The following is a 144,179-nucleotide window of genomic DNA, read 5'->3' on the forward strand; positions in this document are numbered from 1 at the left end:
CACATATTAAGCATTCGGTAAAAATGCTTCCATGCATCTGTTTTCACTACAGTGCTTTTTCACATTTTAAAATGAAAGTTATCATTACTTTCACCATGACGCAATAAATAAAAGCGGAGTTTTGTCTTCAAATTACAAAATGTACATTGTGAAGTAGAAGTCAGCTAAACGTAAACTTCAATTTAGCTCCACTGAATACAAAAAATGTGTAAATTTAGATTGGAATTTTCTTTCAGTTTAATAACAAAATAAAGAGTTTCATCAAATTGTTGACAGCGATCAACACTGTTAGGCTTCCTTAAATGGTACCTTTTACATATAACATGAATATACAGTAATAGTCAATAAATTAGATTATGCATTATGAACAGGCTCATTTGTCAGTTTAAAACTACCTCTTAAATATAAAAATAAAACCCTTTAAGCAGGTATTAAACATACTTATTAAGCCCACATTTCTGTATTAAAAAGTATATGTTTTAAATTGGTCTGATGTAATGTTCTAACATTAAATGCTATCTTTTTATTAGCTGCAAGGGCAAAATCCTTATAATTAACACTAAATACAGGCTTGAAAACATCTGTCTGTAATTGATCCATATAATGTGTTCCACCTAGTAAACTGAGTTCCTGAAATCAATGAACTTTTTAATTATATTTCAATTTATTCAATATGATTGTAAGATGAATGTAATACTTTAAAAGCTCCACTTTTATCTTCCATTTTTATTAATAACATTAGGAAAACAATATATCTACCATCTAAAGTGCTCCTTTATGCAGATAACTTTATACTTTACTCATTGGGTTTTGGTTTATGGGAGCTTCAAACTGCCTTTCAGTTACAGCATGGACTGTAAGGCTTAAAGTTGGCTCTTAAAGGTGCATGGCGCATGTTTAGAAGTTTCACATTATTTATTTCCTTTCCCATACATGCCCTTACGAATGCCCAATGTGTAAAACGAGTTTTCCTCCATTTACCGCAGTTGCCTCTATAGGCTTTATTAGTCAGTTTATGAGACAGTGATTTGGGCCGAGTCCCCTGGGCGGCGCGTAGGTGTGACGCGCTGCACGCTCTCGTTCTCCTGGCTACTTTGTTGAGTCTCCCCCGTAATCGCTGCATTTGCGAGAGAAAATGGGCTATCTTCAATATTTACAACTTTCTTACCTCGGAAGACATTACGCCTCTAAACAAAAGGCCTGTGCAGTCGCAGCGGCACGGGCTTTTCCTTTTCTCCCATTCACGTGCACAACACTGGTGTCATTTCAACTTGTTGCCAGAGGGGGCACACTTGTGCAAAAACTGTGGAACTTACGATACTCTCCTTTAATGTAAAGTAAACAAAACGTATGTTTCTCAGAAATCATTTCCAAACTTCTGATAACATTTGGACCCTGGGGGGGGACACATTACTGAGAGAGTATTGTACTAATACAGTAGTTGACTGGATGACTGCCTTTCTTTAAAGCTGCATATTTAGTACATAAACTGAGGAGGTTAAACATAGTTTTTTTGGTATCAAATATTTTAGTTATGATTACTTTGCTGTTTAGATTCTGCACACCATTGCAATTTGTTCTTTAAACAGATGCATGATTGTACACATTACAATCTGGTTTCTTAGTCTTCGTCAAATCTAAGGAGGCTTTTCTGGCTAAACTAAGGAATCTCATTAGTGAGATATTTGATTTGAATCAATCAGAAGTGCTGTGTGGTTGCCCTCTTTTTTGATTTGTTAAGGGGATTGTGTGTTTTTCTGGTTTAGTGCTTAGCAAAGAAGATATTTTATTGAACTAAAATCTATCTCCCTGTTAATCCCCAAGAAAATTAGCATACATATTTGGCTTTGTGCTTTAGAGGTAGAGGCTGCGCACCATCAGATTAAATCAGATCAAAATTAATCCTCTCTATTTCTTTATTTGTTCAAGGAACTGTTCTAAAAATCTAATCTAAATCCCAGCTATATCTGTTAGAAATCAGACGGGCGTAAAGCCCATCAGCGCAATCTAAACAACTCCTTACGCATCATCATACTCTTACTAATAAATTTGAAATCAAGCAGCTGGCGTGTTAACCAATAAATAATTCAGGACGGTGGAAAACAAATCTACAGTCCTGCAGATTATCTGGCTGTTCATGTACTGTAATTCGGTGCTCGTCGTGTCGTGCGACTCTCCCGCGTTAATAAACCCGTTCGCTGTTTGCATAGAGAAATTTAAATGGTGAAAGGAAATGTTTTTCATGATTGGATTTGTCGCTGGTTAATGGTGTTCGTCGCGTTTCGGGTTAACACGTCAATTAAATCCCCTCAGATTCTTCTTTGTGTCAGTCGATGTATTGTGATAACCATCTAAAGCCTTCCCCGTAGCCTTGTTTCTTCAGAACGCTGCACATGAATATCTCCAGCGGGCGAACGTTCTGCTCTTTCACGGAGACGTTTCCCTGTTGATAAGAATGGAAGTAGAATAGGTGCTTCTCGGGCTGCGAATGAAGTAGTCGGGATGTGCCTACCTTCCCCGTCACCTGACCATCGAGACAAAAAGCTCCCCTCAGTGCTCCTTCGCTGACGGCCTCTGGACGGTCGATTTTGTTGCCCAACACCAACACCGGTACACTGGCTATGGTTTCATCTGAAAGGAGCGCCTGGAGGATCACAGCGCCAGCACTGCAATTAGTATTTTATTTCAAATTGACAAGACACATCCTGGAGAAGCCATGTTTGAACTTACGTCAAGTTCGGTCTTTGATTCAGCGAGTCTTTCATGATCAGCAGCGTCAACAAGAAACACAACGCCATTCACAGCCGGCAGGTAGTTCTTCCAAACTCTCCGAGCTGCGAAGGAAGAACAAACTCCTTTTCATTTAACTGTCACTGCAGCAATTCAACACGAGAGCGAAATGATCCGTCCGTCACAAACAGGTTTCATCTTTCAACACTTATGAATAACATTCGTCAGTATTTAACGTGGAATTATGATAGAGTTTACTTTAAAGCTGAATAATTGCAGTACCCTACAGAGGTTTTCATCGACACAAGTAATGACTGGGTCACCCTAACCCAGGAATATCCTTTGTTTTAAACCATTGCTTTGTAGCTTTGGCTGCATGTTTAGGGTTGATGTCCTGCTGGAAGATCTTCAGTCTTGTTTTCTGCAGCCTCTAAAATATTTTCATCCAAGATTTCCCTGTATTTTGCTCCGTCCATGTTACCAGGCCACTCTGACCAGCTTTCCAGAAAAGCGGCCCCACAATATAATGCTGGGGCCACCATGTCTCAGTATGGGGATATTGTTCCCAGAGATGCGCAGTATTACCACCACACATAGCATTCTTTGTTATTTCCCTTAACTGCTTACAGTTAACCAGGCTAATTATGCTTAAATTGGTTGAGTTACCTAACTTTGTTTTTCAGCATAGAAAATATACAAAAAAAAATGTCAGTTCAGGCTTATGATGGAGAAGCTAGCAAAAAAAGATATTAGGCCTTACAGAGACATCAAGTGGCAGCAAGAGGAACTGCATAAACGAACTAATCTAATAATGGACCCTTTTAAACACAAATTTTGCATTGGTGTGTGTAGTGAAAACGCTGCCTAAGCAGCTTTCTATACCAGTTAAAGGCCAGAGCTATAGATGATCAGATGACCTGTATCCCTTTAACACTGAAAGTGAACATCTATACATGTCTTTGAGGATTAAATATACAAACAGGGGGATAAATCTATATCGATCCATCATGTACCGACTGCAGAAAAAACATACAATAGAAGAGTTGGCTTAGAGCTCACCTTGTACATGACCTCCCAAATCAAATGTGGTAAATGTCATGCCACCAATTGTCAGCTCCTCTGAGGCTTTGGAGGAAATAAAATAATCAAACAGATAAGTAATTGAACGGAAGACACAAGGGTAAAACACTTGTACGGAGACTATGAGTCAAAAAGTCGTACAGCCACAGTAGATCAACGGGGGGTGGGGTGGGGGGGTTGTGTGGTTATTACAAAATAATGAACTGTGTAGTAAACACTTTATTCTTGTTATTATTTGGCAAAACTAGATAAAATACATTCTCAAGCTTTAAAACAGTAATACAAATGTCAACTTAAGGTTCAAATTACTTCTATTCTGACAAACCGTTCATAGTGATGCTGAAGTATAATTTGATGGTAAAGGGGTCTTTTTTCTTGAGCGTAGCAAAATTATATGCTTTAAAGGGGAGCATTTATGTTTGAGCTTTATAAAACTGTATAAACTTTAACACATTATAGAATCAAAAGGCCAAACTAACAAAAGAGGAAAAACAGACGATTCAGGTCAACTTTAGGTGACATCCTGCCCGCGAACCATGGCCTTACTTGGATGCAGTGTTGGTACGTGCTGACCAAGTCTGTCATCCTTCAACATGTGCAGCAGCGTTGTTTTACCGGCGTTGTCTAGACCCAGGAATACCAGCTTCCCTGTCTTTCTGTACAAACCTATTAAGAAGCCACAGAAGAAAGCTCTATTAACTTCATGCAGCTTTAAAGAAAAAAAAAATACATATATTACTGCAGTCTATGTCATGCTCACAAACTGATGAAGCGTCTTCACTGTAAGGATAAGTTGGCTCAACAAGACTGAATATTACACTTTGTGCAAGAAGCTTTGAATTAATTTATACGCCAGGACCATATGTCATGTTAAGACCAAATACATATTTTATTAGGAGACATAAAAGAAGTGGAAGCAAAATGACAATTTTAATTTTTAAAAACTCATTAAATGGAGTTCATCTGTGTGTGGCTTAATTCTCACGAAAAATTCCATACCATACCATAGTTTCACTTATAAAGCGCTTAAAAACAGCCAACAGCTGAAACAATGTGCTGCACATCGCTACAAACTAAAACGCATCCATTAAAAAAAACAAAATAAATAGATAATGCCTAAAAATACTGAAAATAAACAATAAAACCAATTTAAAATGAAAACTAAGTCTCGCTGGTGGTAAAAGCCAAAGAATAGTAGTAAGTATCAAGGCGAGTTTTAAAGGTAGGCATTGAAGGAGCCTCTACTTATGTGGAAGTCTCTGAAGCAGTTCTCTGAAGGCCTCAGAGGTTTTTTTCAGAGAACATTAAAAACATAGAACAGGTCAGGAATATGCTTGTTCAGGAGTTGGTAAGCAGTGCATTACATTGATGAGCAGCCTAAGATAAGTCTGGAGGAGCTGCAGAGATCTGCAGCATAAAAAGGAGAATATGTATACAGGAAATGTATTAGTTGTATTAGTTACATTCATGCCATAAAATGATACAGCAAAAATCCAGATGTAAATCAAATTCTTAATTTGTAGCAAGACCTGTTAGCAGATGCGATCCACCCAATCTGATAAAAAGCTTTGGCTATTTTACAAAAAAAGAGTTTTGGGAATAGCAGAAACAGCACAAAAGACATGCACAGGTAATTTTTATTTTTATTTTAAAGGCGGTTCTACAAAATATTGACTCAGGGTGACATAATACGTAGGTATAAGCACGTCACTTTAAAAATATATATATGTTTTCAAAGTATTTATCATTTTTTCCTTCCACTTCCCAGTTATGGCTTATTTTGTGCTGGCATATCACATAATATCCCAACAAAACAATTCCAAGAGTTTGTTGTGAAAAAAAAAAAAACCGTGGGAGTGGGAAAAAGTCCAAGGCGTTTGTATTTCACAGTTAAATAAAAAGAAAGGGTACTTACCTAAGAACTGTAAAACACTGCTAACCCCTCTGTAGATCCAGTCAAACAAAAACGACATGGTGTCTGTCTGTAACAAAAACATTCGTATTTGTACCGCGACTAATACGTGTTTGGCTTAAACAATTATGAATTGATGACAGAACATGAGTCGCTGGGGCCTGTAACGACACCTGAGAGCTCTATTTAAGTGATGCATAGAGTAACATAGCATGTGCGTGTTTATCTCCAGCTATATCTGTGGCATAACGCTAAAAGCGGCTAATATCTAACACATTAATATAATTGACGACATTATTGAATTATCCTTGGCATATTCCGTGTGTGTTTCCAACTACTTAAAGCGCCGTATTAACGGGAGTTTACGCAGGTTTAGCGAACGTGTTAGCCCGCAGAGGCAATTGACTTTTAGGTACGTGACGACACACTGGCAAACAAACAACAGTTAGGGAGGTCTTTGTTAAGAAATGTCACCAGCAGCACAATTCATCAGGCTAAACTGTAGAAATATAATCAATGTACCTTCCCAGAGCACCGAGCCTTATCCCAGTTCTTCTAGGTAGTGTCAGCGGTCTCCTTGGAAACAGTCAATCAGAAAGCCTCCATTTCTTTTTCGTGCTATTAAGGACGGCAACCGGTGTGTCACAGCGCCCCCTGTTGTTCACCAGAAAATAACACCAACTCCGGGAACTGTAATCATTTTTATCGCAGATGACGAGTAGATAGATAGATAGATAGATAGATAGATAGATAGATAGATAGATAGATAGATAGATAGATAGATAGATAGATAGATAGATAGATAGATAGATAGATAGATAGATAGATAGATAGATAGATAGATAGATAGATAGATAATCTCAAAGTCATGGTACCAATTAAAGGACAAGTATTACAACTACAAGTAAAACTGAAAGTGACAGATGATATATGTGCCTTATTGTTTAAGTTAATGATAAGCACGCACTCATCTTGCACATATCATCATTCTATTTTTTTTTTTAAATATCCCTGTTATTACCAGTGGTATTTATCTTTTCAGTTAAGTATTCAGACCACACTAACTACAGTGCCTTTCTAAATTATTCACACTCTATTCCATTATTTGTTATTGTGACAATGACGTTTATGTGATAGTAAAGTTTATTGGTATTTCATTTGAACAAACAGAGAGAGATATACAAAAGAACAACAAAACCAAGCAAAAAAGTGTCTCAGGTACAAACAATGCCTTGATAACATCACTGAAAGATAAGAGTATCATTTAATATTAGACGTATATGGTCAGAGCCGCAGCTAATAATAGGGTTTATCTGTATAGAAGTGAATTTGTAAGTGCCTGGATCCAAGCACCTGTAGGTGTTTGCAAAATGTCATCTGTGCGTGTAAGGTTGTATCTGTAAGGTTTATCCATAAGAAAAATGCTCAGCAGTGGGTGTGAGCAGCCAAAGACTGACCCCCCCCCCCCAACAATGTCCCTAATGTTTAACCACAACTTTCTTCCTGACCTGTCTGCTGTGTTTCTTGGTATTCATTAACCTTTTTTACCCTAACTTTCTTTAACAAATCCCTGAGGCCTTTCCAGAACAGCTGTGTTTATACCAAGAAAGGTGGACAACCATCTATTTTTAAGACTAGGCTTAAAACTTTAATTTTTTGACAAAGCTTATAGTTAGAGTGACTTAGGTTATCTTTTTTTTTCTCTTCGCAGTAGGTACACCTGGTCTTGCATTCCATTAGTGGTGACACCATCCGGGGGGATCAGATCTTTTGCCATTACTCTATAATATAGAAAGCATTCCTGGATCAGTGTGTGCTTCTGTGCTTTCTTGTGTCTCTGCTCTGTCTTCTCTAATCCCTAGTCGGTCATGGCAGATGACCGTTCACACAGAGCCTGGTTCTGCTGGAGGTTTTTTCTTCCTGTTAAAGGGGAGTTTTCCTCTCCACTGTCCTCTCATGCATGCTCAGTATGAGGGATTGCTACAAAGCCATCAATAATGCTGACGAATGTCCACTGTGGTTCTACGCTCTTTCAAGAGGAGTTGAATGCTGCTTGTCAAGACTTAATGCAATCTGCTGGGTTTCCTTAGATAGGAAACTTTTTGAGCAATCTGTCTGGAGGATTTGACTGAATTTGACTTTGGAAAGTGCTTTGAGATGACATGTGTTGTGAATTGGCGCTGTATAAATAAAATGGAATTTAAAATTTGATTTGAATTGACTCTGCACACTAATTAGACGACTTTGTACAGTGGTGACATTGGATTTTATTCAAGGGTATCTGAGCAAAGCATTCTGAATACATAATCACAACAAACTTGTCAGACATGAGTCATCCATTATAGTCCCAGTCCTGTAAGTTTCTATCTTGTTGCAGAGCACCTTTTAGTTTTTCTTACTATAACTTGAGACTACATCAGAATTTAACCTTTATGACAAGCCGAATCCTGCAAGAACATTTTAGGGGGGTTTTCTCTTTCACAGCCATACCCTTTCACCTTCAGAACAACACTGTTCAAAAGAATTATTGGAATGGCAAAGTTCAAATTTCTGATGTTGCTAAATGGATTTTGCACAAAACCTTTTCGGGAATGAATGAGCTCTTTTCCAGTATTACATAATAGACTGCATTACAAAATGATACCTTTAGATCCACGTTCAGTGCATCAGGACATGTCAAAGCTGTATAATAATGTTTTATAAAATAAGAAGAAAAAAAATCAATACACTATATTGTGCAAGCAGATAATGATAGATAGATTTATTGGTGAACTTGTTTGTTACAAGAAAACGTGTTTGTTACATGTTTGTTACAAGGACTCTTGTTCCCAAATGGACCAAAGAGGCATGAGAGTGTTTTACATGATCAGAATGGTATTTTGTTGAGAATAACACCCACAGATCATGAGGGAACAAAGAAATCTACAACTGGCTCAGATTGAATCTTCAAACTTGGTGATGGATTTGTAGGAAGAATGATTCTTTTCAAGTTCCATGTGTAGCTTCCTGCTCTTACGTTTCATAGTAGAACCATTTATCAACTGAAAAGGCAAAACATGACCGCATTAGTACAGCCTATGAGATTCTTTGTAGAGGATCAACACGTTTTATTGCAAAAAAAAAAAGAAAAAAAGGCGAACATCCACCTGAGGTTGGAATGGGTTCTCCTGGTCCAAAAGCACAGGCCTGTGAAAGTCAATTAAAACAAAATTAAAGTTGCAATTTTCACATAACATTTAGAAGTTTTAGTTTACAGTGTCTAACAAAATTATACTTGCTTGGAACAAACATGAACTCTCCCATATTTATGCCCAATTACTTACAATTTGAACATGTTTTTTACTATGTAAAAAACACGTTTTTTATAAATAAAAATAAAACATCTAATGTTCCTGGCCTTGTATGCAAGTTGTGCAATGATAACTGCTTCTTAAAAAACACTCTTCTGCTCCCAACAGAGGGAAAGAAAAGAAGCCTCTTCAGCTATATTTATTTTCCGTTGGCTACTTACAAATAAGCTTCTAATTTTTGCACTTGGACCGATGCGCTGCTTAGCTGTCATCTCAGCTTAAGGAGGGAATGAAACTAAATCTCTGGGCTGGGACATTTGAAAGTTAGATGAACTTACAGAATTAACCACAGCTGCAGCATCTGCAGCAGAGCAGCAGGAAGGGCTGTCAGCGATGCTGGTGTTCATGCTGCGTAAACACAGGGGAGAGAGTCGTTCACATATTTGATTTATTAATACAACATTTTACACAGACAGTACTCTGTCTCAGTATTAATAGTGTACTGTAAAAGTTGACCTGTTTGATTTAGTTATTTATCTCAGACAGAAATGAATAACAGCAGCGATCAATATAAATGTATCAATACAAAACAATAGTGTTTACAGCATCTGAAAATCTAGGATAAATATATATATATATAACATGCATACCTTCCAAAAAGGCTTACACTGAGCTTATAGATGCTCGCTCTCCAACAAGTCATCTTCTATACATCTACAGTGGTCAATGAGCAAGAGGTAGGGTACACCCTTTACAGGTCGCCAGTCCATCACAGGACTGAACCTATATTAAAAACATTTTACTATTGCAACCTTTACATAGGCTTACTACTCTGAGAGAGTATTCCTTAACAAGCCCTTATAACCTTTTTTTTTACTTAACTTTTCCCCTGAGTTCATAAATTGTCAGTGTTGTACTTAATTTATTATCTGAATTTTTACATGTAATGAATTATGTTTCAATTTACACGTAATTTGAAAAGTTTAAAAACTGATCAAGTCCTGAAACTTTACTTGGGCAACATTGAAATTTGCTGCCGTTCTTTTGGTTAGCTTCACTGTGGACCCTTATGACTAATTTTTGAAGAATTAAGACTTAGTTGGTACTGGTTTTATGTTTCTCCACAAATTTCCTTGCTGTAAATGATATATGGAAGTAACAAAAACAAAAACATGTAGAATGTACATTACAACAGAGTTATCACAATTTTCCAATTATAGATTAATCTGATTGAACTTTTAAATGGACAAAATGTACATGATTTCTAGACTATTTTGGTATCCGTAATTACTGCATGGGATTTGACTTTCTATATTAACATCTTTATCAAATGTTTTTCAGTTACTTGAAAGATTACTGCAAGTTATGCAATTTGATCTGTTAACGTTTAAGTCAATATACTAATATCAAACCAGCCTTTGAGCTCTTCTCAGTCTTTCTGCAACTATTGAATCCTTTTCATGCACAACAAAACAGGTTTGTGTCATCTTCAACCACTAGAATCTGCAGCAGTTATGAGGCAAATGCCATTACATCATTTACTCTTTCCACCGAGGAACATTATTGAAATGAGAATATAAGACACGTACCAATTTAACTCTCCAGCGTTGCTCTTCTTGGATATCAGTGCTTTCCAAAACTCATGTGTACTCTTCACTGTTTGTATGGCAAAGTCCTGAAAAACAATATTTTACAGACATGTAATCTCTAGATGAAGGTAAATTCTGGCTATTTGTAAAACAGTGATTTATGTATATATAAAGCTTTCAGCTGATCCAAAAACACTGCAGCAAGAGTTCTGATGGAAATTAAAAAGAGGGGTCATATTCCTCCTATTTTGGCTTCCCTTCATTGGCTTCCTATTAAATCCAAAAATTCTCCTTCTCACATATAAAGCCCTTAATAATGAAAGTCCATCATAAACATCAGAGATATGATCGCTCTCAGACTGCAGGTCTACTCATGGGTTATCTTTAAACGTAGAATGGGAGACAGATCCTTTAGCTATCAGGCTCCTCTCCTGTGGAACCAACTCCCAATTTTGGTCTGTGAGGCAGACACCCCGTCTACTTTTAAGATTAGGCTCAAATCATTCCTTTTTGTCAAAGCTCATACTTAGAGCAGCTTCGGTTATACTGAGCTATCTCTGCAGTTATGTTGCTATAGGGGTAGGCTGCTAGAGGACATCAAGATCTATTTCTGTCAAGATTTAGGTTTTTGTTTGTTTATATTGGACTTTAACACTTGAATCAGCCCCCATCCTATCAGCCTGTCACCTCTCAGACACCAGACGCTATCCAATCAGCTCAGCCACCTGTAAATTAGCCTAGATCAACTCCGCCTGCTGCCAGTAATTACTGTCAACTATGGTCACCTGTTCCCCTGCTTACAGATACCTGCCTCAGTCATCCACTCACTGCCAGAACGGCTGATCTCATCTTGTTTCGTCTACTGTGATGTGTCCTGCCTCTACCAGTTCCTATGTGCTCCACCAGCTGGACTCTTCTGATAAAGGTTGCCTGTTTCAGCCATTTGCTCTGCCAATTTTAGTGGTTCCCCGGTCCACATTGCCTGTTCTGTTCTGTCACTATCTGCATCTTGTGGTGTCCTGCTCATGACCTGCCTGTCTGCACCTTCAGCCATTATTCATCTGTCAAGTCTGGTTCTGCTTGCCTGCCTCACCTACCACAACTCATCCCTTTCAATAAACCTATTAAATCGTAACTCCGTGTTTGGTTAAATATCGGGTTCACCAGCATAATCCATTAAAATTTCTCTCACTCTGCTGGGTTCTCCTACTGTTCTCCAATTTAGCTTTTTTTGGTCGTCATTTCAACTTTTATTTTCTTGTTCTTTTTTTTCTCATTCAGATCTTCTGCCATTACCCTCTAACATAGAAAATATGCCTGGATCAATGTGTGCTTCTGTGCTTTTCTGTATGAGGGATTGCTGCAAAGCCATGGACACTGCAGATGACTGTCCACTGTGGCTCTACGCTATTTCATGAGGAGTGAATGCTGATTGGAGAGACTCGCTGTAATCTCCTGCATTTCCTTAGTTAACTTCTTGACCTATCTGTCTGTATGATTGAATTTGATTTTGTAAAGTGCCTTGAGATGACGTGTTGTGAACTGGCGCTATGTAAATAGAATTTAATTGAATTTAAATATACACCACCAGTTACAAGAGAAGGTGTGTCCACCAGTTTTATACACACCTTCTCTTTCAGTCGTGTGTCTTTATTTTTTTATTAGAGTACTACCTCTGGGAGCTCCTTCAAGACGGTTGGAGAATTATTTCAGGTGGCTGCCTTATTGAGCTTATTGTGAGAATGCCAAAAGTCTGCAAACCAATAACCGAAACAAAGCGGGGCAATTTTGAAGGATTTGCTACGTTATTTTGTAAACATTTACTTCATAGTGTTGCTTGTCCTTCCATTGACAATGTCAAAAATAAGTAAAATCCTTTGAATGACAAAGGTGTGCCCAAACATTTGACTGGTAATGTATATATGCAAAATAGATTTCCAGAAATATGTTTCTTAATTATAAGAATGCAAAAAAACAACAACAGGAAAACCCAAAAGTGACAAAAAATAACAAAGTTCAATGTTACACGTCTGATATTTTCAACAGAGTGAGAAAAAAGTGTTTAACTGCATACCCTGTCTTTGAAGTCGCCGTTGAAAGCAAACTGGTTTTCAGGTTTTCCATCGGGGACTTTGTATCGTCTAAACCAATCAACGGTCGCCTCAAGATATCCTGGTTTAAGCCGCTTCACGTCATCAATATCTGCAACCCATCAACAAAAACAAAAAAGCATAAATGTGCTGCATATAGTACGTTACAGACAACATCTATGGCTGCTTCCTCCTACTGTTAAAGTCGCCTGCTTCTGGGTCCTCAGTATTGATCACAATGACCTTCCAGTCGGTTTCACCCTCATCGATCAGAGCCAGGGTTCCCAATACCTTCACTTTGATTATTTCTCCCCGAGAGCACACCTGAAAGTACCAGTCACATTTCTATGAGGGGCTGCTAAGTGCTGGATCTATAGGGGCTTCCTCCAGCAGCTTTCAGTACCTTGCTTCCAATGTCACAGATATCAATCGGATCGTTGTCCCCGCAGCATCCAGTGTCGCTGTCTTTGTGGTTGGGATCCTCCCATGTCTGATAAAAAGGGGATCAAAGGTTAATTTGAATAGACTTTCTGCTGTTTCAATGTCTGTAGAGAGAGATATACTTGCTTGTGGAATAGCCCCATAGTTCCAGATATAACCTTTGTGGGGAAAGACATTGGCTACATAACGAAGGTTCCCCTTTTTTACATCTTGCTTCAGTGGATTAAGAGGATCTGTTGTTGCTATCTGAAACATATAAGCGAAAGCAGAACAAAACAGAGTAAATTCCTATCAATTAAAAAAAGGAAATTATTGAACATAAACACTGAGTTTTTCTTTCTTCTTTTTACATATATAAAATATGCTGGTGTTTGCCTGTGTCTCTTACTTGCACTAAGTCATGAATTGAGTTTATACTGTATTCAATTTGTGTACTTACTGGGGTTTTTTTTCTCCGTTATAAATTGCCCCTGTTTCAATGGTCCTGAATTTAGCTGTGTCTCTTTCCTGAATGAAATTATATACAGAGCTATTACTGCCATTACTTCTGCAAAATAATAGTTTTTCTCTCCCATAGAAAGTACTCCTTGCCCAGTGATTTCTTGTGTAGCTGTGTCTCTTAGTCTTTGCTGTTTGTAGCAAATAACTTGAGGGATTTTATCGTTTCTCTTACTGATAGAAGGCCCCCTAGTCTAGACCGTCATTGTTTAACTTTGTCTCTTTCCTGGATGAAGCCATTAACTTTGCAAACATTTTTTATTGCTTTTTGTCATAGAAAATGTGACTAGCTTGGTGCTTCTGTGATGATCAATGCTTGTTTCCTGGAGACCACAGCAACAACAAATGTTGCTGCCATGAGCTCTCAACCACCAGCCAGAGGGATCCGAGGGCCCCTGAGCCTCGGTCTGCAGGAGATTTATTTTATATTGACAGTGAATGGTCCCTCTGTTGCCACATGCTCAGTCAGGAAGGGGGATTCCCAAAAAAGTGTTGATCTCTCTGGGATTCATTTTATCATTGGCAAGCTCAACTGAATTTGACTGTGTTATATTGTAATATGGATCAAATTAAACTATGCATAATTGGATCTGAATTTGACGCCATGGTTAGATGCTAACAGGATAAACTAGTTTCATTTGAATTGAATTCAAAAAATAATAACAACATGCCTCCATCTTCGCGTTTGTCCATCTCGGAACTTCCACAACGGCATGAAAAATGTTCTGCAAAGACGTGTGAGAACAGCTTCGTTAAACAGATGAATATTTCTAAACTCTCTCACTTTAATTGGAAACATTATTGTATTAAATCTGTATAACCGCTAATATGGTATATCTAGGACATCTGAATAGCTGCAGGATTTAACCTGAGACAAAGTATCACTTGAAAAGAGAGATAAACTACACGTGAGAACCACCTAATGGAAGAAAGTGGGTTTTTGGGTTTGAAGAAATATTTCACATGTAATCGTGTGTTAAGGTTTTAGTTGATCTAACAGTGACAATGATTAATATTAATATAAAGCAGCAAACCAACATAAAAGATCAAAAATACTCAAACAGTTTTTAAAATATAGTTTAGCAAAGTCTTTGGCATCGATGGTCCATGGTTTTAATACCGCACAATACTCACCTCTGCTTCGTTTGCATAGATGGGCACGTCATGAAACGGCGAGACGTATTTTCCATCTGAGTTTTCTATAAAAGGAGCAATAAAAATCTGTAAGGAACAAAAGACTATGGGACCTGTCCACAATGCTTCGTATTTTACCTAAAGATGCAGCTAAAGATCAAAACAAAGATAAGATGGAACTACAATGGGCTGAAGCAGATTTAGTGAAATAGCTGGGCTTACTGAAAAAGACTCTGTAGTCCTGGGTGTTCGGCCTGCCCCTCTCTTCGATCGTAAAGCTCATGTTGATTTGAATCTCTACGTCTGTGCTCTGTCCGCTTGTTCGGCGAGATTAAGCAGCTTCAGCCTCACCAAGGGAGAGTGGACATGCGCGTTGATCAGTAATACTGACAGCTACCTGCAAGCGGCCTCCTGTGCACAGGGTCCAAAAGCCAAATATCAGAGCTACAGTAAATTCAGCTTTTTCCCCTATAAGTGTTCCAGTTTTTAAACCTCTCATTATGCAGCTCCCGTCTCGCTGTGGGAGTCAGAGTTGTGAATTATAATCAGGAGCTAATCCCCCTCTAAGGCTGACACGTGCATTCTTGCAACATTAATGCGAGGATTCTACCTTCACTGGCAGAAATCTGTTCGTCATGCATTTCCTTCTTTCAAGCTGTGACACTTAACAACTATTTACAGAGAGACACAGATGGAGCCGACTGGCGTAAGCTGTAAACCGATTAACAAGACAGGAATAGGTGCTGTTACCACGGTGACTTCTTACCTTTTCAGTTTTAGGGAAACATCTTCATGGAAAACAAAACAAATTCTCCTTGAATTAGGCTCTGTACGTGTGTGCATACATGTACACACACTATATATATATATATATATATATATATATATATATATATATATATATATATATATATATATATATATATGTTTGTGTGTGTGTGTGTGTGTGCCTATTTAATTACGTATGGATTCCAGTCTACTTGTATCTATATGAACACGTTGCAATTTATCTTATGTTGCTACTTTAGTCCTTGGTATTATTTTCACAACAAAGTTTATGAAATTGTTCCTGTCAGTTTTTCATGATGGAACATTCCATTATAAATTGCAATACACCTTTTTAATGCATTAAATGCTCAATAATAAATATACATATTGAACAACAATGAGGTGCAATCAGGCGTGGCACCTTTTACACTTTCGTTGTCTTGCATTAATTAATAGTAAGACATCTAGCCTGGATCTAGCTTGTTACATCGGCGTATTATTTTGCTACATGAATATTTAATGGATTTTTGCTTATTGGTGAACTAGATTAGGGATTAAAGAAAATTATCAACTGAACAACCCCTGTTTAGTAAAAAGAAAAATCACCCCTCAAAGTTATTGCCTGCGCTGGTAAAACATGAGTCAGGATCCCTTATAGAAATACAATTTTAATTTTTGTGGTATCATCTTAAACGACAACATCTTTGGACAGTGGCAAAACCTTCGCCAACCCTAGAAACATTTTAATATTTAGTCACTCTTACAGCAAGTAAGAGTGACAGACCCACACATAGTAGCACACAACTTTGAAATGGAAAGGAAAGGATACATGGTTTGAAAATGAAAATCTGAAAAGTGTGTCCTCCCTGAGTTGGTCATTTGTAGAACCACTTTTTGCTACAATTACAGCTCGAAGTCGTTTGGGATCTTTATAACACACCAAATATGTTTGGATCTCAAACTATGCTATTCCAGCTGTAGATCCTTTTCCTGATGGAAAAATAAACCTCCACCCCCGTCTCAAGTCTTTTGCCACATTGAACAGGCGTTCTCCTAGGTTTGTCATGTATTTAGATCTGTCTGTCATCTTCCCATTAACTCTGACCAGCTCCCCTGTTCCAGATGAAGAAAAGCATCCCACACGGCAGGATACAGGCAGCTTTGGCCTCATCTGACCACAGCACCTCTTTCAACATATCTGCTGGGTTCCCAACAATGACTTTGCTCTCGCAGGGTCAGATCTATGGAGTGTGAAACGAATAATTGTCATGTCAGAAAATTCTCCCAGCAGAGCTGTGAACCTCTGCAGCTCCTCCAGAGACGGACATCTTGGCTGCTTCTCTGACTGATGCTCTCCTTGCCCTGCTTGTGTTTAGGTGGACAGTCATGTCTTGCCAGGTTTGCGGTTGTTCCAAACTTTTTTCATTTTCAAATGATGGGTTGAACAGTGCGCTATCAGATGTTTAAAACTTGCGGTATTATTTTAGACAACCCAATGCAATGGATTTTCCTTTGGAGTATCAGAGTAAAGTGAACTGAATAAAAATGCTTGCCCAACTCTTCTGATTTTTATAAGTGAAAGAAAAACAAAGGAAACCATATTCTTTTTCCTTCCACTTCCTAGTTACAAACTACTACTACTTGTGATTGTAACGTGATAAAATATGGAACAGCTAAGAGAGTTTAAAAACGTCTGCGAGCCACTTTACATACATTCCGTTTCCACAATCATTTACTGCCAGGATTTCAAAACTGCACCAAGCAAAGACCTCAGATTTTAATAATCACTTCTGAGGGAGCATGAGGCAGTGGCACAAAGCATGGTTGCAGCTCTAAACAGTCTTTTTTTCCTGAAAAGGTTTGACAGAAATACAGATTTCTCAATTCAGACTTTCCCAAATATAAGCAAAACATTGATCACTGTCAGAAGAGTGTGGTTTATTTTTATACTATTAAAGAAAAAAGAAGATTTTTACACATCCAAGAGTCCAACTGCATATCAAGGATGACAGATTGCGCTCCAAAAGTAGAGGCTGCAGGGCTGAACACTCATCTTTATACATGTGCCTCTTCTTCTTGTGAAACATAATGATATCTTCAAGCATTTTTATACCATTTTGAGGTCCTCAAACACATTCCAGTTATGTAGTTAAAGGCACACAGCATCCAGTCTGTAATATTATTTGTCACATATTTCATCACTCTGTTTCTAATAAAACGTCAAACTTGTATGGCGACTGGAGAGCACACTGAGTGGTGGAGCTCAAAGGGTTGGACTTCACGTTGAGCCACTTGAGAGCTGGCATGGCAGAGAGTTTCTCTAAAGGTAATTCTGTAGGGAAAATTTCAGAAGACAAAGGATGGGTTTAAATTAAATAATTCCGCAAGAGGAACAATTCATTTTCTTTTTCTTCATGCAGCACGCTTAAACGTGTTTTTACCAGTGATGCTGTTTCCCTCAAGGTCAATCCTCTCCAGCGTGGCTATTTCAGTGAGCTTCTCAGGGAAGACGGCGAAGCTATTATTAGCCAGATTGATGCTGGTCATATGCTCCATATCCGCCACCTCCTCTGGCAGTTTGGTGAGAATGTTGCCCTGCAGGTCAAGTTCTGCAAGGAGTTTCAAAATACGAATAAGTGGAGTGATCGTCGCCATTCATTAAGAGCTTCAGTGGAAATTTGCGACGCGAACAGCATGTGAAAACAACAGCATCGTTTCTGATACTGAAATCATGATATAAAAAGCAGAGTGCCGTTTGTTGGTTTTTACCTCTGAGCTGTGTAAAAGTTGAAAAGAATTTGCTCGAAATGGCCTTAATCTTATTTTCAGCCAACGTGATGATGCGGATGTTTTCTGAGACGGTCCTCAGGACCTTGAACACGCCGTCCGGGAAGGATATGAGCTGGCAGTTTGACAGGTCTGCGGCGAAGGGAAACACGATCATAAGATTATCAAGGATTAACATGTCAAAGAAAACACTGCATGCCTGAAAGCAAAACAACATTAAGAGGCTCGATGGATACTTGGGGACTTAATTCAGGCCTCTGCCTCCATCTACTGGTACAATTTCAAATAGCTTTGAGAATAAATCAGTATTATTCATTGACATGTTTGCAGGTAGGAAAGACAAGAAGAACAAAGAAAAGACAGAATTCATACGGACGCCTTACCCAGGCAGTCTTTGCCTTCCTCTACTGTCGCATTAATCCTACGGGCTACGTTTGCGACTGCCTCGGCCATTTTTTTGCTGTAACTATTCCTGCAAGAGACAAATGTCAACATGATATTATTATTATTTGATCAGGCATAAAGAGATATTGTGGGTTATTTTTAAAGAGTTCTCCACAACACATTTGGGGATTTCTGAAGCTTGGTGTTGAAGCTAAACAGGCTTGAGGGAAAATATATGAAAACACCATTTTGGCAGAGTTCGAGCAGTGCAAATATCACTATCAAAGATACTGAATGCTACAAATGAAAGAAATGACAATACTATGGTAAAGTCCCCAGAAAAGCTTTATTATCAAAGATTTCAAGTGTGATCACAAACATTAACCCCAGTCACCCCATATACAGCAGAGGATAAACATATAACCAGTATTTCTAGTTTATTTTCGAGTCATTCTAATATAATTTCGGCGTTATTTTGTTGTTGCTGTTTAATTTATTTATTTCTTTTCTTCCCCATTGTCATTTAATTTCAGCTTTGCTATTTAATGATTCTGCACTGCTGTTCTTTTCAAATAAACTACACAGCCAGCAAACACCATTAGGTCACCTGAGTTGTCATAGTGTTACGTTTGCGCTTCTGCTCATACAATCTCAACCAGTGACTGTATAATAACGCAAACTACATTAACCACACTTCAATGAAAGTTCTCTTCCTCGTTTTAAAATCCACCAAACTACCTTATGTCAACAACAAAACTCCTCTTTCAAACACCCAGTCTACTGAAAGACGTTCGTACGAATTTTAATGAAAGCTAAAAAAAATAAAATAAATGTTGCTAGCTACTTACCCAAACAAGCAGCCAGTATGTGTAACAGAAACTGGCAGCTGTCACTGGTGGCTAACATTAGCTCAGATCGGGCTGCCAGGTGTATTTTTAGCTCAATGAAGGATGAAGCTGGCTCACCCGAATTATGCACTATTCATTATAAAACAACCATTATTACGGAGATCTTATAGTGTTAGTAGGAGTGTCAGTGGCGACGAAGCCGCTAAACGGAAGCGGCTAAGTTGTGAGCTAAAGCTAGCAGCTAACGGCTAATTAGCAAGGATGAGGATCTTCACGAGCGTCAGTGCTGCGCTATATGTATACAAATATAGCGCAATGTCAAGACAGTGAAGCAGTAATATTTTTTTAAACATAATTTTACTATTATATTGGCTATAATTAACATTTCCCACTGGATTTGAGTTTCCCGTGTGAACTACATTTGTTTTAGGTTAACATAGTCGCATTAGTATCTTTTGATTCCTGCGTCCCACAGCCTTAAGGCAATATTTTTATTACAGCCTTTTGTCCTGATTCTGATAATGACTCCAAATATAATTTTTCAAGTTCAATAACTGTTGTTAATATATCAAAGGCACTATTCATTGGGTCTGAATTATGGTCTATAATTATATACTTTTGCACATTTTTCCACATTTTTGTCTGAGATAAAAAAGACTTACCTCTGTCTCCCGGCCAACTGCTGTCAGTTTGACGCCTACCGTGATCACTATGTGTTGTTGTTTTTTTCAAAGGATTTGAATACAATGAGTGTCCTGGCTTTAAAAGAATAGATTTTTCCGTTTGGCATTGTTACAGCTTACTACCACTTTACAGCGTTGCTGGATAGTCCTTTCATACGCATAAATACACAAAGGTTTATTTTGCAGGGTGCTGGAACTTACTCGCTGTGAGTCTGCGGGTGGATGACTGAAGCTGTCTGAAACTAGAGACATCCACTTGTTTGGTGAGTCAGTTATTTTTGTTACATGCACATTTACTCCAAATAAAACACTGATTTGAGCGCGGATGTACAGGTGCATATAAAAAAATTATCGTCATCAGAAAGTTAATTTATCGGTGATTCAGTAACAAAAGTGAAATTCCTGTTTTAATTAAATAATTTCATAAAAAAGTGATATATTTCAAAATTAGCTTTATCCACTAAGTTTGTGCACATCAACACTGATAAATAATAAAGAAAAAATGAAAATAAATAAAGTATTTTGGCTATTTCCTTTCACGGGTTGCCACAGCGAGTCTGTCTTGTTCTCTCACACCAACTGCCTTTATATCTTTGTCATTCCCACCATAAATCTCATCTTTGGTGTTCCTCTAGGCCTCCTGCCTGGCAGTTCCAGCCTCAGCATCCTGCTACTGATCTACTCTCTATCTATCCTGTGCATGTCCAAACCATCTCAGACTGGCCTCTCTTAACCTTGCCTGTGAAATGTGCAGAACGCAGTGCCACACATTATCAAGCTGGCTGTCCACGTTAGGCTCTCTGGCTTCATCTCCAAACACATCTAACAGCCGTCCCGCTGATGACCTCATTTCTGATCCCAGCCATCCTCACCATTCACAAAGAGAATCTCAACATCTTCATCTCTGCAACCTCCAGCTCTGTATCCTGTCTCTTCCTCAGTGCCACTGTCTCCACACCATACAACATCTCTGGTCTCACCACCGTCTTGTACACATTTCCGTTCATTCTCACTGATACTCTTATCACACCTGATACTTTTATCCACCCATTCCAACCTGCTTGGGTATGTTTTCACCTCCTTTCTACACTCACTGACATTGCTCTGGACCAGGGGTGTCAAACTCATTTCTATATAGGGCCACTTTGGCGTCATGAAGTCATTAAAAGGGCCGGTTGCATGTGTATAGACGATACTTTTCATTTCATAATTTCATTCCAGTTCACATGGAAGTATAAAAAATGCACATAAAAGTAGCAACCTTAGGCCCAGTTTATACAGTTTATCTGCAAAAAAAGTTGATATTGGGGTGAGTTACACTTACAGGAGGCACAGATTTAGCCACTTTATACACTTTAAAAGGATATATGCCTCTACTTTATGACATGAAGCCTTTTTTTTTGGCTCTTGAGGGCCGGATTATTTACCTTGACGGGCCGGATTTGGCCCACGGGCCTTGAGTTTGACACCTGTGCTCTGGACTGTTGACCATGTGTCCCTAAAATCCTCCATCTTCTCTATCTGTGCTCCAAGTAACCTCAGGGCTCCTTCTCAGTCACACATATGTAAGGTTAGCCTGTCTTGCTATGACTAACCTTCATTCCTGTCCTTTCCAGGGCAAACCTCCATCTCTCCAGATTTTCTTCCACTGGTTCCCTGCTCTCACCGCAGTTCATGATGTCATCTGCAAATATTTTAGTCCATTGAGATTCCTTTCTTACCTCATCCATCACCACAGCAAACAAAGACGGGGGCTCAGATCCTTAATGCAATCCCACTTCCACCTCGATCTCCTCTATCACAGTGACCTTGGCAGTGATGTACTAACCTTTCTAAATGTAATTGTAATATTGCATTAAGCAACAGCTAATATGTGTATGCAAATGAGTCATTATTTGTGTATTTAGTGCCCCTCTACTTTTTTTTATTATTTTAGAAGAACAGGATTTGTTTTGTGCATTTCTTTGGAGGAAAAAAAGTGTTTCTTCAATAAAAATATTTACACCAAAAAAAATTACTTTCAGAAAATAGGTGGAACAAGAAGCATCAAGCTCAATTACAAAAAAAAATGATGTCGCTATATAGCATTAGACCCTAAAGATATGTCCAGCATTAACAAGCTTTCCAAAATCCAAAATGAACATAAATACATTTTTAATATTTACATTAAATATACATTAATTTACAATAGCAGTGTAATGTACAATACAAATAGGACAGGTATATTTAATAATGTCATTTCATGTTTACGTTGCTTACATTGATATGTTGTGAGGTCATAACGGACCAAACTAGATTGTGACAACGGCTAACAACCTTTCAAGTAAGTATGTAAGCACTTCTTCAAATAACTTGTCCTCCTTAAAAACCAGAGTCCACGTCACAAATTTTGGTCATGATTCCAAACATGGATAAGATGCAGTCTCAACAGTGCACAATCCCAAATGTCAAAGAGCTTTTGTCCCTTAATTAAGGTTAAGTGTTTTTTTTTTCTCTCTCCAAGAATTGCTTCCTTCTTTACAGCATGTCCGTGCTGTCCTAGCACTCTGCAAAAGAGTCAACTCCGTGGTTGTGGTGTTCACTGGCAGCCGCACTCATCCACAATCATGTCTTCGTGGTGTCGAAGGAGCATCTCTCCGTTCTCGTAGTAGAGCATGCTCAGCGCGCTCATTTTGGTCGGGGCGCAACACGGCGGCACCACTCGCTCGGGATGGAAATGTTTCAGGAGACTCTGAAATTTTAGGTTAGAATGTCACAGATTATTTCTGTAACCACAACTTCTTTAATTTACAACATTTTTTATAAACAACCCATCTAAGTTCGAAGTTCTCACTAGAATTTGATCAGAAGCCTGCATCACAAATACAGTGCCTTGCACTGTTTCACAGGTTCTCACATTAGAAACACAGACTTCGACATATTCAAATACACCGTGTTTGACCAAGGTGGTGGCAGCAAAGTGATGCTGGTCTTCAATAACAACAGGGCAATCCTGGAAGAAAAGCTGTTAGAGTTTGCGAAGGGCTTCAGACTGGGAAGGAGTTTCATCTCCTAGCAGGATAACAACTCTAAACACACAGCAAGATCTATAGTAAAATGGTTCAAATCAGTGGTTGTCAATTCTGGTCCTTGTGACCCTCTAACCTATATGTTTTAGGTATTTCCCTGCGTTCACACAGCTGTCTTGAATAGATCGGTGATGAAGAGGCCTCTGCAGCCCTTAATGGCTGCTGAGCAAGTTATGCAATCATTTGATTCTGGTGTGCTGGAGCAGAGACACAACTAAAACATGTAGGACAGTGGGTCCCAATGTGCTTAAAATGCATTAATTCCTGCAACTAGACAGTAATTCATATCGTCCATATCCAAAAAAGGACCGATTTCAGACTTTCGTAACTGGGTACCAGTGTCAGCAGACTCTAAAGATTATTTTGCATGCTTAAGCTTCTCTAGAAATGTGTTTGGCCAGTGCAGTCTACTGACTGACTTCATATATATATGCATATAAAAACAGTAAAAAAGGTGCGAAAACACTACGTCTGTTGTGGATGGCTGTACATATTATTTGTGTACATCCTGAGCCGGTGTCTGTCTCAAGAAAAAATTCACCACAATAACACGCGGTGACAGTAAAGATTCTTGACTCTAGAATCAAGAATCTTCTCCAAATCACTCCAAATCAAATTGAGAAGCCTTGGAAACTAATGTTGCACAGATATTTTATGTTCTTATGGAATCAAAAGCCTCAACCCCACACTTATGTAGCTTCTAAAATATTTGAATTATTTTTCTTTTAAATGTATTAAAATAAATAACAATTCTAACATGATTCTGGGTAATTATTCAATTTTAATGTAGATTTATTGTACTCCAATTAAACGCTAAAACCACACACAGTGGGGTTAACTGCTGCACCTATTTCTGTTCGTTTAGCTTCCTCATATGTCGCGTTCTTAGGCATTTCGCTGCGTTCACATCTGTTCAGCTTGACTTTAAATGTAACACTGAGAGAAGAAAGGCCCTCTGCTACAATCCATCCATCCTTTGTGTATAATACCATCTCACCCATGGAAGGTCAAGGGGGGCTGGTGCCTAGCTCCACCTACAATGTGTCAATGATTGATTGCAATCTCCAGAGACAAGTTGATGAAACCGGGTCAACAAAAGAACGGCTTACTGTGAGTGCGCTTAAACTACAGGTTGATTAGCTTTGGCTGAAGTGATTCAGTTTGTATTAATTCGGGCTCAGCAAGCAAAACCAATCTTTTTTAAACGTCTTAATGCCCAACCCTAACAGATACTTGTAGATAAGGAAAAAAAAGACCCATTGTGCCAGTTACCTGCATGTAAGCATGATTTGTTGGATTCAGGTCTTCTCCCACAGGACCAGGGCAGGAACCTTCACATCGGTAGGCGTTGTATCTTTTGGGAAAGACGATCCAGGAACCCCAGCCAATCTGATTGAAGTCGACATGCAGGTCCACTCGGTGGCAGAGGGACGTTTCACGAGCCCCTCTCGTGAACACCTGTGGGCTTTTTGCCGTTTGTTCTCTCTGGCCCCGTTTGCTCCTACGCCTCTTGGGCCGGGGGACCCTTTTGATTTCAGCGGGGGACAAGAACTTGGATTGCTCGGCTGTATGCAACAGGCTCGCTTTAGCCCTCGAGCTTTCATCAGACCCCGTGTGGGAGAAGACGACCAGCAAGGCCTGGGCTCTCGTCTCAAAGAGAGGCCGAATAGGGAGGCCTCTCTTCTTCTCCGTGACTTTCCTGCGCCTTGGGATTCTTTTGCTTCGACGTTTCGCGGCCGATTTCTGCCGGAGCCACCCCAAGAGGGGGCTTGTCATGTTGAACACCTTCCAGCTGTGGGACGAGGTTACCAGAGATGATTTGTTGAGCAGTCCCACCGGCTCACGATCCAGGTGATACACCTCCACGGAGACGTCGGGAAGATTTTGTGATGGAGGAAGTCGGATTCTCAGCTCTGCAGCTTGGATGTGCTTATCAGCCAGCAACACGTGTAGGTCAAACGTCGCCACCCAACGGCCGTGTCTGTAGGTCAGATCTGAAAAAAAAACAGAGCAATAAGCTTAAAACACAATTTAATAACTGGTTACCATACAGCAGAAGCAGAATACAAAATCATTTTGTGACATTAGATAGGTAAGTCAGCATCAGTGAGGTAAAAAATTGCTGCATTTTAAAAAATATATTACAAAAATTATAAGTGCTCATAATACATGGCCCAGGGTTCCTAGTATTTGATAGGGGGACCACTGGTGGTATCATTAATTTACAAGGTAAAAAAAAAAAAACTTTCATGTAAATTTAACAAGCCAAAACATCTAAAAAGATTGGTTGTTTGAGCACGATTATGTAAAAGGAAGTATGTAAGGGGGCTATTTCATGAAGTCACAGTAAAAAATAACGTGGACAACAGTAAGCGAATAAAAAGTGTGGAAATAAAAGACGGAAAGACTACAAACCCAAACTTTTCAGTTTCATTGCTCATTAATTGTCCTGCTGTACCTCAATAATTCAGGTTAAAAAAATAATAGAAAAGATGTCAACAAACAAGAACCCGTCCAGAGGACCTATCTATTTTTTTTTTTTTGTATAGCTCATTATTGCTAGTTATAAACCTCAAATCAGTCTATTTCTTCACATTTTATGTATTCAAACAAATTTGCCAACAAAGGCTATACATTACTATGTGCGTGGCTGAATTAATGAGATGCAAACAATTTAAAAAAATTATTTTCTTCACTGGTGGACATCGTGACGTTATAGAGGTGCATTTAATATCTTTTGTATTAAAAGATATTAAATGGTAGCTATAAACTAATACATTTATGTTTAGCCTCGAATAAATTTGTCCTAGTGGGATTTTCCCGACATTTGCTCATCTGCATCATTTAACCAAAGCCAGTTTGGCTTTAAACATCCAGATCTTGCTACATCCTTCCAAATCCTTGTGGTAGCATGGCATAGTTTCATGAAACCAGATTGAACTTTAGGTCCTAGTTCCAAACAGTAAGTTTGGCCAAAAACAACTTGGAACATCATGAAAATAACACCATATCCCACTGAAACATGGTGGTGGCAGCACAATGCTCGAGGGTTGTGCCTCCTCAAATGGATTAGAAGGGTTTTGGTAAAAGTTAATGCAGGTATAGTTCCAAAATACTGGTAGTTTCTAGAAAGCTAAAGATGAAAAGGGATATTTCTCTTTATCACAGTGGATCCGAGCGGACATCTAAATTACCAAATGATAGGAACTGAGTGCCAGAATGTAGAATGAATTTGACATTATCTAATCTTTAGTATCGCCTGAAGAGAGTCGTAGCCTCACTAGACTTTGAGACGTTTTGCATGGTAATGTGGGTAAATATTGTCAAGTAAAGTCGTGGGATGCTGACAGACTCCTATCAAAGAAGAGTGAATGCTGAAAATCAGTCAGAAAGTACTGATACAAAGTATCAGTTTAAGGCTGTGCACATTTATGCAGCTTCTTTATGTTTTATTGCTTTCCGGCCTCATTCACATTTCTTGCTCTTTAGCTGAATTGTACAGGGTCGATGCTACATTATTTATGGACATTTTTTTCATCATGACCTTATTTTTTTTTAAACTAAATCCTAGTAAGTGTACACGTTTGAGATTTACTGTATTACCATTTCATATCTTGTATTCTAAGACAAAAAAAACAAAAACTATTACCTGCCTGTTTTTATTTTTATTTATTTATTTTCGGTGTTATGTGTTGTTTTTAGGTCCTGGTTTCTGATGAGAAAATCCTGTTAACAAATTCTTTACAAAAGATCCAAACTCTGTCTGGGAACTTGATATGATGCAATGCATATAATATTTGTTATAATAAAGCGCACCCACCCGATGAGCGTTACGATCAGTAAACGGATGCGATTATAAGATTAAAACCTTTAAAAAATAAAAAGTGTTCAACCTCTGCATCATTCGCAAGGCTCTCCATTGAGCGTGACTTTATCAACAGTCCAATCCGTGCCTCTTATTAATCCACTCAAATTAAACGAGCAGCCGAAACCAATCATTTAGCACGTCCCTGCTCGTCCTGCGGCTTCTTGCATATCCTCAGTCAAGCAAATACAGTAGAGCTGTAAAATTGGATTCAGCAGCTGGGCTCCTGGTGCCACACCATTAAATCCCGGGCTCTAATCTAATCAGGCAAAGTGTGAAAAAAGAACTGAGGGAAGTTGTTGATTTGACCTTAACAAGAGATTTGTATAGGGGGATGTCTGGCGAGGTACCAAATCCACATCACTTATTTAGAGAAGAAGTAAAAAAAAAAAAAAAAAAAAAAAAAAAAAGAGGTTTGCTTTGAGAATTAAAAAGAAAACCGGCCTTTTCACACGCTGATCCTTGCTTGGTTATTCGCCCCCTGAGCGGGGATGTGGATTCAGACCTCTGAGGTCGTCTGGCAAGGGGGAAAAAACAACTAACATCTGAGAGGGTCCTTAAATGCCAGAGGAGGGTGGACTAGATTAAATGCATGAGGAGATTTTCACCTGTTCTTCTTATTGTCAAATCCCCCCAACTCAAACCGACATCATTTGAACCTGAATCAAACATAAAGCAGATCTTACTTTTCGCCATCATGCTCTTCACCGTATCCGCGCGCTTCGCCGCGTCCTGCTCCACGTTGTCCAAGGGCTCGGAGAAATTCGACTGGAAATTCCTGTAAAGGTGCATCATATAGGTGGGCAGGTGGGCTCCCGTGGGTCGCTCCATCAGGTCGAACCGGTGCAGAGACCTCACGGCGAGTCCATCTCTGGATTTATGAATCCCGTGCGCCAGCAACACCAGGAGCGATGCGTGCAGCGCGACGCCCAGGGCTTCCAATGAGCGCATGTTGTCGGTCCGTCAGCCACAAGCATTCCTCCGGCGAGCAGATTAGGGGTGTCTTATATACCGTCACCCACCCACTTTCATGTTTAACAAGTTGCCGAGAACATTAAAGGAAATTGACGTGCGTCCTCAAGACTTGTTACCTGACAGCTCATCAGCCATTCAGTTGGTAATGAGGCGGCTGGGGCGCGCAGGTTACGCGAAGCGCAGCGCATTTGTTTTTTTGACAGTCCTCTCCAGCCTAGCTCCCCATCATCGAACTAATATTTTTTTGGCTGTTTCTTGTGGAAGGTTTACGTTACACCCAGTGCACCCCCGTCTCCTCAGTAAAACATGGTGGTGGTAGCATCATGTTGGTGAGATGTCATTCCTCAGCCGGGACAGGAATGATAGAAATAAGGAGATAATAAATAAGCAGTAGTGGAAGAAACCCTGTTACAGGCTGCAAAATACTCCAGTCTAGGGTGGAGGTTTCCCTTCTAGCAGGATGCCAACCTAATGTACCATCCATGAATTATTTGTTTCAGTTTTAAGCTAAGCTTAGCTTTCCTTGTGATGTCACACAGTCTATGAAGCAGCATCTCAGAGCAATCAGGTCACAGTGCATATTAGTCACAGGGTAATGACACATTATGCAAACAAATATCTAACATTTACTTTGTATTAGAACAGGCATGTCCATTTGCAGCCCCTGTGCTGATTTTGTGCGGCCTCCCCAATTGCATTTCAAGAAAGATTTGGCCAACCAACACTTTATTATTTAGAATTATTACAGACAAGTTAAAATCTTTCTGTTAAATATTGGGTACAACACAAAAAACATTTGTCTTTTATTAACCACACATTGTCTTTAAATTTCAAATAGGACTACATCTATCCAGCGACTTTAACTCAAATGCTGACTTCGGTGCACTAAACTCTGATTGGAATGTATTTATTAAAATTGGTTAAATACAGATAGTCTAATTTGTTTATTTAAAATTATCGTATTTTGTAGAGCAGGTAAAAAAATGTTGTAATGGTTTGGTTATGTCATTTTTTTAATTAATTTGTTGGCCCTTGAGTGCTTTTCACTTGACAATTTCGGCCTGTATTAGGAAAAAGAATGACCAACATTTCTTACTCAGAGTAAAGATTTCTGGCCTTAAAACTTAAAAATACTTACAGTGGATTTAAAAAGTTAACGTGCCTCTGTTAAACTGCCATGATACATCATTTAAGACGTTTTTCCACCCTAAATGTGACACAATTTTTGCACAATTTACATAACTGGTGAACAAATATGTTAGAAGAGGAAATGTAAAAAAAAAAAAAAAGCTACAAGTTGGTTACATAAATTCTAAATCCCCTAATCTATATTTTGCTGGACCAATTTTTATTTAATTTCCACTTAATTTTCCTTGATACACATGCAACATATATTATAGTGAGTCTGATTCTGATTCTGACATCCACTATTTTGCAACCTCGTACTACGTAAAACTGTAGTTTGCAGATAGGTTACAAAGTATCAAAAACATTACAATTTAAAAGAAATGAGATAATAGTTAAAAGGAATAAAACAATGACAACAAGAAAATAATAAAATTGATTAACACCTCATACCGGTTCAAAAGCCAAACAAAAGAGGTAGGTTTTAAGAGCAGATCAATAATAATAATAATAAAAAAAACATTTAATATTGCACATTTTGAAGTGCTTTTTAGGTATTCCATTTTCATTTAAAAGGATTAACATGAAATGATCACTACATGTGTCATTGTTACCATTTCTTGCTTTCTGGGTGACAGTTTATTGTTGCCATTAATCAAATCATGATAGACTTAGCTTAAAGATATGCCTAAAGATATCTCTAACAGTTGATGGAGAACTCAACTAAGGTTTAAAGTAAACAAATAATGGAGTCAAAGAAGAAAGTAGCACAAAAATGTATTGACAATCTGAACTACAGAGAATAATAAATTAAATCTAATCAGTTTGTTGTCGTTTTGTTTTGCAGTCAGTAGTAGCCCTTAATAAATTTACAGTGTTTTTCTAGGATCTATAACATGGTGTAAAAACATAGATTGATAAATTAAATCAAACGCATAACAGAAACAGCATATAAAATAAGTGCAGAGATGTAAAACACACAATGTTAGAAGAAGTTCAGCATGATAACAGCTTTGCTGGTTCTGCTTTTGATCTTGTGACGTCCCAATGGTCACAGCTCTAAGACTTCATGATGAGGCTCCTCAGTCCAGAAGATGATAGGGACACTGCAATTAGTTTTCTTTTAGCTGGAGTAAAAGGCTAATATGCAAAATCTCAACACACTCATTCACAGCTCTGTATAGTGTTTTTAAGATGCTATTCGTGAGTAAACAATTTTCCCAGGGCAGTTTTCAGTCACCCTTAAAAAGCTTGAATCTAACAAGGGGGTCACATTTTAGTTGAAATTGCTTTCATCATTGAAAATATGTTGAATAGTGGCTGAATTTGTTATGTACAGGTTTTGATCTAAAAACATTAGTACACTGTTATGAAGGAATGCCAAAAACGCAACTGGATGAAAAATTGAAAGCTTGAGGAAGAAACATACTATCAAAACACAAGTTGAAGGTGATGCAGAGCTGGCTCAAGATGGTATGTGGCCTTAGGCCTTAGGCAGAATTTGGATTGTGGACCCACATCCCGTTAAACCCAACAGCCATTACTATACCACTGACCTCTCTTATTTATAGTCCTTGTTTAAAAAATCCATCCATCCATTTTCTGACCCGCTTAATCCCTCATGGGGTCGCGGGGTACTGGTGCCTATCTCCAGCATTCACCGGGCGAGAGGCGGGGTACACCCTGGACAGTTCGCCAGTCTGTCGCAGAGCAACACATAGACAAACAGGACAAACAACCATTCACGCACACACTAAGGAGAATTTAGAGAAGCCAATTAACCTAACAGTCATGTTTTTTAACTGTGGAAGGAAGCCGGAGTACCCGGAGAGAACCCACACATGCACATGGAGAACATGCAAACTCCATGCAGAAAGACCCAGGGTTGGATTTGAACCAAAAAATATTTGGTAAATAAATAAATAAATAAATAAATAAATATTTATTTATTTATTTTGATTGATTTTATTTTGAATTTTGTACAGATATTCTAAAAAGCTGTCCTGAGCTCAGAAGCCAAGATAGGGTGGGAATGATAAAGCTATTTTTAAGCTGTTTAAATAACACCTGAAAGTATTAAATGATCTTTAAGTTATAACTCTTTTGATGTAACATTAGATCATTCTGAGTTTATCAAGAATTCAGACTCTTTTATTGTCACCATGTTTTACCTTGGTGAAATTACCTTTGAGGCAGGCACCGGCTTAGGATACACACAAATAACACATTTTCACACATTAGAGCATGCAAGTTTGCATCAGAGTCCGAGAGCTCTGATATCAGTCCCTTTGCGAGTGACATGGATTAGTCCCTCCTTCATGAATCTCAAGTAATGAGGTAATGAGGTAATTTTGTCCAGTGATCTTGAGGCTTCATTTACAGAAATGTGCAATTTGATATTCCTCAGAACAAGAGTGTGCAAATAGGCAATAACAGTAGTGCGATTGTAACATATAAAGGACCACAAACCTCTCAGCAGGGGCCGATAGCTCTCACAGCTCCTGGAAAGAAGTTGATTCTGAGTTTATTAGTTCTGGATTTGATGCTTCTCAAGTGTTTACCTGATGAGAGAGGTGCAAAAAATGCATTGCCGGGGGGGGGGGGGGGGGGGGGGGGGGGGACTCCTTCTCTGGAGTCATGCTCCATAAACTGAGTCCAAATCCTGTAGACGGCATCCCATGCACTGTCCTCACTACCCGTGTTGAGTCCTTCCTCTCCTTCATTGCGCAGCTCCCATATCATGCCATGCTGAGACATAAAATACTTTCTATGGTAGGAATGTAAAAGTTTTTAGCAGTGTAGTGGAAAGTCCAATCTGTTTCAATTTTCTGAGGAAGAAGAGTCGTTGTTGGGCCTTCTTCACCAAGTGTGAGGTGTTCACAGTCCAGGAGAGCACTCCGTATATAAAAAAGGACCGTGTTCAGTCTTCCTGGACCTCCTGTAGTCTATCATTACCTCCTCGGTCTTGCTGGTGTTCAGGATCAGGTTGTTCCTGGTGCACCACTGTGTCAGACTGCGAACCTCATCACTGTAGTGGGTCTCATCATTGTTGGAGATGAGACCCACCACAGTGGTATCGTCCGCTAACTTCACCACTGAAGTTTGCGTGTCTAAATTTCTCCATGTGTCATGTTTCAATCTAAGATCTTTTGGGGCCTCTAGGGCAACAAGAAGCCCCGATTAACTGCATGGTTTGCTTATACCTCAGGTTGGCCTTGAAATCATGGGAGTCTTTGACCATGAGCTTAATTGTGGAGACGATTTGATGAGTTTCTGTTCTCTAGCCATACTCCAGCTGGAATACCATTTTGAGAAACACTCACTAACCAGTTTAGGAGGTACACCTGTTTAATAACTTTTTAAAACAATTTAGTGAATCAGCCAATCGCTTGGCACCAATTAATTGGAGGCCACTATATATGGCGAAGACAGATTGCTGAATTTCAAACTGGGCAAAGAAAATGTGTTTACATGTGTCAGCTGTTATTGGTATCTGAAAGGGCTACCCTGAGTATTTCAGAAACAGCTGAAAAATGAGAAGTCATGCAGTGAGTGGCAGCTGTGTGGATGAAAATGTAAAAGAAATTAAAATTGTTGAAGTAGGAGTCAGAAGAGAATGGGGAGACTGGGTTGAGATGATAGAAAGACAACAGTAGCTCAAATGAACACTTTTTTTTTTTACAACCACGTTATACCGAATACCATCTCTGAATCTTGGTGCGGATGGGCTACAGCTGCAGAACACCAAAAAGTGTATCAGTCCTGTCAGCTAAGAGCTGGGAAACGAGGCAACAATCCACACAGCCTCATCAAAATTGGACAGTAATGGATTGGAAAATGCTGCCAGATAAAGCTGTCTTGGTTTCATCTCTTACGTTCAGATGGCATGGGTCAGAATTTGACCTAAACAACATGAAATCATGGATCCATCCTGGCTTGCGTCAGCAGTTTTGGTATGTGGTAGTACAAAGGTGTGGAGCTTATTTTCTTTGATACACTTTGGGCCCCTTAGTAACAGTTGAGCATTGTTTCAAACACCAAAGCCTAGCTGAATATTGTTGTTGACCATACCCATCCCTAACAAACATAGTGTGCCCATGTTCTCATTACTGCTTCCAGCAGGATAATGCACAATGTCACATCTCCAAACATCTCCAAACATCTCAAACGACATTCTTTAATATGACAACTTTACTGCATAGTAGTGGCTTCCAAAGTAACCAGATCCTAACCAGATCCTATTGAAGGTGTACCTAATAAAGTGGCCAGGGAGTCAGCGTGTGTGTGTGTGTGTGTGTGATGAATTCGCCCTTATCTGGGTGTGCAAAAATAAATAGACTGGTAGAAATATGTGAATTTAGATCATGGGAACACCATATTTCAGCTTGAGGGGCGAGTATCTATATCAAGATTGAAGATGAAAATATTGAGATAAAGTCAATTGTAGCACAATCAAACAGGATGCAATAAATCTGATCCGGTTTAAATATTTGTCTCCACGTATATATATAAAAAAACATGCTGCTCGTTTATTCTGTGCCCGGTTTCTGTGTTCATAATGACTAGCTGAGAGAGCGTCTGTGGATAGCCCCAGCCCGCGCATGCGCCGTCGGCCAGAGTCCGCAGCGAAATCCTTTTCCTCGTTAAATTCTCCAGATAGGACAGAGAAAAAAAACTAAACTAACCCGGAGTTAGTTCGTTTTTCTGTCGAGGATACAAAGCGTATGCTGCATTATTTTTTAAATAGGCTATATAAACTTCAGGAAGAAAGTATGTTTCGCCTGGACGCTTTTCCACCGACTGAGCGCTGCTGAAATGGTGAGTCGCTTTAAAGTTTACCGTGCTCTTGTTGCAATGGCAGACTTAAAAGTTGAACATTTTCTCCCCCTGTTTTTTTTTTTTTTTTGGATGCTTGGACTCCACTGGAAGCCCCGTAACTTCTATACTTAAGCGCCTAGTTTGTGCTTCATGAATTCTGCAGAAGCAAAGCGTGTTTTTCCTTCTACGGAGTACATTTTTCCCCCCTCTCCAGGCTGATGGAGGCATACATGTGCTTGGCATCTCCCCCCCCCCCACACTGCTCTCAATGCTTGAAGTGTATTGTGCATCGCCTCTGATCATGTTAGAGCCACGTGCAACAGGAGCATTTGTTGTTTTAATAATAATAATAATAATAATAATAATAATAATGATAATAACAAAGAAGAAATGAAACCATTTGCAACGATGTGCGCCTACACGGCAAAAGGGAACTAAAAGTAAGTAAAATTTTACTGAAATTAGTGTATTTTTCCTTGATTTGAGCAAGTAAATAAGACTATTTGCAATGCAATTAGTATTTTTACCCCTAAAATAAGATAATTAGATACCATGCACCTGAAATAAGATGATGGAGATGAATTGTTCTTATTTTAAGTGCAAAAAAAATCGTATTCTATTGGCAAATAGTCTTATTTACCTGCTCAAATCAAGGAAAAATACACTCAATGAATATGATTTTTTGCACTTAAAATAAGAACAATTCATCTCCATCATCTTATTTCAAGTGCAGGATATCTAATGATCTTATTTTAGGGCTAAAAATACTAATTCCATATAGTCTTATTTAGCTCATTTCAAGAAAATTCTACTTACTCTTAGTTCCCTTTTCCCAGTGAAAACGCTTACCTATAAGTATCTGGAACCTAAACATCACCTGCACTAATTTATGCTACTCTTTTATATAATCATCATACAAAGTGTTTTCAACAGCTCATAGATGGAGGAATATATTCATCCCCTTCATTGCGCTGGATTTAATTCTATTCTGTATCAATAAAAGATATTTTAGACGTAGTCATGTGGCCCACATATTTATGATCATCACTGAAGAAATGTGACACTATAGGTATGAGAGGACCCCAGTGAAGTAAGACAAAGAACACAATGCCCTTTGATGTATTTTACTGGGGCCCCAGCCAGCTGGGACATTCTCTCTGACTCTCCCTCTCTCTCTCTCTCTCTGGGCTCTGGGAATATCACTTTACCCTAGGTCCCCGGGGGCAGAACACAGAAACTGGCACTTTTCAGCGTGTGAGCCCAGATCAAGCTGTAAATATCACCATTAATCAAGAGTGAGAGCACGAAACTCCCCCAGTGAGTGAACGGCCAGGGTAATAAACGACTGGGCTCAAAAACAATTCGTTTATCTTGATAAGAGAGCTACAAGAGAGGATTTACTCCTCCCAGATGGAGCGTTGCAAAAGGGGACTTTTTTTTTTTCAGCTGGGAAGTGCTGCCGTAGTTTTATTTTTTTACTCCCTGGTAACGGTAACTACAGTGATTCGGAAAAGTTTTCATACCCCTCGATCATGCTTTTCAAACAAATACAAATATGAAACATTTAGCCTGCGCTTACATTCAGACCCTTTTTACCCTGATGCCCCTCCATAGAATCCAGTGCAATCAGTTGATTTCTGGGTGGAATGGAGCCCACCTCGTGTAAGCATTAGTTTAGTCCCTGTGTAAACACTGCTTTTTCTGTGAAGGCCTTGGAGGTTTGTGAGAGAACATCAGGGAGCAAACCGCGTCATGAAAATCAAGGAACATGGCAGACAGGTCGTCAATAAAGCTGTGGGGAGTTTTAAATCAGACCGGTAAATCTTGGGATAGTCTCGGGGCGCTGCTTAAACCATAATTTGAGAATAGAAAAGAAAAACAAAAACTATGGGACAGTTGCAAATCTACCAAGACATGGCTGTCCACCTAAACCTGACAGGCAGGGGGGAGGAGAGCAATGATTAAAGAACCAGATAAGAGTAACTGGGGGAAAAAGCTGCAGAGATGCTCAGGTTGGAGAAACTGTTGTGAAAGTAACTATTAGTTGTAGTGCGTCTAGAAATCTAGCCTTGAAGGAAGAGTGTCCTGAAGAAAGGCATCGTTGAAAGAAAAACCTTTTATGTTTGTGGCTTTTAGCATATACTTCACTGGGGAACATGCAAAGTTGTAGAAGAAGGTCTTTGATGAAACCAAAAATCCGCTTCTTGGTCAACACGGTAAATATTGTGTGTTGGGAAACGAATGGTGCTTGCACTCCTGATGATACCATGCTCACAGTGAAATATGGCGGTGGTGACATCTTGCTGTGGGGATGCGTTCCCTCGGCACTGACATGAAGGCTGCTCAGAGTTGACGTAAAGATGGATGGAGGTGATTTAGTGTGAATTTCTCCAATGTGAGATCAATAAAGCCTATCTTAAGCCTATCTTAGTATTGACCCCCAGGTCAATACAGGGGGAAAAAACAAAAAAAGAACTGTTAGAGGCTGCAAAAGATTGGAGACTGGGGTAGAGGTTCCCCTTCCAGCAGCGAAATGATCCCAAACATACAGCCAGGCTATTTTTCTGGTTTTTGAATAACTGCGCATGCGCAAGACCATCTAACCTTGTTCTTCAGGGGGATCGTGGGGGGAAAAAAAACTCCCAAATCCACTTTGGTCTGATTACGTTCTACTGAGGCCTTCCTCCTCTCATAAACATGAACGCAGTTCACTTTTTGTGACTCTCGGCCATGTTCAAAGTCTACAGTGAGACCACTGGAGCTACAATGAACGGCTAACACCGAAGCTAACCGCTGAGCTAACCGGATACATAAACACTAGAGGTGCGCATGCGCAGCTAGCAAGCGGAAACTAACCGCTTGCTAGCTCTAACGTAACACTGGTGTTACGTTAGAGCGTCAGAAGGATGACATGTGGGAAAACCAATAAATAATGCGATACCCCCGGACCGTGAGGGACAGAGGGGGGTGAGAGCAGGAACAAAACTCTGACCAATCACAGCTCTTCGGTTGCAAAGACCATGGATTGGTCAGAGTTTTTACAGACCTGCAGCTCCCACCGAGGTCAACATTTTTTTAACCTCTTTTTTTCTGAATGCATAATATATTCCCTACTTTCAGGATGGAAGGATGATTTTGCCCAGTAAAATAAATTTGTTTCTGAACAGGATTACCAACTATAGCTTTAAATGATAGTCATGAATCATGTGTTAGAACGGAAAAGTCAAAGTTAGTGCTAAATCCATTTCAGAATCTTTGGAAAGACTTTAAAATTGCTATTGACAGACGCTCTCCATCCAATATGACAGAGATTGAGCTACTTTGCAAAGAAAAATGAATCTGAATAGTTGTAGATACAACCCAAAAAAACTTGTGGCTGCAATTGCAGTGAAACGGCATACTTTTCTGATTTTTGTTAATTTTTTTTTTCTTCCACCTCCACAATATGCCTTACTATACAGGTAAAATACTTTATAATCTTATGGCTGCAGCGTCACAACAAGTAAAAAAAATAAAATAAAATGTCAAGGTAGGACAATGCATCTTGTTTGGGAGAAGGTCAATTTAAACCATTCCAGGTTGTGTCCCAGAAACGTCCAGGTTACTTAATTGGAACTGATCAATTTTGTTGTTTTGTATATCTTAAGCTCTACCCGACTGACTTAAAAAGAATGACTGGAAAAAAACTAATTGTCATAACAAATCTCCTGAGAGTTGCAGGCATTGTGCAATGCAGTGGGTTGTTTCCACCACAAGGTGTCACATTTCATTGATGCACTTGGGAGAATAGTTTACAGGCCGACTACATGCGCCTTTTGCATCTCTGTGATTACCCTTTGCTCCTCCCCGGAGCTGTGGGGTCATCTTCCTTTCAACTCCTTCTGCCGTTGACGAACAATAATGCAACTGTGTAAAATATCAGCGATCTAAATCTTTCGTTGAGCCTTGATTGCCTGCGAGCGCTGACCTTTTGGAACAGGTGGAAAGACTTTCCTGGGTTATCGCCTCCTGTTTCCTGTTGCGCAGCGCTTCACTATAAACACACTCATTTTTTGAGTATGACACAGACCAGGACGGAGAAATATTTGGCACACGTCAGGTGATACAAGGCTTGCACAGCCTCTCCGTGTGGGAGATGAAACAGAGGATGTTTTACTTAATCCGTCAAAGAACATCCTCCTTCTGTTTCCTCCTTGTTTCCAGCATGGAAGGGAAGTGAAGCTGTCCGAACGCACCCGTTTCATCAAACCATATTTCAGTTAATTCAGCTCATTATTTATTTTGCGCTGTTTTATCCTGTTGCACTCTGAGACTTTTTGTTTATAAAAAAAAAAAAAAACGCTTTACATATAAAGTCGTTTCTGTGAATGAAACTGTTTATCGCACCTCTCTCCTCCAGCCGACTCATTCAGGTACTGAGGTTTTGGCAGGCGATGGGAGGGTGTGGTTTCACTTTTAATGGTGCTGCAAGAACTTCAGAGTGTTGGCTCACAGCGCTCGCAGGAAGGAAGGAACAGGTGTGGCAGCAGCAGATTTCTGCATCCCATGTCTCGGAAATTGCTCGCGTGCCCCGGCAAACGAACCTACTGCGGCCGTTATCCTTCGGCGGGCCGTTGATCGTGGGTCGCATTTGAAAAAAAAGCATTGTCACAGGCTGCTCCCCGTTAGAGAACCAGGATGTTGTTGGCTTGTTTCATTTGCTCAGAGAAATTGCATGCGTTAAATACAGAGTTTTATTTGTCCTTTCCAGATCCGGTGCCTTGCACAAGCAACTTGCATCTTTTTTTTTGTTGCATGCCGTCAAACGTCAGTGTGGAGAATTGGGATTTTAAGTGAGCGATCAGCACAAAGTGGTGGATAATTGTGGATTGGAAGAAAAAGGGATGCAGGGTTTTCAAATTGACAAACACATCTCAAAAGTGCGGCGTGCCTATTGTTGGGCTTACGCCCTAAAATATAATCCAGTGCAGCTAGAGCTGCAAGTTGGGTCCAGTGGTGATCGTCATCACAATAGCAATAGTGTGTAATATTGCAATTGGATGGAATATTTAATGGAGGGATAGTTGTAGAGACAATGTGGTGATGGGGGGGGAAGAAGAGCGAACAAAATGTGGATTATTTTCAACCAATCTCTATCCAACAATCACATCTTAATGCCTTTTTTGTAACATTATGGAGCCTTAGTGCACCGAGTGCCTTTAGAAGACAACAGCGTAGAAGACGAGTCCATCTGTGCTTCATTTAATCTTTGTAAAAAATGCAGCTGCTCTTTGAAGGCCTCTGAGGCTCTGAGAAGGGGGAAAAAAAAATCAACATTTTGAAGGCCAAGAACGCATCAGATTTAGTGGTGTTTTATGGATCCTTTCCTTATCAGGGACTGAGGAACTGGTCAGAGGTAATGGAAAGATGTAAATACAGGGCAGTCCTGGAAAAAAACCTGTAAGAGGGGTTTAAAAGACTCAAGACTGGAGGTTCACCTTTCAGCAGGACAACAACCCTGAACAGACAGCCAGAGCTATAATCAAAGCGTATTCATGTTTTGGAATGGCTTAGGTAAAAATCCAGAACCCAGTTCTATATGGCAAGACATAAGAGTTGTTGTGCACAGATAATATCCAACTAAGCTGTTTGAGACTGAGGTAATTTGCAAAGTTTAGTCTCTAGATGTGCAAATAGATGCATATTCCAAACTATTACCGGCTGAAAGTAAATATCCTACAAACTGTTTCCCCGGGGGAGCTAAAGATGCTACGCAAGAAACCATGTCGACATCAGCTATACGCTGCTTTGTGTTGGTCTGTCATCTAAAATCCCCCACTAAAGTAAATAGAACTTTGTGTTTGCAATGAGGGTAAATGTGGGAAAAAAAAGTTCTCGAATACTTTGGCAAGGCTCCGTCATTTGTCTAGTGTGTGGTTTTCGTCTGCGCATTAGCATAAAGAAGTGGTCTGGGGTTTTTAGGATTAGAAATACAGGTACGTCAGACAGCCGTTTGCAGCTGAAGCTCAGGCTTAAAGCCAAGATATTTGCCCAGCTGTAAGCCTGTTTGTCTTCAGCATGCCATGTGTTGGCCGCTAATGAATGGAGTAATTAGAGCTTCGGAGTGAATTAGGCTCGTGTGATGTCATCCGCGCGCTCTCGTTAGTAGTTGTCAAGCCCCCCTGGCAGAGTTGATGTTGCGCTGTGTCAGCGAGGGTTAACCGCCTGATGTGATGGCAACGCTTCAGTTCTACGTGTGAAGAGCTGCCATGTGCGCGAAAGGTGCAGCAGTGCCGGGCGGGGGGGTGGGGGCTCCGGCGGCGAACTGGGTGATGAGTAAGCCTCTCTGGACCCGCCTCCACATCCTCTCCTTACACACATACACAAACCCGGTCATGCACGGGCAGCTTTGCACCTCGCGCACACAGGGGAGGCAAAAAGTGACAGACAGCCAAGAAGCCGAGCATACCTCTGCACACCTAGGACGTCTAACAAGAGTTGTGCGACAATCACCCTCCCCCCCGGCCGCCCCCCCTCCTCACCCTCACCCGACAGGGATCTGTCCTCCTCAGTGAAGGACGCTTCTGTTGGACTTGCTTTGTAAGGGGACCCTAACAATGCGGAGACTGCCGCCTGCTGTAGTTTGATCGGCGGGCAGAGGCAGAGACGGACCGCCTCGCAGTTCACCGGAGAGAGAGAGATGCCAGCGACGACTCGCGACTGAGACCGGTCGTCCGCCGCCTGCGAGCGCTGTCAGTTTGCTCTCAGCCTGCTGCGCTACACTCGCGAAGCGCTCAGAGGGTGGAGCGAGCAGCTGGATGTCAGGTACAGTTGGGATGCCTCTCCGTTCCGACGCCCGGCTTTCTGCCGTAGACGTCTGTCGGCTGGGTCTGAGGACGATTTACGACGTGTTAGTTTGATTTCTGCTAAACGAATCTTGCAACGGCTTGAGATGGAACGAAAAATCGCTCTTCACTTCTTCTACAAGATTGGGCGCACTGTTGATTTCATCTGGTGGTCAAAATTAGTTTGCTGTCGCCCAGGTTAGGGTAAAAAAATCTGTGTGAAACCTCACCGCTGCAGGCGGGTGTGACAGATGGAAAGCCCTGTCGGTTGGTCCGGCGGGCAGACACTGTGGCTGGGAGGGAAAAAAAAAAAACGAAGCCGCATTTTACTGCAGCCTTGAAATCAGAGGGCTGAAATTGCCATCCTGACATAGAATCAATTACAGGCACGGGGGGGTTTTAAAAATAGAAGCACTTGGTCTTTTTTTTTTTTTTAGAAAAATGCAGATTTATTCATTTGATTTATGTCGCACTTCTGCAGCATCATTCTCAAGCGAAAGGCTTTTTTTCCCTCGCTGGTTCGTGCACTGATTTGATCACGCAGTGGAAAGTGACTTTCACATGTTTAGATCAGATTTGCAAGTTGAACAATGCGCACTGCCTTGCTTGCTTCCTCTCTCTGAGCTCATTTCTTTGTTTTGTAGACAAAGATGAACTCCACGGCTGCAAGTTGCCATAGAAGTGCACAAAGAGTAAAACCAGTTAAAGGAAAAAAACAAAAACAAAGAGCATTTGCAGAGGAAAAGCGTTGAGCTCATTTCCAGGCAGATCTCGGTTATTTTGAAGCTCAGGAACTTGCCGTGTCCTGCAGAGCCACGCTTGTGCGTAACCCCTAACCTCATTGGGTATACAGGCGTACAGCTGTAGAGGGGAAGCTTCAGAGAATAGTGCTGAGGATTTCCTGTGAAGGTGTGCACGCTCTCCCTCTCGCTTCGCCATGCCACCGAGTTAAGCTGCAGGCTCTTCCCGTTGTTTAGCATTAATTGCATCGTCATGGGTTGTGCGTTTGGAAAAACGGTGCACATACTTACTTGCGTTTCTTTTCCTGTCCCGATTTCGTAATGGATTAGTTGTGATCTGATTTCTGGGTGGTTTCTGCTCCCGTCTGTCGGGCTGTTCAGATTTAACATTGGCAGACTGACTAAGTCACCTCCATGGAGACCGGCGGGATCCTTTTTAATTTGATGACCGATGTTGCACAACAAGTGGATTGTGACATGTTTTGTGGGTTTTGCAACCACGCTTGCGGCGTTCTGCTCAACCTTGGTATGGGATGTGGTGTTGTAAGATCTATGTATGTGTCACAAAGTGATACACATGGCTCTCGCTCGAACCCCTGCAAAAGTCTTGAATGAAGAGTGCTCCGCATCCTTCCTCTGGGCCAACAACAGATGCATCCTGCAGCTGCAAGCTCCTTCCTGTCTGCAAGCAGACCCTTTTGTGTTAAGACGTAGCTACAGCGAAGTTGGGACACCGTATGAATTTAAATGGAGCAGGCCTGAATGGGGCGACACTGGTTGGCTGGCAGGAGGTTGTGTTTTCCACGGTCTTACTCTTGACCGTGTCATCACTAGATTTGAGTGCCAGTACCGCTGGCAGATACTTTCACGAGTTTGCAACTTTGTAATCTCACAAACGCAAAGTGAACTAAGTTCCACGTGCATAAATATTCTTAGTCCCTGAACTTTATTAGAGTTTATCATGTTACAACTACAAAAGTTGGTGTGTTTTTTTTATTATTTATTTTATGTTAGAGCCAAAGAGTTTTGCATTATTGTGAAGTGGAAAAAAAACTGGTATTTGGTTTTTCTACATTTTTCAGAAATGGTATCTGAATAAGTCTGTCATGCATTTGTAATTAGTCAACACATAAAAACATTTTTATGATCACAGCTGTAAGTGATTGAGGTGTATGTTTGCCAGCTATGGAGATAGAGACTGTGAACAACAGTTCTCAAGCCTTGAGTCATTTGGATTTAGATCTGGGCAATTAGCAAATTAATATGGTTTGATCTAAACCATTCTATTGTTGCTCTGGTGGTATGTTTATGGTTGTTTTCCTTCTGAAAGGTGAACCCCTGACCTTTAACATGTCACTTTTACTATTGTCCAGTATTTGTATCATCCATCCTAACATGAACTCTGATCATCTTCCCTGTAACACCCGGAGAAATTCGTCTTTATATGCTGTCACCACACCACGATTCACTGTAGACATGTTTGTGAGATATTAAAAGCTTTGGATATTGTTTTATAACCTTATTTAACTTTAAACTTCTCCACATCTTGATCCCAGAACTGTCTGGGGTGCTCTTTCGTTGTAGTTTCTAGTAAACCTCTTAAGACCTTTACAGAATATCTGTATTTGTACGGAAATTAAAATGCACTGTGTGGCATCTGAGGCTAGTTGTTTTTAGCAGATTTCAGGAAGTAAGAGTAAAAGAAGTGACACCAATAGTGCTGTGGATAACATTTTTCAGACTTTTACTTGTAAAAAACCCATCATTTCTCTTCCTCTTTCTAATTTTGTAGTACTTCTTGTTGGTCTCCTAAGGTTACATTAAAATACATTAAAGTTTGTGTTTGTAACACAACAAAATGTAGAAAGGTTAAATGGATATGAATACTTTTTGCTAGGCACTTTAAATTGGGATTTAATGTTTTTTAAAACTTGATCCTTTGTTTGCATTGCATGGCAAAATGCTGCAGCAAGCAGCGTGGCACTACTGCAGCTGACATATGGGATAAACAGCCTCTCTGATGAGCTGCCATTATTGGCCCTTCAGGAGGATGTTTATGACTGAGGGCTATTTCTACTCAGGCCTCCGCCCCGACTATGTCCGCCTGGCAGGACCGGGTCTGCCTTAGCTAAAATCATAGTTATTCAGGAGTCGGCGGCTCTTGAGTGTACCAGGGACTTCGGTGTTGAAAAATAGTGAGCTCTTTAGTCTTCTGGTGGCAGAGCTGACAGAGAGGAAGTTAAGGACGAGCAGGCTCTCTGATGCACCAAATTCAGTCCAGGTGCTGAAACTGGTTCTGCAGCAGCAGTAATGTGACATTTTCTCTCCAGGCCTTTTAAAACCAAAGTATCAGGCATTATGCACAACTGCTGTGGTGTTTGAAGGAGACCTGCTAATTAAATGTGGTTAAAGTTGAGAAATGTTTTGCTTTTTAAATACTCTTTGATGTTTAAGTCAGTTGAAAACCCGTTCGTACCTTTCATTTAAATCTTTAATGTTGTTTTATTCCAAGGTACACACTGTTTTCTGTTAATTTAAAAGGCATATGTCAGCATTTCTACATCATTTTCACGTGGATTTAGGCTTTTAGCTCACAACAGCTATTCCATGTCCAAAATGAAGAAATATGTATAAAAAAAAAGCATCACTGTAACATGGCCCAAAAGATGGTGAGGAATGATGGCGTTACGTTTGGAACACAGAACTGAGACATCAATAGACAACACAAAAGAGATACGAGACAAACGTAGTTACAGCGAAATCTTCCGCTTGAATGTAAGTTTATGAAATGCAGATTAAAGTAGTGACTTATGCAATGATGAATAGGACGTAAGGAGAAATGTCTGATTGCTGTAGCTTGGAGACCTAACAAACTGACACTGTAGCCATGGATTTAAAAGCGCTCTGGGTCTGCTTGCTTTCCCCGACTGTATTATAAGCCCCTCTGCCGCCGGGCTGGCGTCGTTTGTTGATATATTTTAAGTACACCTTTTTGTACACCAATAACAGTGATACCAAATAGGGTATATAGTAGGGATGATTGTCAAAATATACAATGTCTTGATCCTTGAGAGCAACGTAGCAAGGTCAGTAGAGCTCCTGTATCTGCAACAGTTCAGTATTAAACCTCCCGGACGACATAAGCTAACGCTAGCTCTTATTAGCTTGACGGACACCAACAGCCCAATGACCGGGGTCTGAGGTCTCCCCTTGAGCTGTGCGTTGCTGCACCATACACCGCACCACGCAAACGCATCCCCTGCACAATCTGCTCAAAAACCCACCCCCACCTCCCCCTCCATTACCACAACTACCGCCAGGATTAGCCAGTTCTCCGGGGGAAACGCTCAGAACGGCTGCTTGTGACAAAAACTGTACTTGAAAACACGAAAAAATTCTGTGATCGCTCTCGGATGGACATTTTAACCTCTTCTGATCTCTCTTCACTTCGAAGCAACTCTGCTCTGCTGGGAAGTTAAATTATTGAGACGGAATCTGACGTGATATCTGCTCTTCCTGATTAAGACAAATGTAAGATGCTGATGATGCTATTAGTAAAATAAAGTATTTTCTTACCTGATAAACCTTATACTCACTTTTAATGCTTAATCCTGCGTTTAAAAAATTAGAAACGCTATTTAGGATTTATGCATGTTTCATATTTTCAGGATTTCTGGGATTTCCTGGCTCTAAAATATGATGCAAGGAGCCCTTTATAATAACTCAGAATAATAAAACATTTAATAAAAATGCTTTATTACTTTAATAACAGACATTTGATTGTTTTGGATTATTATTTTTTTTTTACCTAGTTCACTTTTTGATGCAACTGACTACTAACTTTGTATGGTTGGTTTAATTAATAATAAAAAAAGCTGAATCTTTGTATCATAAATATGCTTTTATCAACATATTGTTTGTATGTAAAGCTTATAGTATTACCCTAAGATGGACACCAGTGTTTAGTTTGCGTGCTTCCTATGAGAAAGGACCTATACTTTAGCCATCTGGACACCAGATGTATGACAACTTCCATCGGTCCCGTCCGTAGAGACTCAACTCTCTCGTCTAAATCCACTTCCCAACTTCAGACAGGAGATAGCACGCAGCAGAGCAGGACATCGCCCGAAAACTTTGATGTTTTTTTTTTTCCTCCTCTTTTTTTTCTTCTTTTTTTCACTGAATGCCAAGCTGTCAGGCACTCTGATTTCCCGCGAGGGGTGTTTCCCACCGTCTGAAGGGGGCGGGCGACGGGATTCCAGAGAGGAATATATTTCTCCTTTAGATGGGATGCCAAGTTCTCACACTCTTTTCGGACCATGGCGGAAAACAGGCAGCAGAGAAAAAGCTCTGGAAGCGGAGAACGCTCGTCGTCTCATTTGTAAGATATCAGATTTTAGTGGATTGTTGTGCCTTAAAGTTTTTTTTTGTCTTTTCTTTTCTTCCGCTTTTCTTGTGGTGGCTGCAGCTCTTTGGCAGCCGGGATGCTTTTGGTATGTGGCTAAGACTGAAATAGATGTGGGAAGCTGGAGCAAAGGGCTCTTTTAAAAAAAAAAAAAAAAGGTTGCTTGCTTTTGTGGAACCTGGGTTGGGAGTTTGCTTCTTGTTTTTTTATCTTTTTATTTCTTCCCCTTTTCGTTTATATTTTCTAAACGATGCAAAATGGTTTCAAACTGCGTCTGGGGCGAGAAAGGAAAAACAACAAATCAATTTGTTGTTCTACCAGTTTGCGCTTCAGAGAAGTGAATCTCTTTATTGGCTTGAAAGCTTTTCTGAGCACAAGGTTGATCTGCCCACTCATCTCCAGACGCAACAACCAGGAGAGTGGCTGTGACTCATCCGGCACCTCTCTCCGCACAGCCGGAGACCAATTGTATTCAAAGCTGGAGATCACACAGAGATGCTTCGAGCTCAGACGGCTGAATTCACCTGAATGGCGCGGAGGGGTGTGGGGGGGGGGGGGCGTACAACAAGTTTATTTTGATTTCATGTTTGGGCGGTGATGAGGGCGGTTTACATTTAGGCTCTGTCTGTGTTTAAGTTCTGGGTTCCTAAGTTGGACTTGATGTTTTTGCTCCTGACTGCGAGGGTTTGTTTATCTGCAGAGCTTCCTGAAGAAAAAAAAAAAAAAACTGTTTTATGTTTATTCAGACGGGAGGAGATTAGCCTCAAACTCGTGGCAGGCTCGTGTGAGCCTCTGTTTCAAGTAGCACGGGTGCGATCTAAATATTTAAAATGCGTTAAATGGGTGCTCTTTTCTGTCCAGTCACGTGCATTTGTCCTCTGTGTTAAAATAATTTCTCTGATATGCCACTGTTGCAATCTCTTTAAAGTCAAGTAGATGTAAAGTTAATTATGACTTAATCATGCAAGTCCTTTGAAAACCCAAAAGGGAGTTTGTGAGTTTGCGTTTTCTGTCTGCTAAATAATAGTCAGAAGAATGCTACTGTTAATATAAGTGAAGAGCCGGTGTGGATTCTCACATGATCTTCAGTAAAAATACTTAAATTGTACTTTTACCCCCACATTAAAAAAAGCCTACAATTTAATATATAAGATAATCTGGTTGATTTTATTTTAACTGGAAAAGCAGCAATTATTACCACAGGTGCTAGAATTAAATATTGGTGAGTCATTGTTAAAATGTTATCTATTGTTATTTGAATATATTTAAAAAAATATATGCAAGAATATAAAATAAACACCTGCTGCATGTAGTATTAGTGTTTAAGCACTCAGAGTTTATTATAATTATACTTCAGCAGCTCTGCATCTTTCTAGAGTCAGATCATTATAACTGATTATAGCTGATATTTAGATCTCCTCTTGGGACGCCAGACTCCTGTCAGTTGCTTTATAGAAACACCTGGAAGATTCCTGCAGTAGTTTAAAAAAAAAAAAAAGATTTTAAATTGTTCCCTTAATAGGACCGTTTTACATGATTAACATTTGATTAACTTTTTGTTTAGTTGTTTTTCTCTAAAACGCAGATTATTGTTTTTTTTATTATGTTAATCTGGATATGTTTTTAATCAGGCACCACGACACACAGTTAATTTAAGGAATTTTATTTACATTACTCTTAAATTTATTTATGTATTATCATATTTCTTATTTACCTTAGCTTGTTGCCAGGATATAGCCATTGCTGCTGATATGATATTCAACCTAAACTACTAAAACTACCCAAGTAAGAACATTTCAGAGGTTTTGGAAATGTAACTTTTTAAAACCTTGCTTGGCTCTGACTGATTTTTTTCTTAATTTGTTGATATTAATCCCCGATTTATTGATTAGTTCGGAAATTCAATAATTTAACAACTTCAAACCACTTTAAACATTGCAATGCAGTTGTAGCCTACTTGATAGATTCGTTTTTTGTACTGCAACATATAGGATATTTCTTTTTCTGACTCTTAAAGCTATTTTTGGTAAAGCTACTATATACATAAACTATACGATACTCTATATAACTTCTCCCTAACTGACTCTTTGATTTAAAACAATATTGCTGTGATTACCTTTTCTAGTTTTGCCTAACAAATATGTTTTCTCAACTTCCGCTAATACTTACACAGTTTGACCTAATTAAAAACATATTTCAATAAATGTACATTTGTGTGTTTGAACTTTAACTTCTTGTTGGGTTTTTAAGAGGCAGATACAACTTTTATCCAAAAGCATTTATGTCCTGTTTGTAGCCATTATTGTTTTTACACATTGTTGGTCTTGGCACAGGTTTTATTTCCCCTTGGCATGTCCAGCTTCAAGGCAGAAGCAGAATTGTGCCCTGGTTGCTGTAGTTATGGCAAACATATGTGCTTTACCAAGGGAGGCTTTATACGTATAAAGCCTCCCTTGATGATTCATTTTTATTGTTGTTAAGGTATTAAGTACAGACTGGAGCCTAACATGACAGCTGAGGAGGGAACGAGGGATAGCAAGGACAGAGGAACAGGAAAAGAGAAACAACAGAGACCTAAAGACAATATGCAGACAAAAATGACAAAACCCGACAACCAGCTGTTACAAAGAATCCTCCTACGGCCGTTGTGGGGAAACCGGGGAAAGACGACCATGAACACCTGCAGAGGCAAGGGCAGGCAAGTTTATTTATAAAGCACATTTCAGTAATGAGACGATTCAAAGTGCTGCACGTGGAAAAATGTACAGCACCATGCTGTACATGGACAACATCACATATGATAAAGGGAAGACATTGCAGAGGAAAGCACATTGCAGTGGAATAGTAGCAGTAGGTTAAGATATAAGACAAGGTTGACCACAAACTAAAACATTTGACATTCAAAGGCAACTCTAAACAAATAGGTTTTTAACCTTGATTTTCAAGGAACTCAGGGTTTTAGCACTTTTACAGTCTTCTGGGAGTTTGTTCCAGATAAGTGGAGCATAATAACTAAATGCTGCTTAAATGGAGATAAGACTAACAAAAAAAAAACTCAGACGGCAACTACGCCATCAAGCAAGAATATGCAACAAAACCGTCGATGCCGGTGGAAAAAATTACAGGGCGACACAGCTACTGTATTGGCACAGTTCTTAGTTTTTGATTCAACCTCACATTGCCTTGCTTTTTTGTGTTGAGATAGACAACGATGCTCACAAAAGTATTCACACAAAACATTTTGCCACAATGCAAACCCAAATCTCAAAGCACTTTGTTTGGATATTATGTGATAGACCAAAACAAAGTTGGGCAATGTTGTGAAGTAGACAGAAATCATTATTAGTATTATTAAGGAATTAATATTTTTCAATGTCTACAAAAAAACTAGTGTAATATCTGAAAATGAACGTTCAGAGAAGCTCTTAAGTCTAATCTGACTGAGGTTGAGCAATTTTACAAAGAATGATGTTGGCAAAAGTTTCGCAGTCTAGCTACAAAGCTAGAGGAGCCATACAAAGTAAAACGTGATTCCATAAAGCATTGGCCCAGGGGAGGTTGGATACAATGGTGCCTTTTCAGATTTGAATTTGTAAAAAAAAAACAAAAACATAAATTTAAAGAGTCATTTTTTTTTTTACGCTTAACAATTATGGACATAAAACCAGATGAAATACCTTGAGGTTTGTGGAGGAAGTGGGGGAAGACATGTAGCTTTATGATTGACCTTCTCACATCCACTACAACTTCTGTGACTTATCACACAGCTTTGTGTTCACGGCTTCCAGGGTAATGAGTCCCACTTCATCTATGAAGTGCTTCAGGCTGACTTTGACTACGCTATTCTCTCTCCAATCCTCTTTCGTGTCACATAAAGTGACAGTCAGTGTCCATAGACTGAAACCCTATTATGTTCTCTTTTATAGTCATTTCCTCATTTGATTGCCATAAGCTTGGCCAGAAAGCTATTATGAGTCCTTATAATTTTAATAAACAGCTTACACGTCAGATTAACCGTTTAGATTTGAGAATGGAGATCAGTGTTCTCGTGTTCTTTGAGCTTTCCAGATTTCTGCAGCTCTTATTCCTCTAATTTATTCAGTACTAGTTGTAAGTGAAGCAGAGGAGAGAGAAGTTGATGTACTAGGGGTGGGCAATATATTGAGATTTTAAAATATTGCGATTTTTATTTTTTTATTTTTTATTTTTTTGAAAGAGATATAAGATGAGACTATATTGTTTATATCGAAATGGTCTATGTTGCGTTATAATTATACTTTTATCTATTCCAGCAGATAATTTTTCAGCTCTTTCTCATATTCATGTTAAATAAATTTGCCTGTGAGACATTTGAGATAAATATTCGGAGAAGCCTTCTTATGATTACTTTATGAAAGGAACAACTTTGAGATAAATATCGTATATCGGCAGATAAATATGTCACATTAACTGGAGAAGTTTGGAATTTGATTTCAGTATTTTCCATGTCTCAGTATGCATGTAAACATGAAATAGTATTCAGAAAAATACGTGTTGTTTACTTTATTTCCATCCATCTATCCACCCACCCATCCACCCCCACACGTTTACCAAACACAACTTAAAAACGCCCCAGAATTGTCAATGCAGCGCACACTGCAGGTAAATGAAAGTGAAAACTATCCAGGGACATTGCAAAAATTACCCATAAAATCTTCCAGTGAGGGTTCTCCTCTTGAAAGAATCACAAGTAAGTGAAATCAGTTTACAAACACGTAGGATGCAACACATTTCCCAATCTTAAGTGCATTGCTAATATTTTTTTAGTAGTTGAGATTTTTATTAAAGAAGGGGGAAAACATGTTGGTGGTGGACTCGCCAACTACCAATAAAACCATTTTTTTTTTTTACATACCCTGCACTGTGAGACCACCACTTTCTTCTGTCTGGGCTGAAGTGTGAGACGTTCTCTGCGTGTCTCTTCACACCTTAAACCTCTCTCTAAGGGATTTTTTTTTTTTTTTTGGTGTCGGCGCCCACTCGCATATACTTAGGTGCGCTTTCTTCCTGTCTCTGATTCACATCGTGATGTCATTTGCAGCAGCGTGTGGAGCATGGGTACAACTGCCAGCGCTGCCCCACAGCCTGTTTATGTAGCGCCGCCGCTCGACAGCGTCCACGCCAACGGGATGGCCGACAGCAGCGTGAGTCCGTTCCACACGGTCAGCATCCACAACAACAAAGCCAAGTCCATTATCACCAACAAGGTTGCACCGGTCGTCATCACGTAAGTCCCTCCCCGAACCTGCGTTCTCACAGTTGGGTGTTAATCTTGTCTGATAACTGTGGTGACATCCCCCCCCCCTCCCCTCCCTGACCCTCCAGGCGAAATGTTTGCCCCTCTTATCATCTCGTTTGTCTGCTTAGGTCAAGCAAACGGTAGCTGATAATTAAACTTTACCCCCCCTTTTTTTTGCAAAATCTCTTACGCAGATATAATTGCAGACAAGAGTTTCAAATTCACGACGACATCCATAAGGCGAACTACAAGGTCGGTCGGATATCGGACTCCTTGCCCGAGCACTACCTTGTTAAGGTAAGGACAACTTAGCTGGAAGTTTTTTTTTTTTTTTTTTTTTAAGTCACAACAAGGTGCCGGCTTATCACAGAAAGCTGTGGAGCCATCGCAGCCGTGTCTGTCTCAGCTGTTTTCACATCTACATGTCCAAATTGCAGAGCTGTTTAGAAACATTGTCATTCGTTTTTTTTTTTTTTTATGATCGGAGGCGGTCATTGAAACCGAACTTTTGGCACCGCCGTATCAAGGCTTTGATGTGCTCTGTCACTTTTGCTGCATGCACTTTTTTCGTCAGGGTTAACCCACAGCTTCCGTGTTTAAGTTCAGGGCACGCCTGCCGCAGAAAAGGTCAAGAAAAAGCTTTTTACTTGTTGTTTTGAAGAACAAAAATGGAGCTGTATCTCCCAAAAGAAAAATATTTTTGTGTGCTGGATGAACAATCCTGATGAAGGTTAAATTAAGCTTCCTTGTTAAATCTTTGCAGGTTGTCTGCACAAATGGCTCTCTTTGTGTGATCTTTTCTGTCCAGTCATGTGCATGTGGAATCTCAGTGTTAAAATAGAATACTAGCCTCACTCAGTCCTTAACAAACAGTGTGAATACCAAAGGATTTACACCACAGGAACTTTTTCACATGTTGGTTACTTTACAACCATAAACTTCTATCTACCTTTTGGGGTTTTGTGGTTGACTAGCATAAAGTAGCACATAACTAATAGGTGGATAGTTAACGATACTTGATACAATATTGAAAGTAAAGGTCTTGTTTGTAGTTAGCCACAAGCCTTGTCTGTGCCGCAGCAGTTACTTCCTTGAACTGTTTGGCCTACATGCAAAAAACATCAACTGTGGCAAAAATTGAATGGCGTGCATTACCCCAAAAGCACAGTCCCCTGGGTAAAACATGGTGGGGGTAACATCCTCATGCTATGGGAGCATTTTCTTGCAGCAGGATTAAGAAAGTTGGTAAACTAAAGTAAATTAGAAGATCATTCCTTGTAGAAAATGGGTTAGAGTCTGCTTTAGGAATAAGCCGAGGTTCAGCTGACAGCAAAACAACCCTGAACATACAACCAGAGGTACAATGCAGTGGTTTAAATTAAACATATGCTTGTGTAAGAACTGGCCAATCAAACGTCTGACCTAAATCCATTTGTCCCATCTTGCTGAGCTGGAGGTATTTCGCCAATGAAGAATGGGCAAGCATTTTGCTCACTAGCTGTGAAAAGTTGTGAAAAGTTACCCAGGATAACCGAAACCTAACATTTTGCTGAAATTCAAGGAAAGCTCCCAGATATTATGTTAACGCGCTGCGTATTGGGTATGATTTTAACTTCTGGTTGGTTGCATATTTCAGCAATCGACTCGGAGAATGAAGTGGACCAGTGTGTGAGTGGATGTTAAAACTACTTTGCAGGCTTGGTGCTGTGCTACTGCCAGCGCTAGTTGAAAATTATTCTTAACGCACAGTGCAATGCATGATGTGATCCACCATTTGCATCTGATATTGATCCTTCTCTTCAGCCATTTTTTTTTTTGATGCCATACAACCGATAGGGCTTTGGTCGTCCAGGACCCAAAAGGTTTTCTAAACACTCCAATGCAGCCTCCATTCTTCGCCAAAAGCAAATAGAAATGCGTCCAGGAAGCTAAAACCACCTAATCACATATCAGATCCCGCCCATTTCTGTCCAAATCACAGGGTTGCCTATTCACATTGTATTAGTATTGTCACAGCACCTCGGCGTTCAACAGAATACTGTCAGTAATTTGCGGGGGGATTTTTTACTTTACAAATGACTGACATGATCAATTTGCATGGGTTTAACAACGCAGACAATCTCCAAATTCACTACAAAATGGATGTGGTCCATAGGTTAAACTAAATCCCATCAGAATAGAGCTCAAGCCTGACAATTTGGGGAGGGAGCCATGTTTACTTTTCTATATGAGTCTTCTTCTATTTACCTGTCATTGTTTTTTTTCGGAGCAGATGTCACTTGAGAAATTGGCAGTTTTCCTGTAACATTGTTTCTTGAGCGTGAACGATTGTTCGCGCTGTGTGCGAGGGAGAGGAGTGAGTAGAGCCTACACGAGCGTGATTGACACAGCTAAGACATTCCTCTTGGCTCTGATTGGTTGTTTCTGACCGGGAGCGGTGTAGTTCTGCAAATGATTAAATGACCACTGAGAGGAGCCAGAAGAGCTTTATTTTTATTTTTTTCCCCACAGATTATCTGTCGCATGTAGTTTAAGGACATGGTGACAGTTTTAAGAAATATTTAAAAAATATTTTTTATTTTACAAAAGTACAAATCCTTCACATATATTTCCAATAAACATTGAATTTTGTTGCTGTAATGTGATAAAATGTGAAAAATGGGTTAAATGGGTAGGAATGTTTTTGAAAGGCAGAACAGATGCACTATCTTGCACCACATAGTGTTTGCGGACACAAATTGTAAGCTAGTGTTGTCGTAGCTTTATGTCGACATATGAGGCGACAAAAGTAAAGGACTAGCTATAGTCTGCAACTTCTGTCAAAGTAGATGTAAAAACATAATGAAAAGACGCCTCTTGTTGGCTTAAGTAATACAACAGCCGACAGCTTATTAACACAATATATAGTTTAAAAAATATTTTTTCCTTGCCTTCCCGCCACAAAAGTCATTACCTGCAACCTTACACGTGTGTAAGAGATCAGTCACTGTGAACGAGGTTTTTCTGCTGTTTTAAAACGAAGTCGGTAGCATGAAGATGTAATATTTAGCTGCCCTTACCATACTTTATTACATTTAGTACCTCAAAAGGATAAAACAAAACAGAGCATTGTTGCTGCAATCCACTCAGCCTTCCTGTTATCTGCACAAATGCTCACTCTCTCTCTCGTGGCATGACTGAACTGCAAACATCTCATAACATGACTCGGGATGTTGTCGTAAATAATTATCCTTTGAAGAGCGTCTCACATGTTGTCTGCGCTTCCCCTGACCTCCCTTTAACCATTTCATCGATACTAAGTATAGCTAGCTGAGACTCCTTCACAATAACGAGTGTAGCCCTCATTATGATGCACTCACTGATTGGAAAACATATCTAATTTTGGTCGTTAGATTTCTTTATTTCTGTTTATTTGGTCCATATTTTTTTTCATTTGGTCCATTTATGGGTTTTTAAAATTTTTGATTGTCTTTGGTATTGATTGTTCCTGCATGTAGTTTACCTTTGCACCATTTAAACAAGAAGATTTAGTTTTTGTAGCAGTGTGTCACACGTAGACCCGCTTATTATACAAGTATGGAGTGTTTAACGGTACACAGCAGAGCAGAGATTTAAGCTGTTGAGACAACAGAGTAACCAGTCTGCGTTAGCCGTGCTGTTTCTTCCAGAGACAAGAGGTCAAGAACTTTTAAAATTGTGTAAAAAGAAGCAAAAAGGTGAAACTTTATCAAGGTTATGCTCACGGATTAATTCAGATTAATGTTGTTTTTGCTTGCAGGGTGAATACTTCATGGTGCAGGATGTGTACAGCAAGGCAGATGTTTTAAACACAACGGGCAGCTACGGAGCGCCCAACTTCCGGCAGGTGAAGGGGTCCTACCCGCTGTACGGAATGGGTCAGCCAACGCTGAACGGCTTCAAACAGGTTCTCCAGAGACTTCAGGCCCAAGGACAGGAGGTGATCTCTTTGTTGGTTCATTTGTAAACATGTATCCGTCAAGAATCGAGGACTCGTTGTCCTCGTTTGACACAAACAGTTAGAAAAGCTTCCCGTGTTGGAGTCGGTGCAGCTCTGCCTGGCCTTTTTCTAAAAATGTTTGAGGAATGAAATCCTGAGAGGAGGCTGTGGCTTAGTGAAAGAAATAAGCAAACATTAAGCAGCAGTCGTATGTTGCAGTACAAAATGCGTCAGCTAAAACATATGCGTTATTACACTCGGTATATTTATACTGCTAAATTCCATGCGGTGATGTAGAGTGCCGCCAAGTTCCCCATGAAAAATAGCATTTGGACGACGGCAGCTGTTTGCTGCACAGATCTGTTGTTTGACGTTGTCTGTGTTCTCCTTTCCAAAAAGGAGATTATCTTCTTCTGCGTGAGAGAGGAGCCAGTGGTGTTCCTTCATAAGGAGGGCGACTTTGTGCCGTACACGCCGCGTAGGAAGGAAAACCTCCACGAGAACCTCCGTGGACTGCAAGGGGAGGAGACGGTGGAAAGCCTGGAGCTGGCCATCAGAAACGAGGCACGTTTATTTTCTACGGATGAGAATAAAAAGCTTTTTGGATGTGTGACTAAATGCGCTTCCTTTACAGCTCCACGACTTCGCACAGCTCAGCGAAAACATCTTCCACGTCTACAACGACATCGAGTTCTTCAAAGACGAGCCCCAGAAGATGTCCATAACGTGCGAGGAGGACATCCACGTGACCGAGGAGGTCTATAAGAGGCCGATGTTCACCATGCGGGGCTACAGGTAGTTTATGTTGGTTTTCAGGCACAGTGGCCTGCTCTCTCTTGTTGTTTCTAGTAGGTCTAACAACAGTTCTGACCAGCTGAAAGTACATTTTTGTAGCTCTAATGTCTCCGAGATCTTCAATTAAGCCTGCTGGATTTGTTTGTTGGATTAAACATTTAAGTATTCTAATAATTTTTAGGGTTGGACGATATAGAATAAAAGCATATCGATAAAATAGAAATCATCGATAATTATCAAAACAATTAAAAATATACATTTTAAGTGCAGCCCTAGCCATTTTATGCTGTTGCTTAATTACTTATTTTTAGATAAATGGGTTCAAACACAACCCTTTATTCAACCAACATTTTACGAAAACTTTAAGTGTTAAAAAAGAAAAAAGAACAAGGTTTGTGATTGGTCGAGAGGATGCAATGACTGTAGAATTAATCTACATGATAGGCTAGAATGCACTGTTCTTTTATTGAACTTTTTATAGACCCCTGTTTTTTATATTGAACCATACGTCTATCGATCGATATATATCGTTATTGAATTATCGTCCAGCCCTAATCATTTTAATATAAAAACAAGTTGTAAAAACAAAACAGAAAGCTTTTTGTATCCATCATATTATATGTTTACAGGTGACATTCTCCAAGTCACTGGACTTATAAAGATATTTTTATACAAATAAGTTAGGATTGAAGATGAACTACAGCACATCTCATTATTAGACAGTTCTTCAACTTATTCAAGACATCAAAGGGTATTTTGATGACATTAGTTGACATTTTCAAGACGGTCTCTTACTTCTTTTTTTTTTTTTTCTTCTTTTTACAATGCTTAGCACTATAAACATTAATAGAGCCTGCCATAGCTTGACGTTTTCCTGCGGGCAGAGTATAAAAGTATAAAACGGAGCAACATGCTCTTCCTGCCAGCCGCTACAGTCTGTCTCGCTCTCAAAGTTAGCTGCGCTATGAAGACCAGATTAAGGGACGACCCGTATGAACAGCACAGTTTCCTTTTTATTAACCACTTTTTTATCTTGACTCCCTCTGACTCCGTTCCTTATAATAAAAAGAAAGTCTTCTTCGGCCTTTAGAGCTGCAGCGTTTCTGGAGCAAACTGGCTGCTTAGCTTGGTTGAGAATTGAGACTTTTAAGTGTCTGAGTGGGCGCTCAGCTGTTAAAACGGTCAAGCTGAAAACAGGCCAGTACCAGTCGGCAGCTGATTGATCGGCGCCTGCCCACTGAAGGCGGTCGCATCCTGTTTGTTGATTTATCGACATTGCGCTCCACACTTCCGTTTAAGGGACACGGGATGTGTTGTTTTCAGAGAAGCAAATTGCTGTGATGTACGTTACCTTTTTCAGATTTTGTTGTTGTGCATCCACAAATTTGAGCGTATAGGTTACTTTGAAGGACTATCTCCTACTGCAATTAGAGCTTTAAGTCTCATGCACAGCTTTGCACATGGAGAGCCTTACATTTCTACCCATTCCTCTTTGAAAAATAGCTCAGGCTCAATCAGATTGAATTCTGGTGTTATTTATATTTTGTGGGGAATATATGTTTCCTTTCACCTATTGGCTGTTTCCCCTCAGTCTCTTATTGCTGGCTACAAACAGGACCCCTTATGGCTTTCTTTTAATGATGACGAAATGTGGGTTTAGGTATAAGGGGTGTGAATACTTTTGTGACGCAGCAACTTTTGCAGAGCTGGCCTTTTGTTAGGAACAGCAATGACCCTGTGATTCTTACCCAATGTTTTCTGCCAACCTGTTTTTCACCCTGTTTGACATGCGAAAACCTGAGGAAGTCCATGTGCCTTTAAGTGTGTGTTTATATGCTACATGCCCCCAGCTACATAACAACGTTATTGACGCAACAAAGGCTGCAGGTTCACCTCTGGGTAACTTGTCTGTTGTACCCTGCAGGTACTACAGATTGCCACTACCAATGGAGGGAGCGCCACTGGAAGAAGATTTTGATGCATTTGTTAACATACTCAGGGTAAGCATGTGCAAAAATGCCAGTCCCAACAATTAACGTTCCCTTTTTTGGTCGCGCTCTACTCGTTGAACGTCGTTGCCTTTCAAGATGGTAATGGCTGTGCAGACTGCAGAGCGTCTGCACAGTGTCTCAGAGGTGGTTAGAAGGTCACTCTGGCTTTTATTTAATCCGCATTTACATCCGTCTCGGGTTTGCAATCAATCACGTTCTAAATATGATTAAAATGTGAGAAAGGAGAGCCTGCAGTCACTGTGCGTCCGCTCTTCAGTCATCCGCTCGGCCTGGTTTCTGTCCTGCCCTTCGCTCGCGCAGGATGTTCTCTTCGTCTCATTTTGCCCTTTTTTGGAATGACGTGCAGCAGCTGATCGCGTTCCATGTGGTTGGAAAGTGGCCCTTACTTTTTTTTTTTAAACGGCTTTTTAATGCAGTGCCCGTTCTTCTTAGTCAGCCTTTTTCTAAATCTCACTCGCTTATTATTATTTCCAAGATGTTAACATAATGACTCACGGAGAAGTAGCTCAAGGTCGCTAAATCCTTCCCGCTGAACATCTTTGACTTCTTAAAACTGGGGAAGTGACATGTTTTCTCTACCAGAATGTAACTTTTTACACCACTATAGGATTGGTTTTATTATCACAGACATGTTGCCTGTTTTCACTGCAGCTCCCTTCACCGGTGTGCTCTGCTTTGCAGGAGAGCTCCAGCTTGAATCTGGGCCTCAACGCGGCCCGACCGCCGCCTACCCTGCTCTTCAGCTGCCAGGTGGGCGTCGGCCGCACCAACCTAGCCATGATCCTGGGCACGTTAGTCATGAATCGGCTCAAAGGGGACTCACAACTGCCGCCGCAGTAAGCGTTTCGACTCCGTTTTTTCTTTCCCCCCACTAAAGCTGCTTTACTAATAAAGATTTTAATAGGAGCGTTTATGTAATCAAATGTGGAATATTTGCTTTGTGCTGCAGAGTTGAGGAGGTTGGCGCTTCAGAGCCAAGACCGCTGTTTCAAGTTATCCAGAGTCTGATCAACAAGTTGCCCAATGGACATCAGATTATGGAAGAGGTACTAACGTACAGAAATGCAAGAAAACACTGGAAAATTGCACACATTTACAGCTGCACGCCTTTTCTTGTGTCCAGCTTTGCACATTTGAAGGCTTGTAGTTTATTATTTGCTGAATGGCTCAAGCTTAGCAAGATTTGATGGATAAGGTGTGTAACATAAATTGCCATGGCCTGGAATTGATTCTCAGTTTGATACAGACCAGGGTTTTAACTGGACTTTTGGTTTGATTTTACCTAAGCTATTACATTGTAGCTCTGGCAGTATGCTTAATGTGGTCCAGCTTGAAGGTGGACCCGCTCCAGACTAAAGTCTTTTGCTGTGTCTTAAAGGCTTTCATCCAGGGTTGCCCTGTAGTATCTAGATCCATCCACCCATCGATATTGACCAACTTTCCTCACAGCATGATGCCACCACCACCATGTTTCACAGTGGGGATCGTGGGTTCTGAGCGACATGCTGTTCGTTTTTCAACCCACATAGTGTTTTGCATGTCGGCCAAACATTTATAGGGAAATAACATTTGGGGGAAGAAATAGACGGATGTTAAAATAAAATAAAATAAATAGAAAACCCTTTTGTAGCAGAAAGGCTATCAAAACATATGCATCTTAAGTTTTGTGTTCTTTATAGAGCCACTGAAATTTAGCTTTTTTGAGTCAGACTGCTAGAATTTGACCTGTAGAAACTAATTAGACCACTGTAGAAATAAAACCCATTGTAAACTTCTGGAAATGTATGAAGCTCTGAGTTGAGAAATGTGTAGAAATCCTGGTTACAGCAGCGGCATCAGTTTTGGGGAGCAGCCACATCTGCAGCTTTTAATTAAATGTTCGATGCGCAGCATTAAACACGACCGCCAGGGCCAGCGAGTTCCAGCGCTTTGGTGCTATATTTAAATCTGATTTTCATCAGGGGCTCTGGATGTTAAAAACAATTCCTGTGTATAATTAACACTGTTTTCTTTGGATTCTGCTTTTGAAGAAAATCAATTAATACCCAGAAATCTTAAGAAACTTCTGCTCCTTATTTGGAAAATGGTTAACCACGGGTGTCCTGGAAAATGCTAATGTGTTCTAAGAGATCAAATCTGATTAGTTTGTTCACACAGCCAACTCCCCTAGGAAGCCTTGTAGGTCAAAGGACTATTTTGATCAGAAATAAACCTTACAGGGTGCAAATTGTGTCTTTATCCTCTTGAAAGGCACGTTTATGTGGTGTATTTCATTGGAATTGTTTAAAAGAGCCCATTTCTGTCTGTTTCAGGTGGACCATGCTATTACCTTGTGCTCAGAGATGCACAACATTAAAGAAGCAATATATGAGAATGCAAGTAAATTGGAAGGGATCGGAGAAGATTATCAGATTCAAGTAAGTCATGAGCTGTTTTTCCCCCTGACGGCAGCAGCTTTAAGTCTCTCTTCAAAGATGATAGATTTGTGCTCACTGGCAGCCCTGGTGATTATCTTTTAGGGAAGCAGTACAAAAGAGTACTTTCTCAACAGAACAAAGCAGAGCTTGGAGTGCTACTTCTACTTGATCGTATTTAATGCTTACCTACATGAACAGGTAACGTTTGTTTATTCTTTTTTAAATATTTTTTTGCAGTTGTGAGATGAATCGGCAGTAACCCTGTTGTGTTTTCCAGTATCCTCTGGCCTTTGTGTCCAACTTCAGCCAGTGGATGTGCTGCCACGCCTGGTTGTACAGGCTGCTGGGCTGCATGGATGTGTCGGAGCTGTCTGCTCCTGCCGAGCTGGTCACCAAAGGAGCGCGCGTCCTGGTGAGGAATCCACAAGCCCACTAAACATGACTTTGATTTTTATTTTATTTTTCTCGTGTTGTTGTGGTTCTTGGGACATGCTCTTTAAAGTCTGCATTTGTTTTAAAGAACCTACTTCCATTGCAATGAATTGGTAAGTGCCAACTAAATGGTAATATAAATATGCCAGAAATAGTGGCTGTGAAACTCTGCAGCTCTTCTTGGATCGGGTGGTTCTTATCTCTAGTATTAAGTTGGCCGTTTTTATTGTGTCTGTTGCACTCAGCATTGACAGTATTGTGGAACCTGGAGCCTAATTTACCTTTCAGTGAGTCAATATAAATACATTTTAATCATAAATGTGAAGTTTTACCTAGTTTTATAAGGGAACAGCAGTGTAGATTTAAAGGTTTTCACCAATTTCTGATGAATCAAGAGTTCATACGACATCTGGTAAAAATATGAGTTTTTTTTATGTCTGGTTAAATATATAAAAATTCCTTCCTTCCTTCCTTCCTTCCTTCCTTCCTTCCTTCCTTCCTTCCTTCCTTCCTTCCTTCCTTCCTTCCTTCCTTCCTTCCTTCCTTCCTTCCTTCCTTCCTTCCTTCCTTCCTTCCTTCCTTCCTTCCTTCCTTCCTTCCTTCTGTCCTTTGTTCTCTCCTTGTCCTACAGCCATTCCTTCCTTGTTTCCATTCTTCCTTGTATCCACTTCTCTACTTCCTTACTTGTTTCCCGTTTCTTTCCTTCCTTACATCCTTCCCTTCACATGCCCCTTTTTTTATTCCTTACTGTCTCTGGTTTTTGCAGTTGTCCTATTTAAATTCTGAACACTGTAGTTCTCGAACTGTTGGGGTCTACATTTACATTTTAACATATAAAATAATACATTCCTGCAACGTCTATCCTCATTACGAACGCGTTAAACCTTCGTACAAAACCAAATGTTCTTGAACAAACTCTGTGCATCTTAATCTAAATAATAATTTTTCACACGATGAGATGAATTTCAATTCAGAGCAGGTAGTGGTGTGCCCCCCCCCCCCCCCCACACCACCCACGCCGCCTCCTGTGCTCTCGTCTGCATCTTCACACGCACTCTGCATTCGTTGGTGCTGTGATTAATGTGTGACTGCTTGTGTCTGAGCAGGTTGCTGATGAGTACTTGGCCCCCGACGTGCTCAGCACAGTCAAAGAGATGAAGGCGGCCAACTTCAGACGAGTGCCCAAGATGCCTGTTTATGGAGTGGCTCAGCCGACATCAGAGGTGAAGTGCAATCGGCGATTCTGTCGTCAAGTTGTAGCCGGGGGTTTTAATGATGTGCCTGTGAGACAATACTGCACCATCCTGAGATGAGTGAAAGTTACTATTGACTGTTTCTGTGTAATGAAGGTTCTGCTGCTGCTTGCATTTTTCTGAAGATGCAATGAAAGAAATGGGTTTGTCACTGACATACAACGGCGATTTATTAATTATTAGTTTTTAATTACACATTTGATTTTTTTTGTTTTGCACGGGGAATATTGTTCCATTTCTGACAACAGACAAATTCTATTGATTTAAAAAAAAAGTCATAAATTCAGAATTTTAATGCAAAGTAGAATGGGTTAAAATTATACTGAAATATATAAATACTCTAATATTTGCAGAAATGTCCTTTTAGCAAGTTGAAGAGAAACCGTATTTTTTTTGTAGCCATGAAAAAGGTCCTGGTATAATTCAGTATAAATATTGGACTGCAAATTAGCTTAAATTCTAGAGTTCCTTCTAAATTTCTTGGGTTCCTGCCAAAGATCCAGCTTCTAAGCTTATTTTTCATTATCTTTCTTCATTCCAAACTCAGTTTTTCAGTTCCAATTAAATTTTATTTATATAGCGCCAATTCACGACACATTTCATCTCAGGGGGCTTTATAAAGTCAAATTGTGAAGTGCGTTTGGGATTATTCTCCTTTTGGAGCCATATCGTCACTTCTGATATCACAACATTGGTAAGGATGTGTAGAACCAGGCCAGGGACCATCAAGACTCAAGCCTTAATCATAAACTGCAGTCATATCCACGACAAAGCAAGTTTTACATCCCTGTGAACTGGGAGGGCACCATCAAAAAAGAACCACCTGCTCTAAAATAGACACCTTCAAAGTCGACAAAACTAAAAAAACATGGACAAGCCGAACGTTTTCCGACAAGGACCAGGCTTGAAAGAGTCGAAGTGATTCTTTTAAACCTAAGAACATGGTAACACCATCATGGTGTGATGCCATGTCACAGGTGCTTCACACAAAGTAGATGGAATATGAAGAAGGAAGACCTCCAGATCATGTTGAAATGTTTTTACACTGTGCCTAAAAGCCGAGTGTATATGGCAGGAACCCCCAAACTGTTTAAAAGAGCTGTCCCACATCTGATAAGAAAAGAGAGGAAAGTTCCAAAAATTAGGCCAGAAGATTTTTGATGGCTACAAAAAACATTTAGCTAAGCTGAAATGAAGTTGTTTGTTGGATAGAAAACATTAACAGCAAAACATGTACGACATTCATGCTGACAGTGAGTCTAGCTTCAGACTACCACTCTAAGTGAAGGATATCTATAAAGAATAAACACCACAGATGATCCTTTTTTATTTATTTTTTATTTAGCTATCATTTCTTTAATTCCCAAATGCATTACCTTTTAGATTCCTTTCATTTTTTTCCCCCCAAAATGAACTGCATAGATTATTGATACGCATCGCTGTGCTTCTGCTAATCAACAGCGCAGACAGATTCACAGGAACGACTCATGGTTATTTTATGAGGATTCAGACGCCCACCACAGGAAGCTCGAGCTGGACTTCCAGCTCCGTGCCTTAATCCTGACCGTGCTCTATATGCAGGCCATCGGCGCAGTTCTCGCCCACCTGACGGACGAGAAGAGGAAGCACAGACATGTTCTGTGGATCAACCTGCAGGAGGAGTTGTCGCTCGAAGCAAACGGACAGATCTTCACTCCCAGGGAACCCTCGTACCTGGACCAGCACATCCCTGTCCCAACGTGCGACCCAGAGTTGCTAGAGGTAGGAGAGGAAAACGATAACGGTTAAAGGGATAATACAAATAGGTTTGCTCGCAAATCAAAATGGTCCTATGTCCCAAAACCCGTCCTGCAGAAACTAGAAACTTCCCTAAAGGAGGAGATTCTGCGAGCTCAGAAGTGGCTGGAGGTGACCCTGGAGCGGGAGAAACAGATGAAGATGTTTAAAAGCTGCCTGACCGTTCAGGAGATCTTCAACCAGCACAAAAGCTCCCACCAAGGCCTCGTGTACAAGCGAATCCCTGTGCCAGACTGCAGCTCTCCAAGGGAAGAAGTAAGTGTCCATCATCACTGACCTGAGTCTGTCTTTTCACTTTTCTTTTTACTTTTTTCTAGCAGTACAGAGAAAATGGAAGGGGTATAAATTACGGCACAAAAATCACATTTAATTATAAGTGCATTCAAGATCAAGCAAATCAGATTCAGGGCATCCAGGCGAGTCAGATCATAGAATAGGTTTACAGCTCCCTCTAGTGGTAAGGAATGTAACAACTTGTTTTACTTAGACTTAGACTTAGACACTTTATTTGTCATTTTGTATGCACAGAGTGTGTACAGAACGAAATTTCGTTTGAATACAGCTTGAAAAATCACAGTAAATTGCAGTAAGTTTCAGAATAAGGTGCAGCAGTAATTTATGTAAACAATTGAAATGTTAACAATGTAAACAATGCAGGGGAAATAGACAGTGTGCGATTCACAGTGTCTATTTCTACCTCCATTTTAAGCAAATTGCATCCTGTCATTTTTTTTAAGTGAAGCCAATATAATCTGTTGTAGGTTTATATATTTTTATTGTGTGTGTTTTTGTTTTCCAGGATTTTGATAAACTTTTAGATGCAATGAAGAGTGCATTAGCTGAGGATTCCCACTCAGCTTTTGTCTTCAACTGCTCCAACGGCAGAGGCCGGACCACAACCGCCATGGTTATTGCCGTTCTCACTCTCTGGCACTTTAAGGTACGCAGCAGAATTAATGACGTTCTCTATGTGGGCTTTGAGAGCACTGGTACTCATGATCTCTTTAACTAAAACTTGACCTGGGTTCTGCAGGGTTTCCCAGAGTGCACCGATGATGAGATTGTCAGCGTTCCTGATGCCAAGTACACAAAGGGAGAGTTTGAGGTATGTATAATCAATACAAATACATTTTCAGAAAAGAAACTTAAGACAAGTTTGTATGTGTCTTAAGAGCTCCATCTTTGTTTTTCACCCAACTTAAAATTCTGATGTTGGATGAACACTTGAAAATTTTCCATTTTTAAAGGTTTGTTACATCTTTTCTAACATCTTTACAGGGTCAGCCACATTTGATGGCGGCTCCTAATAAACATTTCAAATTATTTTGTTATTGCATTAGCATAATTTTCCTCTGAACATTTAAGAAAATGCAAGTGTATTTATTGAGTGCAGCAGAAAACCAAGGTTAAGTAATTTTATTGGTGACTTTTCTTAACAGAATAAGTAGCAGCACGCTTATTGGGATCCCTAACAATCTCTTAAAAAGAAATGTCTCTGTTAGCTTGAGTATCTTAGTAAAATCGACATCAGATGTGGATGTGAAGGGTAGTTAACGTCTTTCCTTGAATGAATTGGAGTTGAAAAGTAATATCTTTTTCCAAATATGGCATCAAAGCTGTCCTCTGTGATTGCCCTGTAGCTCATGTTCAGATTGCATTGACTATTGTGATTCAATATACAATAGTGTGAAAAAGTGTTCACCCACTTCCTGATTTCTAATGTTTTTGCATGTTTGTCACACTTAAGTGTTTCAGAACATCTAACAAATTCAGGCAGGCAAGTTTATTTATATAGCACTGTTCAGTGACATGACGATTCAAGGTGATGTACATGAAGAGAAAAACATTGCAGAGGGAAATAAAAATCAGAATCAGAAAAAAACTTTATTAAACCCATGAAGGGCGTTTCATTGTAGCAACAGACATACACAGAAAAACAAACGTGTGCTACGACCCTTCATATACAATGGTCGGAAACGGAAAAGAACAACATTACAGTAACTAAGGAATAAGCTAAACAAACACACAGAAAGCATAAAATCACAGTACCCAGCTGTCTCTATTCATAATAAGAAACAAGCTAAGTATATCCTTGGGGGTTTCTGATCTAAAGTGACTTTGTCCAACTTTTCTAAAGGTGATGCTGTTTGGCTGTGTTTTTGCCCTTTACAAGGCGACGGGTGTCAAGAGAAAGGATGGCTGGGTTTTGTTTTGGTCTTCAGACAGTGCTCAAGCACCACCTAGTGGTGAAATATCGCTTAATGTTCCTTTAAATAGGACCCGTCTGACAAGTTGGGTAAACCACAGGATCCTCAAAAGCTAGACGTCTGGCCGAGATCCAGCGAAATTCAGGAACAAATTTGAAATAAGGTAATTAAGATATATCAGCCTGGAAAGGGTTACAACGGCATTTCTAAAGCTTTGGGACACCAGCGAACCACAGTGAGAGCCATTATCCACAAATGGAGAAAAAATGGAACAGTGGTGAACCTTCCCAGGAGTGGCTGGCCGGCCAAAATTACCCCAAGAGGTCACAAAAGACCCAAGAACAACATCCAAAGAACTGAAGGCCTCACTTGCCTCAGTTAAGGTCAGTGTTCATGCCTCCGCCTTCAGAAAGAGACCGGGCAAAAATAGCCTGCATGACAGAGGTCCAAGACGAAAACCACTGCGGGGCAAAGAGAACATTAAGGTTTTCCCAGAACACATCTGAATGATCCTGAAAATACTCTGTGGACAAAAGTTACAAAAGTTGGAACTTTTCTGAAGGTGCGTGTCCCGTTACATCTGGCGTAGAAGTGATGCCACATTTCAGAAAAAGAGCATTGTACCAACAGTAAAAAATGGTGGTGGTACAATGATGTTGTGGGGCTCTGTTGCTGTAACAGAATGCTCGGCCATTTGTTCGTGACCTCAAGCTGAAACCAACTTGGGTTCTGCAGCAAGACAATGATCCAAACGCACCAGTAAGTCCGCCTTTGAATGGTTGTAGTCTGAAGGAAAACGATATGAAGACTAAGAATTACCTGAATCCTATTGAGATTTTGTGGCCTGACCTTAAAAAGGCTTTTCATGCTTGAATATGGCTGATTTACAACAATTCAGCAAAAGTGAGGGGGCCAAAATTCCTCCACAGCACTATGAAAGACTCATTGCAAGTTATTGCAAACACTTATTATTTGGTTTAGGGGGCAATTACCTTTTCACACATGGCCATGTACGGTATGTTTGGACTTTTTCTCCCTTCATGATAAAAACCTTCATTTAAAAATCGTCAATTTCCATTTTCTTGTGTTGTCTTTGACTAATATTTAAATTTGATTGATGTTCTGAAACACCCAAGTATGACAAATATTCAAAAGCATAATACATCAGAAAGGGAGCAAACACTTCTTCCCACCACTGTATTATGTGACTCTAGTAAGGAAGGCAAAAAAATAAATAAAAAATAAATCCCTGAAGCTCATTCTTGGAGATTTGCAGCAGCTGGTAGGACCTTGGGACATCTCACAGTTCCCATAACAACCATTAGAGGTTGCATGACTCAATTGGTTGTTTTGGGCTCATGCAAGACATTTAATTTTTTTTTGTCCTACCAACATAAACTTAAACATATGGAGTTTTTTTTAAAACTCTACAGAATTTTATCTGGACCCGTGTCCTTCGGTCAGATGAGGCTAAGAGTTTTATTCTTGGCGACAAACACTCCAGATGGGTTTGCTGTGAATCTAAAGGACGAGCATGTGGAGGAGGACGTACGGTGTAGGATCTGTGACGCTGTGGGTCGGTTTCTTTTACAAAAAACGGCAAAACAAACTCTGCAACAGTGTATGGCACGATGAACTCTTTAAAAATACCAGAACGAATGGTCAAATCATCACAGAACCTGTTCATCAAACTTCTTCCATCCCAGTCCATAGCTCTAAATCCCAAGGAAAAAGAATCTACTGAAGAGAAGAGAGCAGAAAATGGGAACAATGACTCCAGTTCAAGGAGGAACTAGACAGGACAAGTAAACGATCCTTCTTCTAAATGGTGCCACCAATGCTCCTAGACAAAATGAAGTATCAAAAACAGAAGGGGTACCGACAGTTGTTCCATAATGGATTTTGTGCTAAACAATTAGTTAATAACATATATATATATTTTTCTCCCTGAATAAATGTAGTCAAGTTTAAGATGAAAATGTTCCACACTACGTTGATAAAAGATTAACTTGTTTCCAGCACTTTACTAACCTGACTCCGCCAGATAGATTTGCTCCGCATATCCATCTGGAAACCTTCCGTTGAAGTAATTTTGGGAAGTGGCGAAAATACTGGTTAGCTGATTGGCCTATGTTGGTGATAGACGGGCCAAATAAACCAATCAGATCAACGAAGCATATGACGTATTAACAGCGACGACGAAAACACAACCACAAGCTCTTGCCGAAACCAGTCTGTAGAAGAGCAAAAACATCTTTTCCTCTGAGAAAAGCCTCCAGAGCAATGTTTTGCTCTTCTTTCAGTGAAGAAATACTCTGTAATTCCGATAAAACTTGCTCGATAGCCACGCTAACGCTAGTTTCATCGGCTGAAGCTGGCATGTTCTTTAGACTGAACTGTCGCGCTTCTCGTTGCGTCACACCTCAACCCGCCTCAAAGCCAACGCTGATTGGACGTTCGTTTGGTGAACTGCTCCAAATTTTCTTTAACGGAGAGTAGCCAGACTGATCTGCTAGTGAAACCTTGAAAGCTCGCGAGATCAGGATGGTCTCACGAGGCTAGGACTTTACACATCTTCACCTGAAGTGCCACTTGTTCGACCGTCACCGTTTCAGTTGAAAACTGAGACGCGCTCGCTCATTTATTGTTCTTAAAGTAAAAATGTGATATTATGAACTATTTCTGATTTCTGTTAATGGTACTTCTTATAATTGAGTCCAATTTAACAAAAGTTGTTTTGTGAGACTCTGGGAGGTAAATCCTTTGAAACTATCGGGATTCCAAAATAATCATTTCCAGGATTTCTGTTAATCCTGCTTCTTAATTACCTTTCACCCTTCTCCATTAAGTGTTTCTATTTTCCCTTACTAGGTGTGGTTTGGTACTATTGTTGTTTTGCCATATTGTTGACAGTCAGGTTTGAAGCACTACGTAATCCATTTCAGTTCAAATAAAGAAACGGCACATTTTTGTGCAGTTTTTCCACAGGGTTTAAGGCAAACCATAGGTATATGTTCTTTAACTACCAGTCAGTACTTGAGATTGAAAGCAGTGATGCAGTCTTGTTAGAAGCCAGAGCTTTTGTCCTCTGGTCTGTAAAATAGAGGCGCTGTTTTTTTGTTTTTTTCTCTCTGTCTGTTTAGAGTTGTGACAATTAGTCAGCGGTTGGAACCTGCTGGCTGTGTCCTCAGCACAGGAGGCAAAACTCTGCAGCCACACAATACCACATGTCAGTCACAGCAGCGTGTCCATTGGATTTTCTCAGAGGCACAGAACCGTCACCACGGAAACCTTGTCAGCCACCAATTCAACCTCCTACAAAAGTGGGATGTCGTAATAGCTTTGGTATTAACTCCTAAAAAACAAACAAAAAAAAAACGCTACATGGCTGCAAAGATGAAACACTTTAAATGATCGCGCTCTTCTACCTAGTTATGCTTTTTTTTTTTTTTTTTGCTGTTTAAAGATAACTTTGTGACACCTTGGTATTACAAAACTAACAATTATGTGTTTCATGCTAGAGCCTTGCAGCCTCAGCAGGAAACTGCTTTCAGCCATAGCCTGATGCAGTTGGCTTCCCATTCAGCTCCACTCTAAAAAGATGCTTTCAGTGACAATTTGGTAAACGCGGTGGAATATTTAGCCATATAAAAGCCAGACGGCTTCACCCTGAAATGTTAGAAACCTCGACATAAAAAGTTAACATATCGGTTTGGTCATATCAGGTAACATCAAGCTGGACACTTTGATAATCATTATGGGTTTTGTAGTTGATGTGCACATGAGGAAACGTGGCAACTGAAAATGAGGATATGTGGATGTGGTTGCTGTTTGTTTCCATGGTAAATAAGAAGTGTTGCTGCTTTTTAAAACTTGCATTAATATCATAATGAACTGTTTGGCATACAATAGCTGTTGGCTGAGATTTTGAAGTGCCATGACTTCAAGCTTTGCATGCAAATAAACATCTTTAGCTGTTTTCACGGAGTCTAACTGCAGTGGATGTCCACACCTGACGCAGGTAGCAGTGCCGAGGATGCTAAAGGTCACAGAGAGTGAGAGCAGCACAGTTGAAAATCAGAGGGTCATCCGACAATTTTCTAATCTCGTGCAGCTCTAGATGCCATATGGTGTACATATATTTGATCTGGTTTGCTCTGCACTATCGACTAATTTCTGATTGAAAGATCTAGTCATACATCATACAGTAGTCTCATTGCATGGATATTTTAAAATCCAGACAAGAAATGCTGCAGCTGGATATACTTATTGTGCTTAGCAGCAACTTAAGGCCCTTTCCGTACCATATTGTGCTTAAGTGGTGTTTCTACGCACTCTGTAGAAATCAGTGTGCGTTTGAGACAGCAGTAGTGGGTGCGGTCCGGGGGGGCTGGCAGCATCAAGGCTTGTCCATGATGCGTGGCTTGCATGCATCAGTGCACTGCTAAAAGAGAACTAAAAGTAAGTCAAATTTTCTTGAAATTAATGTATTTTTCCTTGATTTAAGCAGGTAAATAAGACTATTTGCCAATGGAATAAGATTCTTGCACTTAAAATAGGAACATTTCATCTCTATCATCTTATTTCAGGTGCAGGATATCTAATTATCCTATTTTAGGGGTACAAATACTTATTCCATTGGCAAATAGTCTTATTTACCTGCTTAAATCAAGGAAAAATACATTAATTTCAAGAAAATTTGACTTTTAGTTCCCTTTTTGCAGTGTGTTGATTGGTCATTAGGGAATTTTAAGAAAAAGAGGCCACCCTCCCAGCTCCTAACTGTGAAGAAGCCGGGAGCCTCCAAGCTGCTTCACACAGGCTGGTTGCTGGGAGATTTGAGAGAAATGTCCTTTTGTTAGGCTACAGTTAAAATGTTCATCTCACTACTGCTCCAGAGAAATGAACACGGGGAGCTGTGCAAAGTTGAAATCATTGCACAAAATGGGACATTCATGAGTTAGTAAGCCGTGTTGATAAGTTTCCTCCTGCACAGTAAGGCTGAAACTGATGGTGGAGATGCAAAAACTTCACACAGCTACAGGGTTTTTCTGTAGGCCGTGGAGGAACAGCCGTGTGCAGATGCAATAGCAATGTGCACTGTATGAAAAACGCAGCAGAGTCATGATTGACTCTTCAGTCGTATTTCAATTCAAATTTAAAGTCAACAATACTTTATTTATCCCAGAGGGAAATTAAATTAGTTGTGATTCAGCAACATTCAGCTGCTTGTAAAGAGCCTGTTGACCGCAGGGCGGTCTTTATCTAGTGGAAAGGGGCTTTTAACCACATGAAGTTGGATGAGTTCAGTTGCTACAGTTTAGGCTTTTTCTTTTTTGGGAGCATATTTTATCTTTTATTTTTAATTTTTTACTGAGCGGTGCCTCTGGATTGACAATGAACTGATGCTCGAAATGATTGTAACGATGGCTGGAGGAATTGTTCTGTTTTTTTAAGCTTTATTTAAATGCATTCTCACTGAACAGTTTTGACATTTCCAGATTGGATTTGATTTCTGGCTAAAAAGAATGAAAATAAAAGTCTGTTGAACAAGCACCTTATGTCCAAAGGAAGAAAGAAAAATGTGGATTTTGTTGTTTTTGCTTACACCAAGCAATTGAATAAACCCATATATTATCTCATTTGGGTAAAATGATTTACTGCTAATCCAAGTTGACCCCTTGCAGCAGCCCAGAACACAATAATTATATGCTGAACAGGAGGTTTTAATTGTGTACAGTGAAGTTTTGAGTCAAGAACAAACAGTTCTTCCAGCAAGTCTGTTCTGTCCCTTCTTTTCTCTTCCTGACTTTTACATTTCTGCCACCAATGGAGGACCAGAGAAGGTGAATTAGATGATTAGATGAGTGACCGCTTCCCGTGACACTGTTTACTGTGGTTTTACGTCACGTGCACGTGTTGCTGGAAACATTCCTCGTTTCTGCAGGGTCAACACTATAAATGAACAGGCTGACACACATTTGCATCAATGCACTAATTGGGTCAGCACAGACAGACGGTTCTTTACAGATGATCTAGGCTCCAAATCCAAGCACAGAGAACCGTCTGTAATCATGCTTTTAAGACATTTAGCTGCACCATGTGGATCAAGACGTACATTAATAATGGTTTGAAACACTAAATGACTTTCAAGCTCTAAATATCTTTCCAGAGGGAGCAATTAAGATGAAAGGTCTTTTTAAATACAATCCAGCAGGTATATTGGCAGCACAAATCGGATCCAGAGTTCCTTTGTAGTGAAAAGGGAACCTCAAGGAAGGACTGTATCCCACGTGCCACACTTTTACGGTGAAGTTGGTAAAGGGAAATTATTCATCATCACATTTTTTGCACGATTTACAATAAAAGCAAATATTACTTAAGATGAAATTGTAATTATTTAATTGGTCCAATACAAAGCAAATGTCACCTCACGGCAACAGTCTTTTTTCTTATATTTTTAACCTACCTCTTATTTGCTGGAAGTTCAGCTCTCTGTTGCAGCATTAATTAAAAGCAGACATCACTTGACATCTCTTAGAAAATAGAGTTTTGTTCAGAATAGCTTTTTACATCAGTGCACTTCCTCTGATTTTCTGTTTAAACATCTCGCCAACACTGAAATTATCCAAGCCCATCACTCAGCAACCGCATCCGCACAAGAAATGAAATACAGATAACCTCTATCTATTTTCTAATGGCACTTAGCTGCACTGGATTTTAGTCAGAATGAATGGGGCTGTATGCATATGTGGCGTCTTTAGTAAAGTATTTTAAAAAACCAAGCGTCGTTTTCAATGCACTTCACAGTTTTGCCTTTTTTGTTAGCCTTTCACATAGAATCCTAATAAAATACATTTACGTTGAAGTGAAATACTTTCGGAAGGTGCTGCACAAAAACCTTGTGAGAAAGCTAGAATTGTGTGCTCTTTACAGTTTAGCGGTCTTTTAAAACACGCCGAAAACATTGGGCCTTAAAAGCGCTGTAATTAACATTGTGCGTGTCGTCTCTGTTGCTCTGCAGGTGGTGATGCGGGTGGTTCGCCTTCTCCCCGACGGCCACAGGAGGAAGAAAGAGGTAGACCTGGCGCTGGATTCTGTCAGCGAGACCATGACCCCCATGCACTATCATCTGAGAGAGATCATCATCAGCACTTACAGACAGGTACACCCCAAATTCCCCATGTTGTGCTCCTTAAGCCTCCAGGACTCTGAATATATGGTTTACTTAAAATCTGTGTAAAGCAGAAGAAAACCTATCCTGTAGGCTCCCATAAAGGTCTAAGGATTAGGGTTAAGAGTCACAGAGGATCAACTACAGGGAAGGACTCTAATCAAACTGAATATCCGCTGTCTGTAAGAAGAAATATTACAGATACTACAGAGAGTTGATCAGTTTTGATAATTTATTCTCTCAGAAGATCGAATCATACAAAATGGGGAAAATGCATGCACTGCATTTGCAGGTGACGTGTGTGCAGTTGCTCAGGAAGGCCTCTAGATGGCCTCAGGGCTACAAATTTATGTGGGTCCTCTGCTTTCTATGGAAAATAATGGTGGCCCAGCACACCTCATCTCTGAAGCTTAATGGAATTCCCTTGGATCCATGATGGAAAACAGTGGGAGGGGCGAGAGTGCAGGAAAAGAGGAGGGTTTATGGAGTTTGACATGTTGGAAGAATATTTATTTTTGAGCTGATCATGGCTTAAACATTATTACAGACCACATCATATCGGTGTAAGTTGCTTCCTTTTCCAGAAACCATGAATGGGTTGTAGTGCAACAAATCAACACAGCAACGGCCAACATAGTGAAGAATTAAAATATTCGGATCATGAAAAGCATTCCTGTAGGGCTTTTTTTCAAGGAGCTTATATCTTGTGTTTTAATTTTTATGAGAACAAAGAGTGCAAAAGCTGTTGAGGTTTCAGTTTCTATCATGATTTTTTTTTTTTTGTTGGTACCTTTACGTCTACATCTCTGTTTTAGCCATTTGTAATGCAGACTAATCATGGTGCCTCTGTGCACCGTCAGCTGCCCTCGGCACACGGGAGGCGCCCCGTCCTGTCTCCACCGTATCAATGGGCCTCATTGTCCCGTGAACTCTGTCGTTTTCTCTGCCTGTCACTTCCAGATGCCAGGCTCCAGGAAAAAAGGGCTCCCTGTTAACTCACTTGTCAATTAGTGAGTGACTTTGTATCTTTTTTTTTTTTTTATAACTTACAAGTTAAAACATATTGGATGCTGGTAGAGACTAAAAAGAATTCTTAATTTCATAGGTACAATAATCAGTTTTAGGTTTTTAATTACATTAAATATCCTTCAAACAGAGTGAATACAATTTTGTATTTTTATGTGTTATGAGTATTTTGCTGTTTTGGTTGTATGGTAAACACACCATAATTTCAAGTCAAGGTTAAAAACTGTAATGTATCTACCACTAGAGGTGCTTTAATGGCCTTTAATGGTACACAAAGTGCTTTTTCTATCAACTACAGATGGACTGATGAGAACTTTGTAGCCATTTTCCTATTTCAGTTTTTTTTTTTATGAAATTTGGACCAGTTCTGAATTCTCTTTAAGAACTGTAACAAAACAAGATATAAATGTGGCATTCAGAAAATATTTTCTAGCTGTCATACCATGAGCTGTCATTATTAATATTAGAAGTATTGCCCATGTCTGTGTGAGAGACGTCGATGCAAAAAAAAGGCTTAACCAATTCCCTAAAGCAAAACTAAGTGTAAAGAAGTTCAGAAGATCAGCGAAAAGCTCGGGAAGCAGAGTTGGCAATGCTAAGACATCAGTCCGAGAGAGTGTAGACAATTACCTGAACTCTAATGTGACCAAAAAGCTGCAAATTTCCCATTCCAGTCTATTCCAAATATAGAAAAAAGGCAATGTTGCTATCCTTTGTTTAGCCCATCTCTTATACCCTGAAAGTGTTGCCCTCTCTAGCTCTCTTGCAGCCTGAAGGAACTGCAGACATGTCTCAACATGTTGCCAAAGGCCATATTCCTAAAAAAAACATAACTTTACATGTGTGTTCATAAAACCTGTGTTTAATGGAGACAATCATGTCGAAGCCCAATTTGTGTATGACCATTATTTTGTTTATTAATTTGGAAACCACAGCAGTTGCACAATTTCTGTTCTCTACAGCGAGCAAAATATGTCTTTACCCTGTCAATGTTATCCTTTAAATCTGAACTGGAACCGTTACAATGTAACACACTAGCTGTAACAGGCTAGCTTTTATGATGTTGGAAATTACAATTTCATCATCTACTGACCTGGCATGGGTCAGCATTGGTTGGAATTTCTGCTCTCTCATCTTAGTTTTTTAATACTTTTAACTGTGGGGTTAAAAAAAGAAGATCTGTTTGTATTTTACTGTTTGTGATTGGGTGCGGCCCCTTCCTCTCTGTCTGTGCGATGATGCATTTTGCACACTGTGACCAAAAAGCTGTCAGGTTTGATGAAAGCTTCGCAGAGAGCAGCTGAAACTCCAGTCTTTGTGGCGTTCCAAGCAGTGAACTAAGTTTGTAAATCAGGAAAACCAAATTTTATGTCTGTTTTGTCCACATATGACTCACTGCCACCACAATGAAATGTTTTAAAAGCTAAATTATTGAGCAAACGTGTTAGTGTTCCCCTGTCATTTTACGAAACTGCTCAGCACAGAAACATTGTGACGTGAGTTTTATTGAAAGAGGGGAAGTGTTGAGTCAGATATAGCTATACCCTTAACTTGTGTTGGTGTGCATTTTTTATAACTTGACTCTCGCCAGATGGATGTAATTCCGCCGAGCTCCACTCATCTATCTGGGATCGCTCCATTGGAGATGTATTTCAGAAGGAGGGGTCTTATCAGAAATCCTTGCATATAATTGGATTAACCACTTGTCTATCATCTGTACTGACATGCTACAAGCTCGTCTGAAGAAGGGTGAAAAAATCTTTTTCACAAACAAAAACCTTCAAAGCCGTGTTCAGGTGTTCTGTTAAAGAATTAATATGCGGTAGATTAAATAGCAGCATCAATGTTACCGCTTGCTTCCTTGCTGCCATTGTTGTCTGAATCAAAACAGTCGCTTTTCTGATACGTCGCATCTACAAAAATCCCTCCCAGCAATCCGGATTGGCGCATCCATTTTATGTGGTATTGAAATCTCTCCCAATGGCAGCGATTCCAGATGGATGTGTTGACGCCGTGTGGAGCTCAGTGGAACTACCTCCATCTGGCGAGAGTCAGGTTACAATATTTTGGGCTGACCTGTAGAAAATCCATTTAGGACAAAATATATGTTGCTGTTTAGAAAGGCATGTTCTGCTGCATCAGTGCCCAAGTTATTACTGATTAGATGTATTTTTTTTTACTTCGCTTTAAAGGCAAGGCAAATGTATTTGTATAACCCATTTCAGTACAAGGGCAACACAAAGTGCTTTACATGATTAAAACATAGGAAAATAAAAACAGAATACAAGCAAGTTGGAATAAAATATAGAAAAATGTAAACAAAATAAAATGTGGGAAGATGGAAAGTAAAAGCAGTTGGACTACAAACTTAAAGTAATGATGTTTCAATTAACAGTTTAACTAGAACAGTCAAAGGCAATCCTAAACAAATGCCTTTTTAATCTTGATTTAAAAGAACTCCGGCTTTCAGCACTTTTACGGTTTTGTGGAAGTTTGTTCCAGATTGGTGGAGAATAGGAACTGAATGTTGCTTCTCCATGTGTAGTTCTGGGTATGTAGAGTAGGGTTGAAGCAGAAGGCCTTAGTGGTCCGAAGAGTTGATACACTGATAACAAGTCTGTGATTTATTTAGGCGCTAAGCCATTCAGGGATTTATAGACTAACTGGAGTATTTTAAAGTCTATTAAAGGACCTCTAATACTGACACCCTGTGGCTCAAATCGGTACAACAGCTTGCCATTCGCAACAATCTAATATGCCGTTTTTTACCAGTTTGTGGCTGTTGTGAATTTTTACTTACATGGGACACATACGATGTTGTACTCTATTTTATTTTTGGTCCGCTTCTCTTACTGGCTTCCATGTTAGCAGGCTGCTCTCAATTTTGCCAAGAAAAAATACCAAATGCTGCGCTCTGTGCTGGGAACCCTGGGAAATCTCATGATTGGATGAGGAACCAGGAACAGGCTACACACTGCACTGAAGTAGCTCCGGACCGTACCTCTAGGTGTGACAGGGGAAAAGCATGAAGTTGTTGATGGAGAGGACCGATTGTTTATTGGGAATATTACTTTCATGCCAGGTGAGAATGATTTAGGTTGATTTTACAGTAAATATCTTACTAAAAGATCCTTTAAAGCTACTAACATTTCAAGCATATACATGGCATTGGATCCCAGTACTGGGACTCTGTTGTGGCAAATGCCTTATCTTAAAAGAACAACCTGTCCCCAGTGTCAATTATCACAAGTTTAATTAACTGTACCTTCGCAGTGCTCCTCTGACTTGCAGGTTTCTTTCAAAATGTTTTGTAAGATGGTATAAATTTCAAGTGAAACAAAGTCTTTCATATTATTAACGTTCAAAGTGCTTTAAACAAGAATGATAATTTGGGCCTAGCATAGTGCATTTCAGGTTGGCACAAAGTCCATTTTGCAGTTTTTCTCCTTCTCTCTGAATCACTAGGCCAGGCGATAAACAGTGCCAGATGTTGCCAGAACTGGCAGGCAACAGCAGACTTAAAAAAAAAAGGATGAGGGGGGAAAAGGGTTTACCCCCACCTTCAACCCTCCCCCTTTAAAGCGACCTTCTTCTCCAGTTTGACTTTTGCTTCTCGGCTTCAAACCCTGCTGTCAACCAGACATGAGGCCACAATTCAGATGCAAACTAACAGAAATGTAATAAAGAAATAATCCCCTTTCTCTTGTTACGCAAACAGCTGCAGTAGCCCTTTTTGTTGTCAGGCTTTTTTCAGCTTCTTTGACATATTCCTATAGGTTTTCCATGAAACCTTAAAATAACAATGACTTGAATTATTTCCTCACCAGTCTGCAGTTATCTTTGCTGTTTGTTCGACTCTGCAGTCTTTTTCCATCTTTTTTTTTTTTTAATCATCAGCTTTCACCTTATGCGTTTTTTTATATTACGATACCGCATTTCAACAAACAGTTACATTTCTGCTACTTTTCCAGGACATCATTTTGCTCAGTGTTCCCTTTCATTCCAATAAACTGCGGTCTTTGTAGCCTTGACTGATTTATTTCCGAGCAGCATACACTCTCTGACCCAAGAATATGATCACCGAAGATCACTGGCTTCCACCCAGTCTTTCAAGAAGCTACTGAAAGCAAAAGTGAGCTGCGTTTCAGAGTTGGCCAATATCAGAAACCTAAATACTAACCCTTTGCTGCTGGGCGAGAGTGGCTGCTGCAGTCTTTTTTGTTTAATGTTGCCTTTTGTCAAAAATTTGATGCTTTTCCACATGAAAAATATTTAAATAGAGAAATTATCTAAATCTTGCTTCCTGTGTGTGTGTCCAAAGATAGGTGGTCATGATTTGGGGCAATGGAGAAATAATTTCAGATATGGAAAAATGGTGTGTGCAAGTTTTCTGGTGTGAAGGTATTAAAGGTATTAAGCCTTAGGATCCATCCACACATAGTTGAATATTGTATCTGCACAGAAGAAACCGGACAAAGCAGATGGACACTTGATAGAGATTTTAATACGTATGCCACACCAGTGAGTGGCGCACTAAAGGCCCATTCATACCTCACGTAAAAGACAGATACGGATACGTGTGGAGTGTTTCATACCTTCTAACCGTCGATTTCGTCTGTACTTTGACACGAAAATTGGGAGCTTACGCTTACGGACGAAACGGATCAATACGGAGCAATACTACCGGAAACAGTGGGGGCGCTATTTAGTTTGTAGTACAAAATATCAACAAAATCACGAAGAAGGTTGTAATTCTGGGCTTTAAACAATGGCGGGATTCGAGGAACAACTTGCGGAGCTTGTCCGCAACTACCCACACATATGATGTGTCGAGTCCGGGGCACAGGGACAAACAAAAAGTTTACTTACAGAGCAAAAACAACAAAATCACGTCTTGGACCGTCGCCATGTTTGATCAGTGACGAATCATTGGCGCCCAGCACTGCCACCTAGAGGACATATTGGGTATTGCGCACCTCAACGGACGGAGGTATGAAGGAGTCAACGGATAGAACGTACGGACAGAAATACGGACGTGCAGGCCAAACGTAGGGTATGAATGGGCCTTAACATTGCCACAGAAGTAACAAAGGAAGAAGAGTAGGGTAAAAATAACGAACGTATGGGAGAGAAAACAGGTGTCTGTCTGGACCACCTTGTCTAAAGACCACAGAAACGGCGTAGAGGAACAAAACGTGTTAGTGTAAAAGCCACAATAATCTGAATAGTCTCTAAAAAAAACAGACGCAAATGCAAAGTCCACCAATTTTGTAGTTTATGTTAACACGTGTTAAGCAAGGGGTGAAGTTTACATTGACTCGCATGCACAAACACGGAAGGGTGTTACCGTTTATGCGGACAGGGGTGTCCAGACAAAGCAGCTGTGGGGGTGTGGTCTTTCCCACTCTAGGAGCATGTTTCAAATATAGTCGGTTGAGCAGTTGCTTCGTCTGGACGGGACCCCCTATTCGACTAAAAAGTTTGCCGCATACAGCCAAACCCGTCTTTGTGTAGATGGGGCCTAAGAAGACCGTTAAGCAACTGGAACTCCTAAGTTCACAGATGATCAGGATTAGAAAGCATGAGCAATGAATAACATACGCTGAAACTGTATTAGGGCCATAATCATTGTTGAACCTTTCCGCCTTACAACCAGCGGGGGGCACAGCTGCACCAATTCACAAACAGATAATTGCGGAGCTAAGCTTTGATTCCGAAATTAGCGTTCTCAAGTTTGGAAACGGTTTGCAGACCGGTTAGCTTCCACTATATTGGGTTTCAATACCTGTAAGTACGCTAACAACGCTCACAAGATGTTCACCCGCTGTATACGGGGGTTACTACACATCCACACAGACTTCTCTACACCAGTAGCAGTCATGGCCCCACAAAAGACCGTTGTTAATAACTGTTTTATTTATTTTTCTTCTTGTTATGAAGAAAAATAACAGGAGTTATTGTGGAGTTGTTGCTTCATTGCAACAACTCCACAATAACACGGGTGCCAGTATCCGGTTTTTTTTTCTTCTTTTTTGTATGAAACTTTATTGAACACTTCTTGTGACAATTACTTCATTGTCCTGCTGAAAAGTAAACCTCTACCTCAGCCTCAAGTCTTTTGCAGTTCCTAACAGGATCACTACCCGGATTGCCCTGTCCATCTTCTCATTCGCTCTGACCAGCTTCACTTTCCCTGCTGAAGACAAGCATCCACCCAGCATGATGCTGCCACTACCATGTTGGGATGCAGTGTTGGCGTCCCACCACCCGTAGTGTTTTGCGTGTGGGCCAAAAAGTTAAATTTTTAGACTTTTATAACGGAGCCCCTTCATTTTTGTGCTTTTTTTTTGCCCCTTTTTACTTTCCCAAGACACTTTAAGTCTTAAATGACTCCCTATGACTACTTTTCTCTCCCTCTCTATCCATTTTAACCTGACTAGTTAACTTTCTTCTCAAGCCCTTTCCTTCTGGTCTTTTCTTATAATCCCACACCATCCCACAAAAATCCCACGCCACAGTTCTCAGAACCGTGGTTCAAATCCATACCAGCTAAAAAAGACTAGACCACTGCTCCCTAAGCCATGCAAGGGTGTTAAATCCCACCCACAGTGGCTATGGTCCTGTTATCTGTCAAATCCTGTTAAGTCCTAAATCATTTTGCTGGGAAAGGGTCACCTTTTTTTTTTGCACCAGCTAAGCTTCTGGCGTTGTATACATTTAGAACAAAATTGCACTGGTCAAGTGACTCAATGTCAGCCATGAAGGATATGCAGAATTTGAGACCAGCACAAGTGGCTTCAGGAATTACACAATGGCGAAGTCGAGGAGCCGTGTTTTATATGCGAGGACAGTTGGGTAGCAGATGACGATTCTGTCAGTGATGTCCTCACTGCTCTCACAAAGCCAGCAAGTCACAAAGTTAGCAAACAGCCATCAGACTCAAGCTGCCAAATCAGCATTTTCCTTCATACTTTTAGTATTTAGAATTGCTTTGTAATTGGTTATTTTTTATTGCCCCTTTCTTTATGTCCTAGAATTCTGCTCTTCTACTGTTAAATCCATTTTTAAACATCCAGTGTGTCCCATTATTCCTGTTAAGACATGACAATAAAAATTACCAGAGACTGAAAACATTTCTAATTGCTGACCAGTTGAGACTATAGAGTCTCCTGTCTTTTCTCTCTGTTTCATCTCACAATTTTACCGGCTGTGATTCCACTTCACAACTGTGTTACTTTGTGTTGGCCAAATAAATACAATCCCAATGATTACATTGATCTTTTGTGGCTGTAATGTGAAAACGCTGAAGACACTATTTTATGTCCTTTTAGGTTTAGCTGTGCTTTCATGGCAAGGGAGAGAGTTTCTCTGAATTTGAAGGAAGGAAGAGCAAGTAGTTGACATGTTTTAGTAAAAGCCTGGAAAAGAAAGTAGGAACATTTGGTTAAACATTTGGCAACATTCGGTGGCACTTGTCTTTGCTCTTTTTTTGTTTGCTTTTTTTTTAGCAGTTGATTGGTGCACATTTACTGCTTTGCTAATTAAAACTTAATTATTTCTTGTTCAAAGTTCACCATTAAACCATTAAGAATTTAATTTTGTCAGAAAGTGAGCTAGTTCTTGTTCAGTCATGATATTTTTCTATAAAATAAAGTTCTCAAGTTGATCAATCCTGTCACCTTGCAGCATTTGCTGCCATGTATTGACCAGTTTATTTACATCTGTTTAATTTTCTCCTTTCCCCCTGGATCACATAAACTGTATTTTCATTTGCTCAATCTCTCAATGAAGCTCTTTTAATTGCAAAATGAGTCTGAGATTTTATTCTTCAAGGTTTTCTTCCTTTTTGCTACGATCCTTATATTAGATACGTTACATGGACAATAGTAATCGGAATAAACAGCGGATTGGAATAAAAAAGTGTCATAGAAACACATCATTGTGAGGGGAGCCTAGATACATTATCAACAGTGAGTGTATGTATATATGAACTGTTGACACATGGACACACAGTCACAAAGCTCACAGAAAACGGAACTAAAAATAAATACAATTTTCTTGAAATTAGTGTATTTGTCCTTGTTTGATCAACTGTGAGTATTTCTGCCAATGAAATAAGATGTTTGCACTTAAATAGGTACAACTTATCTCCATCTTATTTCAAGCGCAGTATATGTAATTATCTTATTTTAAGGGTCGAAATATTCATTCCATTGGTAAATCATCCTATTTACCTGCTCAAATACAATACAGTCATTTAAAGAAAACTTTACGCATTTTCACTTTAGTCTTTGTGGTGCTCTCGCCTTCTTAGGGAAATGTTGCAACTAAATGATGATGTAAACAGCTTACAGCTCGCTCCCATGGAAGTGCTCATTTGACTGTGTTTGTGAAAAACGGTGATCCTAACAGCGACTCTTAAGTTACCAAGAGGCAGCAAGAGAAGTTTGTGTGATTATGCCAAACCTGTACAAAACATAGAAATCCTTAAAAGAAAACCAGCTTTACCCTTGTTATTGTAAAAGTGTCCACTCTGGGTCAAATAGTTTTAACCAGCCCTGGAGCTGTTAACAAACAGAAAAAAAAAATGCCATCAAGATCAGCCAAGACTCAGATGGAGATTTAAGATATTAACTGTCTAATGGGGTGTATTTCCCTGTCGTGCCGTTTCTCTGTCTTGGCGTAGGGTTCACATGCTCCAAATAGTTTGTTTTTTGATAGTTTACTGAATGATTGATTAGAAATTGGAGTCTCCAAATGTTGTTTTGCCAGGCATGTGCATGTACAAAATGTACCATAATTTGTGTGGTTAATGTGGGCAGATATTCCAGTCTGTGTGTAGGCAAAGTTGATTAGCCCTGTCTCCTTCTGTGGCATTTGTAATCTCTACTCAGCAGGCACGCCATGTATTCACGTTTGTTTTCGACTTTAAAAAAAAAAGGTCGGTCTATTGAAACCAAAGTCATTTGAGCTTTTATAGGGTTATTCCTCATTTGCCAAACTTTTGGTTGTTTGACGTCAGTTCTAATGTTAATATTTGAGTTAAATATTACAAAACAATTGGATCCGTTTTCTGTCTCAAATCAGTGAAACCAGTGTAAAAAGTCTTCAGGGCTGTGCCTAGATGGGCTCTTTGTATAGAGCACTTTATATATAGTGTTTGGATCCAGATGGCTTGCCTCTAAAATCCACCTCAGCTTTAACGTCATGATTTAATCAGCACAGTGTGGCTGGAAAAAGACAGGCTTGGAATCTGCAGAAACCATTAGCAGAAAGGCATCTTCCTTTCTTTCCTTTTACCGGCAGCTTCATGGCTTCTCTGCGCCTTTAAAGAAAAGAGTTTTGGGCACCATCTTGATCCATAAAGATCAGTTTTTCAGATTTAGGCAAGGCAATGTATGTTTAATTTGCTGGTTTAGTCTATGTTTAAATTATCTTTAATGTAATAATATTGGACATGCAAAAATCTATTCTAAAAACAATATAAAATATATTAAAATGCCACTTCATCCTGTACATTTTAAGCATCCGAGAGCTAAAAAAAAAGTTAAATGTTGCAGATTAGAGGGTGTTTTATAGAAATATATCAACTTTTATTGGCTTTTAATGTAGCTTTTAATAAGTTAAAAAAAATTAAAATGAGAGAGTAATGAGTAAGAGTAATGTTTGCATGATAACTACCACAATTCAGCTGTTGTATTAAAAACTGTAGATACAGAGCAACACTGAGTGATGCAGGTCAGATAGCGGCTAAATGATAAGATAATACAGTAAAATGTATTTTGTTTCTGACTGTTTGTCGTTTAAATGCATTTTAAATTACAAGGTATTTTATCCTTTAAAGTGTACACTGTCAATGAAGTGCTCCTGTACTCCTATACTCGCATTGCATTTGTTAAAAACTATATTTTAGAGTAAAGGTCTCAAACTAAATTACAGAAGGAGCTAAATCTTGCATCGGTAAGACGGCTTCTGTGCCATCCTGTTAACTTTCATCACAGAGACTAGTTGCTTGCACAAGTAGACGATGAATGCTAAAGAATTTGAGCAACTTGGAGGCAAGGTTGGGGAGATCATCCGGAGGACACTGCACTTCTAAAAGCTACATCTGAAGGTTTGCAGGTGCTTTGTCACCACAATAAAAGTGAAGGGATTATAAAGCAGTCCCCAATAATTACTTTTTGCTTATCATGCTCAGTTTATCAGAAAATTATGCTCTTGGTAATCCAGGAGAGCTGACCTGGTAATTTGCCATTACTTAAAAACGCAGAAAATGCTGTAAGTTTCCTTGTTGTTACTCACCTTGGTCTGCCAGTCTTAAGCTGCAAGTAGCTGTTGCGGATTACAGACTATGCACTGGGACTGGTGTGATAAGTCATTTTTAAATGCACTTTCCTGACACAAAAGAGCCTTTTGAGTCATGTCTACAAAAGAAACGTGCACTTCTTTTATGGATGATGATTTAATATCAGTTCCTACAGCGTCCGAAAGACTGTCTCAGTTTAATGCTGTAGGCAGAAACCGACAGCAACAAAAAAAGACCTTTCTAACGGTTCATCTCACATGCATTTGTGAAAAATTATAAAGTGAGTTGTTTTGTTATAAAGATCTGCTATGGAGGAGATTTATTTGAGCTATGTGGATATAAAGGTGAAGAAAGTGGATTTCTCTCGTATTTCCATTTTTTTCTACCCCCTTGTCTGATTTAATATGTAATCACAATTTCTAATAAACTATAGGCTGCTAAATCATTACTTTGTAAATCAATACTTTGTTCACATTACTTTTTTAAGGTGAAGTTACAAGAAACTAGTAACTTGGTAGTTAATTCATTGCTCTAGTCTGGCAGTTTAACGGATAGTCCTTCAGTACCACTAACTAGATTATACTATACATTTATGTCTCACATTATTGTGTAAATATCATAACACAATAAACCTTATAAATGCTATGACAATCTCTCACCTGCCCATGCTTAATCTAGAGCTGATCATGAGAAATGGCAGATTATGAAAGACTGCCGTTTTCTGCTCGGGGAACAATCGTACTCCACTAATATCCTACAAAAATAGCTTTCTTTCAGTGTCTGCTATATAGGGTTGTTGTTACTAATATCTAAATATATTTAGAGCATCTGATGAACTCAGACCTTCAATAAACAATAAAAGAGAAATGATCAGATAAAAGCAAACAATAGTTCTACATTCCATTCCAAATTACCGAGATTAAGACTGTAGGTGACTAAACCAGATGCACCGTGCTTTTAAATCCTAGTCTAGGTTCCCGGTCTGTTGAGTCTTCTGACTACTATTTCTTACACAGCATTTCTCCTTGTCACTCAAACCCACCTTGTAAATCTTCACTTTTTGAATACTGCTTGCAGACTTTGCTGTTTCTAATTTCTTTATGTAAAACCTTAAACTTTCATATCTAGTAAAAAAGTGCAGCATCAGTAAATATTTTCTTTGCTGTGTCAGACTTCCAACCTGCACGAGGTGGCTGTTTATCAGTGATAAAAGGCTACACATCAGCACTTCGATAAAGGGTAATTGTAAAGCTGGGTATACCTTATTCAGCTGTTCATATTGAGGGAGGTTTTGGAAAGACAGGCGTAATTATAAACTGATGGATCATAGTTCTGAGAAATGAAGAGTGTTACAATCTTTAAAAGGGGAATTTTGCACTAATCATATTACGGATATTTATACCGCAAGATTTTTGGACATTTTATTATGAGAGTCTAAGATAAATTCACCAGTTTCTTTATGGTAAGAAAACAACCCTTTCATACATCGACATGGTTCATAAACATGTTCCCTACACAGATTCAGCTACACTAGTCAGGCTTTAAATATGAAATCTACAAAGATTGATGGACAAACGGACATGCGTCTGGATGAATGGCTGTACTAACTATATGGATGACTGGGTACAGCTTTAAATGAGGAAGAGTTGAATAGGTAATTTAGTCTGAAAAATATATATATATATTTTCCATAAACCATTTCCATGCCTGAAAGAATATTTAAATCATATTCTAAACTTTTCCTAAATCAGGATGAATCATATATGCGTGTTCACTTAATTGAAAAAAATAAAATCAACAAGCTCTGAGCAAAGTTTGTATAAACTACTGAGTTCTTGGTTTAGATTGACTTAATGAAATTTCCTGAAAAGAAACACGTGTACCTGACTGAGATGTACATTTACTGGAGAGGCCACGTGTAAGCTGCCTGTCCACCCTCAGCCAGCTTAAGTTTGGTTTAGGATTTGGGCTGTAGCTGTTCTCATTGAATCCGATGAATAGATGTTTGTGCAAAGCTGTGTGGGAAGGGCCAATATAGGTTGGCCTTTTTACCTCGACAACTCCATCAGCTGGTAATTGACACCATATGTCAAACAGACAGAGAACTCCATAATATGCACCTCTTATTTCAGCACACACCAACCTAAGCCCATAGAAAGTAAATCCCATGGCACCCTGATGTTGAAAATATCAACAGAATAATTTTAAATAAGAAAACAAAAGGTAAAATTTAAGAAATTAAATAAGACCTGTATAACTCAGCATTAAACTTGCCATATTGCTGTAGCATTTAAAGATAGCTCTAAAAAATACATTATCAGTTGGTTTCTTGTTTTCTTTATTCCTGGACTACTTCACTTTGAAGAATCAGAGCTTTCTTAGTATCTAAATGAAAGTATTTCATTGACTTGGATAAATCTTACAGTAATGTACCCACCTGGATGTTATGCAGGGGGTAATCTGGCAAAAGTGGGTTTTCAGGCTTTTTGCTCAGAGTTTGGTTTTAATTGCAAATGATAAAAGTCCGTCGTTTCTATCATGCACTGAAACACTTTGTCACAACTTTTGTTCATTGCTATTATGAACAGAAATCTTTGGTGCGTGTGAAATTGTGGTTGAGAAGTGACAAAATGACCACATAAAGACAAATGTGGTTGAGTTTGGGTTGATGAAATAGGCTGGCCTGACTTTCAAAGTTTATGTTTAGGTCGCTTCTGGGTTGAAATGACTTCTAAATGTTAACAGATTTTCTTTTGTTAAATAAAGCAGAGCAGTGGCAGATCTAAGGCATAAAAAAAGGTTGTCAATGGGTGTGATGTGTTTGGAATGAATGGATCTCATCCCTCCTTTATGGGTTAGAGTTAAACATATTAAAATGTAAGGGTACATCCTGTGCATGGCCCTCTTCAGATAGCCCAACATATTTTCAATTAGATTCAGATCTGGGCTCTGGATGGGCCATTCAAACACTTTTCATGCTGAAGGATGACATTCTTCTTCAGGTTTCTATTTCACTGTTATTTGGAGGAAGTTATTTTTATCAGCTTCCAGAGCAGTAACTCTTTTTCTAGATACTTGAACCTCCCTATGGGATTTTTTTTGTCATTCTATAAACGGATCCCTTTTTAGTTCTGTAATTCAGGTAATGTACTGACTGCTCACAACTCTTCCCCAACCCCCCATTTCACCACTTTCACATTGTAACTGCTCATAGGTCTTCATGGCCAGCACACATTCCAAAACTCTCAAAAATAGGACGTGATTGGCCTGGCTTCCCTCTCATTCAGGGCTGGGGAGATCTCAGGATGTTCATTATCACACCTCAGAGGCTGCTCCTTTTGTTCTTAAAGGCCAGGCGAGATGAGAGGACGCTGACCTTTTCTGTCCTCCCGTGTATTTTAGCACACCAGGAGAAAATTTGTCCTTTTTTAACCCTGGAACTTTACAATAGTGGTAACAAGGAGCCATTTGTTTTTCAGCTGTCAAATATGGAAGTACGTTTTTAGTGGTCAGCGTAAGACTCTCCCAGTATAGAACATCTTTCCTGACATGCTTTTCTTAAGGAATTTCTAAATGTGCTCAGGAGAGCGCTCACCCTCACATGTGGCTTTCTCTTCATGTAGGCGGACAGATGGTAGGCCAAAGATTGAGAGTTCAGGGGATTGTTTAAGGTGTGAATTATATAATCTCTCCAAACCAATCACTTTCATCTGTTTTAAGGCGTGTGCGTGTGTGATAAAAAAAAAAAGAAAAAAGAAAAGAAAAAGGCCTAACTTCCTTTTATGAAAGCATAATTTCTTCTTTTTTTTGACATCCAAAATATCTAAAACATGTTGGGATGCAGGGTGCACATGGTAATCAGGTCACACCTCTTCCTGGTGTGTGACGTTTGTGTGATACCTTTAAGCGATCTGGAATAAATACCTAGGTGTGTAATATATCTTTTCCTCTTTGCCTCTAAGAAAGATCAACTAAGTTAGACAGTGCATGCATTGTCCGGCTGGGTGAAGTTTCTCCTCCACTCTTTAACACATGCTTGGGAAACTGGGACATGGCCTAGGTAGTTTGGGAATGGCAAGGGGAACCTTGTTATGCTTCTTCTTCCTCTTCTGTGTATTTTAACCCTGAAATGATGGTATTATGGTATACTGTGGACATTTAAAAATGAGTTCTCACCAAATTAATGCAACTAGTTCTCTGTACACTAGTACACTTTCACCCATTAGCTTTATTTTAATTATTCTAAAGCAGTATAATTACTACATAGTATCAGACATTTGCCCTCTTAAGGATTTCTACTTCTGCTTATCTGTCGCATTATTTCACACTGTCAAACTAATTTTAATAGACAAAGGTGACTCAAGTAATTACAAAAATCTATTTTCAGATGATGATTTTATTTATTACTGGAAAACATGTCTAAACCATCCTCGATCCAAGTGAAGATATATTGGGCTCCATTGTTAAAGGTGAATTAACAGCATTTTCTGGTACAATTTGATTAGCCACTTCCACACGTTATTGATGTCCAACCTGCCAAATCAACAAATCGCCTAAATAGCACCTGTGACAAAACATGAGGTATGCTCAATTATCACTGAAAGCAAAACCTATTCCATGGATTTAAAGAAATTCAACAACGTGTGAAAAACAAAATAAATGACAGTTGTCAGTTTGGAAACATGTTACATAGTCATTTCTAAGGCTCTAGTACTCCAGATAAACAGTGAAAACCATTATCCACAAATGAAGAAAACATGAAACAGTGGCTAAACTTCCACGGAGCGGTCGGACCAGCAAAATTATTTCAAGAGCAGATGGACGACTCATTAAGGAGGTTACAAAAGAACCCAGGACAACACTCAAAAAACCACAGGGGTCATTTACCTCAGTTACTGTCTCTGTTCTTCAGTCAACACTAAAAGAAAGAATTGGGGGGGGGGATAATTCAACAGAGAGTTTCATGCCCAAAGCCACTGATGAACAAAAGAACACAAAGACCCGTCTTACGTTTCCCAAAAAAATATCCTGATGAGTCCAAGACGTTTGGGGAGATAATCATAATTTTTGTAAAGTGGGTGTCCTGTTACATTTGGTGTAAAACAAACACACGTTTTTTACTAATATAACATCATGCCGACTGGCAGACATGGTGGGATGGTTTGGGCCTGCTTAGCTGCTTCAGGATCTGGATGGTTTTTCCATAATTGATGGAGGTCCTGAAGGAGAAGGTCCAGCTGGCTGTTTCTGACGTCAGGCTCATGAACACTTGAGTTAATCAGCAGGACAGCGATCCAAATGACACCAAAATTAAAGTTTCTCAGTGGCCTGGCAAATCCTGGAGCTAATCCAATTATGATGTTGTGTGGCATGACCTTAAACATGTTTAAAACCCCGCCAACGTGACTTGAGTGGGCCAAAATTCCTCCACAGCGATGGTAAAGACTCACTCTTCAGGACATTTGGGAGAGACCAGTTAATCTAGCATACACAATTTTGTACTGGGGGAGAACGCCCCAAGAGAACCCACGTTTACACAGGGAGAACTTCGTTATGATATCTAAAAGTCTGTTTAAATTTCAGAGTAATCAGCAGCTTACCGCTTCGCTGTGTCCTTCGTTTTGCATACCCAGAAGGAACTGAACCTTCAATCAGATGAAGTCTATGGGCAAATCCCTCTTCACTACTGACAAAAACGACTGAAGCATTGATCCTTGAAGTGCTTCACGCTAACGAGTAGGACTTTTAACCAGGCACTTCAACATCGTTCTGGGAATGGGGGCGGTAGGGTGATTTGTGTGGGTTGATGCACCCAATAGCCGAACATTTAGACTTGTCCACTGACAGCTTCGGCATGCTTGAGTTTGGACGACAAAATCAAAACGATAACTAAACACGGGGGGAGGCAAAAAGAGCTGCGGCGTAACAGCGAAGAAAACATAACAGAAAACAGAAAAATCTGAACGGCTTGAAATATATGACCCATAAAGATATCTAAACAACACTTTGGAAGTACTGGAAAGTTGAATTTAGTCATCCAGAAGCCTCAAGCACACAACAAACTGTGTTTAAGGGCTGAAAAGGTGGATTTTGCATGTTATGTCCCCTTTAGAAGGCCTCTCCACTCACAAAACACTGCCGTATTATTATTTTTTCTGCTGGGATACAAGGCCAGTAAGCAGTCTAGTCCTCTAATGTCTATCTTCTCTCACACAGATGGATGATGGAGCCTTTAACTTTATGCCTCAGATTGCTCAAGGCTTCAATCAGAATGAAAAAAAGAAAAAGGAGGGGAGAACGTGTAACTGACTCAACAAACTAATGAAGACTTGCATTCAGCTTCCAACAACCTGTAATCAAAGAGCAGCCCTTTTGCTGACCTTGCTCTTTTCAAAATTGGCATGTATGCAATTCAGTGGAGCCTTAGAGAATTGAGAACAAAAAGCCTTAGAAATCCACATCGTTGTTGTTGTATTTGAATTGTGCTTGTGGGTTTGAGGAGGCTGATTTTTTTATTTATTTTTTTTAAGATCAGATGTTCTGTTTTAATGCTCTTTCAGATTGTATAGATTTTATTCAGTGTTGAGTTTAAAGCTTTTTTTCTCCTCGCCTTTCTGGTGTAGTCTTTGGCCTAGTCACAGAAAAGTGTTATTATCCTGTCTTATAGATAACAATCAAGGAGTTATTGGATCATATTGCACTTTGAATAACTGCACTGTTGTTGTGTTGCTGATCGTAGGGTTACGAAGTGAAAATTTTAATTAGCATTTATCCCAAAATTGACCACCTATTTTAAAAGAGTGCAGTGTTTATTACAGTGGTTTGTTTTGCAGGTTAGGCTGTCCATTTGATGGCTGTTTATTTTGACAGCTTACACAATGAGCTCCTTCTAAATGTCAAAACTGCTATTTGGCGCTCGGCTTCATCAGCAGATAGAGAAAGTTCAGTGAGTAGATTAGCCTGACCAAAAAAAAAATAAAAATAAAAAAAAAAAACCTCAAAGTTACAATTTAAGAAGTCCAAAAATCACTAGATACTGAAAAGGCTCTTTGTGTTTTAGCGAAGTTTAGAGCATCAAAGAATGTAAACATATTGTTGTAATTTCCATATTTGGGTTTGTATTACATGTTACTGTAACATCTATATGAATCTGGACTCGGTGTAAAAGCCCTTAAATTAAACTATGATTGCAGTAGCATAATGTAACCCTGAAAAAAACTCCAACCTTTAATGCAAGTACGTTTATAAAGTGGGGTGGGGGTAATCCCACGTTTAGAAATAATTGTTTATTGTATGATATCATCAATACAATAGTTGGTGGCACCCCAACAATTTTTATTTATTTTATTTATTTATTTTTTCAACCCAACAATTTTAAGTGTGAGCAAAAAGAAAATGGATTGATTTTATCTGTGAACATCAGTTAATGAGTCTCAAATCTTTTATTGGATTTATGCCAGAACTTTGACTAGGCCATTCTGACCCATGAGTAGGCTTTGATCTAATCCATTCTATTGAAGCTCTGCCTATATTTTTAATGTTGTTCTGCTAATGAAAGTTTAACACTGGGCCCTTCTCAAGTCTTTTCTCCAGAAAAGAATGCCTAAAATGCTTCAAGCTAATTCTTTACCTTGGGGACAGTTTTGCTGGTGTAAGTTTTGACAGAAGTATTTAAAATCACTGATTCCCTGTTTAATTCTTATTTTCTTATAGATCAAACATGAGAAGACAGTGAAGGAGTGTAAACAACTGCTGCTCAGGAGCCTGCAGTACCTAGAGCGCTACATTTACCTCATCCTCTTCAATACATACCTGCATCTGGAGAAGAAGGACTCCTGGCAACGCTCCTTCTCCACCTGGATGGAACAGGTAAATCAGCATCTTTCATTTATGTGCATAAACCGTATGTGTACATTCATAAAGTCAATACATTTTATAGGGTACCATTAAATACTATGGGACATTATTATTTAAGTAAACACGATACAAAACCAGTAATTACATTATTTATAGTTTTTTTTTCAACAACAAATTAGAATCTGTTCAGTCCTCTTTAATCTGACTTACCTAAGTGAAATTCAGTGTGACCAGGTATCATCAGAGAATGCATAGTTAAATAGAGTCCATCCATTTGAAAATTTATCTCAGCTGTTCCATGAAGGCTTCAGAAAATGGTGAAAGACCATCAGGAAAGACAAAAGCAGTACTTAGCATCCATTGGACCATTACAATGTTCTGTAAACTGACTGCTATCTGATTTATCTATTTATTACTTGAATAATAAAAATTTTATCAGATGCAAAGGAATGTTTGCACACTTTTTAGCTTCTCGCAGTGTTGTTTGGTACATTGAGCCTGAGTATGTTATTGTCATTCGAATATGCCCTTTTTATGTATTAATAATTACACAGTATTTTTGAGGGTCTTCTCTACGAACGCTCATAAAAGTCGTAAAAATGGAGCTCTGCACATGTGTATGTGCGGGCCTCCACAGAGTGAACTACGCCCAAGTACGTGGGGACCTTTACATGAATGCACTTCTAGTTTCGTCATTACAGTCAGGCAGTCTTGTAGACAGCTCAGGGGTCCTATCGGGTAGTGACACAGTGTACCGTAGTGCTTCGAATATCCATTGAATGGAGCAGCTTTGTTGCTTACCAAAGTCGTACTTACACAACAGATTTTTGAGCGCATTGTACCACATAAAATCGGTCAGTAAGCACAACTTTAATTGCATATAAGGCGCACCAGATTATAAAGTGTTATTTTATCCCAGGTGTTTGCTAAAACACTGCTATAGTCAGCATCAACATCCCTAGTCATTTCATGCTTTCATCCCATACAGAATGGTTTTTACAAACAGACAAAGAGACGTGCAAAGCATTAAAAAAAAGGAAGCACAACTTGTTTGGGGTCAAAGAGTTTTTTTTTTTTTTTTTGCTGAGCCATTTCTATTATTATTCATGGTGAGAATGCCTGGAGAAACATGCCCAAGAGCCCTGGAATGCTTGAAAATCGCCCAGCAGAAGTCTTGTTTTTTTTTTCTTTTTCCTTTTCTTCTTAAAAGATGGATTAAATAAAAAAAAGAAAAGGAAAAAAAAAACAGCCAGTGAACCAAAATAGGCTAGAACAACTGCTGTGAAAACAATTGTCAGAGAAATATGCACAGTCATTCATTGCATTTTCTTCTTGTTATGAATAGCAAATATATGTGGTGCAACAGGGTGGCTGTAATTGCCCAGTTATGCCATGAAAAATATGCTGGGTTTTGTGCAACCAAGAGGAATATTCTGCTGGGGAAACCAGGCACTAATAATAATTTAAAAAATCATCCAGGATCTGAATCTCTTTGTTTAGCTTCCTAACGTTTGATTTTTGCAGTTATTTCTGTATTCATGTGAATAAAGACACCAGTAATATGCTGTTCTGAGCTTTGTGTCAATAATCGCCCTGTTGCTTTAACAACAGGGGTTCAGTAAAAAAACAAAACAATCATTACCAGCTGTTGTTGACTGGAGACAAATATTGTAATGGTGCAGCTTGAATGCATTTTTCAAAAAACAACAACAAATAATTGCTTTAAATCTAGTATCCATTCCTACCATCTCTTATGATATAGATTTTTAAACAAACACTGATACATAAAATCCTGCATTATCAACAACACGTTGAGCCCATAAGACGAGTACATCCTTTTTTAATATTGTTAACTGTGTTTCTGTAGTTTCTGAATGAAAACACAAACTGTTTGAGCTGCATGTGTGATAACAGTTTTTCCAACTCACACAAGCATAAATATGTTGTCTTTTTTTTAAATGAATCAACCTTTTTTAATGTTTCCATTTTTTAGCATCAACATCCAAACATTTGTATGCCTCAGCTTTTCTATGGCAAACACCCACTTATTTTTTTATGTATTGACAGAGCTGCCAAACTCTAAGAAGTTCCCTTGAAGGACTAACAAAAGGGGAAATATTTCAGTACTTGAAACTTCTTTGGTTTCCTTTGTATAAATTAATTTGTTATGACTGGTTTCCAAGTGGTTTCATTCACTCAAGGATAACCATAGCTATTTTTGCTACATGCACAACAAAGCTTTGGAGCTTTGGTTCTGGTTCTAGGTATGCAGAGTAGGCTGGAGTCAGAAGACCTGAGTGGTCTGGAAGGTTGATACACTGATAACAAGTCTGTGATGTATTTTGGTGCTAAGCCATTCGGTGATTTATATACTAGCAGTAGTATTTTAAAGTCTATTCTCTGAGATACAGGGAGCCAGTGTAAGGACTTTAGAACTGGGGTGATGTGCTCTACTTTCTTAGTCTTGGTGAGGACGCGGGCAGCAGCGTTCTGGATCAGCTGCAGCTGTCTGATCCACTTTTTAGGCAGACCTGTGAAAACACCGTTGCAGTAATCAATTCTAATAAAGATGAATGCATGTATTAATTTTTTCAGATCCTGCTGATACATTTGTCCTTTTAATCCTGGAAATGTTCTTCAGATGATAGATAGAAGGCACACTTTGTAATTTTGTGTAGATGCTTTTGGAGCTTAAGGGCTGAGTCGATCACTACACTGAGGTTTCGGGCCTGATCAGTGGTTCCTACCTGAAGCAACTGAAGCTGTGTGCTAACTTTTGATCTCTCCTCTGTTGGTCCAAAAATTATTACTTCAGTTTTGTTTTTATACAATTGAAGAAAATTTTGGCACATCCGTTTGATTTCTTCTAAGCATTTACTCAGTGCCTGAACTGGTTCATAGTCACCTGGTGACATGGGGATGTAGAGCTGTGTGTCGTCTGCATAGTTATGGTAACTTGTGTTGTTGTGTCTTATGATCTGAGCTAGAAGGAACATGTAGATATTGAGTTTGAGGGGACCCAGGATGGACCCTTGGGGAACCCCACATGTGATTTTTGTCGTCTTTGATGTAAAGTTACCTACTGACACAGAAGTCCCTGTCCTTTAAGTAGGTTTTAAACCAGTTGAGTGCTGTACCAGAAAGGCTGACCCAGTTTTCCAGGCGCTCTAACAGAATGGAGTGATCGACAGTATCACATGCTGCACTAAGGTCAAATAATACCAGAACTGTGGTTCTTCCACAGTCTGCATTTATACAGATTTCATTAAACACCTTGACAAGGGCGGTCTCTGTACTGTGGTGAGCACGGAAACCTGACTGGAAAACATCAAAGCGGCTGGTCATTGGTAAGAAGGTGTTTAATTGTTGAAACACAGCTTTTTCAATAATCTTTGTGGATTAGGTGCAACTAGTTTGCAGCTTTGGTCGTCTGGCGGCAGTTTCAGAGTTTGAAACTCTTCGTCAGGACATCAGTGGTGGGAATATACACTTTGTTAAGAAAAGGCGTTTCTAGAATGAGATAAAGATGTATATAAAACCCCTATAAAAGATACCGCCGCAGAGCTTTGTATTTTATAAAATACAGCTTTAAATGTGACAAATATTTGACATTTTCGTCATCTAGCACGAGGAAATTTGTCTCACCACAGACTGAAATCCCAGAAAAGTATTTAAAAAAACTATATTGACTTAAATAGTAGTCTGAGCTTGCTGTTCGGTAGAGCTGTTGCATTATTTAAGTCTAATTCTTGGGATGGCCTGACATTCTGCAGCATAATTATTCTGACAGATGTCAGGACAATCGGGACCCACAGTTTTTTAATAGTGCAGTGAGAGCAGGTCGACGTTTGAACTTGCACCCCTAACTTCTGGCTTTACCTGTTCTTGGACCCTATACTCTGTGCTGCTTACACATTCATTCTGCGTGTTTTAACAGTATGTGACTGGCAATGGCAAAAGTAAGAAAGGAAGATGAGGTTATGCTTAAATGTGATCCTTCCTTTTCAGTTGTTCCATGCTGGGCTAAATTGCAGGAATAAATAGCCTTACAGATTTAGACAATTAGTACATTATTGTAATATGTATTATTTTTCTTTAAAAAGACCTGAAATAGGTCCCCGAATCCCAAATGAATAATCATCAAAAAAGCCTTTGCAACTTACAGGTTTTTTATACCCCCAAAAAACTAATTTCATTTTATCTATCTATTTATCTACTATCTGCAATACAAAGTGGCACTATACACTACCCGGCCTGAAAGCATGTTCAAGGCACTGATTTGTTTAATCTGATTAAAGATTTGCCCAAGACAAACAGGTTTACTCAATTAGAGCTTCCTGTGTTTTCTTTTGAAGCAAAGATTTTAAATGAGCTAAATGACTTAATTCTCAAATTTAAGTGTCACTTAAAGTCATTGACTTAGCATACGCTCATCCTACATACCAAACCTGCATGTGGCGACAGTGAAGATGAAGAAAAAAAAAACTTCTCACCGGAAGAAATCTCCAGCAGAACCAGGCTCAGTATGAACGGCCATTTGCCAACTGAAGGTTTGAGAAGACAAAACGTACACACATAAAAGAGCACAGAAGCACAGATCGAGGAGTACATTTATTTTTTTTACTCCAGGAGTACTTTCAATGTTAGAGAAAGGTGAGAAGGTAACGGCAGTACTGGTATAGGGCCAACCGCATCATCTATCGGAGAACGTGAAGTGTTTGGCAGCAGTAGCTCAGCCGATATCCCACTCCAGGATGTTTTCACAGCTGAACAGAACGCCAGGCCAGATGTAGCTACTATGAAGAAGAAAAAACGGAGAGAAAATAACGTTGAAAGCTGAAATAACAAAAAATAATACAAAATTGGTATACTCATCATAACTCATGTGACTGATTTAATTTTTGATAGCCAATCAGCCTGGTTGTGAACATGCAGAACTTATAAGGTAGGTGATATTTGCTAGGACAGAAGCTGTATGATACTAAATCTAGTCTAAACAAACAAAAATTAGATAAAACCATATTTTTTTTAAACTGTAGGAGATCGTTTTTGCTGTTGTGCACTTGTTAAAGCACCTGTTTAGTAACAGCATGTGAAATATCATGTGAGATAACATTTCCCACATTATATTAAATATAATTTAGTATTAAAACATTAGATATTTCTTTGAACCAGTACTCTCACAGACTTTTGGACTGCTGAACAGCTTTGTTTTATGATTGCCATTACTCTAAAGAACATCGCCCTAACAAACAACATCTGTACTCTGATGCCTTTGGTGGCCCAGTTGCAGCAGTGTCTGGCAGCCGCCCAATTATCCTGACCCAGCCAACCCCACGGCACAATCACTAGCCTATCATCAGTGACCGTGGCTGGATCTGTTATGACAAACGGCCAATGCCAAGGGCAGCGGTCGTGGGTCCCCTCCACCGCTGGCCATGCTTTTAGGAGCCACAGTTACACAACCTCTCAGGTCTAAACTGGCACAGTCTGTCCTTCACTCTGCATTGGCTGTGCTGTACGTGTGTACGCGTAGATTCTAATTGGATTTCTGTGGCCCGCTAAAAGCCAGAGCGCTGAGTTACCAGCCATGGCAGGTGATATTAGGCTTGTGATGTGTTTGGCCACTTTCCCTCTGTTTTTGTTCTGAACATGTTGATGACAGGTGGTGGTCTAAAACCTGAAACACTTCATCACTTCTAACTGAAATAATACCAAGTCAAATTAAAAGTAAAAGTGAAATAAAATCATTAAAGTATCTAAATCTTTACCTTTATTGATCCTGTTTACTTTGCCATTGTGTTACTAGCAGGAACAACATCAAACTGCAAAACTGTGTCTTGAAAGATTGAATTTTCACAAGTAGGTTATATAAATACAAACTGAATTTGTTTTCTTTGTACAAAAGGCTTGAACCTGAACTCTATGCATTGCAGTTTTTATGCTTATCAATTTAAGTTTGTAATGAGACCAACAAAAACTTTGAAAATGCTCTTTGATGTGATGTGACAAGCTAAATAAAGATTTCATTGTACAATTTACAATTTCAGGTTTGACCAATCCATTTGTTTTAAGCGAGAGGTAATCAAGTGTAGTCCATAGTCCTTAAACCAGTGAAATAGCTATTTAATTAAGCACGCAATAGAAACATGAAATTAGTTGCAAAGTTTAGTCCTATAAGGGTATTGTCTGCAGCCAGGTTTTCTAATTGTGCTTACTCTGTGCACAGCACAGGTAGGTGCCTGCTTTCCATTGATTGGAAGCAATAGAAACCTCTTTTTGGGCAACACAGCTAGCTGGTGCAAGAAGTTTAAAACTCTCAGGAGACATTGGCTCTTGTTTTTCTTGGCAACCAGTTTGGCACAAAGAATGTACAAAGTATGTTCACTGGTTTCAAGTATTGTTTTTTTGCTAAGATTGTTGCATTTTTATGCTAGCATTTAAAGCTATACTTGGTAATCCTGTTCAGAAACACTTTTTATTATATTGGGTAAAATGGTTCTTCCATCCTGAGAGTAGTCAAGACATTATGTGTTCAGAATAAGTGGGGAAAAAATAGGTCTATGTGAAAGCTGTAAAAACTCTGACCAATCCCTGCCGTTCAGTCCGAATCGCAGGGATTGGTCAGAGGATTGGTCCTGCCCACACCCCATCTGTCCCTCGAGTTCCAGGGGTATAGCCTTATCTATTTGTTGTCCCACACGGCTATCATTCTGATACTCTCACGTAACACCAGTGTGTGTGTACATTCCTTGTTAGTTTCTGCTTGCTGGCTGCGCATGTGACCTAGTATTTACATATCCAGTTAGCTTTGGTGTTAGCCATGCATTGTAGCGCCACTGCTCTCACTTTATACTTTGAAAATGGCTGAGAGTCACAAAAAGCATTCTGCGTACAAGTTTATGAGAAGAAGAGGAAGGCCTCGGTAGAAAGAAATTAGATCAGAGTGGATTTGGGAAATTTTCCAACGCACTCCCCTGTAGGAGCGGAAGAGCAGGTAGGATGGTCTTGCACATGCGCAGTTATTCTAAAAGGAACTAAATCTCAGACTCTACCTTTAAGAGCCGCCGTGATAAAATGTCCCCTGTCTGAGTCTTTTTAGCATTGATTGAATGGCAATGATGTGAAGGTGTTAGCAGTCATGTATTGCTGTTGGAATAAATTGAATGCATTATGAAATGCTAGTATTTATTTAGTTGAACATTAGCGTTACGTTTAATTACAACCCCCCCCCTGAAACAGTCGTCTTGCTGTGTGCCAAGGTATACGTGAGTTTATTAATAGATTTAATTGGCACCTACTGGCACGTTATGTACACATGGAAGAATGACTTTACTCGTTGTCATCAGACCTTAAAGTAGGATCAGAGAAAAGCACCAGAAGAGTTATAGATATTAAAATCCATGTTTCCTAATCCAGAATGTTGGCTTTAGCACAATAGCGGGACTTGTATACAGTGCATACCTCAGATGCCTGCAAGAGGGGTGCCCTATCAGTCACTCCAGCTGTTTTGATGTGTGCCACAGAGGCTTTACTGTCCCCCTACACCGACATGGTATGTGCTGCCTTTGAGATCGCGGAGCGTGGGAAAGACTGTTGCCTCCTTGCCTCCCATCGCTCCACCACCACCGCTCCAGCGTAATTAGGATTGCCGTTGGTGATCATTGCATTGCAGTAAGAAATGCATCTTTCCAACAGCTTCGCTCTCTGTCGACGCAATAAGATTTTTTGCAATCACTTCAAAACCATTTTACAAATACAAATCAGTTTATGGGGGCAGTAATTTACCACCACGTATCATGTACACAGGCCTTATAGCTTTTGTGGGGCTACTATGGCTTAGCGGGTTGAGTAGTCGTATTGTATTCAGAAGGTTGTGGGTTTCATTTCAGTTTACATGGTTATGTGCCTCTGGGCAAGGCACTTAACTTCAAGTTACCTACTGATTTTCATATATGAATGTATTCATGTTAGCAAGTGCGATTGGAAAGTGACATACAAATTGAGTCTTTTGATTACATTATGCTTAGGAACGTTTCCTCCTGGAAAGGGAAGTTCCACACCAGACTTGGCTTTTGCAGCTTCTTGCTAATCTTCCTCCAGGATTTCCCTTGATTTGGCTCCATCTATCTTCCCATTAACTCTTTCCACCTTTCCTGTCCCTTCTCAAGAGAAGCATCCCCAAAGCAAGATGCTGACCCTCACCATCTTTCACTGTTGTTGAAGGTTGATGTGCAGTGTTCAATTTCTTTTCACTTACAGCATTTTGCATGTGAAATTTCTGTCACGTCATACCAGTGCACCTTCTTCCTTTGTCCTTTCCTGAGTTCACTAGTGTAAATTTTATTTAAGTGTAGGAGTAAAGGGGGCTTTTGAAAACTCCTCTAGAAAGCCAAATACTTTTGGAAGGCACTGTAGTATCATTGAGTCATTGATTTCTATTGTGTGACTGCAGGGAAATGTCAGATGAAACGGACAACAGCAGTTATTTTCCGGGGAGTAAACCTTCTGTGGCTGCTTGTCTGGCACTGAGGATGCAAAGAATATATTTTTCCACACTGAACATTGTTCCTAACAATCCTTCACATAGTCAAGATGGGGATGTAAACACACTCAGCGTTGATTCTCAAGAGATTGCATGTAATCTCTGTTCACTGGAGCCTCTTCTGTTTTTCTGCCTCTTTCTCACGAATCTCCCAACCTCCCTAACCCCGATTCTAATTTTTTTCACACATCCATTATTTAGACAGTGAGGCAAAGGAATGGATGAGTCAAGTTGCCCTGTTTAATGGCTCAAGGAGTTACATGCACTGACTAATAGTTCAGCTGCACCGAGTCATCAAAAACCTCGTTAAGCAGACATATCAGCTTACCAGGACGACATCAGACACAATGTAATGACAAGGAATGCAGATAAATGGATGACTTATCAACAGCTGCTTTAAAGATGGAAGATAATTTGCTTGTATAGTTCACCCTGATCGTGTCCAAAAGGATGAGGTTATCCTTCACATATTGTGTGTGCAAGTTTACTGCATTGTCAGCAAGTAGATAGTTCAACCCCCACTTTTGCAGTTTCTCTCTTATTTCTGCACAATGCTGTAAGCATTGTTGGTAAAAAGGATTATCTTGAAACCTTAATACCTCGTTACTGTTCCAGGTTTGTCTCTATTGCATTCTAAATGCTAAGGACACCAACCTATTTTCGCAAACAAGTTAACATTTCTATCAAAGAATGCTAACATGTTGATGTCTTGGTTTTTGTGTGTCCGTTTTATAATTTCACCTAGAAAGCTGTTTCATTTATTATCAAAAGATATTTAAAATATAGTATTTTTAACAAACAGAAATAGAATCTGTCCTATGACAACTAGTCTTAGCCCCTTTAGCTGCAATATCCTAAGGGTGATGCTTCATGTAGCCCTGAACCAGTCTCTGACATCGGTATAAATAGTTTCCCTCTGGGATTATTAAAGTATTTCTGATTCTGATTTCATTTTCACTTTCAGCTGAGAGACGTTTGAGGGATTTCTCACATCCAAAGTCACCTCACTACAACTCAGTTGGATCTAGGTCTGGGCTTTGACTCAGCCCAGGAGTTTCTATTTCTTTATTTTCAACCAGTTCTTGCTAGATTTAATGGTGCAATTTGGATCAGTGTTATGATGCATAGTGTAGGTTTTTATTTTATTTTATTTTTAGATTCAGTTTAACTACCAAAACGACATCCAGAACTCACCTTGGACCCCCACCCCGCCCGTCCCCCAGATACCAGACATTAACTCAAAAAGGTTTTACTTACTGAGCTAGAGTAAGAAAAAAGGCTGGACATTCACATAATCATGCTGGTAGACTGTACATTCTCAGCCTTGGATAATAAAGGTTGCCAAAAGAAGTGGAATCTCCCAACTGAGCCTCTGACACTGTGTCGGATTTTTTCCAAATGAACATAATGGATGAGTTTCCTCACTTAGTGGCAGTACGTCAGAGGAAGAGGGTTTTCCCTTTGAAGAAGAATAAGCCTCCTAACAAGGAGAGTCAAAGAACATTATAGATTTATTACCTTTGGTACAGAAAATATTCAAAGGGAGAACTCTAAATAGTGAAATTAACAGAGGTGTACTGTTTGCTGGCTTATATAATAAAATATCTGAAAGATATTTTGCCAAAATCTTAACAATTTTGAGCAGGATCAGAACGTGTATCAAATTAGCCTGCATAAAACCTCATCTGTCACAAGTAGGATCAACGTCGGTTCAGAAGTTGGCTTAGAAAGTCTGTCTTTGGTCCACTGAAGGAAATGGACAATTTAAAACTAAATCATAATATGTCTGAGAGAAATGGAAGAGGAGTGAATCCCTTTCATTATCATTTGCCAGGGTTGATTTAATAAATTCCCAGATTACGGTACTCCTACTATTTATTTTTGAGAGATGTTTGGCTGTACGAAATGAGTTTAGTAATTTATAGATTCTACTCAAAGCTGGCTTTTTATCCTCAACAACCAGATACACGAATGACTCAGCAGGAAGATAGGTGAAATACTTTATATGGAGCACACAAAGCCTTTTGATGCAAATTCCTCGAGTACTGCGACCTATGGATACCAAATTTTTGCATTAGTTGAGCAAACTTATTATCTGTGATTAGATCACAAAATGCTATGACTCCCCAGTTTTTTCCACGATTGAAGGGCTTTATCTAGTGCTAATGGGTGGCACATGCAATTATTTGACAATGAGGGACACAGAGACATTTCAATTAAATAAGAAGAATGCCTGACCTGGTTCCAGATTTGTATCGAATTCATAATGACTGGGTTTGTTTTCTAAGGTTGATATGGCTGATTGTAAGGAGATTTGGAATAAAAGTTACCGGCGAGACTTCATATTAAGCTCTTTATTCTTGCCCCAATGGTTGATTAGTTTCACGTCATCATAATAAAAATATATAAAGACAAAACATTTAACTAGATGGCAGGGCAGGATGGCAGGAATGATGGGTCTTTCCCTCCCCAGGACTCTGTGAGAGGATGGGATGAGCTGGACACAGTTATGGTCTGCACTTCCAAAGGATGGGAGGAGGAGTGATTGATACGCTCCTTTAACTGATCCATAACACAGACCCAGTGTGTTAATCAGTCTGTTTGGGTCACGTGCCGTGCAGATAAAAATCTCGGAGTTCTTTTCAAGAGAACTATAATTGAAATCACCAAGAATAAAACTGCAGCCTCTAGGTCAACATATGAATTGTCAGTTTAAGATTGTTACCGTTGTCTTTGTGGAAGGTAAACCTCTGGAAGCCTCAATTCTTTTGCAGTTTCCAGCAGGTTTTTATCCAGGATTGACCAAGTTATTTAGCTCCACTGATCTTCCCATTAACTCTTGTCAGCTTCCCAGCATGATGCTGCCACTACCGTGTGTTACATTTGAGCTGGTGTTTTTAGGTTGATGCCAGTTTTGGATGTTGAAATTAACTTAAGCTCTGAGAGATATTCAAAGCTAGGGGTACTTTGTCTCCATCTATTTCTGCTTTGAACACTATCGTGCATGAAGGCATGTGACATCGTCTTCACTATTGTTCTCCAACAAACCTCTGACGTCTTCAACCAACAACTGTATTTACTCTGAGGTTAACTTACATGCACCTGGACTGTTTACTATGTAGATGACTTATGAAGGCAACTGGTTGCACTGGACTTTATTTAGGGGTATCAAAGTAAAGGGGCCTCAATACAGACTAATCCTAATAAAATACATTGAATTTGTGGTTGTACCATTGAAAAGCTCATGAGATATGAAAAATTTTGCTGGACACTAAGGTTTTTCTAGTACTAGCCCTTACATTCTTCTTTTAAATTTTAACTTTTGATCATTTGCCATGTTGCCACCTCCGTGTCGCTCTCTTTCCCTGAACACCTCACCAGCATTGATGGAGGTGCCGGGGCATGATGCGTTTCAAACTGACCTGAACAAGAATCTGATTTCTGACCTGTTTTCTCCTGCCCATGCTGCTTACAATGTTCATTAACTAAATCACTAAATTCTTCTTCCTGTCACTTCTGACAAGTCACCTATTGTTTCAGTGCAGCTGCAGGACGTGTAAGAAAACAGCGGATAAAACGCTTTGGCTATTTAACAGTGTTTGCATTTAGTTTAGGGGTTCCTGACTGTTTTTCACTTTTCAATAAAATATTTTTTTTTTTGTTTTTCTGTGGTAGGTGGCTGCCAGAGCTGGAGTTTATGACATCCTCAACCAGCTGGGCTTCTCAGAGTTTGAAGACCCAAGGGAGACACCGCTGGCCAGGCTGCGGTGCCGCTGGCAGCAGCAGAACATTCAGTCACTTCCTTTCCGAGGGGAATTCATCTGAAGGAGGATTTCTGTGAATGCTCCACTTTCACAATGAGAGACGCTTAGAGTAACCTTGTTATGCCTTCACGATTAACCCCTGTGTCACGGAGGACTTTAGGTCGGATTTGGGTTGCTTTATTGCTGATCCTCCTAACAGCTTGTTTTAATCTTGACTTTTATGATCTTATTCCCCTTTCGGTGCCTTCTTTAAATCAGTAATGAACTAATATTGTTGTTGTTTTTTATTACAGCTTTCTTGTGGCAGGCCGTCAGAGTTTCTTTTGGGGTGAAAAAGGGAGATAAATGTTGTTTTGAAGGAGAGAAACAAATTCCACTGTGTGAGCTATAGCTGCATGTCACACCTGTTTGCTGTTGTGTGACCTGAAATGATTTGCAGTGTCGTCCTTTTTCAAAGTTTTTTCTTTTTAGACTCACAGTGTACATACGAAGGCTGTTATTTAAGTTTTACTGCATCCATGTGCTTATCTAAGGGTAAATGGTCCTTAACAGTGTTTCACATTATTGAATTTCACTTTTACTATACTAGCCATAAAGGGTCCCTCTGTTATACCTGTTTTTTATTGTTATAATTTGCCTTTTGAGTTTAAGTGTCCTGATACAGGTACTGACATGTCAGGAATCTTTATGTTAGCTTGACTTTGAAGGTGTTTGTGTGTTTCAAATGTTACAGAGGTGTTGAAGTTTTTACAGCAGCCTTTTTTTAAGTTAAATTCCCTTAGGGCTTTTTTTTCTGTAAGTCGAACTATAACAGCTTGGCATGTTTCACAGCAGAATGAGAAAACGTATCGCCTCTCATCTAAATTTGGTCGCTCATACCTGTTGGTCTTTCGTCTTTTCAAGGTGCCTGTTTTTAAAAGCCCTATATTTTCATATTGCCCAGTTTTCAGAAGCCTTGTTTGTCGAACTGCCTCAGCTACAAGCTGTAGGTCGTGCCTGCAACATGTGACTGTTAACATTGGAAGTAGACCTACATATTTGTAGATGAGTAGTTGAATCAGCCTGACTTGGTCTTTGCATGACGGAAAGTAAGGTACCAAATAATTCATTGTGTCACTCAAACGACTGGAGACCAGTCGGCATCAAGTTTGGAGCTGCAGTCATAGCCACCTCAAACTGCTTGTTTCCAGCTGAAATGATCTTAAAGAAGAGCCGGAAATAGACTTTGATGTGAAAAAGATTGTGCAGATTCTCTTTTCATCAAGTTTTCCCTCCTTCACATCACCACTCTGTCTGAGTTGTGCCGGGCAACCTCGAAAGGAAGGCCCCCAGAACAGATGGTGGAACCACCTCAGTGCATTCCTGCCGATACAGAGGACTAGCAAATATACTGAAGCGCTCCGCTCACCGTATCTCTATTATGAAGCTTATTTCAGCTGCTTGTTTCCATGATATGCTTGTTTTTTTTTGGTCATGTTCCAAGTCACATGACCGTATGCCATGGTTGAAACAGAACAAGCAGAAAGTCAAAACTTCCCATTGTGGCTCACTTCTTCGTTCACCGCAGCAAATTAAAACAGAGGCTTTAAAACCACAGATAGGGACCCAGTGAGTTTGTACATGTCTGTCTACGTATAATTACTTGTGAACAGGATACCGTAACACCTCCACTTGAGCCAAAGGAGCATTTGAGACATTTGAAAACCACTGCCTTAGACCTAAAAGAGCTGAATCCTAACCTGCCCGGTTTATAATTTGGTGCAAACTGTGCACACTTGAGATCATTGACCTATAGATGCCAAAATCTGCAAAACCTAAAGATGTCACCGGAGGTTCTCAAATTAGACTCCTTACGCTGCATGACTATGTTGTCCTGTCCATAAACACTGACTGGAATCAGAGGGGTCCAACCAGCAATGAGAACAAGCTCGGCTTTAAATCAATAATGTGACCAAACCTCCTGCTTTAGTTGCTTGAAGTCTGGGTAGCCTTTAAAAGTCACCCAGGTGCTCCGTTACCCTCCTAAAAACGCTTTGATACGATCGTAAGCCCTCTCCAGATCTACAACACCTGTGGAGAATTTCATCATGATGGAAAAGGGTGCCATAATACAGGGTTATTATATTATTTTTAAACAAAGACAATGTTTACATGTTTCAGCATTCTTTTAGATTTCTCTTGCATTAAAATTAACAATTATATTGACAATTAGCACTTTTAGTGCCACTTTAATTAAAATAACAGCCTAGCTCCTTGGAGAACGTTGATCCTAACCTTGACTGAGCTTTCCAAAAAAATTGCCAAAATATACAATTCAAAATAAAATTAAAATAAAACCCAAAACAGCAAATTTACTAGACCCTGTTCAGCCTTCTTGTTATCCGTTTGTAGTCTTGCACTCACTTGCATTCTCATTGTGAATGAACCGCAAACGAGTCTTGAGCTAACTGAGTCTTCTCTCAGTCGCAGCGTCTGAAGAGTGGCGTTGCCAGTACAAGGTGGGAACACTTAGATGTAGTTTGATTAATGGTCGGCACAAGACACGTTTCCGACCAGTACGGCGGAAAATCAGCTGATTTTGGTCACTGGCTTATTTTCCCTGTGCATCTTGTTGGTTCCTGTTAAGGAGCATGTCTCTGATGTCCTAGCACTTTTATCATTTAGTATTTTAGTTTTCCTCAATTAGCTAAAGTGCGTTAAGTTAAAATGTAGTGTGCTTTAACCAAGTATCCTACCTTAAAAACCAGAAAGATAAGCCAATAAAGAGAACAAAAATCCATCATAAATAAACCTTTTATTTTTCTCTGTTGACGTTTCAGATTAGCAGCGTCATTGTCAGGATTAGAACCGGGATGGAAATTGATGTCATTCAATTCGGTGCAGAAGGATGAACATTCTTGTGTGACCTTATAACAAATGCATAATTGTAAGCCCTCGACACCCTGAATAATGTCCATCCTTTTTACTTTATTTAATGTTTTTCTTTCTTTTAAAAACAAGCTATTATTGTAGAGATTTGTTTCCTTTTGTTTATTCTTTTTTTATTGACTAAAATAAAAATACAACTTAAAGTGTTTTTCGTTGTCGATCATTGTGTTTTGCAGGGTGACACATAAAATGAAAGTTGACCTGCATTGAAATATTCAGTCTTCTGCAGTTTTAAGCATTCCAATTCCTCACAAGTCCCCACCAAAAAAAAAAGAAAAAGAAAAGATGGCCTCTTCCCTCCTCGGCTTCCTTTCCTTTTTCCTCCTTATCTCGGGATCATCCTTTTGTACCCCGTACGCACCGCTAAAGAAAACCTCTTGTGTATCCGCGCAGCTTTTTTGGCCTGTGCCGGTGCCAACCTCGCGGAGCGGAGCAGGTTATGAGGATTGAACGGCATACGTTTGCAAAAAAGAAGAAGAGAACAACAGATGATTCTTTGTTGGGATGAAATCTGAACATATTCCATACACAGTAATAAAGAGCTTAGACAGATCAAAAGCCTAATCTGAAAAGCCTTTTGATGTGGACAGGTAAGGTCTTAATTAAAAAAAGAAAGAAGAAAACTATGGTCACTCTCAAGAATGGAGGAGCTGTGTGAGGATTAAAAGCCACCGGCGGCCGGCACATCAGTGAGGCTCACTTGGCTTTGCTGGCCTACTTTGAAAGACTAATATCTCAGATCACTTCCCTTCTTGTAAGAGCATAGCGGGCTTATCTTCTGGAGTACGGAAGTTGTTAGGATTTCTGTCACACCGCAGCCTGTCTGACCTGGATTGTTCTAAATGTAAACCCAGAGGCCTCGGATGTAAATCTCTCTGTAGAGGTTGCCACGTTTGTTTCCTTAGCCCATTTCGACTTATTTGTTGGATGAATGACGGCCTCTACCTCAGTCTTGCAAGACAACGCAAAGAATCAAATGATTATGTGCCACAGTCAACCTTGCAAAACATGGTTATCCACCTGAGCTGATAGGCCAGGCAAGCGGAGCATTAGTCAAAGAACCAGCCGGGAGGTCGATAGTAAAAATTCAATTCAATTTTATTTATATAGCGCCAATTCATGAAACATGTCATCTCGAGGCACTTTACAAAGTCAAAATCAATCATATTATACAGATTGGTCAAAAATTTCTTATATAAGGAAACCAGTTGATTGCTTCAAAGTCCCGACAAGCAGCATTCACTCCTGGAGAGGCGTAGAGCCACAGGGAGAGTCGTCTGCATTGTCCATGGCTTTGCTGCAATCCCTCATACTGAGCAAGCATGAAGCGACAGTGGAAAGAAAAAACACCCATTAGCGGGAAGGAAAAACCTCCAGCAGAACCGGGCTCAGTATGAACGGTCATCTGCCTCGACCCACTGGGGGTTACAGAAGACAGAGCAGAGACACAATAAGACAGACAAAAAGCACAGAAGCACACATTGATCCAGTAATCTGTTCTACATTAGATGGTAGTAGCAGGTGATCTGTCTTCCCTGGATGATGTCACAGTTAACAGAACGCCAGCCCAGATGTACCTACTATGAAGAAAAAAAAGAGAGAGAACAAAAAGTTATAAGCAGAAATGATGACAAGCAATGCATAATTGAAGAACGGTAGAACTCGATAGAGTGAGAAAAATAGATCCTGATGTCCTCCAGTAGCCTAAGGCCATAGAAGCACATCCCCATAAGCTAGGTCAGGGCAACATAAGCCACTCTAGTTAGAAGCTTTGTCAAAAAGGAAAGTTTTAAGATTAGTCTTAAAAGTAGATAGGGTGTCTGCCTCACGGACCAAAACTGGGAGCTGGTTCCACACGAGAGGAGCCTGATAGCTAAAGGATCTGCCTCCCATTCTACTTTTAGAGACTCTAGGAACCACCAGCAGACCTGCAGTCTGAGAGCGAAGTGCTCTGTTAGGAACATACGGGGTAATCAGAGCTCTGATATATGATGGAGCTTGATTATTAAGGGCTTTATACATTAGAATAATTTTAAATTCTATTGTTGATTTAACAGGAAGCCAATGAAGGGAAGCTTTAGTTTTGTTCTAAAACAAATATGGAATTCATGAAAGAGTGGCAAGAAGAAAGCCATACAAAGTCCAGTTCAAACGTTGCCACAAGACACGTAGGGGGGAAACGGCTAACCCTAAAAACATTGTCCCAATGCTGAAACATGGTGGTGGCGGCATCATGCTATGGGACGTAATTCTTTAGCAGCAACAGGAAAAGATGTCAGCAGGTAAACTGGAGGCCCTCACTTTAGACATTCCTGGAAGAAAATGATTAGAAGTCGCAATAGACTGAGGGGGTTCAGCTACTAATGAGACAACCAGAAACATAGAACTAGAGCTACAAGATTATGTCAAACTATATTCACATGTCATGATGGTCCATTAAATGTCTAGATCTAAGTTTTTTTTTTTTTTATCTGAAGTAAGACTTGCTTTTGCCAGACCCTCTCCATCCAATCTGCCTGCGCTGAAGTGTTTTTCAGACAAGAATGGGTGAATACATCAGTCTCTCTGTGAGCAAACTGGATGCAGACGCCACGAAAAGACCTGCAGCTCTAACGGCACGGAAAGGTGGCTCTGCGCAGCAATGAGTCGGGGAGGGGGGCCTAATACAAATGCGAACAACGCTATTCATAATTTTAATTATAAAGGATTTGTGAAAATCTAATAAAAAATTTTTTCCCCACTTCACATTTAAACATTCATTTGTATGGATCTGTCACACCTCAAATAAATAGACTGAAGTTTGCCGTCGCCCTTTGTGACTAGATGTGAGAGAATTAACGGGGTATGAAACCCGTCGCTGGGCGCTGTATAGGTATAATACACGGGAACCCTTTTGCAAAGAGCCATGCCTGTTCCTGTTTTCTCTTTACCGGCAGACACAAATCGGTTGAAGCAACATGCGGATATGGAGAGGGCCTATTTAGTTGCAGCATGCGGCCAACTTGACTCCGGGTCAAGATAAGCCCAGGACATGAGGACCATGCTTGGATGATATAGCGGCCCCTTCGCCTTTGAAATCCCTTCCAAACTCATTGAGATACTCCCCAAAGTGAAACTCAAGCTAGTGGTTCTGAAGGATCCAGAGATTACGACGGACAAAGAGCGCCATTGAAGAGGCGAGCGGCAAAGAGGGGATGTAATGAACTTCATGTGGAAAGCTTCCCGCTGCAGATGAGAGAGCCGGTCTGGACAGGAGGCATGGCGCTGGGATAAGGGTGCACGAGTGCATCGCCATCCGCTTTGATTGTTCTTGTGTGTATGAAGGCAGAATGACAAACACCTTGGAGACTCGACTGTGCTTTCAGCCCTCTGAGGGATTTGATCAGTAATAAGACCATGAATGGATGGGCTTAATTTTGCACGTCCAAGCCTTCATTTAACAGAGGCAATAATGTACAGTCCCTGATAGGCGATGCATTACACACCCTACTGAGCAGGGTAATGAAAAGCCTCGATGCAAAATAAAGAAATTGACAAATAACTTTTAAAAACTAATTTCCTGCCTCATTCAGGCTTTTGGAAGGCTTTTGGGTTTCGCCATTGAAAAGGGGCTAAATCAAGTCGGCGTATTATCTTGGAAAGCTGGTCTGCACTGACAGTTATTACATAATTTAGAACATTTGCATTGTGGCTGGTTATGGCCAATAAATTATTACTGAAAATGTCATTTATTTCAATAACTAAACTCATTCGATGAAGCACATTTTGCAGATAATTAAAAATAAAATAACCATTTCAAGCCTATAATTATCTCTGGTAATTCTGATGATTTAACGCTTACAGCTAATGAAAACGCAACATTTAAGATTGAAATATAACACCAGACCAGTAAAAACAAAAAAATGTTTACAGAAAGGTAGGGCTTAATGAAAAAGTATGTTTAATACCTGCTTAAAGGTTTTTATTTCCAAATGATACTTTTAATCAGATACAGCTTTATAGGGTAGTTCACGTGTGACGTCCCGCGTGACGTCAGCGCTACATCCGGGTCCCGCTGGTAGGCAGAAAACAGTACTGTTCTCGTCTACTACATGACAAAACGGGTGATTTAGAGCGTACTTTTACTTCGTTTATTTATGGAATCTAAGCAATGCCTACGACTTGTTGTGCTCCCGGTTGCACACAGAGGCATTCCAAATCGTTGGATGTACGTTTCTGTCGTTTTCCAAAGGAGGAAGGACGAAGAAAGAAATGGATATTTTCAATGAAAAGAGCGCAGGCAGACACTCCCAATGGACTGGGGGGGCATCGTACTACGACAGAATTTGCAGTCTACACTTCATCTCCGGTAAATACAACTTAATTCTGCTCTAGTCATTGTTCTACTTAAATAGCGGCGGAGGGTACACAGCGGCGGAGCAGGCAGCGGCTGCTCTGCCAGTTCACGGGCTGCGGCAGCAGCCAGCGGCTGCTGCGTAAACACTACACGGGCCGGCGCCCCGGCCCGTGTAGCCGGCCCGGCCCGGCCCGTGTAGCCGCCCCGGCCCGGCCCGTGTAGCCGGCGGCGCCGGCCCGGCTACACGGGCCGGCGCCGCCGGCTACACGGGCCGGGCCGGGGCGGCTAGCAGCAGCTAGCAGCAGGGGCTACAGCAGCTGCTGCTGCTATTACGCCCCGGTTCACGCGCGCTAGTACTTCTGTGTTTACGCTGCAATGTCGCCGACACCGCCACCCATTTTAACAAGACAAAAACACCTAAATAATCCGTAGTGAAAAATTTTTTTTTTAACCTACCGGGCCTCTGCTGAGACGCGGCCTGTGTCCGACGGCGCTTTGTGCTGTTGCACAAACATGTGTGAACAACATCCATCCATCCATCCATTTTCTGACCGATTAATCCCTCATGGCGTCGCGGGCGTTGCTGGAGCCTTTTTCTCGATTTAAAATAATTGTAGCCGTCCAGTGGTTTCAGGGGCTTTCGTGCTCTCTGTCTGTACTGGCCTGCGTGTTTATAAGGCAGCTGTATATGTCATGGTACGGAGCGCTTGGCCAGCATTTCACAGACTCGCTCCGTCCCTTCAGGCTTTTGCTGTGTGGATCTGGCAATCTGATACCATCAACCATCAACTTACTCTTAAAACGATCTTGTAGTACGTTATCTAAAGAAGAAAAATACGTGGAGAACTCGTCAGTTTCTCTGTTTGCGTCCGCCATTGTGTTCGCCTTTTGCCTACCAGTCCGGCGCGCATGCGCGAAAAACCCGCCTCAAAACAATAACAATGAACTACCCTATTGGGCACAAACAAGGAATTTGACTACAGTTTCACTCGCTCACCTTGTGCAGACATTAAATCTAAACATACATTTTAAAGGAAATATAATAAAGGATTAAAACTACAGTATGTACAAGCAGTTTTTTTTTTTTACATGAAGAGAAAGGGGGAAAAAAGTCAGGTTGTTGCAGTGTAAACATGCTTACTGTCTTTCAGTAGCTGATAACTCCGGCTGTGAGGTGTTCATTGTGTTCATCAGAGGTTCACCACCAGCCCCCCACCACGGGGGCCTGTGCCTATGTCTGGGTGTTACTGGGCAAGAGTCAGGGCGTAGAGGTCAAAACTGAGACGCACAGGACCTGCAACCATGTACACACACTCACTCACTCATAAGGTATTTGTTTAGTTTAGTTATTTGAAATGGGACAAAGCATATTAATTAACATGGGTTCATGAAATCCACATGTAAATATGCCAGAGTTAACCATAGAGGCTAATTTTCATCCCTAGCCCAAGGGCAGGTTGATGTTTACAAAATAGAAAGCCACACAGAAAAGAAAAAGAAAATTAGGATAACAGCAATAGACAATAGCAATGAAAAACATCAGTATATTAAAAAAGGACAATTAGTGCAGACAATAACACAGACAGTCCAGACACAGTATATTTTTAATATACACTACGTGTCGACACTGTGACTGCAGATCTGATTATACAGGAGCCAAAGTTTTACTGACCTACTGAAGGTTCTAAGTGTTGTAAAGTTCCTCAAGTTTGGTGGAACATGAGGAAAACTCCACTGACAAAAAAGTAGTCTTTTTTATAGATCAACAGCACAGTCCCCTCTGCTGTGGGCTCCTGTGCCCATGGCATCTTTAAGAGTGGATAACATCCTGCAGAGGAGGTGGAGCCAAACCATGTCATATTTTATACACTGCAAAAACGGAACTAAACATAAGTAAAACTTTCTTAAAATAAGCATATCTGTCCTTGATTTGAGCAGGTAAATAAGATGATCTGCCAATGGAATAAGATTTTTGCACTTAAAATAGGAAGAACTGATCTCCATCATCTTATTTCAAGTGCAGTATGTCTAATTATCTTATTTTAGGGCTCAAAATACTCATTCCATTGGCAGATAACATTATTTACCTGCTCAAATCTAGGACAAAAACACAAATTTTAAGAAAATTTTTACTTATTTTTAGATCCGGTTTTGCAGTGTAGACAAGTATTATGTCACAAAAGGAAAGTGTCATGTGACCAATTAACCAGTCATACACATCTTTGGACTGTGACGGGGGGAGCCGGAGTACCTGGAAAGAACCCTGACATGCATACTTAAGATATATACATTATATTTAATATTAAGTGCCTTTTTTGAAAAGCTATGTGTCTAGGCTGGATTTCCTCTGTACAGCAACAAAAGGCACTCAAAAGTCAGTGCAGACTTCCCTCCGCACTGACTTTTTTCTTTTTTATTGTGATGAAACACGCTGAATTTTCCACAATTATTCTATGATAGTTAAAAAAAGACAGAATAAACTGTGTCCATTAGAATCCATTGCCTAGGACACACACTGACATTCTTCTGGCGCTGCACGTGCGCAAAACACTGCAGAGCAAAGCAAACTTTATTCGGCATGACAACCGTTTGGGTTCAGATCCCTCCAACCACTCTCTGCAGACAGTCCCCTCGAACCGCCGGGCAGAGCAGCAGCTGTTTCGCATCTTCTGCATCTCGGAGAAGAAAAATAACATATTTTCTCAGCACGCTGGCATGGCTAGACTGCATTACAGCACATGCTTAGGCATCCAGAGTTTGCATAGATTCCTTCTGTACTGCAACTTCTCCCTGTGGCTGAAAACACTGTTGGAAAAAAAAAAAAAAAAAAAAAAAAAAAACTTAAGTCTTCGCAGCTTTGTGGATCAGTTATTCGTGGTTTGGAGGCGAAACAAAACAAGCAAAAAAAAAAAAGTTTTGTTTCTAATTCACAGAATCACACGTTCACAATAGTTCGACCATTTTTTTGTTCAGTTCAAGACAAAAGTGTACCAACGTTTCACTCTCGTGTCATAAAGGACATACTGTTCTGTCGTAGAAAATTGTTCTTGTGTGTGGACGTGACCACAGACTGTGTGTGAGTGGAGCTATTCATTTCTGAAGGAGAAAAAACAGGGCTTCCAGCTGAATACTATGCTATATTGTGGAATGTTCTTCCTGGCTTTTAGACACACGAAAAAGGAAGAAGAAGAAAAAAAAAAGACTTCTAAACATTATGGATGGAAAAACAGCATAAAGCATCTCACAAGGCAGTTAATGGTTTCCATCTCTTAATACTGCGGTTAGTTTCCACTGCTTATTAATGCACAGCTCTGGATCAACATCCAACCCTCTCTCAGCCGCCCTGAGGGGATGGCTGTGCTATACCCCCCCTCCCAACACCTGCCCCTCTTTGACCATCCTGGAAGCTTTGAGCTAATTAACCGCACATTGAGAGCGTTACAGGCAACGAGCTCTTATCTGGAGCCCAGACACACTCGAGGAACAGAGGGGTGGGGGGTAGTCCAGTCTAGACACCCTAATTTTTCAAAAGGCACCTAAAAAGTCAAGACTCATTGCAACCCCAACCCCCCTTTCGGTCTTCCTTTGAGAAAGACTCCCGAGTCGCAGGTTCAGTCTCAGTGCATGTCTGAATCAGACCAGACTCCAGTAGAGGGAATTAAAAAAAAAAAAAAATAATGGACCTGGTTTGTCTTCAAAGTGCTTCAGGGTTTTACCAGGCTGTCATTTCCCTCATGGAGTCTGCTTTTGAGTGAATGGAGCGTATGCTCATAGTGACATCTGCAGGATTCAAATTCAGTTCAAATTCTCTTCAATATCAAATTCAAAGCCTCGATATTCATTGTAAATGTGCACAAGGAAAATCAATGCATCCCCTGTGATTTGTTAAAAAAAAAAAATTAAACGCACAATTAGAAGCTTAAAAAGTTTTGGAAATAGTACACATGAGGTGCAATATAATGTGCAGTGTGCCATCTTTGGTATGCCTGTTTGCAGATATATTGTATGTACAGCCCCCGTTCTTACCTATGTGTCAGAATTGGTGTCTTTATAACGTCCTGAGATGACTTCTTTACAAGGAGAGAGAAGCCAAAATTCAAACAAACTGTGGTTAAATAAAAAAAAGCTGGAGGAAAGAAACCCAAAACATTTGACCCATTTTCAAACTGTTTAAAAGGCAATCCTGTCCAATACAAAGGAAGGGTAAGGGAAACAAAAGCTCCCAGTTTAAAGAAAGTTGTTTAAAATCACGCTATTTAGCAAGCAGAGAAGGTGGTGAAAAAAAGATTGTCTTTTTATATAGTTACAGCATTCTTCTGGTTTTAAATAATCAAAACCAACACGACTGTATTTTAGGGCTGTGTTTTTTGAAATTGATTTATTTTGCTCTTGCTTTTTAGACAAACTGTAAGTATAACTCTGGCTAAAGAGATTCAGCCTTTTATTGTCCTTTATTGTTCAGTTTGGCCTTTTTCATTGTCCACTACAAGAACAAAAGTTATGAATTTCAAATTATCCAGAGACTACAAGGATTTTGTCCAATCTGATCTTATTGTATGTTTGCTGGTTACATTAGTAGTTTCAATTAAACAAACAGAATCATACCACTTTCAGACAAATGACCCACAAAAGCTTGGAAGAAATCATTCAACAGCTAAATTCTTCCTCTTGCTTTCTTGATGTTCTACCCACCGCTGTCTTAAGAAGGTTTTGCCTGTCATAACGTCTGATTTGACTCAGATAATAAACACGTCCCTTCTGTCAGGTGTTTTTTACCCCCAGTCCCTAAAAACAGCTGTTATTAAAACACTGTTGAAAAAGAACAATTAAGACAAATGACTTGTGCAGAACTACAGGCCCATCTCAAACCTCCTTTATCAGTAAGATTATTGAAAAAGCTGTGTTTTAACGCTTTGATGTTTTCCAGTCAGGTTTCCGTGCTCACCACAGTACAGAGACTACCCTTGTCAAGGTGTTTAATGACATCCATATAAAAACGGACTGTGGAATAACCACAGTGCTGATATTATTGGACCTTAGTGCAGCATGTGATACTGTCGATCACTGTTATGTGGCAGTTTCTTTAGGTTTGTATTGATGTAGTCTATCTACCATTCTTTTTACCTTTTGTCACATTTCCTATCTCACCCTTAGAGCAAAGACCTTTTTGAATTCATTGAAATTCTATTCTATTTATATAGTGCCAATTCACAACACATGTCATCTCAAGGGATTTTACAAAGTCAAATTCAATCAAATAATCCAGAAAATAGTCAAAAAGTTTCCTATCTAAGGAAACCCAGAGTGCATCAAGTCTTGACAAGCAGCATTGTCTCCTTCTGAAAGAGTGTTTGGCCACAGTGGACAGTCATCTGCATTGTTGATGGCTTTTTCATACTAAGCGTGCATGAGGCAACAGTGGAGAGGAAAACTCCCCTTTAACAGGAAGGAAAACGTCCAGCAGAACCAGGCTCAGTGTGAACGGTCATCTGCCTTGGCTGACTGGGGGTTAGAGAAGACAGAGCAGAGACACACAAGCACAGAAGCACACATTGATCCAGGAATCTTTTTGATGGTAATGCCATGTTTTATGAGACGAGACTCATGGATTACAGAGCCAGTCCATCTGTGCTTCTGCTGGGCAACAGAGGCGGTGAAGGTAAGGCTACCAGAGTCCTCTTGTCATGATCCTTAGGTGTTTGAATGTTTTTTTCTGCCATTTATGTTCTCTAGATGTAGCCATTTTAGTTAATTTGTTTGTGATTTGGTTCTTGGTTCATTCTTGTTCTTTGCGTATTATGTATTATCTTTGATTTCTTCCCTTTGTTTCCGCTGCTCAGATCCTGCTCATTATTCCCCTCCCCTCTGTTCCCTCTGCCTTCATTGCTCTCAGCTGTTTCTCATTTTCCGAATGAGTGCTCCCACCAATTTTTCCGTGCCTTTCTTTACTCTTCCCCCAGTGTATAAGCTGTCCGGTTGTCATTGTTCATCGCTGGATTCTTGCGTTGCCTCCGTTCTTTGCCTTGTTCCTTGTTCCTTGTCTCTCTGTTAGATAACTGTTCAACGCATGTTCCAGTTCCTGTGCTTCCTGTCTGACCTCCTTGAGTTGTCTTTATTTTTAATCATCAAAACACTGAGTCTGACTTCAGTTCTGCCCAGCATTTGAGTCCTTTCCTGACCAAAACATGGCACTTCCAGGATGTTTGTAAAGCTCACCTCCCTGATACCCACCTACTACATCAGAAAGCGTCAAACTACAAACTACTACTAAAATAGAAATTAAAATGCTATACCTGTTTTTCGCCATAGTAAGGCCTTATCATTTGTGGAGATGAACTAAAATTACATTTAATAAAACAGTATGCAAAAAAACTGCACATTCTTACGCTTGTTGAGATGTTAACATACTTTTTCAGTTGAAATTGTTTTGTCTTTGCTAATAATACGAAACATATACGACTTCAATCTAGACATCACTGTAGTTACTGTGCCATTTCAGATATGTTAACTGAGGGAAACTGAACGCATTTGCAAGCATCCTCCTTAGACTGCTCTCTTATGGAGGACCAATCATCCATACTCTCTCACCTATAGTAACAAAAGAGAATCTAGAAATGCAGAAATGCAATTAATTTAATCTTACTTTGCAATATATATATATATATATATATATATATATATATATATATATATATATATATATATATATATATATATATATATATATAATCACACATTGCAAAGAAAATATATTTTCTTACGGATTTTTTTTTGTCACACTATAATGTTCCAGATTATAAAACCCATTTTAATATTAGATAAGGATAAATAAATAAATAAAAAAGGCAGCAATCAAACGGTGATTTCCTGTATTAAAGGGAAAGAAATGTATCCAAACCTGAGTAATTGGTTCCCCTTTAACTTTTTTCTTAAGATCCAGTTTTCTTATTTTCTGTTTATTGTAAGTTTTCGACCGTGGCTTTGTGGCGTTATCGTCACCGGTGAATCTGTGTGAAGTCCAGGAATGCTGTTCCCAGATTTATTGCCATGTGATCACTAACATATGTTTGTGGACTAATGTAAACACACTCTCTATGAGTTATTACTTTGCATCTGGCGTCTGGACGTTTTTTCTTTTTTGGCGTGTTACAGAAAAATAGCCGAGATTCCACGACTGAACATCAGCTGTGGCTTAGGCTACGTTTTTTTTTTCTCCCCCAACTTAATATGATTATATAACGTACAGTAGGCTTTCTGGGGTAGGGGAAAAAAACTGCCTGTCTCAATATGTGGCTGTCTTCCAGGGAAAATGCGCTCCCACTGGTTGCTGCTTAGCAGTTGTGCGTTCCGGAGCCGCACCATCGGTGCGTAATTGTGCACGACTGGACGGCAGATGTTCCACCACTGGGACGCTCTGTCTCTGCATCTTAACTCTACCTACATTTTTTTTCTCTCCCCCTCTTTCTCTCTCGGTGTAGGCGTGTGTTAACTCGGTCCTCTCAAAAGAAAAAAAAAAGTTTTTGAAAGAAAGAAGAGGAGAAAAGAACAGAGAGAGAGAGGGGGAGAAAAAGTGGGCAACAACTTCCAAGCGCCCCGGTTCTTATACCGGAGAGTTTGTCGTCATCATCACCCCCAGATATCTCCCCCCTGTTCGGCTCCCTAAATGGACGCGGCAGTCCCTGCGTGTGCAGTTCAGCGCGGCCCAACACACTGGAAGCAGCTTCAGCTTGGCGTGTAGACGGGGGGAGGACGCTGAGAAATGCCCGGCCGCCTCGCTGGAGCTCTGCTCTGAGCACTTTTGTTCTGCGTTTCGGGCTATTGCACGGGAGGTGGAGAAGGAGACCCTGCTCACAAAGTTTACAGCAGAAACGGAAAAGTTAGAGAAGTGGCAGCTCTCAAACTTTAGCCCTCGCTATGGATTGTATATATTTATTGATGTGCTTTTCTCTTAGTCAAGTATATTTAGAACCTATTTTGGCTGCAGAATCAGATGGTGAGTACTGATTGTATTTCATTTACCCTTTTTATGGTGTTATTTTAATTTATTTTTTAGTAAATGTAACACTTAGAAACCAAAAATAATATATTATTCAGAATAAAATCAATGCAGGTATTGTTGATCTGGATCCCTACCAGTTGGTATATTTTTCCCTACATTAGCACACCTTTTACTTTCTATTGCCCCCCCCCCCCCCACACACACACACACATACAACACGTTTCATGTGATAGGTCATTGTGACATATGTGATTCTCATCTGACACTGTTTGTCCCTTCAGAAAAACTTGCTGCAAAGTTGAGTGAATATGGTCTCATGGTGCCATTCAGCACAGACTCCCATGGCCGGTACATTTCTCACGTGGTTTCTGCTGGAGGTGAAAACAAAAGTGAAGCTGCTGCTGAAAATCTCTCAACCCCTGGCAGCAGAAGAAGGGTGGCCCGCGGTGCCCCCCAGATGCCCTCGGTCACCTCCAGCTCGGGGCAGCACTTGTTTTTCAATGTCACCTTGTTTGGGAAAGAGCTCCACCTTCGCCTCAGGGCCAACAGGAGGCTGGTGGCCCCCGGGGCTTTCGTGGAATGGCAGGAGGACTTTGAGGAAAAGACCAAGGAACGCATCCATGGGGACTGTGTCTTCACTGGTGATGTGACAGACATGCCGGAGGCCTCTGTGGCTATCAGCAACTGTGATGGACTGGTAAGTGTGAACCTTTAGTGGGACTCAAAAGCAAATGTTTGTACATCAGTTCAAGAATTTAAACAAATACATTTATACTAAAAATGTACCTCTGAATAGTCAAGCATATTATTTTTCTAAACTTTTATATGCATCATACTCTTATATAATACCTCCATTAGAAGGCTTTCTCTGTTTTTCTGAAAGGGTGATTCAGTAGATTAGCTGTGAGCAGATGTTATCTTACCTACAATAGACAGTAGCTTGAGTGATCTCACTTTGAAGAATATGGAAAAATTCAAAACCTCTCAAATGCCAAAAACCCTCAGTGTAGGCGTGAGCATTTATGGGCTCTGTAGATGCCCCATACTGGGCTGCTGTGGTCATTAGAAAAATCTGAAATGAAACATGCGTTAAGTATTAAAACCAAAAATGATGCCTTTATTTTGAAGCTTGTGGGTGCTTCTCTGTGTGTGCACCAATGGACCGCTAAGTGGGGGCTGCACAACATATCATTATCCTAATTTTAGTTTGTGCATCACTAATCCAAAGGGTGTTTGGAATGCATTATGTATTGGGTGTAATTCTCAGCTGTCATGAAGTCACACCTTGGTTGCCAATAAAAATATTGAGCCTCCTGTATGAAATATCACTGCAGTAGATGGCCACACCTGACACAGCCTATAATATCATTCAGCCATACTCTCAAGTATTTGATGAGGTCAAAGGTAGAGTGGCACTGCATATGGACAATAGAGTGTAAATAAATACAAGAACTTTGATAGTTGCTTTTCAGGCCATGATCTGTCTTTAAAAAAAAAAAACAATCACAGTAACTTGTAGAAAGACAAACTGCTCACCTCTCTTGATCAGATTGGTGGCATTTATCAGAATGTGTCAGGTGTACCAAGATTAAGGAAAATGTGATGTAAAAGTGGTCCGGTGAATCAGTACAAAACAAATCATTTGCTTGTCCAATATGAATAACAGCCGAGATATAAGAAGATACAGTAGAAGAATATTCAGTGGAGCAGATATACGCAGTCAATATTTTACTTGCCCTAGGTAAATCTCTGAATGACCACAATTTGAACAAGGAGAGATCAGATTTACCACTAAAACCCAAGTTAGCAACTATTCAGTCTCGGGTCCCTAACTATCTGAAAATTTACACAGTATAAAAATAAAAAAAAATAAAATAAACAACAACACAATTTCAACCTGGTATGCAGATTTTTGGGTTCTGCACAAAATGACATATGGTTCTCTGCCTGATGATGTTTCACCCAGTTGTGTCTCTTAAACATAATTCACCTGGAACATGTTTACTCAATAACTGTTGCATTCATTTCACCGTTTTACAATTTAGCATTATTTCAAAAGAGAAGTGGAGCCGACATTTATTCACACATTTATTCAGGGTGACATCTTATATAAATTGATTAAAGAAATATTCTCATACTTTGTTGTAAGCGATGTGGTTATTTCAAATACTAGCTTCCCAGTAGGAGGTTTATTAGAGTCATTTCTATTTGATCAGCGATGATATGCTTTCATGTTTTATAAGCAGCTGGCAAACCAAAATCGGTGAGCACTGTCTTCAGCAAATAACATCCTATAAATTAAATTGCACACTGTAAATGTGCATTTTTTTTTTTTTTTAAATTGTACATTCAGTTTGAGCTCCATAATGCATGAAAAAAAATGCACTTTTCAAAATAGAAATGGCAAGCTATGAAACAGGTTCCTGTGTTGGTAAACTATTAAACAAAAGTGCTTCAGGTTAAAACTGTAGCACTGCTGGCCATTTAAGTGGAGATGATGTGGAAGCCCATTTATGCCACGGCTTCACCCAGTTCAGCTCAGCTCAGTTGGAGCAGCTGCAGATGAGCACGCAACCAGCAGCTGTGTGCTGAAAAAAAAAAAAGAAAATCAATAATCAGCACTTATTGTATCACGTCATCAACCCTCTTCTGCTCGTACAGCTCACAGTTATTCTAACAACTGGCTGCGCGTGGTAACCCAGCCTGACCTAAATGGCATACAAGGCCAAAGACAGCAAAAGTATACCCAGTTCACACAGCTTACATCATGAGCCACTGTGAGATGAGTTTCTTATTTTATCTAAATATATCTATATCTATCTATCTATCTATCTATCTATCTATCTATCTATCTATCTATCTATCTATCTATCTATCTATCTATCTATCTATCTATCTATCTATCTATCTATCTATCTATCTATCTATCTATCTATCTATCTATCTATCTATCTATCTATCTATCTATCTATCTATCTATCTATCTATCTATCTATCTATCTATCTATCTATCTATCTATCTATCTATCTATCTATCTATCTATCTATCTATCTATCTATCTATCTATCTATCTATCTATCTATCTATCTATCTATCTATCTATCTATCTATCTATCTATCTATCTATCTATCTATCTATCTATCTATCTATCGAGATAGAGATTTTAATGAACTCAAACTTGAGTTTAAAATCAACCAGCTGCCACAAAACCTCATCATTTCTATAGGACCATAGAAAAATGTTCCCTCTTTCCGTCTGTTCCACCTTTCCACCACATTTAAACAAAGGGAACAATTAATTATACGTCTGAATATTTAAAAAAAAAACTTGTTTGCATTTTGCATCATAGTGTGTCCCTCCCCCCATTGCTACTGCTTAAAATGTCGTTCTGTTCTTACTTTGTCGCTTAGTTTTATCAGGGCCTTCACATGTGTGTTGGGCTGTAACAAAGCAGAGAGAGAGAGCAAGAAAAGCTTGAGCTACTGATGGATGCTTACTATACCCATGTGACATTTGAACTGACAGGTTGAAACCAAGGCCAGCCAACGCTCAAGCTGTCCTGATGTGGCTCCTAGAACCATTTTTGTCAGAAATCAAACAACCTGAGTGGTTGGTGGATAAACTTAAGAGACTTTAAATAACATAAATGGATGTACAACTAAATAAGACTGCCACCAATGCCGAATATTTTTGGTGATCCGTTAATTTAAACAAGCAATTTGTCTCCAAAAGAGTTTTTTTTTCTTACTTTTCAACTAAAAAAATATAACATTTTATTTTTAATAAGAAGTAAATGAAGACTGCAGCTTTAAAATGTGTACACTGGCAGTTCTCACTCTTTTATCTATATGCTTGTGCTGACCCCCAACAGCATATGGCACCCTAGGAGGTGAGCCGTATCGCCCACATGAAAAAAATGCATTGAATATATGTAAACTGGCCTCTTCTAGCATTGAAAAATGGAAGTAATAAGCTCTTATCATTTATTTATTTACAAGCGCAAAACCGTGGCTCCTCAGGATGTCAACTGAGATGAAATTGAACCTGAAATAAACACAAACAGGCTTTCGGCGAGTGAAACTCCAGCGGGAAAACAATCAGTCTCTACTGCATCCTCTACTTAAAATGTAATAATAAAGAGTGCAACATTACATGTAACTCACGATGATTTAAAAAAATATATATTTTTCTGGGGTTTTTGTGGCACTTGTGGCTCATTTTTTGGAATTAGGCTGACAGGAAAGGGGGTTTGAGAGATGCAGGAAGACATGCAGTAAAGGACCTCAGGCTGGAATCGAACCTGGACCAGCTTCGTCGAGGACTAAGGACTTCATACATGGGTCATGTGCACCACCCCTGCACCATCGGAGCATGCCCCAACTTCAATCTTTATTTAACCGTATAAATTCACTGGCAACTTTATTAATTTAACTTGCCAATGATAAAAAACATTAGCTGATTAGACTTGGTTTAAGCTTTAAAATTCAAATCATGGAGTCAGAGTTTGGCATAAACCACATAAATGCATGGATCTGTCCTGCCCTGTATCAGCAGTTCTATCAGGTGGCGGTGGTGTAATGGTGTGAGCTATATTTTCTTGCTCCACTTTCAGCCCTTAGTACTAACTGAGGCTTAACGCTAATTGAGTATTGCGCCTGACCATATCGGTAACTTTAGGGCCACAGTCTACCCTAAAGCGGCACAATCCACAATGTAACAAAGCTTAAATACCCTGAAGCTCTAATTTTTTTTTTTAACATGGCAGTGAGTTCACTGTTCCCCAGTGACCTTCACAGTCCCTAGATCTCATTCCAAAAATGGTTTAAATCAGATTCATTAATATTATCTACATAACTAACAGTAATTAAGATGGGATTAAGTAAAATACATAAGGTTTGCTGCATATAATGAAGACTGTAACCAGATGTCCCCGCGAATACAAGAGTTTAAAGGAAAACGGCTGTTCGTTTTCTTGAAAAGGTTTAGAGAATACTAAAGATATTTATCTTAATGTTAGGTAAATTAAAAATATTGATGCTGACAGGTTATTGCGATCAGCATATATCGACACTGCTGTGAACCTCCTTTTTTTAACTTATTCTTTTGAAACCTTGGTGAATAAATTCATTTTATATGATTTGACCTTACTACCCCACTCAGTATCTAGTTTATCTGGACCAATACCATTTCTGTCGCATCGGCACACCATGAGGAATCAGCACGTGTTTCTTAAAGCTACTTTTGTCCTCTCTGTGTTGTTCCACATCAACCTTGCAAACCATCTTAGAATAGAAAAGCGGTGGGTTTGGTGCTGTTTCGCAACAGGCTGTTGTGCGCTTCTGTGATTCAAGGCTGCACACGGATGTACTGGCTTCCATGTAGCAAAAAACACTTTCTTTACTTGAAAAAATAAATAAATAAAAAATGCTTCCCGTGTCTCAGGGCTGCACCGTCCATCTTTCTAATCAACAAACGCCTCAGAGACAAGGATGCTGACACGTCATCCGGATGAATCGTACAACTGATGATGCATGACATTTAAACGTTGAAGTTACAATGCATCCACAAAGTCTCAATTTCATGCAACAAATTTAGTCAAAACACTGTTATTTGATGAAGCGCGAGCTCCCTGTTAGAAACACCGGAGCAAAAATCGCAAAAAAAAACCCAACAACAACCTGTGTATGTGTTATAAATACAATTTTTTAAAGTTACAGGAGGGAAAAAAAAGCAACAACTGTCGGTTCCAAGGCGGTATCATTTCTGAGCGGCAAAATTGCGCCTGCCAACTTAATTGAAAGCCAATAAATCAAAGCTTGTTGACGTGCGGCCGTAATTAGGCTCCGGCGTTGCAGCTTTGATGGCCTCGGCAGAAACGACATCCATCAAGATCATCGTAATTGATCAACTGCGTGTTTAAAGAGAACTCCAGTGCAGCAGGAGTAAGAGAATAATGTCACAGCAAAAATGTCGCTTTAAGTATCATTAGCCGCTCACCTTACTGTTGTTATTTAATGATGTCAAATGAAACGCCTTGAGATTAGTTTGTTTCTGACTGTGTTGACAAAGAAACCTTTTATTAGCTCTGATTTAGAAAGAAATTTAACAACGCTGCTGTTGGCTTTTTAATACCATGCGCTTTTTGACTCCTATTGAAAAAAACATCAGGATATCCCTGATCAGAGCTAGAGTCGCCTCTTTTTCTCCCTCCTTTTAATACAATGGTTACTTCAGGGAGGTGAATAGTTAGATTCTATGAAATCTTTTTTTCCTAGACAGGTGTATCGGGGGTCATTCTACACTGCAAAAACAGAACTAGAAATAAGTAAAATGTTCTTAAAATTAGTGTATTTGTCCTTGATTTAAGCAGGTAAATAAGATGATTTGCCAATGGAATAAGATTTTTGCACTTAAAATAGGAACAATTCATCTCCATCATCTTATTTCAAGTGCAGGATGTCTAATTATCGTATTTTAGGGGTCAAAATACTCATTCAATTGGCAGATAATCTTATTTACCTGCTCAAATAAAGGATAAATACACTAACTTTAAGAACATTTTACTTATTTTTAGATCCGTTTTTGCAGTGTAGCATTTGGTCTGTAGAACTTTTTTTTTAGAAAGCGTGGGTTGTGTTGGATCCGCTACCATTGTGATAGGAGATGCATTCATAATGTCTTCAGGGAACATGATAGGAACCTTTAGTGTATTATACATATAAGGAAAAAGCAACAATGATGATATTAGACAGCGGTAAATCAATTTTGACGCAGCAGCAGCATCTTTCACAGGGTACATCTGAGGAAATCCAATAAAAGTTAAAACCTACACAAATATTCATTCTGTGCAGATGTTTTTTGTGTGTGTGTGTGCGTGTGTGTGTGTGTGTTATTCAGTTAGTAATTGGCCACTTTATTGAGTGTTGCCAAAATGTGCACATTTTGAGAAAAGCCCAATATCCTTTATGTTTAGAAACAAAATGTCAGTGAGACTTATGTTTTATTTGAGCCACCATGAGCCGAATTTGAATAAAAAAAAAAGAGACATGTTCAATTTGAGGCATTCAGCGTCACCTTCATTATACTGAGATGAAAGCAAGGGCTTATCACTATGTTTTGCTTGTGATATGGGTGAGCGTAGCCTTTAAAAGGTTCTTTCAGACTCTTAGGAACATTGTCCACGTGTTTCCTTGAATCAAAGCCAACTTAAACACGAACCTGTCGGAGCAAGCAGGGAGGGCGCTCGGGGAGCACTTGAAGCCGCACAGACAGGCTGACATATAATGCTTGATGTGGAAGGCACTCAAAAGATGATGTCTGATGAAAGGGCCCCGTGCATGAAAGGTATAAGAAAGTGCATCACGCATTAGTCGGGAAAATGCGGGTCAAATCTTTGACGCGCATCGTGTGTTTTGACGAGGCACCAGCATGTAGTCTTCAAAAGTGGATGAATCGGGATCCTCAATGGAGAAAAAAAAGGACAGGGCAGATTCATATCAACGATGCTTTTTTTCTTCTTTTTCTTTTAACTCCTATATCCTATACATCTATTAGGACAAAACACTTCAGAGGCATGGGACACATTCTCTAGGATGCCGTTGATGAGCTTTGCTGCATGTCCAACTGTGCAACCACAGAGCAGATGTATTCACGCCCCTTGAGCTTTTTCATGTGTTGTCATGTTACAGCCACAAACATTGATGTTTAAATCCCTTATTTGGATTTTTATGTGATAGGACAAGTCATTTTAGTGCAAAATTGTGAAGTGGATCCACCCATTGTCTTTTGCTCATCTGAGATTGGGTTGCAGGGACAACAGGTCCAGGAGGCCCAGACATCCCCCTCTCTAGCGACATCCTCCTGCTCATTCTAGGTGTTCCCAGGTCAGACAGGCAATATAGTCCCTCTGCTGTGTTATGGGTCTTTCCTGATGGGATGTACCCAGGGGACTGACTCCTTCTGATGCAGAGAAGCAGCGGCTTTACTTCTAGCCCCCCCCCCCCCCCCGCCCCCCCCCCGGATGACAGAGCTCCTCACCCTTTCTCTGAGGCTGAGCCATCCGATGGAGGAACCTTATATCGGCTACTTGTATCCGGGATCTCGTTCTTTCGGTCACGATCCACACCTCATCACCATAAGGTCTTTCTTCGCCACAACAGCGATGATGTGGATGGAAAATTAAAAAAATATCTGCACATTTTTGTTCCAACCAATCTACTAAAAAATATCTGACCAGCTTCACTGTACCTGCTTAGAGAAACCCAAAACAGCCCCGCAATATGACTGTACCACCACCATGTTTTACAGTGGTGATAGTTAGTTTTCTGCCATAGTTAGGATTTTTTATATAGGTAAAAAAAAACAACAACTTTATTTTGGTCCATCTGACAAAAGCACTTGGTTCTACGTGTTTGCTGTGCGTGCCACATGGCCTGTCTCAAACTGGTGCTTGTTACTGGTTCTTATTTTCCTGCCATACCTACATTACAGCTCCTCCAAAGTTAGCAGGGCCCTCTTGGCTGCTTCTCATTCTAGCATTTGTTCTGTTAAAACTGCCTTTTGTTGATTGTGTCGGATCTGCTGCCATCTTGATATGAGGTGCAGCTCCTCCAAAGTAGCCAGGGCCCTCTTGGCTGCTTCTCCAAATAACACTCTCCATAGCAAGTTTTTCAGTCTAGGCGGACGAGCGTTTATTGATAGCTTTACAGTGTTGCAAGAAGCTTTTCAGTCAGACGTATTAAATCCTTCCATTAGCTCCGATTGAGAAAGACATTTAACGACGCTGTTGTTAGCTTTACAGTGTTGCAAGAAGTTTTCTCTTTTTAGCGAATGGATTGAACAGCACTCCGAGACGTTGAAAGCTTGAGATCTGTCTTCGATGTCTTTGTCTGGTCCTTGGTCTTCTGGGTGCAGTTTGTTCCCTAATGCTCTCTAAACAATCCCCTGAAGCCTTGACAGAGCAGCCGGATTGATACTGAGGTTAAACTACACGCAGGAAGACTGTTTACTGGTACGTTCCCTTCTGTAGGTAATTGGTTGCAATGGATTTTATTTAGGGGCATTTGGGGGGAAAGGGGCTAAATACAAATGTACATTTGCAGAAATACTTCTAAAAGCATGTATAGATTCCTTCCTCTTGTGTCGGCCTTTTACACAAACCCAATTAAGATGCATTAAAGTGTTTGGTTGGAACAGGGCAACGTATGAAACAAAAATACGAACAGGCTTTAAAGCACTGTATGACTTGAAGCGGCACATTAGGCATGTCTCATCCCCTGCACTGAACCTGGAGGTGCAACATTATTGGCATTCTTATCTGCTGACATTAAACTATAAATCAGATTGCCTAGTCTTTGTTCTTACAGGCCCACTTCTCTGTTGGCTGATGGCGACAAATCTGTACTTACATTCATTGTTTGTCTGAGTTTGTGATATCCTCCCGTTGAAGTGTCCCCTTTTGATGGCAACAGCTGCACGCCCCAGACACGCTACTGGCGCGCTACTGTTGTGGAGTGCTGAGTGATGGCTATGGTAATACCGGTGTCGCTCATGTGTTGAGAATTAGCCCAGATGACGGACTGATTGAGTTACACGTGTGACGGATGTAACACGAGTGCCTTACAGAGCGCGCCGCTGTATGCGGAGCGCTATTCCTGTGTCCATCGCTCGAAATGACAAAGAGTCACCTAGCAACAGTCAAAAGTCGGGACAGAGTGCTCTGTTACAGGTGCAGGTAAAAGTGTTGCAGTTTCCATGTATGATAAATGAAAATAAATGTATAGCTGATATGTTCATTATTGGCTGCATGTGTGTTTTATTAGGATTATTCTAGCCTTGCAACACTCTTGGTATGTGAGCAGTCTCTAAATAAAGATCTCCACATGTGATCTCCAGCCAAAAATGTGACATATTTCCTTTCACTCTGATCTTCAATGCAGCACATGCAGTATGCTTTTATCTATCTATCTGTCTGTCTGTCTATCTATCTATCCATATATATATATATATATATATATATATATATATATATATATATATATATATATATATATATATATATGAATATATGTATGTATATATATATATATATATATATATATCCAAATGAAAGCCGTGGTAGAAATGTGTAAAAAATATATATATAAATAAATCTTATGTTAAAGATTTTAGAAAAATCCTAATTTCTTTGTGTTCTAACAGTCCGGTTTTAGTTGGGTGTTTCGAACTACTCGCCTGCTAAAAGACCCAGTGCGGATTCATTTTCAGCGTTTTAAGAAAAAACGTTGGATTTTCATCTAAAATGAGGTGGTATTTTAAATAACTCAATCTGTTGTCCTCTCTAACAAGGCTGACGTTGTATTTGGTAAGGAGACCGGCCCACGTTTTTACTAGAGGCGCTAGTAGTTGCAGAGGGCAAGATATATACCAGAGCCTGTGTAAAATTGGCTTCTTTTGCAATAATTTCTTTAACTGAATTGATCCTAAAAGAGATAATTCTTCCTCTACTCTGTACTTATTAAGTCAGTAACTAGTCTGAAGTTTAAATCCTGAACCGTTTTGTAGCGTCTACTGTGTATATTAATGGTTGACTGGATTACGATAAGCAACCAACGACACTATTGTTGATTTTTTCTGCAAAATGCATCATCTTCCAGGGGACATTTTGTGATGGTGACAATAAGGATAAGGGACTGTCCACCCTATTGAAAAGTAAGATGTGTAAATCCTAACAGTGGCAGTTCTTGGACAGTAACACATGGGGCGAGGCCGTTCTTTTGGCGCACTCCACCCCGACTACAGCTAGCAACAAAGGACAATAATATCATGCATAACAACTGTACGATTACTTTGCATAGTCCTATTTTAACTTTTGGGCTAATTTTGTAGTGTTCCACTAAGCCTTCACCATGCAGATTTAATTACAGCTCCAAAGCAGCGCCAAACGTGCAGTTTACTTTAGGAGCAGGACAAACAAACAGAACCAGGCTTTCTGAAAACCAAATTGCTATAAATTGTCTTAAATATCAGCCTCCCCCGTCACGTGTTGATGTGCACCTTGGCAAGGCACTATGGTAGGCAAGCCCAAGTTGCCTACCAATCTGCTCATCTGTGTATGAATGTGAGTGCAGTTGGCTGAATATCGCTATAGTTTAAAGTGCTTGGAGTGGTCAGTACGACTAGAAAAGCCCTACGGCGTATATAAATTCAGTCCATTTACTCATGCTTCATGCTGTTGCAGCTGTAACGAGGACAGTGTGTTCTTAAAGCAACCCATTTTATCTATGCAAACTGATTTGCTTCCTTTTGCGGCTTGCTAATTGATTGAGCTACCCACTTGATGCTAAATTTGTATGATTAATTCATGCTGATAAATGTTGTGATTATAACTGCTCTTTTTCTATTCATGAGCTTCTCCTTGATCAGTCATATATGTCCTTCCAGCACTGTGAGATGTAAAAGAGGAAACGGAATCAAGAAGTGATCCTCTGCTCCTGCAATCTGCCTTGTTTGATTATTTCCCATCCTGCAACACCGCTGAGCCATGGTCGTACTCTGTTGATTAATGATAATTAACAGGGATAACATACAGTTCCTTCGCAGTGAATGAATACTGCTGCAGGGGTCTCATTTCATCCTCTCAGTGATACAGACGGGATTATATAGCTTGTGAGAAAAGTTCATGGGGTAAATTTCACAGAGTGAATGCTTTGACCTCAAATGGAACATCGCGTTACCTTTCTGAGCCTCCCTGTCTCATTGGTGAATCAGAAAGAGAGCGTGCCTGGAACCAAAATGCAGGTTTCCAAATAATCTGCCACAAATTACAGGTTGAGCCTCCGGAACCAAAGTTGGCTTTTAATTTCCCTGCATCCGTAGCCTGTGGTGCTTATTCAGCTTTTGGATTTTTGTTTGTCTGACATGCACCACAAAGGATGACTCCATCAGATTATCTCAGCCGATGATGTAACTGGACCACCAAGCGTGATGGCAGCAGTGCAGTGTATCCGTGCCTTTGTTTACCAGCTATCCGTGATTAATGCTTCAGATTCAGAGCAGGAAATAATGAGAAGAAACAATAAATATGGAAGGTATTTGTTGTTTTTTTTAAAAATAAGCAATCATCTTTATCTCGACATTTGAACTGAGACGTGATTTCCTGTTTAGGGAAGCTTTCTTACAGTGTTTGAGACCTATTGGGGTTTAGGTTACCATAGGATTGTATATTGTTTTCTTTTTTTTGTGATGAAGCGCCCAGGCTTTTCGCTTTGGCAGTCGCTGGGTATCATTTAAAGCTTGCTGCAAAACCGTGGTTTTCACATTAGGCATATTCACAGGGATTCACACTGATAAAACACTTGCCCCGTTACAGTGAACTTAAGAGTCAACTTCAGAGTTGGTCCTGCAGAGGTGAGGAATTTAGTGCCCCAGTGAGCTTAAGGTTCAGATGCATGTTCTTTTTTTTTTTTGTGTGGGGAGACACACGCTGTGTAAAGGCAAACAGCATGCTGAGATCGGTGTTCAGCAGTAACATCATGGCCTGCATATCACCTGACTTCAGTTGGAAAAATGGCAACTTGCTTTCTAATTTATCATTGTATAAAACGGTAAAGGTCACAGCTGACAAAAGGATCAAACACAACCTATCTATATCCAAGACATCCTCCATATGTATTCAGGCTACTATGAAAACTGATTATTTTTCAGTATCACGAGAACACTTTTCTGTAAATGCATATCCTGCTCCAAAGTCAGGGTTTTTTTTTGTTAATATAACAATGATTACCACATGCAGTAAAAAAAGTGCTAATACCTCTTAGAGTTTTCCGATTTTGTCAAGTCACAGGTATGAAATTCAACCCCCTTTACTCTGGTACTGCTAAAGACAATGCAGGGCAACCAAATACCTGGGAGTACAAATACGCATTAATCTTAAGTGGAATACTCAGGTTGATTATGTTTGCACCTGGGCCCAGCAGAGACTGCACCTCCTTCCCAGGCTGAGGGCCTTTGGTGTCAGTGAAAGGGTGATGCTGCTCTTCTTCCATGCCGCAATGGAGAGCGTCATCCGGTACAGCACCTCAGCCTGGTTTGGTAATCAATCTGTTCAAATCAAGGCTCAGTTCACCTGGCTCACACAAAGAGCAATGAAGTTGATGGGAGTCAAGCAACATCCTTCACTTCAAACCAGCTATGCTGAATCAATAATCCAGCAGGTCCAGAAAATGATCTCAGGTCCGGCTCACATCCTTCACGCAGAGTACCAGTTTCTGCCCTCAGGTCGGTTGAATCCAGATTAAATCAGTGTAAAAACTCATCTGTCCCTCTCTTCATCAAAGCCCTGAGTACAGGATGTGATCTAAAGGATTTTTAACTGTATTGCCATGCTTTGACTGTGCTTATTTATTGTTTTATAGACTGTATAACTCAATATGGATAATGTATCATATGTAGGGAGAAATGTCCGTATGTATGAATGTTGTGATGTTGTAGGGTTTCATTTTAAGTAGGAGCCAGTGCTTGTATCCAAGACAGATTTCCGTTGGACAATAAATACAATCTAATCTAAAATCTTAATCTAATTTTTTCATGTGTTGGAAAGGCCCAGTCACAATCGAGATTACTCTTCAATTGAGAATCAGTGGCTAGAGTTAAAAATCGATGCTCATGGGAGTGGCGGTGGTGTCGGGGTAAAGCACGCGACCCATGCTCGGAGGCCTCAGTTTCCGATGTGGCTGTCCCTTGTTCAATATCCGACTTGTAGGCCTTTGCCGTGTGTCCTCCCCCCTCGCTCTCAACCCATTTCCTGTCAGCTTACTGTCAATTAAAATCCATTAGTGCCAAAAAAAAAAAAAAAGACAAAATTGATGTTCACAGACATTCTCCATCCAATCTGACTGGATTTCAGTCCTTAGATGTAGTAAACTGGTAGAGATATCCTGAAAGATTGCAGCTGTAATTGCACAGAAACTTAGCTCTACCCAGCACTATTCTGCTGGGGTTTAATTAGAGTTGCACCGATACCGATACCAGTATCGGCCGGGGCGCCGATACCGCGCTAAAATGGTGGTATCAGTATCGGCGAGTACCAACAAATAGGGCACAGATACCATTTTGATGTTTGCATGTCACTTGAGCGCAGCCTTCTCTCTCCTGACACTCACTAGTTCTACTGGATTCATTTTGTATTAGTCTTTTTCCTGCTTTAATAAGGTAGCAGCTTGACAAAGCCATGATAGCTATTATTTTACATCCAAGTAGTATGCTGTTCTTCATATATACACACACACATAAATTTCAAAGTAATGGTATCGGTATGGTATCGGTATTGGCCGATACTGCACATCCAGGTTTCGGGTATCGGTATCAGGGCCAAAAAATGGCATTGCTGCAACACTAGGTTTAATACAAATTCACATCACACTTTTGAGACCTGAAATCTTTGTGTCCTTTTCGTTCCGTCACAATTAGGTGAATCTGTGTCGGTTTGGCACATAGAACCCCAATAAATTACATTAAAGTTGAAACCTGTGGAAAACTTCAAGGGGTGGGAATACTTTTGCAAGGTATGACACGTGTCTTGGATAAAAAAAAAAAAAACAAAAAAAACATTGGGAGCTTTCTGGAATTGACATGAAAGGATTAAGTTAGCAAATAAGATTTGAAGTCACGCCACATTTATAATGGAAGTTGTACAACTTTCATCACATTTTGGCCTCTCCTCAGTTCCGATATTATAGCTCAGCTCGAAAGATATTGACAAAAATAAACCATGGCCAAATTGATTTTTTTTGCAGACCTTTCAACAGCCTCCTTGCCCTCATATTTTTAACTTCACTTTACTTTCATAACAGACACCACAAAGTTTCACAGCACGACTTACTCTCTAATCCCTTACATTTTTATTCTCTCACTCTTCTTCTACCCAACTGTCAGACGACACCCTTAGTCTAAATTTATTACTGCTTTAGAAGAGAGTTACCACTCAGTACGTGCCTTAGTTTTTCCCCCACGCGCAATGATTTAGCTTCTGCTCCATATTTAGATTTCATTCAGCAGCTGTAAATACACACATTCTCGCCAACGGTTTTGCTGGTGTCTCTGTGTCACAAAGCTAATGATAGGTTGAAAAGGTTTCCTTTTTTTTTTTTCTCAACAAAGTCTAGGAGAAACGTGTCATCTGTGAGCAGTGTGCAGTAGTCCGCGCTTATTAGGATTAATTTAACTAAGATGGCAAACAGAAGAAATGTGTCAAAATATGATTTGCTGTAATGCTGGTGAATGTTGCTATGGCAGTTTCAGCATAAGTACACAAACAAATAGTGAATCACTATAATCGGCTTTATGCTTATGGGTTCTTTGCAAACATAGATCACAGATAGCGATCTGGATAAAGGGGAAAGAAAATAACTAATTTCCATTGCAACAACGGGGTCTTAATGAAAAACCTGCGTGTGGTTACAGCTGCTGTTTGGATAATGAAACAACTTGGTTGCATGGCAATAATAATAATAATAAGTTGGCATATCTATAAAGACATTGAGAATGGGTCTACCCTTGCTATAAACACCATAAAGCACGTTTTGTGAAAATTAAGTTCTCCACGATTTTTATTTATGTGTATCCCTTAGAATGCCCCTTATTTTGTATAGTATTTATTATTGCTGTTTTGTATCTGTTAATTTTGAATTAACATCTTCAGGTGGAAGTCTGATTGTCTTTTCATAGTCTAAAAGGTGTCAAATACTCATAAGCTGATTTATACAAAAAGAAGCTTTGAGTTGTGACTAACTTTAAATTATAGCAGCATTTTTCCATCAACACGTTAGTTTGTGTTATTTATAATAAATATATCTAGTTTTTTAAGATTCTTTTTTACTTGAATATTTCTTCTTTTTTACCTGAGTATTCCATATTGTCTATAATTGTGTAATATTTACTCTGGTATTTATATTACTTTTATTTATTTTTTTCTGATAAAGCTCAGAAATGCCAAAAATAGAACAAACTTTAGATTAGATTAGCTTGTTTTTTTATTACTATAAACTGTGTCTTGTTATCTTATCTTAAGGACATATCTTTTTCAAAACAATTCTAATGAACAGATCCAAATAAATACTAAAACATTTAGTGATTTATTTTTTAAAAGGTGTCATAAATTAGACACATAATCCCATTTGTCATTGGAGAAATGTATTGATTCATTTCCCAATCAGCAATATTTTGATGTAAAAACCACATTCAGTGTTTAAAAAAACAAAAATATTTTAGTACTAGAAAATAAATGCGAATGAGGTTCACACTCCATCTTGTGAAAATGTTTAAATAATGGTGACCCATAGTACTGCTTGTTTGACCACATGCATTGTCTGTGTTTAAAGCCTACCTTTATCATTGTTATTGACATTTATGTTTTCTTGGAGTTGTTTTAGTGCCCAGCTCAAGTTGTGACTCTTGTCCTGCAGCCTTTTTTCAAAATGTCTCCAAACATTGTTGCAGCCTACCTCAGTTGTTGATTTGCTTCCGTCTAGGAAAGCTAAACTGTTATTCACCTGATGTAGTGCACATCTTCTGCCGCTACTGAAATGCAAGGAAGGTGTGCAATGGTGTGTTGGGGTATAATTCTCTCACCCTTTTGTAAATCGCTTCTGGTACTCAAATAACACATTTTCAAGCACTTACACTTAAAAGCATCTCTCCTTTGTTCATTTGTGGCAGCAATTTGAAAGCCAAAAACAATCTGTCACATGCATAAAGAAACTTGTTTGCTGTATTTCTTTCAAGGTGATATTGACGGGGTGTTTAATGTAACGTGTGGCATCACAGTTTCTTATACATTTGTTATTTTCCCCAAATATGTCTTTTTGGAAGGCGTTTACAGCGCATCATAAAATGATGGCAAACAAACCCCCTTTCTGAACATTTCTTTTAATCAAATTTGCCGTTTAGCCTAAACCTTAACATAACATAATGCATAACTTTAGGACACATAGAGTCATGTGTTGATCCGTGATATCTGTTGTAAAGCAGTAATTATGTGTGTGTTGTCTATGGCACTTGGGACTCAATACTGTCCTCAAAACACATCCTGTGCACAAACAGAACAGCTGTTATCAATATGGTTACATAAGCAGTTTCTCACATGACCTTTTGGTCACTACCAGTGAATAATTTGTTGATCTCTTTTCAAAATCCTTTTGCAAATTCAGCTCAGAAGTACATATTTGTATTCAGGCCCCCCTTAATCAGTCCCTTGTAGAATCACCTCTTGCTACAATTATAGCTGCAGGTCTTTCGGCCTTGCACATCTACAGACAATTCCTCTGTTTTTGCTTATTCATTTTAGCAAAATAGTTCCAGTTCGGTCAGATATGACAGAGAGTGTCTATGCACATCAATTTTCTAGCGTTGACACTAATTCTTAATTGCAATTCAAGTCAATTAAATTTTATTTATATTGCTTAGGAGCATTACTAAGGGGTGGACCAGTTTCGGTTGAATTTGCATGTTATCTAAGCCATTACAAGGCCTCTGTTTGGGCAGTAGTATAAAGCTTGGTACTCCACATTACTCCAGACTTTTTGAGTTGAGAAATCTTCCTGGAGAGGAAGCGAAACGTCTTCAACTACGCAAAAACAAGTCCAGTTGCTTTGTTGTTGTTTTTTTTTTTACTTTTTTTGGAAGTATTTATATAGTGCCAATTCATGATACATATCATCTCAAGGCACTTTCCAAAGTCAATACACTTATGCATAAGTGCACAATTGCACTTATTTATGAACTTTGACTGAGCCCTCCTAATGTCTGGTTGAGCTTTGATCTAAACCGTTATTTTGCAGCTTTGGTTCCATATTCAGGGTCTTTGTTCTCCTGGAAGGTGAACCAGTCTCAGGTCTAATGGTAACGTCTCACAGGTTTTCTTCCAGGATTGCCCTAAATTTATCTTCATCCTTCAATCAACTCTTACCAACCACCCTGTCCCCGCTGAGGAAATGCATCCCCACAGCATGCTGCCACAACCATCATGTTTTAGCACGGGAAGGGATACTAAGGGCGTCAGTTTTACACTACACGTGACGTTTTGAATTTAGGGCCAAGAAGTTTCATTTTGGTGTAATCGGACTAGAGGACTTTCTTCCACATGTTTGGTTTGTCCGTAAATGTTGTAGAAGGTTTTAGAAGTTCAGGAATCCTCCCACTCATCCATAAAGGCAAGATCTGCAGTGTGCATAACCAATAATTGTTGTGTCAACAGAAATTTGCACATAAGCTGTGAATCTCCAACATGGGCTTCTTTGCTGCTTCTCTTATTAATGCTCTCCTTGCCTTACCTGTCAGTTTAGGCGGATGGCCATGTATTGATTTGATCTTGATGGATTTTGCAGTGTTCTGAGGGATATTCAAGCTTGAGATATTCTTTAATAATCGAAAGTTGCTTTAAATTTCATGTTATGATTCTGGCTTGATTGACGGCTTGCTCCCTCATTTTCCTTCAGTTTCTTGTTAATTACTTTTCTCTTTACATCTGTGAGCTCCTCCCTGCCGTGTCATCAAGCTAAATTGCTTGTACCTGTTCACCTGCCTTTAAATTCTGGCAAAGATGGGACAAAGTCACTGTTTTGCAAGTCTCAAGTCTTTAACCTTTAAGTCCAGAGTCAAGTCTAAAGTACGGACAGGCGAGTCCGAGTCATGTCTGAAGTCAAAATAGGTATTTCTCAAGTTAAGTCCCAAGTCTGAACCTTCTAATTTCAAGTCATTTTGAGTCTTTAATAATGTTGAAATACATGTTAAATGTAAATAACAGGGCATCTTAAATCAGTATTTATCTCAAAACGTGATGAAACCAGTGCAACTGACCTTACAAAACAGTAAAATGAAACTGAGCCTCAAGAACGGTCCTTTGAACTATAGTTTTCCTGAATATTCTGTGAAAAATGCAACTGCAGAACTTCATATTCAGACCCAAACGAAATTACTCTTGGGGGCATTATTTAATTTTTTCTTTGAATTAAGCTTTAGAATTTGGGTAAAATATCAAGTCCAATTCAAGTGTTGAGTCATTGGTGTTAAAGTCTAAGTCAAGTCCCAAGTCTCTGAACATCTTTTCAAGTCAAGTCTAAAGTCACAAAATCAATGACTCGAGTCCCTACCTCTGTATTCTGGTTTCCCACAGTCCCATGCTGCCAGATAATCTGAAAGCCACCATGTTAGCTGAAAGCTTAAAAGCACAAGTGTCCAGCTTTCTCTTTATCTACTTTGGCCAGGTCACGACTTCGTTCTCGTCTTTGGATTTCCTTGTTTTGTCTTGCCCCTGTCGGACATCCCATCAGCTTCTGCTGTCTGGCCTGGATTATGGATTCTCTCTCTTTCTCCCTGATCAACCCAATCACCTCCGCAAATCTGAAAGTTGGGAGAAAAAAAACTCTTAACTGTGTAAGAGACAGATTAGTGGCTGAAACTGCTGATGAGAGCCTACGCCCCCTCTCGGACCTCAGAGAGTGTTAGTGGCTTTTCCTCTGAGCTCTACATTGACCGGTGATTCTTTACCAGCCACTAATCTGTCTCTTCGGCTTCCAGCGGTGTCCTCTGACAGCTTCCAGCGGTTTCCTGTTTCCCACCAGCTGTTCTATTCAATAAACCTTTTAAAATCACACTCTGCATGTGACTGAATTCTCGGGTCCTCTGTCTGAATCCTTACACCACAACCTTTCCCCGGTCTTCATGATGCTGTTTCTTCACTAACGTTCTCCAGCAAACCTCTGAGGCCTTCACAGAACAGCTGGACCGGTACTGGGGTTAAATTACACACAGGCAGCCTCTCGTTCTGAATACACAAGCGAAAACCTGAACTTGGGACGTCCATGTGTGCAAAAAATTAACACCACCGGCAAGAATTTTGTCAAAATCCTCTAAAACACAGGTGTCAAACTCAAGGCCCGCGGGCCAAATCCGGCCCGTCAAGGTAAATTATCCGGCCCTCATGAGCCAGAAAAAAAGGCATATATCCTTTTAAAGTGTATAAAGTGTCTAAAACTGTGCCTCCTGTAAGTGAACCCCAACCCAATATCAACTTCTTTTTGCAGATAAACTGTATAAACTGGGCCTAAGGGTGCTACTTTTATGTTACTGTGCATTTTGTATACTACTATGTGAATTGGAATGAAATTATGAAATGAAAAGTATCGTCTCTACACATGCAACCGGCCCTTTTAATGACTTCATGATGCAAAAGTGGCCCCATATAGAAATTAGTTTGACACCCCTGCTCTAAAATATTTACCGTAGTTGAAGTTCATGCTGCTGTAATGATAAACTAATGATACGGTTCTATTACCTGTGTAACAAAACAATGTGTGATTCGGGCAGGTATAACTTAGAGTGAAAAGTGAACTGATTTTGCTACACAGATAAAGTAAATAATCAATTCCAGTGTTTATTGAATTTGTTGTGATTTTTTTGTAAACTGCATTACGTGGGGCATTTTCAGGGCCTTTTTGTATATTTATGCAATCAAGAGAAAATAGCAGGTTTGCAGTTGACTCGAATCAGAGAGCACCAGCTTCTCTCCACATCAACCATATTCATAGACACTCAGCAACGAAAAGAGAGAAGTCTTCAGGAGCAGCAGACATGATTCACTTTCCACACCAGAAGTCCTACTTCTGTCTCTAAATTAATGTTAAACTATATATAAAATGATAAAACTCATTTGTGAACCATTTGACATTTTAGAATAAACCAAAAAACAGTACTCTGATTAAAAAGAAGTGAGCTTTATGTAAAATTGATACTAAAACTTTAATATATAATGGAAACTTATTAAAGTAGCAAGTGGCAATCAGAGGCACAGAATAGAGCTAAGTTTTCATTTAACTGATTCATTATTATAGAAGTAAACAAATTGGTTGGTTTAGTAAGATGTCGCTAACCTTTTTGTGCGGTAAATAATTGTGATATTCTCCACTTAAATCCCCAAAGCTTCCAAATGTTTTCCACCTTCTCATTTCCTTATGATGTGCCTCATAACAAGTCACCCAATTAACAGGCTCCGCAAAAGTAGGGTTTGCTTCTTTTAAAGGAAGAGCGGTGCTCTGACACAACGTTCTGTTTTTCCAGGCAGGCCTCATCCGCACTGACAATGGCGAGTTTTTCATCGAGCCACTTGAGAAAGGCCAAAAGGATGTGGAAGTAAAGGGGCGGGTGCACGTGGTCTACCGTCGATCGGCCATCAAGCAGGAGACGGGCCAGCGGAGGGAGGACTTACACAACGAAGGTAGGTGGAGAGACGGAGCCTTGCATCAATGGAAACAAAATAGCACTGCGTTGGTTTTAGTGTTATTTGGCTGCAAGACGGACAGAATATCTCAGCTGCAGGGTCACTTATATGTCCTACAGGAATTACGCAGGGTACAGGTCACATCAGGTATTTACTTATACTGTATAAAATACCTTCAACCTTTTTTTTTTTTCTCGATCTCCCACATTTATTCAGACTAAGCTCCTACTTTTTTGGGTCAGTTTGTCTTAACAAAATGATTTCTGTTTACTAAATGACAGAATAATAAAAAAGAGTCCAGAAGTTTACATACCTTTCTTTAGGATATAGTAGAATTGCCTTTTAAGCGGCATGCCTTGAGCTTCTAAAGATAATTTGCTACAGTTCTGGTCAATTCCTGAGTCTTTCCACACTGAGACCAGGGCTTTGTGATGCTTACTCCAAAATATTTTCTTTGTTGTCCTAAAGCCACTTTATTACTAATTTTGTGGCATGCTTAGGGCCATTGTCCATTTCGGAGACCCATTTGTGCCCAAGCTTCCCCTTCCCGGTTGGTGTCTTCAGAAGTTGCTTCAGTATTTTCCATATAATGTTCTTTCCTCATGTTTTCATCTATTTCGTAAAGTGCATCAATCTCTCCTGCAGCAAGCTCTCAAACATGATGCTGCGTTCTCTGTACTTCACAATCGGCATGGTCTTCTCAGGCTTGCAAGCTTCCCTCTTTTTCCTCCAAAAGGAAAATTGGTTATTATGGCCAAAAATAAAGGTCTTTGTCCCTGAGTGCACTCACAAAGCGTGATCAGGCTATTTATGTAGTTTTTCAGAAAAACGGCGAGTTCCCCGCTGTGCCGCCTTTCTGCCCTGTCAGTACAAGACTCATTTCATTGATAATGAAACTCTTTTACCAACATCCGGCATTATATTTTGTTGTGGAGATGATACACGTTTCTCTTCACTCCTTCACCTCTGGGACACAGAGGCCGTCTCGTTCCCGAACGGTATGCTAGCTGCACATGCCATGACATCTATACTTGCTTGTAATTGTTTGAACAGTTGAGTGCGGCACCTTCAGGCATCCGGAAAATGCACTCCGGGATGAGTTGTGGATGTCCGCAGTTTTATTGCTGACATCTTGCCCGATTTCTTCATATTTTTCCGTGCTCTCACATGAAGAAGTTTGTGGTGTGGCTGAAAAAATACATCCACAGATGTCCAGTTAAAATAAATACTGTGAACGAATCTATCAGAAGCTCACAAGGCCATGACATCATCATCTGGAATTTCACATATAGTTTTAAGTCACGCTAGTCGGGGTGTACTTCTGACTTTTTTCACAAATAAAAGTTTAAATTATGTGCTCTGCATTTTGTCAGTGCTTTTTAGAGCCACCTTTTGATGCAGCAAAGCTGCAACCCAAGGAGACTTGCAGCCTGCAGGTCTCCTTGGGTTTGTACATCAAAATATGGACATCTGGGCCTTCGCTTCTTGTCAAAATATCACAAGTTCGCAGATCTCAAGAGCATCTGTTAGCACAAGTTTTCAGCTCTTTTTTTACAGATTCTAAAGAGGATTTAGGTCGGATGTTGACTGGGCCAATCTAACACATGAACGTGTTTTACCAGTAGTGATGGCTGTATATTTGTATTGTTGTCTTACTGGAAGGTGAAGCTCAACGCTCACCATCTTCACTGTTACTGCTGAAGAACAGCCTTTAGCATGATGCTGCCACAATCATGTTTTTACTCTTGGTATGGTGTTCAGGGGGATTGTTGCATCTTGCACGTGGGACAAAAGTTACATTTTGGTCTCGTTTTACCAGATCACCTTCTTTTAGCTTTGACTCCTTTATGGCTTGTGGCAAGCCGCAAAGTTATACTATGGATTTCTTTCAAAAATATCTTTCTTGATTACCATTTTTTTTTATCATATTGCATCTCAATAAAATACATTGAGTTTGTGATTGTGGTACAGCAAACTAATAAAAGATCAGGGTCTCTGAGTATTTTTTTTAATTAGGATGGTAGGTGAAGTTGATTTGGTACCTTTATGGTATGAATAAACTTTTCCACATATCCATGTACCACTTTTATGGCAGAATGGGCCAGTCTTTACTCATGAATTTCCTATTTTCATCTGGGAAATTATAAGTGCTCTTCCAAAAATATAGCCCAGACGTTCCAAAACAGGCAATCCAGACGGTCATGCTGAGCCAGACATCAACACAGGGGTCAGAGAGAAGCAAACACTGACTTTTCTTCTGAAGACATATTTTACAAAAACACTGTTACGTAGGTGTGAATATTTCAACTCCGGTTCTGAAGGACGAGATGCCAGGTTGCACCCAAATCGGGTTTGAATTCATCTCCAGCTTCAACTTCAGAGTCCATTATAAGTCTTTTCTTTTTTTTAGTAGCTGACAAATTGGCATATTTTTATAATGGAAATAAGTTGAAAGCGCAAAAGCACAAAACAGAGCAATTTTGCTGTAATCTGTTTACACTCCTTCATTTGGCAATCTGACAAAGGGTCCCCAAATTATATATGAATTGATGCCCTTTGACAGACTGCAAAAGTAGGAAATAGCCACAGTAAGCATAAGCTGAATATATGCCTGAGTAGTAAACACCGTTTCCTTTTAGGTAGTTTCTTTAACCTATTGTCTTTCCTTTGACTTGATAAAAAATAGCTACTAACTACCAGAAGAAGTACAGTTGTGCCTTTTTGATCAGTGAGTTGCTGTTTGATGTCCATGTGAAGTCCTCTCA

At 39.7% G+C, this 144,179-nt stretch overlaps 6 protein-coding genes across 13 annotated transcripts in view; 2 read left to right on the forward strand and 4 right to left on the reverse strand.

Annotated features, from left to right (window-relative positions):
* Window positions 1–1,758: 1,758 nt before the first annotated feature.
* On the reverse strand, window positions 1,759–6,332 carry sar1aa (secretion associated, Ras related GTPase 1Aa). Its single transcript, XM_012853913.3, has 7 exons — window positions 6,245–6,332; window positions 5,726–5,792; window positions 4,357–4,476; window positions 3,790–3,855; window positions 2,731–2,834; window positions 2,513–2,644; window positions 1,759–2,443 (listed from the first exon to the last, which is right to left on the reverse strand). Exons 2-7 carry the CDS (start codon window positions 5,781–5,783, stop codon window positions 2,327–2,329), a joined length of 597 nt encoding a protein of 198 aa, XP_012709367.1. The 5' UTR covers window positions 5,784–5,792; window positions 6,245–6,332; the 3' UTR covers window positions 1,759–2,326.
* Window positions 6,333–7,965: 1,633 nt separating this feature from the next.
* Window positions 7,966–15,568, reverse strand: ppa1a (inorganic pyrophosphatase 1a). The gene is made up of 11 exons (XM_012853903.3): window positions 14,987–15,568; window positions 14,765–14,829; window positions 14,302–14,355; window positions 13,259–13,378; window positions 13,095–13,181; window positions 12,889–13,015; window positions 12,676–12,803; window positions 10,602–10,687; window positions 9,351–9,420; window positions 8,869–8,908; window positions 7,966–8,763 (listed from the first exon to the last, which is right to left on the reverse strand). The coding sequence occupies exons 1-11, from the start codon at window positions 15,045–15,047 to the stop codon at window positions 8,735–8,737; spliced, it is 867 nt and encodes a 288-aa protein (XP_012709357.2). The 5' UTR covers window positions 15,048–15,568; the 3' UTR covers window positions 7,966–8,734.
* A 1,881-nt stretch (window positions 15,569–17,449) lies between these two features.
* Window positions 17,450–19,824, reverse strand: lrrc20 (leucine rich repeat containing 20). The gene is made up of 5 exons (XM_012853885.3): window positions 19,552–19,824; window positions 18,703–18,791; window positions 18,302–18,451; window positions 17,974–18,141; window positions 17,450–17,864 (listed from the first exon to the last, which is right to left on the reverse strand). The coding sequence occupies exons 2-5, from the start codon at window positions 18,770–18,772 to the stop codon at window positions 17,731–17,733; spliced, it is 522 nt and encodes a 173-aa protein (XP_012709339.2). The 5' UTR covers window positions 18,773–18,791; window positions 19,552–19,824; the 3' UTR covers window positions 17,450–17,730.
* A 2,473-nt stretch (window positions 19,825–22,297) lies between these two features.
* ndr2 (nodal-related 2) lies at window positions 22,298–28,118 on the reverse strand. The gene is made up of 3 exons (XM_012853798.3): window positions 27,854–28,118; window positions 24,575–25,296; window positions 22,298–22,965 (listed from the first exon to the last, which is right to left on the reverse strand). Exons 1-3 carry the CDS (start codon window positions 28,116–28,118, stop codon window positions 22,813–22,815), a joined length of 1,140 nt encoding a protein of 379 aa, XP_012709252.2. The 3' UTR covers window positions 22,298–22,812.
* Window positions 28,119–33,860: 5,742 nt separating this feature from the next.
* pald1a (phosphatase domain containing paladin 1a) lies at window positions 33,861–107,857 on the forward strand. Of its 7 annotated transcripts, none has more exons than XM_021311346.2 (21): window positions 40,461–40,889; window positions 48,536–48,752; window positions 51,135–51,320; window positions 51,527–51,629; window positions 55,111–55,290; window positions 55,690–55,854; window positions 55,925–56,085; window positions 58,010–58,085; window positions 58,779–58,933; window positions 59,047–59,143; window positions 60,410–60,514; window positions 60,617–60,712; window positions 60,792–60,926; window positions 62,053–62,169; window positions 63,781–63,960; window positions 64,054–64,251; window positions 64,796–64,936; window positions 65,030–65,101; window positions 73,228–73,368; window positions 92,423–92,578; window positions 104,787–104,936. In XM_021311346.2, the coding sequence occupies exons 1-21, from the start codon at window positions 40,883–40,885 to the stop codon at window positions 104,934–104,936; spliced, it is 2,838 nt and encodes a 945-aa protein (XP_021167021.2). In that variant the 5' UTR covers window positions 40,461–40,882. The 7 variants fall into 7 exon arrangements, with proteins under 7 accessions (XP_012709312.2, XP_012709327.2, XP_021167021.2 ...); XM_036141873.1 differs by lacking the exon at window positions 40,461–40,889 and adding an exon at window positions 45,925–46,030 and having other exon boundaries at window positions 104,787–107,857; XM_012853858.3 differs by lacking the exons at window positions 40,461–40,889; window positions 48,536–48,752 and adding an exon at window positions 33,861–34,085.
* Window positions 107,858–119,478: 11,621 nt separating this feature from the next.
* LOC105918691 (A disintegrin and metalloproteinase with thrombospondin motifs 14) overlaps window positions 119,479–144,179 on the forward strand; it is an 80,186-nt gene continuing 55,485 nt past the window's right edge. The window contains exons 1-3 of one of the 2 annotated variants that reach the window (XM_012853832.3): window positions 119,479–120,132; window positions 120,420–120,835; window positions 141,255–141,411. In XM_012853832.3, the coding sequence (XP_012709286.2) occupies window positions 120,054–120,132; window positions 120,420–120,835; window positions 141,255–141,411 (652 nt within the window). In that variant the 5' untranslated portion in view covers window positions 119,479–120,053. The remainder of the gene's footprint in view (window positions 120,133–120,419; window positions 120,836–141,254; window positions 141,412–144,179) is intronic. The other variant, XM_012853839.3, reaches the window with a different exon arrangement.

This window comes from Fundulus heteroclitus, chromosome 10 (assembly GCF_011125445.2).
Source record: "Fundulus heteroclitus isolate FHET01 chromosome 10, MU-UCD_Fhet_4.1, whole genome shotgun sequence".
NCBI lineage: Eukaryota > Metazoa > Chordata > Actinopteri > Cyprinodontiformes > Fundulidae > Fundulus > Fundulus heteroclitus.

Bases quoted from the DNA above. Each gene is read 5' to 3' on its own strand.
- sar1aa (XM_012853913.3), bottom strand. From the start codon at position 5,783: ATGTCGTTTTTGTTTGACTGGATCTACAGAGGGGTTAGCAGTGTTTTA. The intron at 2,645-2,730 runs GTAAGTTCAAAC...GTGATCCTCCAG, and splicing joins AATCAAAGACCGAACTTGAC to GCGCTCCTTTCAGATGAAAC. The intron at 2,444-2,512 runs GTAGGCACATCC...TCTTATCAACAG, and splicing joins ATGGTCAGGTGACGGGGAAG to GGAAACGTCTCCGTGAAAGA.
- ppa1a (XM_012853903.3), bottom strand. From the start codon at position 15,047: ATGAGCTTTACGATCGAAGAGAGGGGCAGGCCGAACACCCAGGACTAC. The intron at 9,421-10,601 runs GTACGTGTCTTA...GTGTTTACGCAG, and splicing joins AACGCTGGAGAGTTAAATTG to CATGAACACCAGCATCGCTG. The intron at 8,909-9,350 runs GTAAGTTCATCT...TGACTTTCACAG, and splicing joins CTGCAGCTGTGGTTAATTCT to GCCTGTGCTTTTGGACCAGG.
- lrrc20 (XM_012853885.3), bottom strand. From the start codon at position 18,772: ATGGCCGAGGCAGTCGCAAACGTAGCCCGTAGGATTAATGCGACAGTA. The intron at 18,142-18,301 runs GTAAAAACCAAC...AACTCCTTGCAG, and splicing joins AACTTTTACACAGCTCAGAG to AACTTGACCTGCAGGGCAAC. The intron at 17,865-17,973 runs GTAAAAACACGT...TTTTCCCTACAG, and splicing joins TGAGGGAAACAGCATCACTG to AATTACCTTTAGAGAAACTC.
- ndr2 (XM_012853798.3), bottom strand. From the start codon at position 28,118: ATGCGCTCATTGGAAGCCCTGGGCGTCGCGCTGCACGCATCGCTCCTG. The intron at 25,297-27,853 runs GTAAGATCTGCT...TTTTTTTTTCAG, and splicing joins GAAGAGCATGATGGCGAAAA to ATCTGACCTACAGACACGGC. The intron at 22,966-24,574 runs GTAACTGGCACA...CTAAAATTTCAG, and splicing joins CAAATCATGCTTACATGCAG to AGTCTCCTGAAACATTTCCA.
- pald1a (XM_036141873.1), top strand. From the start codon at position 45,940: ATGCCAAGTTCTCACACTCTTTTCGGACCATGGCGGAAAACAGGCAGC. The intron at 46,031-48,535 runs GTAAGATATCAG...ATTGTTGTTAAG, and splicing joins GAACGCTCGTCGTCTCATTT to GTATTAAGTACAGACTGGAG. The intron at 60,713-60,791 runs GTAACGTTTGTT...TGTGTTTTCCAG, and splicing joins ATGCTTACCTACATGAACAG to TATCCTCTGGCCTTTGTGTC.